The sequence below is a fragment of the Spermophilus citellus genome (assembly GCF_964194105.1).
Source record: "Spermophilus citellus genome assembly, chromosome: 7".
In the NCBI taxonomy this organism is placed as follows: domain Eukaryota; kingdom Metazoa; phylum Chordata; class Mammalia; order Rodentia; family Sciuridae; genus Spermophilus; species Spermophilus citellus.
In genome coordinates, this window is record NC_138188.1 from 17,086,863 (window position 1) to 17,231,041 (window position 144,179).

Consider the following 144,179-nt stretch of genomic DNA (forward strand, 5'->3'; position numbering starts at 1 on the left):
TAGCCCTAAGCAGAGACTGGCACAAATCACTTTCATGGAAAGGGGTTGCCAAGCTTCCAAAAAACTACGAGTTTCCTGAAATCTCAGCACACATTTTTTCACCCAATCTTCATGACACTTTCAGGTAATGATCAGTACCCCAATCCCACTTGGCTCACCAAGTTTCGTTCTTCTAGGTTAAACCGTTCATTGGCAGTAAGAGTTTTAATTTTTAGGTTTCACTCTTTTTCTCCTATATGGATACATGTAGTTGGAACTCTAAATCAAACACGGTTTGTGCCAGCTCTTTGCAACTTGACACAATAAAGTAGTTCCAAGTTCTATGTCTATGGTTTGTTTCCTATTGATGTAGCCCTAAGCAGAGACTGGCGCAAATCACTTCCATTGAAAGAGGTTGCCAAGCTTCCTAAAAACTACGAATTTCCTGAATTCTCAGCCCACATTTTTTCACCCAATCTTGATGACACTTTCAGGTAATGTTCAGAACCCCAATCCCACTTTTCTCACCAAATTTCGTTCTTCTAGGTTAAACCGATCTTTGGCAGTAACAGTTTTAATTTTTAGGTTTCACTCTGTTTTCTCCAATATGGATACATGTACTTGGAACTCTAAATCAAACACGGTTTGTGCTAGCTCTTTGAAACTTGACACAATCAAGTAGTTCCAATTTCTATATCTATGGTTTGTTTACTATTGATGTAGCCCTAAGCAGAGACTGGCACAAATCACTTTCATGGAATGGGGTTGCCAAGCTTCCAAAAAACTACGAGCTTCCTGAAATCTCAGCAAACATTTTTTCACCCAATCTTCATGACACTTTCAGGTAATGATCAGTACCCCAATCCAAATTTTCACTCCAAATTTTGTTCTTCTAGGTTAAACTGATCTTTGGCAGTAACAGTTTTAATTTTTAGGTTTCACTCTGTTTTCTCCTATATGGATACATGGAGTTGGAACTCTAAATCAAACATGGATTGTGCTAGCTCTTTGAACTTGACAAAAAAGTAGTTCCCAGTTCTATCTCTATGGTTTGTTTCCTATTGATGTAGCCCTAAGCAGAGACTGGTGCAAATCACTTTCATAAAAAGTGGTTGCCAAGCTTCCAAAAAACTACGAGTTTCGTGAAATCTCAGCACACATTTTTTCACCCAATCTTGATGACACTTTCAGGTAATGATCAGTACCCCAATCCCACTTGGCTCACCAAATTTCGTTCTTCTAGGTTATACAGATCGTTGGCAGTAACAGTTTAAATTTTTAGGTTTCACTCTGTTTTCTCCTTTATGGATTCATGTATTTGGAACTCTAAATAAAACACGGTTTGTGCTAGCTTCTTGAAACTTGACACAGTCAAGTAGTTACAAGTTCTATCTCTATGGTTTGCTTCCTATTGATGTAGCCCTAAGCAGAGACTGGCGCAAATCACTTACATGGAAAGGGGTTGCCAAGCTTCCAAAAAACAACGAGTTTCCTGAAATATCAGCACACATTATTTCACCCCATGTTGATGACACTTTCAGGTAATGATCAGTACCCCAATCCCACTTTTCTCACCAAATTCGTTCTTCTAGGTTAAACCGTTCGTTGGCAGTAACAGTATAAATTTTTAGGTTTCACTCTGTTGTCTCCTATATGGATACATGTAGTTGGAACTCTAAATCAAACACGGTTTGTGCTAGCTCTTTGCATCTTGACACAATAAAGTAGTTCCAAGTTCTATCTCTATGGTTTGTTTCCTATTGATGTAGCCCTAAGCAGAGACTGGCACAAATCACTTTCATGGAAAGGGGTTGCCAAGCTTTTAAAAAACTACGAGTTTCCTGAAATCCCATCACACATTTTTTCACCCAATATTGATGACACTTTCAGGTAATGATTAGTACATTAATCCCACTTGGCTCACCAAATTTCGTTCTTCTAGGTTAAACCGTTCGTTGGCAGTAACAGTTTTAATTTTTAGGTTTCACTCTGTTTTCTCCTATATGGATACATGTATTTGGAACTGTAAATCAAACACGGTTTGTGCTAGCTCTTTGAAACTTGACACAGTCAAGTAGTTCCAAGTTCTATCTCTATGGTTTGTTTCCTATTGATGTAGCCCTAAGCAGAGACTGGCGCAAATCACTTTCATGGAAAGGGGTTGCCAAGCTTCCAAAAAACTACGAGTTTCCTGAAATCTCAGCACACATTTTTTCACCCAATCTCCAAGACACTTTCAGGTAATGATCAGTACCCCAATCCCACTTGGCTCACCAATTTCGTTCTTCTAGGTTAAACCGTTCGTTGGCACTAACAGTTTTAATTTTTAAGTTTCACTCTGTTTTCTCCTATATGAATACATGTCGTTGGAACTCTAAATCAAACACGATTTGCGCTAGCTCTATGAAACTTGGCACAATAAAGTAGTTCCAAGTTCTATCTATATGGTTTGTTTCCTATTGATGTAGCCCTAAGCAGAGACTGGCGCAAATCACTTTCATGGAAAGGGGTTGCCATGCTTCCAAAATTCTACGAGTTTCGTGAAATCTGAGCACACTTTTTTTCACCCAATCTTGATGAAACTTTCAGATAATGATCAGTACCCCAATCCCACTTGGCTCATCAAATTTCATTCTTCTAGGTTAAACTGTTCGTTGGCAGTAACAGTTTTAATTTTTAGGTTTCACTCTGTTTTCTCCTATATGGATACATGGAGTTGGAACTCTAAATCAAACACAGTTTGTGCTAGCTCTTTGAAACTTGACACAATAAAGTAGTTCCAAGTTCTATCTCTATGGTTTGTTTCCTATTGATGTAGCCCTAAGCAGAGACTGGCGCAAATCACTTTCATGGAAAGGGGTTGCCAAGCTTCCAAAAAACTACGAGTTTCCTGAAATTTCAGCACACATTTTTTCACCCAATCTTGATGACACTTTCAGGTAATGATCAGTACACCAATCCCAATTGACTCACCAAATTTCGTTCTTCTAGGTTAAACTGTTCGTTGGCATTAACAGTTTTAATTTTAAGGTTTCACTCTGTTTTCTCCTATATGGATACGTGGATTTGGAACTCTAACTCAAACAAGGTTTGTGCTAGCTCTTTGAAATTTGGCACAATAAAGTAGTTCCAAGTTCTATCTCTATGGTTGGTTTCCTATTGATGTAGCCCTAAGCAGCGACAGGCGCAAATCACTTTCATGGAAAGGGGTTGCCAAGCTTCCAAAAAACTACGAGTTTCGTGAAATCTGAGCACACATTTTTTCACCCAATCTTGATGACACTTTCAGGTAATGATCATTACCATAATCCCACTTTGCTCACCAATTTTCGTTCTTCTAGGTTAAACCGTTCGTTGGCAGTAACAGTTTTAATTTTTAGGTTTCACTCTGTTTTCTCCTATATGGATACATGTAGTTGGAACTCTAAATCAAACACGGTTTGCGCTAGCTCTATGAAACTTGGCACAATAAAGTAGCTCCAAGTTCTATCTCTATGGTTTGTTTCCTATTGATGTAGCCCTAAGCAGAGACTGGCACAAATCACTTTCATGGAAAGGGGTTGAGAAGCTTCCAAAAAACTACGAGTTTCGTGAAATCTGAGCACACATTTTTTCACCCAATCTTGATGACACGTTCAGGGAAAGATCAGGACCCCAATGCCACTTGGCTCACTAAATTTCGTTCTTCTAGGTTAAACCGTTCGTTGGCAGTAACAGTTTTAATTTTTAGGTTTCACTCTGTTTTTTCCTATATGGATACATGGAGTTGGAACTCTAAATCAAACATGGTTTGTGCTAGCTCTTTGAAACTTGACACAGTCAAGTACCTCCAAGTTCTATGTCTATGGTTAGTTTCCTATTGATGTAGCCCTAAGCAGAGACTGGCGCAAATCACTTCCATTGAAAGAGGTTGCCAAGCTTCCTAAAAACTACGAGTTTCCTGAATTCTCAGCCCACATTTTTTCACCCAATCTTGATGACACTTTCAGGTAATGTTCAGAACCCCAATCCCACTTTTCTCACCAAATTTCGTTCTTCTAGGTTAAACCGATCTTTGGCAGTAACAGTTTTAATTTTTAGGTTTCACTCTGTTTTCTCCAATATGGATACATGTACTTGGAACTCTAAATCAAACACGGTTTGTGCTAGCTCTTTGAAACTTGACACAATCAAGTAGTTCCAATTTCTATATCTATGGTTTGTTTACTATTGATGTAGCCCTAAGCAGAGACTGGCACAAATCACTTTCATGGAATGGGGTTGCCAAGCTTCCAAAAAACTACGAGTTTCCTGAAATCTCAGCAAACATTTTTTCACCCAATCTTCATGACACTTTCAGGTAATGATCAGTACCCCAATCCAACTTTTCACTCCAAATTTTGTTCTTCTAGGTTAAACTGATCTTTGGCAGTAACAGTTTTAATTTTTAGGTTTCACTCTGTTTTCTCCTATATGGATACATGGAGTTGGAACTCTAAATCAAACATGGATTGTGCTAGCTCTTTGAACTTGACAAAAAAGTAGTTCCCAGTTCTATCTCTATGGTTTGTTTCCTATTGATGTAGCCCTAAGCAGAGACTGGCGCAAATCACTTTCATAAAAAGTGGTTGCCAAGCTTCCAAAAAACTACGAGTTTCGTGAAATCTCAGCACACATTTTTTCACCCAATCTTGATGACACTTTCAGGTAATGATCAGTACCCCAATCCCACTTGGCTCACCAAATTTCGTTCTTCTAGGTTATACAGATCGTTGGCAGTAACAGTTTAAATTTTTAGGTTTCACTCTGTTTTCTCCTTTATGGATTCATGTATTTGGAACTCTAAATAAAACACGGTTTGTGCTAGCTTCTTGAAACTTGACACAGTCAAGTAGTTACAAGTTCTATCTCTATGGTTTGTTTCCTATTGATGTAGCCCTAAGCAGAGACTGGCGCAAATCACTTACATGGAAAGGGGTTGCCAAGCTTCCAAAAAACAACGAGTTTCCTGAAATATCAGCACACATTATTTCACCCCATCTTGATGACACTTTCAGGTAATGATCAGTACCCCAATCCCACTTTTCTGACCAAATTCGTTCTTCTAGGTTAAACCGTTCGTTGGCAGTAACAGTATAAATTTTTAGGTTTCACTCTATTGTCTCCTATATGGATACATGTAGTTGGAACTCTAAATCAAACACGGTTTGTGCTACCTCTTTGCATCTTGACACAATAAAGTAGTTCCAAGTTCTATGTCTATGGTTTGTTTCCTATTGATGTAGCCCTAAGCAGAGACTGGCACAAATCACTTTCATGGAAAGGGGTTGCCAAGCTTTTAAAAAACTACGAGTTTCCTGAAATCCCATCACACATTTTTTCACCCAATATTGATGACACTTTCAGGTAATGATTAGTACATTAATCCCACTTGGCTCACCAAATTTCGTTCTTCTAGGTTAAACCGTTCGTTGGCAGTAACAGTTTTAATTTTTAGGTTTCACTCTGTTTTCTCCTATATGGATACATGTATTTGGAACTGTAAATCAAACACGGTTTCTACTAGCTCTTTAAAACTTGGCACAATAAAGTAGTTCCAAGTTCTATCTCTATGGTTTTTTTCCTATTGATGTAGCCCTAAGCAGAGACTGGCGCAAATCACTATCATGGAAAGGGGTTGCCATGCTTCCAAAAAACTACTAGTTTCGTGAAATCCGAGCACACATTTTTTCTCCCAATCTTCAAGACACTTTCAGGTAATGATCAGTACCCCAATCCCACTTGGCTCATCAAATTTCGTTCTTCTAGGTTAAACGGTTCGTTGGCAGAAACAGTTTTAATTTTTAGGTTTCACTCTGTTTTCTCCTATATGGATACATGGAGTTGGAACTCTAAATCAAACACGGTTTGTGCTAGCTCTTTGAAACTTGACACAATCAAGTAGTTCCAATTTCTATATCTATGGTTTGTTTACTATTGATGTAGCCCTAAGCAGAGACTGGCACAAATCACTTTCATGGAATGGGGTTGCCAAGCTTCCAAAAAACTACGAGTTTCCTGAAATCCCATCACACATTTTTTCACCCAATATTGATGACACTTTCAGGTAATGATCAGTACATTAATCCCACTTGGCTCACCAAATTTCGTTCTTCTAGGTTAAACCGTTCGTTGGCAGTAACAGTTTTAATTTTTAGGTTTCACTCTGTTTTCTCCTATATGGATACATGTATTTGGAACTGTAAATCAAACACGGTTTGTGCTAGCTCTTTGAAACTTGACACAGTCAAGTAGTTCCAAGTTCTATCTCTATGGTTTGTTTCCTATTGATGTAGCCCTAAGCAGAGACTGGCACAAATCACTTTCATGGAAAGGGGTTGCCAAGCTTCCAAAAAACTACGAGTTTCCTGAAATCGCAGCACACATTTTTTCACCCAATCTTCAAGACACTTTCAGGTAATGATCAGTACCCCAATCCCACTTGGCTCACCAATTTCGTTCTTCTAGGTTAAACCGTTCGTTGGCAGTAACAGTTTTAATTTTTAGGTTTCACTCTGTTTTCTCCTATATGGATACATGTCGTTGGAACTCTAAATCAAACACGGTTTGCGCTAGCTCAATGAAACTTGGCACAATAAAGTAGTTCCAAGTTCTACCTATATGGTTTGTTTCCTATTGATGTAGCCCTAAGCAGAGACTGGCGCAAATCACTTTCATGGAAAGGGGTTGCCATGCTTCCAAAAATCTACGAGTTTCGTGAAATCTGAGCACACTTTTTTTCACCCAATCTTGATGACACTTTCAGATAATGATCAGTACCCCAATCCCACTTGGCTCATCAAATTTCATTCTTCTAGGCTAAACCGTTCGTTGGCAGTAACAGTTTTAATTTTTAGGTTTCACTCGGTTTTCTCCTATATGGATACATGGAGTTGGAACTCTAAATCAAACACGGTTTGTGCTAGCTCTTTGAAACTTGGCACAATAAAGTAGTTCCAAGTTCTATCTCTATGGTTTGTTTTTTATTGATGTAGCCCTAAGCAGAGACTGGCACAAATCACTTTCAAGGAAAGGGGTTCCCAAGCTTCCAAAAAACTACGAGTTTCCTGAAATCTCAGCACACATTTTTTCACCCAATATTCATGACACTTTCAGGTAATGAACAGTACCGCAATCCCACTTGGCTCACCAATTTCATTCTTCTAGTTTAAACCGTTCGTTGGCAGTAACAGTTTTAATTTTTTGCTTTCACTCTGTTTTCTCCTATATGGATACATGGAGTTAGAACTCTAAATTAAACACGGTTTGTGCTAGCTCTTTGAAACTTGACACAATCAAGTAGTTCCAAGTTCTATCTCTATGGATTGTTTCCTATTGATGTAGCCCTAAGCAGAGACTGGCGCAAATCACTTTAATGGAAAGGGGTTGCCAAGCTTCCAAAAAACTACGAGTTTCGTGAAATCTGAGCACACATTTTTTCACCCAATCTTGATGACACTTTCAGGTAATGATCAGTACCCCAATCCCACTTGGCTCATCAAATTTCGTTCTTCTAGATTAAACCGTTCGTTGGCAGAGACAGTTTTAATTTTTAGGTTTCACTCTGTTTTCTCCTATATGGATACATGGAGTTGGAACTCTAAATCAAACACGGTTTCTGCTAGCTCTTTAAAACTTGGCACAATAAAGTAGTTCCAAGTTCTATCTCTATGGTTTTTTTCCTATTGATGTAGCCCTAAGCAGAGACTGGCGCAAATGACTTTCATGGAAAGGGGTTGCCAAGCTTCCAAAAAACTACGAGTTTCATGAAATCTGAGCACACATTTTTTCACCCAAACTTCATGACACTTTCAGGTAATGATCAGTACCCCAATCTTACTTGGCTCACCAAATTTCATTCTTCTAGGTTAAACCGTTCGTTGGCAGTAACAGTTTAAACTTTTAGGTTTCACTCTGTTTTCTCCTATATGGATACATGTATTTGGAACACTAAATCAAACACAGTTTGTGCTAGCTCTTTGAAACTTGACACAATAAAGTAGTTCCAAGTTCTATCTCTGGGGTTTGTTTCCTATTGATATAGCCTTAAGCAGAGACTGGCACAAATCACTTTCATGAAAAGGGGTTGCCAAGCTTCCAAAAAACTACGAGTTTCCTGAAATCTCAGCATACATTTTTCCACCCAATCTTATTGACACTTTCAGGTAATGATCAGTACCCCAATCCCACTTGGCTCACCAAATTTCGTTCTTCTAGGTTAAACCGTACGTTGACAGTAACAGTTTTAATTTTTAGGTTTCACTCTCTATTCTCCTATATGGATACATGTAGTTGGAACTCTAAATCAAACACGGTTTGTCCTAGCTCTTTGAAACTTGACACAACACATTAGTTCCAAGTTTTATCTCTATGGTTTGTTTCCTATTGATGTAGCCCTAAGCAGAGACTGGTGCAAATCTCTTTCATGGAAAGGGGTTGCAAAGCTTCCAAAAAACTACGAGTTTCCTCTAATCTCAGCACACATTTTTTCACAATATCTTGATGACACTTTCAGGTCATGATCAGTAACCCAATCCCATTTGGCTCACCAAATTTCGTTCTTCTAGGTTAAACCGTTCGTTGGCAATAACAGTTTTAATTTTTAGGTTTCACTCTGTTTTCTCCTATATCGATACATGTATTTAGAACTCTAAATCAAACACGGTTTGTGCTAGCTCTTTGAAACTTGACACAATCAAGTAGTTCCAAGTTCTATCTCTATGGTTTGTTTCCCATTGATGTAGCCCTAAGCAGAGACTGGCGCAAATCACTTTCATGGAAAGGGGTTGCCAAGCTTCCAAAAAACTACGAGATTCGTGAAATCTGAGCACACATCTTTTCACCCAATCTTGACGACACTTTCAGGTAATGATCATTACCCCAATCCCACTTGGCTAACCAAATTTCGTTCTTCTAGGTTAAACCGTTCATTGGCAGTAACAGTTTTAATTTTTAGGTTTCACTCTGTTTTCTCCTATATGGATACTTGGAGTTGGAACTCTAAATCAAACACGGTTTCTACTAGCTCTTTAAAACTTGGCACAATAAAGTAGTTCCAAGTTCTATCTCTATGGTTTTTTTCCTATTGATGTAGCCCTAAGCAGAGACTGGAGCAAATCACTTTCATGGAGAGGGGTTGCCATGCTTCCAAAAAACTACGAGATTCGTGAAATCTGAGCACACATTTTTTCTCCCAATCTTCATGACACTTTCAGGTAATGATCAGTACCCCAATCCCACTTGGCTCACCAAATTTTGTTCTTCATTGGTTAAACCGTTCGTTGGCAGTAAAAGTTTTAATTTTATGTTTCACTCTGTTTTCTCCTATATGGATACATGGATTTGGAACTCTAAATCAAACACGGTTTGTGCTAGCTCTTTAAAACTTGGCAAAATCAAGTAGTTCCAAGGTCTATCTCTATGGTTTGTTTCCTATTGATGTAGCCCTAAGCAGAGACTGGCACAAATCACTTTAATGGAAAGGGGATGGCAAGCTTCCAAAAAACTACGAGTTTCGTGAAATCTGAGCACACATTTTTTCACCCAATCTTCATGACACTTTCAGGTAATGATCAGAACCCCAGTCCCACTTGGCTCACCAAATTTCGTTCTTCTAGGTTAAACCCTTCGTTGGCAGTAACAGTTTTAATTTTTGGGTTTCACTCTGTTTTCTCCTCTATGGATACATGGAGTTGGAACTCTAAATCAAACACAGTTTGTGCTAGCTCTTTGAAACTTGACACAATAAAGTAGTTCCAAGTTCTATCTCTACGGTTTGTTTCCTATTGATGTAGCCCTAAGAAGAGACTGGCGCAAATCACTTTCATGGAAAGGGGTTGCCAAGCTTCTAAAAAACTACGAGTTTCGTGAAATCTGAGCACACATTTTTTCACCCAATTTTGATGACACTTTCAGGTAATGATCAGTACCCCAATCCCACTTGGCTCACCAAATTTCGTTCTTCATTGGTTAAACCGTTCGTTGGCAGTAAAAGTTTTAATTTTTAGGTTTCACTAAGTTTTCTCCTATATGGATACATGTAGTTGGAACTCTAAATCAAACACGGTTTGCACTAGCTGTTTAAAACTTGGCACAATAAAGTAGTTCCAAGTTCTATCTCTATGGTTTGTTTCCTATTGATGTAGCCATAAGCAGAGACTGACACAAATCACTTTCATGGAAAGGGGTTGCCAAGCTTCCAAAAAACTACGAGTTTCGTGAAATCTGAGCACACATTTTTTCACCCAATCTTGATGACACTTTCAGGTAAAGATCAGGACCCCAATGCCACTTGGCTCACTAAATTTTGTTCTTCTAGGTTAAACCGATCGTTGGCAGTAACAGTTTTAATTTTTAGGTTTCACTCTGTTTTCTCCTATATGGATACATGGAGTTGGAACTCTAAATCAAACACGGTTTGTGCTAGCTCTTTAAAACGTGGAAAAATAAAGTAGTTCCAAGTTCTGTCTCTATGGTTTGTTTCCTATTGATGTAGCCCTAAGCAGAGACTGGCACAAATCACTTTCAAGGAAAGGGGTTCCCAAGCTTCCAAAAAAATACGAGTTTCCTGAAATATCAGCACACATTTTTTCACCCAATCTTCAAGACACTTTCAGGTAATGATCAGTACCCCAATACCACTTGGCTCACCAATTTCGTTCTACTAGGTTAAACCGTTCATTGGCAGTAACAGTTTTAATTTTTAGGTTTCACTCTGTTTTCTCCTATATGGATACATGGAATTGGAACTCTAAATCAAACACGGTTTGTGCTAGCTCTTTGAAACTTGACACAATACATTAGTTCCAAGTTCTATCTCTATGGTTTGTTTCCTATTGATGTAGCCCTAAGCAGAGACTGGCACAAATCACTTTCATGGAAAGGGGTAGCCAAGCTTCCAAAAAACTACAAGTTTCCTGAATTCTCAGAACACATTTTTTCACCCAATCTTGATGACACTTTCAGGTAATGTTCAGAACCCCAATCCCACTTTTCTCACCAAATTTCATTCTTCTAGGTTAAACCGACCTTTGGCAGTAACAGTTTTAATTTTTAGGTTTCACTCTGTTTTCTCCAATATGGATACATGTACTTGGAACTCTAAATCAAACACGGTTTGTGCTAGCTCTTTGAAACTTGACACAATCAAGTAGTTCCAAGTTCTATCTCTATGGTTTGTTTCCTATTGATGTAGCCCTAAGCAGAGACTGGCACAAATCACTTTCATGGAAAGGGGTTGCCAAGCTTCCAAAAAACTTGGAGTTTCCTGAAATCTCAGCACACATTTTTTCACCCAATCTTCATGACACTTTCAGGTAATGATCAGTTCCCCAATCCTACTTGGCTCACCAAATTTCGTTCTGCTAGGTTAAACCATTGGTTGGCAGTAACAGTTTTAATTTTTAGGTTTCACTCTGTTTTCTCCTATATGGATACATGTATTTGGAACACTAAATCAAACACAGTTTGTGCTAGCTCTTTGAAACTTGACACAATAAAGTAGTTCCAAGTTCTATCTCTGGGGTTTGTTTCCTATTGATATAGCCTTAAGCAGAGACTGGCACAAATCACTTTCATGAAAAGGGGTTGCCAAGCTTCCAAAAAACTACGAGTTTCCTGAAATCTCAGCATACATTTTTCCACCCAATCTTATTGACACTTTCAGGTAATGATCAGTACCCCAATCCCACTTGGCTCACCAAATTTCGTTCTTCTAGGTTAAACCGTACGTTGACAGTAACAGTTTTAATTTTTAGGTTTCACTCTCTATTCTCCTATATGGATACATGTAGTTGGAACTCTAAATCAAACACGGTTTGTCCTAGCTCTTTGAAACTTGACACAACACATTAGTTCCAAGTTTTATCTCTATGGTTTGTTTCCTATTGATGTAGCCCTAAGCAGAGACTGGTGCAAATCTCTTTCATGGAAAGGGGTTGCAAAGCTTCCAAAAAACTACGAGTTTCCTCTAATCTCAGCACACATTTTTTCACAATATCTTGATGACACTTTCAGGTCATGATCAGTAACCCAATCCCATTTGGCTCACCAAATTTCGTTCTTCTAGGTTAAACCGTTCGTTGGCAATAACAGTTTTAATTTTTAGGTTTCACTCTGTTTTCTCCTATATCGATACATGTATTTAGAACTCTAAATCAAACACGGTTTGTGCTAGCTCTTTGAAACTTGACACAATCAAGTAGTTCCAAGTTCTATCTCTATGGTTTGTTTCCCATTGATGTAGCCCTAAGCAGAGACTGGCGCAAATCACTTTCATGGAAAGGGGTTGCCAAGCTTCCAAAAAACTACGAGATTCGTGAAATCTGAGCACACATTTTTTCACCCAATCTTGACGACACTTTCAGGTAATGATCATTACCCCAATCCCACTTGGCTAACCAAATTTCGTTCTTCTAGGTTAAACCGTTCATTGGCAGTAACAGTTTTAATTTTTAGGTTTCACTCTGTTTTCTCCTATATGGATACTTGGAGTTGGAACTCTAAATCAAACACGGTTTCTACTAGCTCTTTAAAACTTGGCACAATAAAGTAGTTCCAAGTTCTATCTCTATGGTTTTTTTCCTATTGATGTAGCCCTAAGCAGAGACTGGAGCAAATCACTTTCATGGAGAGGGGTTGCCATGCTTCCAAAAAACTACGAGATTCGTGAAATCTGAGCACACATTTTTTCTCCCAATCTTCATGACACTTTCAGGTAATGATCAGTACCCCAATCCCACTTGGCTCACCAAATTTCGTTCTTCTAGGTTAAACCGTTCGTTGGCAGTAACAGTTTTTATTTTTAGGTTTCACTCTGTTTTCTCCTATATGGATACATATAGTTGGAACTCTAAATCAAACACGGTTTGTCCTAGCTCTTTGAAACTTGCCACAATACATTAGTTCCAAGTTCTATCTCTATGGTTTGTTTCCTATTGATGTAGCCCTAAGCAGAGACTGGCGCAAATCACTTTCATGGAAAGGGGTTGCCTAGCTTCCAAAAAACTACGAGTTTCGTGAAATCTGAGCACACATTTTTTCACCCAATTTTGATGACACTTTCAGGTAATGATCAGTACCCCAATCCCACTTGGCTCACCAAATTTTGTTCTTCATTGGTTAAACCGTTCGTTGGCAGTAAAAGTTTTAATTTTATGTTTCACTCTGTTTTCTCCTATATGGATACATGGAGTTGGAACTCTAAATCAAACACGGTTTGTGCTAGCTCTTTAAAACTTGGCAAAATCAAGTAGTTCCAAGGTCTATCTCTATGGTTTGTTTCCTATTGATGTAGCCCTAAGCAGAGACTGGCACAAATCACTTTAATGGAAAGGGGATGGCAAGCTTCCAAAAAACTACGAGTTTCGTGAAATCTGAGCACACATTTTTTCACCCAATCTTCATGACACTTTCAGGTAATGATCAGAACCCCAGTCCCACTTGGCTCACCAAATTTCGTTCTTCTAGGTTAAACCCTTCGTTGGCAGTAACAGTTTTAATTTTTGGGTTTCACTCTGTTTTCTCCTCTATGGATACATGGAGTTGGAACTCTAAATCAAACACAGTTTGTACTAGCTCTTTGAAACTTGACACAATAAAGTAGTTCCAAGTTCTATCTCTACGGTTTGTTTCCTATTGATGTAGCCCTAAGAAGAGACTGGCGCAAATCACTTTCATGGAAAGGGGTTGCCAAGCTTCTAAAAAACTACGAGTTTCGTGAAATCTGAGCACACATTTTTTCACCCAATTTTGATGACACTTTCAGGTAATGATCAGTACCCCAATCCCACTTGGCTCACCAAATTTCGTTCTTCATTGGTTAAACCGTTCGTTGGCAGTAAAAGTTTTAATTTTTAGGTTTCACTCTGTTTTCTCCTATATGGATACATGTAGTTGGAACTCTAAATCAAACACGGTTTGCACTAGCTCTTTAAAACTTGGCACAATAAAGTAGTTCCAAGTTCTATCTCTATGGTTTGTTTCCTATTGATGTAGCCCTAAGCAGAGACTGACACAAATCACTTTCATGGAAAGGGGTTGCCAAGCTTCCAAAAAACTACGAGTTTCGTGAAATCTGAGCACACATTTTTTCACCCAATCTTGATGACACTTTCAGGTAAAGATCAGGACCCCAATGCCACTTGGCTCACTAAATTTTGTTCTTCTAGGTTAAACCGATCGTTGGCAGTAACAGTTTTAATTTTTAGGTTTCACTCTGTTTTCTCCTATATGGATACATGGAGTTGGAACTCTAAATCAAACACGGTTTGTGCTAGCTCTTTAAAACGTGGAAAAATAAAGTAGTTCCAAGTTCTATCTCTATGGTTTGTTTCCTATTGATGTAGCCCTAAGCAGAGACTGGCACAAATCACTTTCAAGGAAAGGGGTTCCCAAGCTTCCAAAAAAATACGAGTTTCCTGAAATATCAGCACACATTTTTTCACCCAATCTTCAAGACACTTTCAGGTAATGATCAGTACCCCAATACCACTTGGCTCACCAATTTCGTTCTACTAGGTTAAACCGTTCATTGGCAGTAACAGTTTTAATTTTTAGGTTTCACTCTGTTTTCTCCTATATGGATACATGGAATTGGAACTCTAAATCAAACACAGTTTGTGCTAGCTCTTTGAAACTTGACACAATACATTAGTTCCAAGTTCTATCTCTATGGTTTGTTTCCTATTGATGTAGCCCTAAGTAGAGACTGGCACAAATCACTTTCATGGAAAGGGGTTGCCAAGCTTCCAAAAAACTACAAGTTTCCTGAATTCTCAGCACACATTTTTTCACCCAATCTTGATGACACTTTCAGGTAATGTTCAGAACCCCAATCCCACTTTTCTCACCAAATTTCATTCTTCTAGGTTAAACCGACCTTTGGCAGTAACAGTTTTAATTTTTAGGTTTCACTCTGTTTTCTCCAATATGGATACATGTACTTGGAACTCTAAATCAAACACGGTTTGTGCTAGCTCTTTGAAACTTGACACAATCAAGTAGTTCCAAGTTCTGTCTCTATGGTTTGTTTCCTATTGATGTAGCCCTAAGCAGAGACTGGCACAAATCACTTTCATGGAAAGGGGTTGCCAAGCTTCCAAAAAACTAGGAGTTTCCTGAAATCTCAGCACACATTTTTTCACCCAATCTTCATGACACTTTCAGGTAATGATCAGTTCCCCAATCCCACTTGGCTCACCAAATTTCGTTCTGCTAGGTTAAACCATTGGTTGGCAGTAACAGTTTTAATTTTTAGGTTTCACTCTGTTTTCTTCTATATGGATACATGTATTTGGAACTCTAAATCAAACACGGTTTGTGCTAGCTCTTTGAAACTAGACACAACCATGTAGTTCCAAGTTCTATCTCTATGGTTTGTTTCCTATTGATGTAGCCCTAAGCAGAGACTGGCGCAAATCACTTTCATGGAAAGGGGTTGCCTAGCTTCCAAAAAACTACGAGTTTCGTGAAATCTGAGCACACATTTTTTCACCCAATTTTGATGACACTTTCAGGTAATGATCAGTACCCCAATCCCACTTGGCTCACCAAATTTTGTTCTTCATTGGTTAAACCGTTCGTTGGCAGTAAAAGTTTTAATTTTATGTTTCACTCTGTTTTCTCCTATATGGATACATGGAGTTGGAACTCTAAATCAAACACGGTTTGTGCTAGCTCTTTAAAACTTGGCAAAATCAAGTAGTTCCAAGGTCTATCTCTATGGTTTGTTTCCTATTGATGTAGCCCTAAGCAGAGACTGGCACAAATCACTTTAATGGAAAGGGGATGGCAAGCTTCCAAAAAACTACGAGTTTCGTGAAATCTGAGCACACATTTTTTCACCCAATCTTCATGACACTTTCAGGTAATGATCAGAACCCCAGTCCCACTTGGCTCACCAAATTTCGTTCTTCTAGGTTAAACCCTTCGTTGGCAGTAACAGTTTTAATTTTTGGGTTTCACTCTGTTTTCTCCTCTATGGATACATGGAGTTGGAACTCTAAATCAAACACAGTTTGTACTAGCTCTTTGAAACTTGACACAATAAAGTAGTTCCAAGTTCTATCTCTACGGTTTGTTTCCTATTGATGTAGCCCTAAGAAGAGACTGGCGCAAATCACTTTCATGGAAAGGGGTTGCCAAGCTTCTAAAAAACTACGAGTTTCGTGAAATCTGAGCACACATTTTTTCACCCAATTTTGATGACACTTTCAGGTAATGATCAGTACCCCAATCCCACTTGGCTCACCAAATTTCGTTCTTCATTGGTTAAACCGTTCGTTGGCAGTAAAAGTTTTAATTTTTAGGTTTCACTCTGTTTTCTCCTATATGGATACATGTAGTTGGAACTCTAAATCAAACACGGTTTGCACTAGCTCTTTAAAACTTGGCACAATAAAGTAGTTCCAAGTTCTATCTCTATGGTTTGTTTCCTATTGATGTAGCCCTAAGCAGAGACTGACACAAATCACTTTCATGGAAAGGGGTTGCCAAGCTTCCAAAAAACTACGAGTTTCGTGAAATCTGAGCACACATTTTTTCACCCAATCTTGATGACACTTTCAGGTAAAGATCAGGACCCCAATGCCACTTGGCTCACTAAATTTTGTTCTTCTAGGTTAAACCGATCGTTGGCAGTAACAGTTTTAATTTTTAGGTTTCACTCTGTTTTCTCCTATATGGATACATGGAGTTGGAACTCTAAATCAAACACGGTTTGTGCTAGCTCTTTAAAACGTGGAAAAATAAAGTAGTTCCAAGTTCTATCTCTATGGTTTGTTTCCTATTGATGTAGCCCTAAGCAGAGACTGGCACAAATCACTTTCAAGGAAAGGGGTTCCCAAGCTTCCAAAAAAATACGAGTTTCCTGAAATATCAGCACACATTTTTTCACCCAATCTTCAAGACACTTTCAGGTAATGATCAGTACCCCAATACCACTTGGCTCACCAATTTCGTTCTACTAGGTTAAACCGTTCATTGGCAGTAACAGTTTTAATTTTTAGGTTTCACTCTGTTTTCTCCTATATGGATACATGGAATTGGAACTCTAAATCAAACACAGTTTGTGCTAGCTCTTTGAAACTTGACACAATACATTAGTTCCAAGTTCTATCTCTATGGTTTGTTTCCTATTGATGTAGCCCTAAGCAGAGACTGGCACAAATCACTTTCATGGAAAGGGGTTGCCAAGCTTCCAAAAAACTACAAGTTTCCTGAATTCTCAGCACACATTTTTTCACCCAATCTTGATGACACTTTCAGGTAATGTTCAGAACCCCAATCCCACTTTTCTCACCAAATTTCATTCTTCTAGGTTAAACCGACCTTTGGCAGTAACAGTTTTAATTTTTAGGTTTCACTCTGTTTTCTCCAATATGGATACATGTACTTGGAACTCTAAATCAAACACGGTTTGTGCTAGCTCTTTGAAACTTGACACAATCAAGTAGTTCCAAGTTCTGTCTCTATGGTTTGTTTCCTATTGATGTAGCCCTAAGCAGAGACTGGCACAAATCACTTTCATGGAAAGGGGTTGCCAAGCTTCCAAAAAACTAGGAGTTTCCTGAAATCTCAGCACACATTTTTTCACCCAATCTTCATGACACTTTCAGGTAATGATCAGTTCCCCAATCCCACTTGGCTCACCAAATTTCGTTCTGCTAGGTTAAACCATTGGTTGGCAGTAACAGTTTTAATTTTTAGGTTTCACTCTGTTTTCTTCTATATGGATACATGTATTTGGAACTCTAAATCAAACACGGTTTGTGCTAGCTCTTTGAAACTAGACACAACCATGTAGTTCCAAGTTCTATCTCTATGGTTTGTTTCCTATTGATGTAGCCCTAAGCAGAGACTGGCACAAATCACTTTCATGGAAAGGGGTTGCCAAGCTTCCAAAAAACTACGAGTTTCGTGAAATCTCAGCACACATTTTTTCACACAATATTCATGATACTTTCAGGTAATGATCAGTACCCAAATCCCACTTGGCTCATCAAATTTCGTTCTTCTAGGTTAAACCGTTCGTTGTCAGTAACAGTTTTAATTTTTAGGTTTCACTCTGTTTTCTTTTATATGGATACATGTAGTTGGAACTCTAAATCAAACACAGTTTGTGCTAGCTCTTTGAAACTTGACACACCAAGTAGTTCCAAGTTCTATCTGTATTGTTTGTTTCCTATTGATGTAGCCCTAAGCAGAGACTGGCGCAAATCCCTTTCATGGAAAGGGGTTGCCAAGGTTCCAAAAAACTACGAGTTTTTTGAAATCTCAGCACACATTTTTTCACCCAAACTTCATGACACTTTCAAGTAATGATCAGTACCCCAATCCCACTTGGCTCACCAAATTTCGTTCTTCTAGGTTATACCGACCGTTGGCAGTTACAGTTTAAATTTTTAGGTTTCACTCTGTTTTCTCCTTTATGGATTCATGTAGTTGGAACTCTAAATCAAACACGGTTTGTGCTAGCTCTTTGCAACTTGACACAGTCAAGTAGTTCCAAGTTCTATCTCTATGGTTTCTTTCCTATTGATGTAGCCCTAAGCAGAGACTGGCGCAAATCACTTCAATTGAAAGGGGTTGCCAAGCTTCCAAAAAACAACGATTTTCCTGAAATCTCAGCACACATTATTTCACCCAATCTTGATGACACTTTCAGGTAATGATCAGTACGCCATTCCCACTTTTTCACCAAATTTCGTTCTTCTAGGTTAAACCGTTCGTTGGCAGTAACAGTTTTAATTTTTAGGTTTTACTCTGTTGTCTCCTATTGGATACATGTAGTTGGAACTCTAAATCAAACACAGTTTGTGCTAGCTCTTTGCATCTTGACACAATAAATAGTTCCAAGTTCTATCTCTATGGTTTGTTTCCTATTGATGTAGCCCTAAGCAGAGACTGGCACAAATCACTTTCATCGAAAGGGGTTGCCAAGCTTCCAAAATACTACGAGTTTCCTGAAATCCCATCACACATTTTTTCACCCAATCTTGATGACACTTTCAGGTAATGATCAGTACCCCAATCCAACTTTTCACTCCAAATTTTGTTCTTTTAGGTTAAACTGATCTTTGGCAGTAACACTTTTAATTTTTAGGTTTCACTCTGTTTTCTCTTATATAGATACATGTAGTTGGAACTCTAAATCAAACATGGATTGTGCTAGCTCTTTGAAACTTGACACAAAAGTAGTTCCAAGTTCTATCTGTATTGTTTGTTTCCTATTGATGTAGCCCTAAGCAGAGACTGGCACAAATCACTTTCATGGAGAGGGGTTGCCAAGCTTCCAAAACCTACGAGTTTCGAGAAATCTCAGCACACATTTTTTCACCCAATCTTGATGACACTTTCAGGTAATGATCAGTACCCCAATCCCACTTGGCTCACCAAATTTCGTTCTTCCAGGTTAAACCGTTCCTTGGCAGTAACAGTTTAAATTTTTAGGTTTCACTCTGTTTTCTCCTTTATGGATTCATGTATTTGGAACTCTAAATCAAACACTGTTTGTGCTAGCTCTTTGAAACTTGACACAGTCAAGTAGTTCCAAGTTCTATCTCTATGGTTTGTTTCCTATTGATGTAGCCCTAAGCAGAGACTGGCACATATCACTTCCATGGAAAGGGGTTGCCAAGCTTCCAAAAAACAACGATTTTCCTGAAATCTCAGCACACAATTTTTCACCCAATCTTGATGATACTTTCAGGTAATGATCATTACCCCAATCCCACTAGGCTCACCAAATTTCGTTCTTCTAGGTTATACCGATCTTTGGCAGTTACAGTTTAAATTTTTTAGGTTTCACTCTGTTTTCTCCTTTATGGATTCATGTAGTTGGAACTCTAAATCAAACACGGTTTGTGCTAGCTATTTGAAACTTGACACAGTCAAGTAGTTCCAAGTTCTATCTCTATGGTTTGTTTCCTATTGATATAGCCCTAAGCAGAGACTGGCGCAAATCACTTCCATGGAAAGGGGTTGCCAAGCTTCCAAAAAACAACGAATTTCCTGAAATCTCAGCACACATTATTTCACCCAATCTTGATGACACTTTCAGGTAATGATCAGTACCCCAATCCCACTTTTTTCACCAAATTTCGTTCTTATAGGTTAAACCATTCATTGGCAGTAACAGTTTTAGTTTTTAGGTTTCACTCTGTTGTCTCCTATATGGATTCATGTAGTTGGAACTCTAAATCAAACACAGTTTGTGCTAGCTCTTTGCATCTTGACACAATCAAGTAGTTCCAAGTTCTATCTCGGTGGTTTGTTTCCTATTGATGTAGCCCTAAGCAGAGACTGGCACAAATCACTTTCATCCAAAGGGGTTGCCAAGCTTCCAAAATACTACGAGTTTCCTGAAATCCCATCACACATTTTTTCACCCAATCTTGATGACACTTTCAGGTAATGATCAGTACCCCAATGAAACTTTTCACTCCAAATTTTGTTCTTCTAGGTTAAACTGATCTTTGGCAGTAACAGTTTTAATTTTTAGGTTTCACTCTGTTTTCTCTTATATAGATACATGTAGTTGGAACTCTAAATCAAACATGGATTGTGCTAGCTCTTTGAAACTTGACACAAAAGTAGTTCCAAGTTCTATCTCTATTGTTTGTTTCCTATTGATGTAGCCCTAAGCAGAGACTGGCACAAATCACTTTCATGGAGAGGGGTTGCCAAGCTTCCAAAACCTACGAGTTTCGTGAAATCTCAGCACACATTTTTTCACCCAATCTTGATGACACTTTCAGGTAATGATCAGTACCCAAATCCCACTTGGCTCACCAAATTTCGTTCTTCCAGGTTAAACCGTTCCTTGGCAGTAACAGTTTAAATTTTTAGGTTTCACTCTGTTTTCTCCTTTATGGATTCATGTAGTTGGAACTCTAAATCAAACACGGTTTGTGCTAGCTATTTGAAACTTGACACAGTCAAGTAGTTCCAAGTTCTATCTCTATGGTTTTTTTCCTATTGATGTAGCCCTAAGCAGAGACTGGCGCAAATCACTTCCATGGAAAGGGGTTGCCAAGCTTCCAAAAAACAACGAATTTCCTGAAATCTCAGCACACATTATTTCACCCAATATTGATGACACTTTCAGGTAATGATCAGTACCCCAATCCCACTTTTTTCACCAAATTTCGTTCTTCTAGATTAAACCGCTTGTTGGCAGTTACAGTTTAAATTTTTAGGTTTCACTCTGTTTTCTCCTTTATGGATTCATGTAGTTGGAACTCTAAATCAAACACGGTTTGTGCTAGCTCTTTGCAACTTGACACAGTCAAGTAGTTCCAAGTTCTATCTCTATGGTTTCTTTCCTATTGATGTAGCCCTAAGCAGAGACTGGCGCAAATCACTTCAATTGAAAGGGGTTGCCAAGCTTCCAAAAAACAACGAATTTCCTGAAATCTCAGCACACATTATTTCACCCAATCTTGATGACACTTTCAGGTAATGATCAGTACGCCAATCCCACTTTTTCACCAAATTTCGTTCTTCTAGGTTAAACCGTTCGTTGGCAGTAACAGTTTTAATTTTTAGGTTTCACTCTGTTGTCTCCTATTGGATACATGTATTTGGAACTCTAAATCAAACACAGTTTGTGCTAGCTCTTTGCATCTTGACACAATAAAGTAGTTCCAAGTTCTATCTCTATGGTTTGTTTCCTATTGATGTAGCCCTAAGCAGAGACTGGCACAAATCACTTTCATCGAAAGGGGTTGCCAAGCTTCCAAAATACTACGAGTTTCCTGAAATCCCATCACACATTTTTTCACCCAATCTTGATGACACTTTCAGGTAATGATCAGTACCCCAATCCAAATTTTCACTCCAAATTTTGTTCTTCTAGGTTAAACTGATCTTTGGCAGGAACAGTTTTAATTTTTAGGTTTCACTCTGTTTTCTCTTATATAGATACATGTAGTTGGAACTCTAAATCAAACATGGATTGTGCTAGCTCTTTGAAACTTGACACAAAAGTAGTTCCAAGTTCTATCTGTATTGTTTGTTTCCTATTGATGTAGCCCTAAGCAGAGACTGGCACAAATCACTTTCATGGAGAGGGGTTGCCAAGCTTCCAAAAAACTACGAGTTTCGAGAAATCTCAGCACACATTTTTTCACCCAATCTTGATGACACTTTCAGGTAATGATCAGTACCCCAATCCCACTTGGCTCACCAAATTTCGTTCTTCCAGGTTAAACCGTTCCTTGGCAGTAACAGTTTAAATTTTTAGGTTTCACTCTGTTTTCTCCTTTATGGATTCATGTATTTGGAACTCTAAATCAAACACTGTTTGTGCTAGCTCTTTGAAACTTGACACAGTCAAGTAGTTCCAAGTTCTATCTCTATGGTTTCTTTCCTATTGATGTAGCCCTAAGCAGAGACTGGCGCAAATCACTTCAATTGAAAGGGGTTGCCAAGCTTCCAAAAAACAACGAATTTCCTGAAATCTCAGCACACATTATTTCACCCAATCTTGATGACACTTTCAGGTAATGATCAGTACGCCAATCCCACTTTTTCACCAAATTTCGTTCTTCTAGGTTAAACCGTTCGTTGGCAGTAACAGTTTTAATTTTTAGGTTTCACTCTGTTGTCTCCTATTGGATACATGTATTTGGAACTCTAAATCAAACACAGTTTGTGCTAGCTCTTTGCATCTTGACACAATAAAGTAGTTCCAAGTTCTATCTCTATGGTTTGTTTCCTATTGATGTAGCCCTAAGCAGAGACTGGCACAAATCACTTTCATCGAAAGGGGTTGCCAAGCTTCCAAAATACTACGAGTTTCCTGAAATCCCATCACACATTTTTTCACCCAATCTTGATGACACTTTCAGGTAATGATCAGTACCCCAGTCCAACTTTTCACTCCAAATTTTGTTCTTCTAGGTTAAACTGATCTTTGGCAGGAACAGTTTTAATTTTTAGGTTTCACTCTGTTTTCTCTTATATAGATACATGTAGTTGGAACTCTAAATCAAACATGGATTGTGCTAGCTCTTTGAAACTTGACACAAAAGTAGTTCCAAGTTCTATCTGTATTGTTTGTTTCCTATTGATGTAGCCCTAAGCAGAGACTGGCACAAATCACTTTCATGGAGAGGGGTTGCCAAGCTTCCAAAAAACTACGAGTTTCGAGAAATCTCAGCACACATTTTTTCACCCAATCTTGATGACACTTTCAGGTAATGATCAGTACCCCAATCCCACTTGGCTCACCAAATTTCGTTCTTCCAGGTTAAACCGTTCCTTGGCAGTAACAGTTTAAATTTTTAGGTTTCACTCTGTTTTCTCCTTTATGGATTCATGTATTTGGAACTCTAAATCAAACACTGTTTGTGCTAGCTCTTTGAAACTTGACACAGTCAAGTAGTTCCAAGTTCTATCTCTATGGTTTGTTTCCTATTGATGTAGCCCTAAGCAGAGACTGGCACAAATCACTTCCATGGAAAGGGGTTGCCAAGCTTCCAAAAAACAACGATTTTCCTGAAATCTCAGCACACAATTTTTCACCCAATCTTGATGACACTTTCAGGTAATGATCATTACCCCAATCCCACTTGGCTCACCAAATTTCGTTCTTCTATGTTATACCGATCGTTGGCAGTTACAGTTTAAATTTTTTAGGTTTCACTCTGTTTTCTCCTTTATGGATTCATGTAGTTGGAACTCTAAATCAAACACGGTTTGTGCTAGCTATTTGAAACTTGACACAGTCAAGTAGTTCCAAGTTCTATCTCTATGGTTTGTTTCCTATTGATGTAGCCCTAAGCAGAGACTGGCACAAATCACTTTCATCGAAAGGGGTTGCCAAGCTTCCAAAAAACTACGAGTTTCCTGAAATCCCATCACACATTTTTTCACCCAATCTTGATGACACTTTCAGGTAATGATCAGTACCCCAATGAAACTTTTCACTCCAAATTTTGTTATTCTAGGTTAAACTGATCTTTGGCAGTAACAGTTTTAATTTTTAGGTTTCACTCTGTTTTCTCTTATATAGATACATGTAGTTGGAACTCTAAATCAAACATGGATTGTGCTAGCTCTTTGAAACTTGACACAAAAGTAGTTCCAAGTTCTATCTCTATTGTTTGTTTCCTATTGATGTAGCCCTAAGCAGAGACTGGCACAAATCACTTTCATGGAGAGGGGTTGCCAAGCTTCCAAAACCTACGAGTTTCGTGAAATCTCAGCACACATTTTTTCACCCAATCTTGATGACACTTTCAGGTAATGATCAGTACCCAAATCCCACTTGGCTCACCAAATTTCGTTCTTCCAGGTTAAACCGTTCCTTGGCAGTAACAGTTTAAATTTTTAGGTTTCACTCTGTTTTCTCCTTTATGGATTCATGTAGTTGGAACTCTAAATCAAACACGGTTTGTGCTAGCTATTTGAAACTTGACACAGTCAAGTAGTTCCAAGTTCTATTTCTATGGTTTGTTTCCTATTGATGTAGCCCTAAGCAGAGACTGGCGCAAATCACTTCCATGGAAAGGGGTTGCCAAGCTTCCAAAAAACAACGAATTTCCTGAAATCTCAGCACACATTATTTCACCCAATATTGATGACACTTTCAGGTAATGATCAGTACCCCAATCCCACTTTTTTCACCAAATTTCGTTCTTCTAGATTAAACCGCTTGTTGGCAGTTACAGTTTAAATTTTTAGGTTTCACTCTGTTTTCTCCTTTATGGATTCATGTAGTTGGAACTCTAAATCAAACACGGTTTGTGCTAGCTCTTTGCAACTTGACACAGTCAAGTAGTTCCAAGTTCTATCTCTATGGTTTCTTTCCTATTGATGTAGCCCTAAGCAGAGACTGGCGCAAATCACTTCAATTGAAAGGGGTTGCCAAGCTTCCAAAAAACAACGATTTTCCTGAAATCTCAGCACACATTATTTCACCCAATCTTGATGACACTTTCAGGTAATGATCAGTACGCCAATCCCACTTTTTCACCAAATTTCGTTCTTCTAGGTTAAACCGTTCGTTGGCAGTAACAGTTTTAATTTTTAGGTTTCACTCTGTTGTCTCCTATTGGATACATGTATTTGGAACTCTAAATCAAACACAGTTTGTGCTAGCTCTTTGCATCTTGACACAATCAAGTAGTTCCAAGTTCTATCTCGGTGGTTTGTTTCCTATTGATGTAGCCCTAAGCAGAGACTGGCACAAATCACTTTCATCGAAAGGGGTTGCCAAGCTTCCAAAAAACTACGAGTTTCCTGAAATCCCATCACACATTTTTTCACCCAATCTTGATGACACTTTCAGGTAATGATCAGTACCCCAATGAAACTTTTCACTCCAAATTTTGTTCTTCTAGGTTAAACTGATCTTTGGCAGTAACAGTTTTAATTTTTAGGTTTCACTCTGTTTTCTCTTATATAGATACATGTAGTTGGAACTCTAAATCAAACATGGATTGTGCTAGCTCTTTGAAACTTGACACAAAAGTAGTTCCAAGTTCTATCTCTATTGTTTGTTTCCTATTGATGTAGCCCTAAGCAGAGACTGGCACAAATCACTTTCATGGAGAGGGGTTGCCAAGCTTCCAAAACCTACGAGTTTCGTGAAATCTCAGCACACATTTTTTCACCCAATCTTGATGACACTTTCAGGTAATGATCAGTACCCAAATCCCACTTGGCTCACCAAATTTCGTTCTTCCAGGTTAAACCGTTCCTTGGCAGTAACAGTTTAAATTTTTAGGTTTCACTCTGTTTTCTCCTTTATGGATTCATGTAGTTGGAACTCTAAATCAAACACGGTTTGTGCTAGCTATTTGAAACTTGACACAGTCAAGTAGTTCCAAGTTCTATTTCTATGGTTTGTTTCCTATTGATGTAGCCCTAAGCAGAGACTGGCGCAAATCACTTCCATGGAAAGGGGTTGCCAAGCTTCCAAAAAACAACGAATTTCCTGAAATCTCAGCACACATTATTTCACCCAATATTGATGACACTTTCAGGTAATGATCAGTACCCCAATCCCACTTTTTTCACCAAATTTCGTTCTTCTAGATTAAACCGCTTGTTGGCAGTTACAGTTTAAATTTTTAGGTTTCACTCTGTTTTCTCCTTTATGGTTTCATGTAGTTGGAACTCTAAATCAAACACGGTTTGTGCTAGCTCTTTGCAACTTGACACAGTCAAGTAGTTCCAAGTTCTATCTCTATGGTTTCTTTCCTATTGATGTAGCCCTAAGCAGAGACTGGCGCAAATCACTTCAATTGAAAGGGGTTGCCAAGCTTCCAAAAAACAACGATTTTCCTGAAATCTCAGCACACATTATTTCACCCAATCTTGATGACACTTTCAGGTAATGATCAGTACGCCAATCCCACTTTTTCACCAAATTTCGTTCTTCTAGGTTAAACCGTTCGTTGGCAGTAACAGTTTTAATTTTTAGGTTTCACTCTGTTGTCTCCTATTGGATACATGTATTTGGAACTCTAAATCAAACACAGTTTGTGCTAGCTCTTTGCATCTTGACACAATAAAGTAGTTCCAAGTTCTATCTCTATGGTTTGTTTCCTATTGATGTAGCCCTAAGCAGAGACTGGCACAAATCACTTTCATCGAAAGGGGTTGCCAAGCTTCCAAAATACTACGAGTTTCCTGAAATCCCATCACACATTTTTTCACCCAAACTTGATGACACTTTCAGGTAATGATCAGTACCCCAATCCAACTTTTCACTCCAAATTTTGTTCTTCTAGGTTAAACTGATCTTTGGCAGTAACAGTTTTAATTTTTAGGTTTCACTCTGTTTTCTCTTATATAGATACATGTAGTTGGAACTCTAAATCAAACATGGATTGTGCTAGCTCTTTGAAACTTGACACAAAAGTAGTTCCAAGTTCTATCTCTATTGTTTGTTTCCTATTGATGTAGCCCTAAGCAGAGACTGGCACAAATCACTTTCATGGAGAGGGGTTGCCAAGCTTCCAAAAAACTACGAGTTTCGTGAAATCTCAGCACACATTTTTTCACCCAATCTTGATGACACTTTCAGGTAATGATCAGTACCCCAATCCCACTTGGCTCACCAAATTTCGTTCTTCCAGGTTAAACCGTTCCTTGGCAGTAACAGTTTAAATTTTTAGGTTTCACTCTGTTTTCTCCTTTATGGATTCATGTATTTGGAACTCTAAATCAAACACTGTTTGTGCTAGCTCTTTGAAACTTGACACAGTCAAGTAGTTCCAAGTTCTATCTCTATGGTTTGTTTCCTATTGATGTAGCCCTAAGCAGAGACTGGCACAAATCACTTCCATGGAAAGGGGTTGCCAAGCTTCCAAAAAACAACGATTTTCCTGAAATCTCAGCACACAATTTTTCACCCAATCTTGATGACACTTTCAGGTAATGATCATTACCCCAATCCCACTTGGCTCACCAAATTTCGTTCTTCTAGGTTATACCGATCGTTGGCAGTTACAGTTTAAATTTTTTAGGTTTCACTCTGTTTTCTCCTTTATGGATTCATGTAGTTGGAACTCTAAATCAAACACGGTTTGTGCTAGCTATTTGAAACTTGACACAGTCAAGTAGTTCCAAGTTCTATCTCTATGGTTTGTTTCCTATTGATATAGCCCTAAGCAGAGACTGGCGCAAATCACTTCCATGGAAAGGGGTTGCCAAGCTTCCAAAAAACAACGAATTTCCTGAAATCTCAGCACACATTATTTCACCCAATCTTGATGACACTTTCAGGTAATGATCAGTACCCCAATCCCACTTTTTTCACCAAATTTCGTTCTTATAGGTTAAACCGTTCATTGGCAGTAACAGTTTTAGTTTTTAGGTTTCACTCTGTTGTCTCCTATATGGATACATGTAGTTGGAACTCTAAATCAAACACAGTTTGTGCTAGCTCTTTGCATCTTGACACAATCAAGTAGTTCCAAGTTCTATCTCGGTGGTTTGTTTCCTATTGATGTAGCCCTAAGCAGAGACTGGCACAAATCACTTTCATCGAAAGGGGTTGCCAAGCTTCCAAAAAACTACGAGTTTCCTGAAATCCCATCACACATTTTTTCACCCAATCTTGATGACACTTTCAGGTAATGATCAGTACCCCAATGAAACTTTTCACTCCAAATTTTGTTCTTCTAGGTTAAACTGATCTTTGGCAGTAACAGTTTTAATTTTTAGGTTTCACTCTGTTTTCTCTTATATAGATACATGTAGTTGGAACTCTAAATCAAACATGGATTGTGCTAGCTCTTTGAAACTTGACACAAAAGTAGTTCCAAGTTCTATCTCTATTGTTTGTTTCCTATTGATGTAGCCCTAAGCAGAGACTGGCACAAATCACTTTCATGGAGAGGGGTTGCCAAGCTTCCAAAACCTACGAGTTTCGTGAAATCTCAGCACACATTTTTTCACCCAATCTTGATGACACTTTCAGGTAATGATCAGTACCCAAATCCCACTTGGCTCACCAAATTTCGTTCTTCCAGGTTAAACCGTTCCTTGGCAGTAACAGTTTAAATTTTTAGGTTTCACTCTGTTTTCTCCTTTATGGATTCATGTAGTTGGAACTCTAAATCAAACACGGTTTGTGCTAGCTATTTGAAACTTGACACAGTCAAGTAGTTCCAAGTTCTATCTCTATGGTTTGTTTCCTATTGATGTAGCCCTAAGCAGAGACTGGCGCAAATCACTTCCATGGAAAGGGGTTGCCAAGCTTCCAAAAAACAACGAATTTCCTGAAATCTCAGCACACATTATTTCACCCAATATTGATGACACTTTCAGGTAATGATCAGTACCCCAATCCCACTTTTTTCACCAAATTTCGTTCTTCTAGATTAAACCGCTTGTTGGCAGTTACAGTTTAAATTTTTAGGTTTCACTCTGTTTTCTCCTTTATGGTTTCATGTAGTTGGAACTCTAAATCAAACACGGTTTGTGCTAGCTCTTTGCAACTTGACACAGTCAAGTAGTTCCAAGTTCTATCTCTATGGTTTCTTTCCTATTGATGTAGCCCTAAGCAGAGACTGGCGCAAATCACTTCAATTGAAAGGGGTTGCCAAGCTTCCAAAAAACAACGATTTTCCTGAAATCTCAGCACACATTATTTCACCCAATCTTGATGACACTTTCAGGTAATGATCAGTACGCCAATCCCACTTTTTCACCAAATTTCGTTCTTCTAGGTTAAACCGTTCGTTGGCAGTAACAGTTTTAATTTTTAGGTTTCACTCTGTTGTCTCCTATTGGATACATGTATTTGGAACTCTAAATCAAACACAGTTTGTGCTAGCTCTTTGCATCTTGACACAATAAAGTAGTTCCAAGTTCTATCTCTATGGTTTGTTTCCTATTGATGTAGCCCTAAGCAGAGACTGGCACAAATCACTTTCATCGAAAGGGGTTGCCAAGCTTCCAAAATACTACGAGTTTCCTGAAATCCCATCACACATTTTTTCACCCAAACTTGATGACACTTTCAGGTAATGATCAGTACCCCAATCCAACTTTTCACTCCAAATTTTGTTCTTCTAGGTTAAACTGATCTTTGGCAGTAACAGTTTTAATTTTTAGGTTTCACTCTGTTTTCTCTTATATAGATACATGTAGTTGGAACTCTAAATCAAACATGGATTGTGCTAGCTCTTTGAAACTTGACACAAAAGTAGTTCCAAGTTCTATCTCTATTGTTTGTTTCCTATTGATGTAGCCCTAAGCAGAGACTGGCACAAATCACTTTCATGGAGAGGGGTTGCCAAGCTTCCAAAAAACTACGAGTTTCGTGAAATCTCAGCACACATTTTTTCACCCAATCTTGATGACACTTTCAGGTAATGATCAGTACCCCAATCCCACTTGGCTCACCAAATTTCGTTCTTCCAGGTTAAACCGTTCCTTGGCAGTAACAGTTTAAATTTTTAGGTTTCACTCTGTTTTCTCCTTTATGGATTCATGTATTTGGAACTCTAAATCAAACACTGTTTGTGCTAGCTCTTTGAAACTTGACACAGTCAAGTAGTTCCAAGATCTATCTCTATGGTTTGTTTCCTATTGATGTAGCCCTAAGCAGAGACTGGCGCAAATCACTTCAATGGAAAGGGGTTGCCAAGCTTCCAAAAAACGACGAGTTTCCTGAAATCTCAGCACACAATTTTTCACCCAATCTTGATGACACTTTCAGGTAATGATCATTACCCCAATCCCACTTGGCTCACCAAATTTCGTTCTTCAAGGTTATACCGATCGTTGGCAGTTACAGTTTAAATTTTTAGGTTTCACTCTGTTTTCTCCTTTATGGATTCATGTAGTTGGAACTCTAAATCAAACACGGTTTGTGCTAGCTATTTGAAACTTGACACAGTCAAGTAGTTCCAAGTTCTATCTATATGGTTTGTTTCCTATTGATGTAGCCCTAAGCAGAGACTGGCGCAAATCACTTCCATTGAAAGGGGTTGCCAAGCTTCCAAAAAACAATGATTTTCCTGAAATCTCAGCACACATTATTTCACCCAATCTTGATGACACTTTCAGGTTATGATCAGTACCCCAATCCCACTTTTTTCACCAAATTTCGTTCTTCTAGGTTAAACCGTTCGTTGGCAGTAACAGTTTTAGTTTTTAGGTTTCACTCTGTTGTCTCCTATATGGATACATGTAGTTGGAACTCTAAATCAAACACAGTTTGTGCTAGCCCTTTGCATCTTGACACAATAAAGTAGTTCCAAGTTCTATCTCTATGGTTTGTTTCCTATTGATGTAGCCCTAAGCAGAGACTGGCACAAATTACTTTCATGGAAAGGGGTTGCCAAGCTTCCAAAAAACTACGAGTTTCCTGAAATCACATCACATATTTTTTCACCCAATCTTGATGACACTTTCAGGTAATGATCAGTAGCCTAATCCAACTTTTCACTCCAAATTTTGTTCTTCTAGGTTAAACTGATCTTTGGCAGTAACAGTTTAAATTTTTAGGTATCACTCTGTTTTCTCCTATATGGATACATGTACTTGGAACTCTAAATCAAACATGGATTGTGCTAGCTCTTTGAAACTTGACACAAAAGTAGTTCCAAATTCTATCTCTATGGTTTGTTTCCTATTGATGTAGCCCTAAGCAGAGACTGGCGCAAATCACTTCCATGGAAAGGGGTTGCCAAGCTTCCAAAAAACTACGAGTTTCCTGAAATCTCAGCACACATTTTTTCACCCAATCTTCATGACACTTTCAAGTAATGATCAATAAGCCAATCCCACTTGGCTCACCAAATTTCGTTCTTCTATGTTAAACCGTTCGTTGGCAGTAACAGTATAAATTTTTAGGTTTCACTCTGTTGTCTCCTATATGGATACATGTAGTTGGAACTCTAAATCAAACACGGTTTGTGCTAGCTCTTTGCATCTTGACACAATAAAGTAGTTCCAAGTTCTATCTCTATGTTTTGTTTCCTATTGATGTAGCCCTAAGCAGAGACCTGCACAAATCACTTTCATGGAAAGGGGTTGCCAAGCTTCCAAAAAACTACGAGTTTCCTGAAATCACATCACACATTTTTTCACCCAATATTGATGACACTTTCAGGTAATGATCAGTACAGTAATTGCACTTGGCTCACCAAATTTCGTTCTTCTAGGTTAAACCGTTCGTTGGCAGTAACAGTTTTAATTTTTAGGTTTCACTCTGTTTTCTCCTATATGGATACATGTATTTGGAACTGTAAATCAAACACGGTTTGTGCTAGCTCTTTGAAACTTGACACAGTCAAGTAGTTCCAAGTTCTATCTCTATGGTTTGTTTCCTATTGATGTAGCCCTAAGCAGAGACTGGCGCAAATCACTTTCATGGAAAGGGGTTGCCAAGCTTCCAAAAAACTACGAGTTTCCTGAAATCTCAGCACACATTTTTTCACCCTATCTTGATGACACTTTCAGGTAATGATCAGTACCCCAATCCAACTTGGCTCACCAATTTCGTTCTCCTAGGTTAAATTGTTCGTTGGCAGTAACAGTTTTAATTTTTAGGTTTCACTCTGTTTTCTCCTATATGGATACATGTAGTTGGAACTCTAAATCAAACACGGTTTGCGCTAGCTCTATGAAACTTGGCACAATAAAGTAGTTCCAAGTTCTATCTCTATGGTTTGTTTCCTATTGATGTAGCCCTAAGCAGAGACTGGCGCAAATCACTTTCATGGAAAGGGGTTGCCAAGCTTCCAAAAAACTACGAGTTTCGTGAAATCTCAGCACACATTTTTTCACCCAAACTTGATGACACTTTCAGGTAATGATCAGTACCCCATTCCCACTTGGCTCACCAAATTTCGTTCTTCTAGGTTATACCGATCGTTGTCAGTAACAGTTTTAATTTTTAGGTTTCACTCGGTTTTCTCCTTTATGGATTCATGTATTTGGAACTCTAAATAAAACACGGTTTGTGCTAGCTTTTTGAAACTTGACACAGTCAAGTAGTTCCAAGTTCTATCTCTATGGTTTGTTTCCTATTGATGTAGCCCTAAGCAGAGACTGGCGCAAATCACTTATATGGAAAGGGGTTGTCAACCTTCCAAAAAACAACGAGTTTCCTGAAATCTCAGCTCACATTTTTTCACCCAATCTTCATGACACTTTCAGGTAAAGATCAGGACCCCAATGCCACTTGGCTCACTAAATTTTGTTCTTCTAGGTTAAATTGTTCGTTGGCAGTAACAGTTTTAATTTTTAGGTTTCACTCTCTTTTCTCCTATAAGGATACATGGAGTTGGAACTCTAAATCAAACACGGTTTGTCCTAGCTCTTTGAAACTTGACACAATCAAGTAGTTCCAAGTTCTATCTCTATGGTTTGTTTCCCATTGATGTAGCCCTAAGCAGAGACTGGCAGAAATCACTTTCAAGGAAAGGGGTTCCCAAGCTTCCAAAAAACTACGAGTTTCCTGAAATATCAGCACACATTTTTTCACCCAATCTTCAAGACACTTTCAGGTAATGATCAGTACCCCAATACCACTTGGCTCACCAATTTCGTTCTTCTAGGTTAAACTGATCTTTGGCAGTAACAGTTTTAATTTTTAGGTTTCACTCTGTTTTCTCCTATATGGATACATGGAATTGGAACTCTAAATCAAACACGGTTTGTGCTAGATCTTTGAAACTTGACACAATAAAGTAGTTCCAAGTTCTATCTCTATGGTTTGTTTCCTATTGATGTAGCCCTAAGCAGAGACTGGCACAAATCACTTTCATGGAAAGGGGTTGCCAAGCGTCCAAAAAACTACAAGTTTCCTGAATTCTCAGCACACATTTTTTCACCCAATCTTGATGACACTTTCAGGTAATGTTCAGAACCCCAATCCCACTTTTCTCACCAAATTTCGTTCTTCTAGGTTAAACCGATCTTTGGCAGTAACAGTTTTAAATTTAGGTTTCACTCTGTTTTCTCCAATATGGATACATGTACTTGGAAACCTAAATCAAACACGGTTTGTGCTAGCTCTTTGAAACTTGACACAATCAAGTAGTTCCAAGTTCTATCTCTATGGTTTGTTTCCTATTTATGTAGCCCTAAGCAGAGACTGGCAGAAATCACTTTCATGGAAAGGGGTTGCCAAGCTTCCAAAAAACTAGGAGTTTCCTGAAATCTCAGCACACATTTTTTCACCCAATCTTCATGACACTTTCAGGTAATGATCAGTTCCCCAATCCCACTTGGCTCACCAAATTTCGTTCTTCTAGGTTAAACCATTGGTTGGCAGTAACAGTTTTAGTTTTTAGGTTTCACTCTGTTGTCTCCTATATGGATACATGTAGTTGGAACTCTAAATCAAACACAGTTTGTGCTAGCTCTTTGCATCTTGACACAATAAAGTAGTTCCAAGTTCTATCTCTATGGTTTGTTTCCTATTGATGTAGCCCTAAGCAGAGACTGGCACAAATTACTTTCATGGAAAGGGGTTGCCAAGCTTCCAAAAAACTACGAGTTTCCTGAAATCACATCACATATTTTTTCACCCAATCTTGATGACACTTTCAGGTAATGATCAGTACCCTAATCCAACTTTTCACTCCAAATTTTGTTCTTCTAGGTTAAACTGATCTTTGGCAGTAACAGTTTAAATTTTTAGGTTTCACTCTGTTTTCTCCTATATGGATACATGTAGTTGGAACTCTAAATCAAACATGGATTGTGCTAGCTCTTTGAAACTTGACACAAAAGTAGTTCCAAGTTCTATCTCTATTGTTTGTTTACTATTGATGTAGCCCTAAGCAGAGACTGGCACAAAACACTTTCATGGAGAGGGGTTGCCAAGCTTCCAAAAAACTACGAGTTTCCTGAAATCTCAGCACACATTTTTTCACCCAATCTTGATGACACTTTCAGGTAATGATCAGTACCCCAATCCCACTTGGCTCACCAAATTTTGTTCTTCCAGGTTAAACCGATCGTTGGCAGTAACAGTTTAAATTTTTAGGTTTCACTCTGTTTTCTCCTTTATGGATTCATGTATTTGGAACTCTAAATCAAACACGGTTTGTGCTAGCTATTTGAAACTTGACACAGTCAAGTAGTTCCAAGTTCTATCTCTATGGTTTGTTTCCTATTGATGTAGCCCTAAGCAGAGACTGGCGCAAATCACTTTCATGGAAAGGGGTTGCCAAGCTTCCAAAAAACTACGAGTTTCCTGAAATCTCAGCACAAATTTTTTCACCCAATCTTCATGACACTTTCAAGTAATGATCAGTACCCCAATCCCACTTGGCTCACCAAATTTCGTTCTTCTAGGTTAAACCGTTCATTGGCAGTAACAGTTTTAATTTTTAGGTTTCACTCTTTGTCTCCTATATGGATACATGTAGTTGGAACTCTAAATCAAACACGGTTTGTGCTAGCTCTTTGCAACTTGACACAATAAAGTAGTTCCAAGTTCTATCTCTATGGTTTGTTTCCTATTGATGTAGACCTAAGCAGAGACTGGCGCAAATCACTTTCATGGAAAGGGGATGGCAAGCTTCCAAAAAACAACGATTTTCCTTAAATCTCAGCACACATTATTTCACCCAATCTTGATGATACTTTCAGGTAATGATCAGTACCCCATTCCTACTTTTTTCACCAAATTTCGTTCTTCTAGGTTAAACCGTTCGTTGGCAGTAACAGTTTTAATTTTTAGGTTTCACTCTGTTGTCTCCTATATGGATACATGTAGTTGGAACTCTAAATCAAACACAGTTTGTGCTAGCTCTTTGCATCTTGACACAATCAAGCAGTTCCAAGTTCTATCGCTATGGTTTGTTTCCTATTGATGTAGCCCTAAGCAGAGACTGGCGCAAATCACTTTCATGGAAAGCGGTTGCCAAGCTGCCAAAAAACTACGAGTTTCGTGAAATCTCAGCACACATTTTTTTTCACCTAATGTTGATGACACTTTCAGGTAATGATCAGTACCCCAATCCCACTTGGCTCATCAAATTTCATTCTTCTAGTTTAAACAGTTCGTTGGCAGTAACAGTTTTAATTTTTAGGTTTCACTCGGTTTTCTCCTATATGGATACATGGAGTTGGAACTCTAAATCAAACACGGTTTGTGCTAGCTCTTTGAAACGTGACACAATCAAGTAGTTCCAAGTTCTATCTCTATGGTTTGTTTCCTATTGATGTAGCCCTAAGCAGAGACTGGCGCAAATCAGTTTCATGGACAGGTTTTGCCAAGCTTCCAAAAAACTACGAGTTTCGTGAAATCTGAGCACACATTTTTTCACCCAATCTTGACGACACTTTCAGGTAATGATCAGTACCCCAATCACATTTGGCTCACCAAATTTCATTCTTCTAGGTTAAACCGTTTATTGGCATTAACAGTTTTAATTTTTAGGTTTCACTCTGTTTACTCCTATATGGATACATGTAGTTGGAACTCTAAATCAAACACGGTTTGTCCTAGCTCTTTGAAACTTGACACAATAAATTAGTTCCAAGTTCTATCTCTATGGTTTGTTTCCTATTGATGTAATCCTAAGCAGAGACTGGCGCAAATCACTTTCATGGAAAGGGGTTGCCAAGCTTCCAAAAAACTACGAGTTTCGTGAAATCTCAGCACACATTTTTTCACCCAATCTTGATGACACTTTCAGGTAATGATCATTACCCCAATCCCACTTGGCTCACCAAATTTCGTTCTTCTAGGTTATACCGACCGTTGGCAGTTACAGTTTAAATTTTTAGGTTTCACTCTGTTTTCTCCTTTATGGATTCATGTATTTGGAACTCTAAATCAAACACGGTTTTTGCTAGCTCTTTGAAACTTGACACAGTCAAGTAGTTCCACGTTCTATCTCTATGGTTTCTTTCCTATTGATGTAGCCCTAAGCAGAGACTGGCGCAAATCACTTCAATTGAAAGGGGTTGCCAAGCTTCCAAAAAACAACGATTTTCCTGAAATCTCAGCACACATTATTTCACCCAATCTTGATGACACTTTCAGGTAATGATCAGTACCCCAAACCCACTTTTTTCACCAAATTTCGTTCTTCTAGGTTAAACCGTTCGTTGGCAGTAACAGTTTTAATTTTTAGGTTTCACTCTGTTGTCTCCTATATGGATACATGTAGTTGGAACTCTAAATCAAACACAGTTTTTGCTAGCTCTTTGCATCTTGACACAAAAGTAGTTCCAAGTTCTATCTCTATGGTTTGTTTTCTATTGATGTAGCCCTAAGCAGAGACTGGCACAAATCACTTTCATCGAAAGGGGTTGCCAAGCTTCCAAAAAACTACGAGTTTCCTGAAATCCCATCACACATTTTTTCACCCAATCTTGATGACACTTTCAGGTAATGATCAGTACCCTAATCCAACTTTTCACTCCAAATTTTGTTCTTCTAGGTTAAACTGATCTTTGGCAGTAACAGTTTTAATTTTTAGGTTTCACTCTGTTTTCTCTTATATAGATACATGTAGTTGGAACTCTAAATCAATCATGGATTGTGCTAGCTCTTTGAAACTTGACACAAAAGTAGTTCCAAGTTCTATCTCTATTGTTTGTTTCCTATTGATGTAGCCCTAAGTAGAGACTGGCACAAATCACTTTCATGGAGAGGGGTTGCCAAGCTTCCAAAAAACTACGAGTTTCGTGAAATCTCAGCACACATTTTTTCACCCAATCTTGATGACACTTTCAGGTAATGATCAGTACCCCAATCCCACTTGGCTCACCAAATTTTGTTCTTCCAGGTTAAACCGTTCCTTGGCACTAACAGTTTAAATTTTTAGGTTTCACTCTGTTTTCTCCTTTATGGATTCATGTATTTGGAACTCTAAATCAAACACGGTTTGTGCTAGCTCTTTGAAACTTGACACAGTCAACTAGTTCCAAGTTCTATCTCTATGGTTTGTTTCCTATTGATGTAGCCCTAAGCAGAGACTGGCGCAAATCACTTTCATGGAAAGGGGTTGCCAAGCTTCCAAAAAACTACGAGTTTCCTGAAATCTCAGCACACATTTTTTCACCCAATCTTCATGACACTTTCAAGTAATGATCAATACCCCAATCCCACTTGGCTCACCAAATTTCGTTCTTCTAGGTTAAACCGTTCATTGGCAGTAACAGTTTTAATTTTTAGCTTTCACTCTTTGTCCCCTTTATGGATACATGTAGTTGGAACTCTAAATCAAACACGGTTTGTGCTAGCTCTTTGCAGCTTGACACAATGAAGTAGTTCCAAGCTCTATCTCTATGGTTTGTTTCCCATTGATGTAGCCCTAAGCAGAGACTGGCGCAAATCACTTTAATGGAAAGGGGTTGCCAAGTTTCCAAAACCTACGAGTTTCGTGAAATCTCAGCACACAATATTTCACCCAATCTTGATGACACTTTCAGGTAATGATCATTACCCCAATCCCACTTGGCTCACCAAATTTCGTTCTTCTGGTTATACCGATCGTTGGCAGTTACAGTTTAAATTTTTAGGTTTCACTCTGTTTTCTCCTATATGGATACATGGATTTGGAACTCTAAATCAAACACGGTTTGTGATAGCTCTTTAAAACTTGGCAAAATAAAGTAGTTCCAAGTTCTATCTCTATGGTTTGTTTCCTATTGATGTATCCCTAAGCAGAGACTGGCACATATCACTTTCATGGAAAGGGGTTGCCAAGCTTCCAAAAAACTACGAGTTTCGTAAAATCTGAGCACACATTTTTTCACCCAATTTTGATGACACTTTCAGGTAATGATCATTACCCCAATCAAACTTTGCTCACTAATTTTTGTTCTTCTAGGTTAAACCGTTCGTTGGCAGTAACAGTTTTAATTTTTAGGTTTCACTCTGTTTTCTCCTATATGGATACATGTAGTTGGAACTCTAAATCAAACACGGTTTGCGCTAGCTCTATGAAACTTGGCACAATATAGTAGCTCCAAGTTCTATCTCTATGGTTTGTTTTCTATTGATGTAGCCCTAAGCAGAGACTGGCACAAATCACGTTCATGGAAAGGGGTTGAGAAGCTTCCAAAAAACTACGAGTTTCGTGAAATCTGAGCACACATTTTTTCACCCAATCTTGATGACACTTTCAGGTAAAGATCAGGACCCCAATGCCACTTGGCTCACTAAATTTCGTTCTTCTAGGTTAAACCGTTCGTTGGCAGTAACAGTTTTAATTTTTAGGTTTCACTCTGTTTTCTCATATATGGATACATGGAGTTGGAACTCTAAATCAAACACGGTTTGTGCTAGCTCTTTGAAACTTGGCACAATAAAGTAGTTCCAAGTTCTTTCTCTATGGTTTGTTTTTTATTGATGTAGCCCTAAGCAGACACTGGCACAAATCACTTTCAAGGAAAGGGGTTCCCAAACTTCCAAAAAACGACGAGTTTCCTGAAATCTCAGCACACATTTTTTCACCCAATCTTCATGACACTTTCAGGTAATGAACAGTACCCCAATCCCACTTGGCTCACCAATTTCAGTCTTCTAGGTTAAACCGTTCGTTGGCAGTAACAGTTTTAATTTTTAGCTTTCACTCTGTTTTCTCCTATATGGATACATGGAGTTGGAACTCTAAATTAAACACGGTTTGTGCTAGCTCTTAGAAACTTGACACAATCAAGTAGTTCCAAGTTCTATCTCTATGGATTGTTTCCTATTGATGTAGCCCTAAGCAGAGACTGGCGCAAATCACATTCATGGAAAGGGGTTGCTAAGCTTCCAAAAAACTACGAGTTTCGTGAAATCTGTGCACACATTTTTTCACCCAATCTTGATGACACTTTCAGGTAATGATCAGTACCCCAATCCCACTTGGCTCACCAAATTTCGTTCTTCTAGGTTAAACCGTTCGTTGGCAGAAACAGTTTTAATTTTTAGGTTTCACTCTGTATTCTCCTATATGTATACATGGAGTTGGAACTCTAAATCAAACACGGTTTGTGCTAGCTCTTTAAAACTTGGCACAATAAAGTAGTTCCAAGTTCTATCTCTATGGTTTTTTTCCTATTGATGTAGCCCTAAGCAGAGACTGGCGCAAATCAGTTTCATGGAAAAGGGTTGCCATGCTTCCAAAAAACTGCGAGTTTCGTGAAATCAGAGCACACATTTTTTCTCCCAATCTTCATGACACTTTCAGGTAATGATCAGTACCCCAATCCCTCTTGGCTCACCAAATTTCGTTCTTCATTGGTTAAACGGTTCGTTGGCAGTAAAAGTTTTAATTTTTGGTTTCACTCTGTTTTCTCCTATATGGATACATGGAGTTGGAACTCTAAATCAAACACGGTTTGTGCTAGCTCTTTAAAACTTGGCACAATAAAGTAGTTCCAAGTTCTATCTCTATGGTTTTTTTTTTATTGATGTAGCCCTAAGCAGTGACTGGCACAAATCACGTTCATGGAAAGGGGTTGAGAAGCTTCCAAAAAACTACGAGTTTCGTGAAATCTGAGCACACATTTTTTCACCCAATTTTGATGACACTTTCAGGTAATGATCATTACCCCAATCAAACTTTGCTCACTAATTTTTGTTCTTCTAGGTTAAACCGTTCGTTGGCAGTAACAGTTTTTATTTTTCGGTTTCACTCTGTTTTCTCCTATAAGGATACATATAGTTGGAACTCTAAATCAAACACGGTTTGTCCTAGCTCTTTGAAACTTGACACAATACATTAGTTCCAAGTTCTATCTCTATGGTTTGTTTCCAATTGATGTAGCCCTATGCAGAGACTGGCGCAAATCACTTTCATGGAAAGTGGTTGCCAAGCTTCCAAAAAACTATGAATTTCGTGAAATCTGAGCACACATTTTTTCACCCAATTTTGATGACACTTTCAGGTAATGATCAGTACCCCAATCCCACTTGGCTCACCAAATTTCGTTCTTCATTGGTTAAACGGTTCGTTGGCAGTAAAAGTTTTAATTTTTGGTTTCACTCTGTTTTCTCCTATATGGATACATGGAGTTGGAACTCTAAATCAAACACGGTTTGTGCTAGCTCTTTAAAACTTGGCACAATAAAGTAGTTCCAAGTTCTATCTCTATGGTTTTTTTTTTATTGATGTAGCCCTAAGCAGTGACTGGCACAAATCACTTTCAAGGAAAGGGGTTGCCAAGCTTCCAAAAAACTACGAGTTTCCTGAAATCTCAGCACACATTTTTTCACCCAATCTTCATGACACTTTCAGGTAATGAACAGTACCCCAATCCCACTTGGCTCACCAATTTCGTTCATCTAGGTTAAACCGTTCGTTGGCAGTAACAGTTTTAATTTTCAGCTTTCATTCTGTTTTCTCCTATATGGATACATGGAGTTGGAACTGTAAATCAAACACGGTTTGTGCTAGCTCTTAGAAACTTGACACAATCAAGTAGTTCCAAGTTCTGTCTCTATGGATTGTTTCCTATTGATGTAGCCCTAAGCAGAGACTGGCGCAAATCACATTCTTGGAATGGGGTTGCCAAGCTTCCAAAAAACTATGAGTTTCGTGAAATCTGAGCACACATTTTTTCACCCAATCTTGATGACACTTTCAGGTAATGATCAGTAACCCAATCCCACTTGGCTCACCAAATTTCGTTTTTCGAGGTTAAACCGTTCGTTGGCAGTAACAGTTTTAATTTTTAGCTTTCACTCTGTTTTCTCCTATATGGATACATGTATTTGGAACTCTAAATCAAACACGGTTTGTCCTAGCTCTTTGAAACTTGACACAATACATTAGTTCCAAGTTCTATCACTATGGTTTGTTTCCTATTGATGTAGCCCTAAGCAGAGACTGGCGCAAATCACTTTCATGGAAAGGGGTTGCCAAGCTACTAAAAAACTACGAGTTTCGTGAAATCTGAGCACACATTTTTTTCACCAATGTTGATGACACTTCCAGGTAATGATCAGTACCCCAATCCCATTTGGCTCATCAAATTTCGTTCTGCTAGGTTAAACCGTTCGTTTGCAGTAACAGTTTTAATTTTTAGGTACACTCTGTTTTCTCCTATATGGATACATGGAGTTGGAACTCTAAATCAAACACGGTTTGTGTTAGCTCCTTGAAACTTGACACAATCAAGTAGTTCCAAGTTCTATCTCTATGGTTTGTTTCCCATTGATGTAGCCCTAAGCAGAGACTGGCACAAATCACTTTCAAGGAAAGGGGTTCCCAAGCTTCCAAAAAACTACGAGTTTCCTGAAATCTCAGCACACATTTTTTCACCCAATCTTCAAGACACTTTCAGGTAATGATCAGTACCCCAATCCCACTTGGCTCACCAATTTCGTTCTACTAGGTTAAACCGTTCATTGGCAGTAAAGTTTTAATTTTTAGGTTTCACTCTGTTTTCTCCTATATGGATACATGTAGTTGGAACTCTAAATCAAACACGGTTAGTGCTAGCTCTTTAAAACTTGGCACAATAAAGTAGTTCCAAGTTCTATCTCTATGGTTTGTTTCCTATTGATGTAGCACTAAGCAGAGACTGGCGCAAATCACTTTAATGGAAAGGGGATGCCAAGCTTCCAAAAAACTACGAGTTTCGTGAAATCTGAGCACACATTTTTTCACCCAATCTTGATGACACTTTCAGGTAAAGATCAGGACCCCAATGCCACTTGGCTCACTAAATTTAGTTCTTCTAGGATAAACCGTTCATTTGCAGTAACAGTTTTAATTTTTAGGTTACACTCTGTTTTCTCATATATGGATACATGGAGTTGGAACTCTAAATCAAACACGGTTTGTGCTAGCTCTTTGAAACTTGACACAATCAAGTAGTTCCAAGTTCTATGTCTATGGATTGTTTCCTATTGATGTAGCCCTAAGCAGACACTGGCGCAAATCACATTCATGGAAAGGGGTTGCCAAGCTTCCAAAAAACTACGAGTTTCGTGAAATCTGAGCACACATTTTTTCACCCAATCTTGATGACACTTTCAGGTAATGATCAGTACCCCAATCCCACTTGGCTCACCAAATTTCGTTTCTCGAGGTTAAACCGTTCGTTGGCAGTAACAGTTTTAATTTTTAGGTTTCACTCTGTTTTCTCCTATATGGATACATGTAGTTGGAACTCTAAATCAAACACGGTTTGTCCTAGCTCTTTGAAACTTGACACAATACATTAGTTCCAAGTTCTATCTCTATGGTTTGTTTCCTATTGATGTAGCCCTAAGCAGAGACTGGCACAAATCACTTTCATGGAAAGGGGTTGCCAAGCTACTAAAAAACTACGAGTTTTGTGAAATCTGAGCACACATTTTTTTCACCCAATGTTGATAACACTTTCAGGTAATGATCAGTACCCCAATCCCATTTGGCTCATCAAATTTCGTTCTGCTAAGTTAAACCGTTCGTTGTCAGTAACAGTTTTAATTTTTAGGTTCACTCTGTTTTCTCCTATATGGATACATGGAGTTGGAACTCTAAATCAAACACGGTTTGTGTTAGCTCTTTGAAACTTGACACAATCAAGTAGTTCCAAGTTCTATCTCTATGGTTTGTTTCCCATTGCTGTAGCCCTAAGCAGAGACTGGCACAAATCACTTTCAAGGAAAGGGGTTCCCAAGCTTCCAAAAAACTACGAGTTTCTTGAAATCTCAGCACACATTTTTTCACCCAATCTTCATGACACTTTCAGGTAATGATCAGTACCCCAATCCCACTTGGCTCACCAATTTCGTTCTACATGGTTAAACCGTTCATTGGCAGTAACAGTTTTAATTTTTAGGTTTCACTCTGTTTTCTCCTATATGGATACATGTATTTGGAACTCTAAATCAAACACGGTTTGTGCTAGCTCTTTGAAACTTGACACAATCAAGTAGTTCCAACTTCTATCTCTATGGTTTGTTTCCTATTGATGTAGCCCTAAGCAGAGACTGGCGCAAATCACTTTCATGGAAAGGCGTTGCCAAGCTTCCAAAAAACTACGAGTTTCGTGAAATCTGAGCACACATTTTTTCACCCAATCTTGATGACACTTTCAGGTAATGATCAGTACCCCAATCCCACTTGGCTCACCAAATTTCGTTCTTCTAGGTTAAACCGTTCGTTTGCAGTAACAGTTTTAATTTTTAGGTTTCACTCTGTTTTCTCCTATATGGATACATGGAGTTGGAACTCTAAATCAAACACGGTTTGTGCTAGCTCTTTAAAACTTGGCACAATAAAGTAGTTCCATGTTCTATCTCTATGGTTTTTTTCCTATTGATGTAGCCCTAAGCAGAGACTGGCGCAAATCACTTTCATGGAAAGGGGTTGCCATACTTCCAAAAAACTACGAGTTTCGTGAAATATGAGCACACATTTTTTTCACCCAATTTTGATGACACTTTCAGGTAATGATCAGTTCCCCAATCCAACTTTTCACTCCAAATTTTGTTCTTCTAGGTTAAACTGATCTTTGGCAGTAACAGTTTTAATTTTTAGGTTTCACTCTGTTTTCTCCTATATGGATACATGTAGTTGGAACTCTAAATCAAACATGGATTGTGCTAGCTCTTTGAAACTTGACACAAAAGTAGTTCCAAGTTCTATCTCTATTGTTTGTTTCCTATTGATGTAGCCCTAAGCAGAGACTGGCACAAATCACTTTCATGGAGAGGGTTTGCCAAGCTTCCAAAAAACTACGAGTTTCGTGAAATCACAGCACACATTTTTTCACCCAATCTTGATGACACTTTCAGGTAATGATCAGTACCCCAATCCCACTTGGCTCACCAAATTTCGTTCTTTAGGTTAAACCGATCATTGGCAGTAACAGTTTAAATTTTTAGGTTTCACTCTGTTTTCTCCTTTATGGATTCATGTATTTGGAACTCTAAATCAAACACGGTTTGTGCTAGCTCTTTGAAACTTGACACAATCAAGTAGTTCCAAGTTCTATCTCTATGGTTTTTTTCCTATTGATGTAGCCCTAAGCAGAGACTGGCGCAAATCACTTTCATTGAAAGGGGTTGCCATGCTTCCAAAAAACTACGAGTTTCGTGAAATCTGAGCACACATTTTTTCTCCCAATCTTCATGACACTTTCAGGTAATGATCAGTACCCCAATACCACTTGGCTCACCAAATTTCGTTCTTCATTGGTTAAACCGTTCGTTGGCAATAAAAGTTTTAATTTTTAGGTTTCACTCTGTTTTCTCCTATATGGATACATGGAGTTGGAACTCTAAATCAAACACGGTTTGTGCTAGCTCTTTAAAACTTGGCAAAATAAAGTAGTTCCAAGTTCTATCTCTATGGTTTGTTTCCTATTGATGTAGCCCTATGCAGAGACTGGCACAAATCACTTTAATGGAAAGGGGATGCCAAGCTTCCAAAAAACTACGAGTTTCGTGATATCTGAGCACACATTTTTTCACCCAATCTTGATGACACTTTCAGGTAATGATCAGTACCCCAATCCCACTTGGCTCACTAAATTTCGTTCTTCAAAGTTAAACCGTTCGTTGGCAGTAACAGTTTTAATTTTTAGGTTTCACTCTGTTTTCTCCTATATGGATACATGGATTTGGAACTCTAAATCAAACACGGTTTGTGCTAGCTCTTTGTAACTAGGCACAATAAAGTAGCTCCAAGTTCTATCTCTATGGTTTGTTTTTTATTGATGTAGCCCTAAGCAGTGACTGGCACAAATCACTTTCAAGGAAAGGGGTTGCCAAACTTCCAAAAAACTACGAGTTTCCTGAAATCTCAGCACATATTTTTTCACCCAATCTTCATGACACTTTCAGGTAATGAACAGTACCCCAATCCCACTTGGCTCACCAAATTTCCTTCTTCTAGGTTAAACCGTTCGTTGGCAGTAACAGTTTTAATTTTTAGCTTTCACTCTGTTTTCTCCTATATGGATACATGTAGTTGGAACTCTAAATCAAACACGGTTTGTGCTAGCTCTTAGAAACTTGACACAATCAAGTAGTTCCAAGTTCTGTCTCTATGGATTGTTTCCTATTGATGTAGCCCTAAGCAGAGACTGGCGCAAATCACATTCATGGAAAGGGGTTGCCAAGCTTCCAAAAAACTACGAGTTTCGTGAAATCTGAGCACACATTTTTTCTCCCAATCTTCATGACACTTTCAGGTAATGATCAGTACCCCAATCCCACTTGGCTCACCAAATTTCGTTCTTCTAGGTTAAACCGTTCGTTGGCAGTAACAGTTTTTATTTTTAGGTTTCACTCTGTTTTCTCCTATATGGATACATGTAGTTGGAACTCTAAATCAAACACGGTTTGTCCTAGCTCTTTGAAACTTGACACAATACATTAGTTCCAAGTTCTATCTCTATGGTTTGTTTCCTATTGATGTAGCCCTAAGCAGAGACTGGCGCAAATCACTTTCATGGAAAGGGGTTGCCAAGCTACTAAAAAACTACGAGTTTCGTGAAATCTGAGCACACATTTTTTTCACCCAATGTTGATGACACTTTCAGGTAATGATCAGTACCCCAATCCCATTTGGCTCATCAAATTTCGTTCTGCTAAGTTAAACCGTTCGTTGGCAGTAACAGTTTTAATTTTTAGGTTCACTCTGTTTTCTCCTATATGGATACATGGATTTGGAACTCTAAATCAAACACGGTTTGTGTTAGCTCTTTGAAACTTGACACAATCAAGTAGTTCCAAGTTCTATCTCTATGGTTTGTTTCCCATTGATGTAGCCCTAATCAGAGACTGGCACAAATCACTTTCACAGAAAGGGGTTCCCAAGTTTCCAAAAAACCTACGAGTTTCCTGAAATCTCAGCACACATTTTTTCACCCAATCTTCAAGACACTTTCAGGTAATGATCAGTACCCCAATCCCACTTGGCTCACCAATTTCGTTCTACTAGGTTAAACCGTTCATTGGCAGTAACAGTTTAATTTTTAGCTTTCACTCTGTTTTCTCCTATATGGATACATGTAGTTGGAACTCTAAATCAAACACGGTTTGTGCTAGCTCTTTGAAACTTGACACAATCAAGTAGTTCCAACTTCTATCTCTATGGTTTGTTTCCTATTGATGTAGCCCTAAGCAGAGACTGGCGCAAATCACTTTCATGGAAAGGGATTGCCAAGCTTCAAAAAAATTACGAGTTTCGTGAAATCTGAGCACACATTTTTTCACCCAATCTTGATGACTCTTTCAGGTAATGATCAGTAGCCCAATCCCACTTGGCTCACCAAATTTCGTTCTTCTAGGTTAAACCGTTCTTTGGCAGTAACAGTTTTAATTTTTAGGTTTCACTCTGTTTTCTCCTATATGGATACATGGATTTGGAACTCTAAATCAAACACGGTTTGTGCTAGCTCTTTAAAACTTGGCACAATAAAGTAGTTCCAAGTTCTATCTCTATGGTTTGTTTCCTATTGATGTAGCCCTAAGCAGAGACTGGCGCAAATCACTTTCATGGAAAGGGGTTGCCATGCATCCAAACAACTACGAGTTTCGTGAAATCTGAGCACACATCTTTTCTACCAATCTTCATGACACTTTCAGGTAATGATCAGTACCCCAATCCCACTTGGCTCACCAAATTTCGTTCTTCTAGGTTAAACCGTTCGTTGGCAGTAACAGTTTTAATTCTCAGCTTTCACTCTCTTTTCTCCTATATGGATACATGGAGTTGGAACTCTAAATCAAACACGGTTTGTGCTAGCTCTTTGAAACTTGACACAATCAAGTAGTTCCAAGTTCTATCTCTATGGATTTTTTCCTATTGATGTAGCCCTAAGCAGAGACTGGCGAAAATCACTTTCATGGAAAGGGGTTGCCAAGCTTCCAAAAAACTACGAGTTTCATGAAATCTGAGCACACATTTTTTCACCCAATCTTGATGACACTTTCAGGTAATGATCAGTACCCCAATCCAACTTTTCACTCCAAATTTTGTTCTTCTAGGTTAAACTGATCTTTGGCAGTAACAGTTTTAATTTTTAGGTTTCACTCTGTTTTCTCCTATATGGATACATGTAGTTGGAACTCTAAATCAAACATGGATTGTGCTAGCTCTTTGAAACTTGACACAAAGGTAGTTCCAAGTTCTATCTCTATTGTTTGTTTCCTATTGATGTAGCCCTAAGCAGAGACTGGCACAAATCACTTTCATGGAGAGGGGTTGCCAAGCTTCCAAAAAACTACGAGTTTTGTGAAATCTCAGCACACATTTTTTCACCCAATCTTGATGACACTTTCAGGTAATGATCAGTACCCCAGTCCCACTTGGCTCACGAAATTTCGTTCTTCTAGGTTAAACCGTTTGTTGGCAGTAACAGTTTAAATTTTTAGGTTTCACTCTGTTTTCTCCTTTATGGATTCATGTATTTGGAACTCTAAATCAAACACGGTTTGTGCTAGCTCTTTGAAACTTGACACAATCAAGTAGTTCCAAGTTCTATCTCTATTGTTTGTTTCCTATTGATGTAGCCCTAAGCAGAGACTGGCGCAAATCACTTTCATGGAAATGGGTTCCCAAGCTTCCAAAAAACTACGAGTTTCCTGAAATCTCAGCACACATTTTTTCACCCAATCTTGATGACACTTTCAGGTAATGATCAGTACCCCAATCCCACTTGGCTCACCAAATTTCGTTCTTCTAGGTTAAACCGTTCGTTGGCAGAAACAGTTTTAATTTTTAGGTTTCACTCTGTTTTCTCCTATATGGATACATGGATTTGGAACTCTAAATCAAACACGGTTTGTGCTAGCTCTTTAAAACTTGGCACAATAAAGTAGTTCCAAGTTCTATCTCTATGGTTTTTTTCCTATTGATGTAGCCCTAAGCAGAGACTGGCGCAAATCACTTTCATGGAAAGGGGTTGCCATGCTTCCAAAAAACTACGAGTTTCGTGAAATCTGAGCACACATTTTTTCTCCCAATCTTCATGACACTTTCAGGTAATGATCAGTACCCCAATCCCACTTGGCTCACCAAATTTCGTTCTTCTAGGTTAAACCGTTCGTTGGCAGTAACAGTTTTTATTTTTAGGTTTCACTCTGTTTTCTCCTATATGGATACATATAGTTGGAACTCTAAATCAAACACGGTTTGTCCTAGCTCTTTGAAACTTGCCACAATACATTAGTTACAAGTTCTATCTCTATGCTTTGTTTCCTATTGATGTAGCCCTAAGCAGAGACTAGCGCAAATCACTTTCATGGAAAGGGGTTGCCAAGCTTCCAAAAAACTACGAGTTTCGTAAAATCTGAGCACACATTTTTTTACCCAATTTTGATGACACTTTCAGGTAATGATCGGTACCCCAATCCCACTTGGCTCACCAAATTTCCTCCTTCTAGGTTAAACCGTTCGTTGGCAGAAACAGTTTTAATTTTTAGGTTTCACTCTGTTTTCTCCTATATGGATACATGGAGTTGGAACTCTAAATCAAACACGGTTTGTGCTAGCTCTTTAAAACTTGGCACAATAAAGTAGTTCCAAGTTCTATCTCTATGGTTTTTTTCCTATTGATGTAGCCCTAAGCAGAGACTGGCGCAAATCACTTTCATGGAAAGGGGTTGCCATGCTTCCAAAAAACTACGAGTTTCGTGAAATCTGAGCACACATTTTTTCTCCCAATCTTCATGACACTTTCAGGTAATGATCAGTACCCCAATCCCACTTGGCTCACCAAATTTCGTTCTTCATTGGTTAAACCGTTCGTTGGCAGTAAAAGTTTTAATTTTTAGGTTTCACTCTGTTTTCTCCTATATGGATACATGGAGTTGGAACTCTAAATCAAACACGGTTTGTGCTAGCTCTTTAAAACTTGGCAAAATAAAGTAGTTCCAAGTTCTATCTCTATGGTTTGTTTCCTATTGATGTAGCCCTAAGCAGAGACTGGCGCAAATCACTTTAATGGAAAGGGATGCCAAGCTTCCAAAAAACTACGAGTTTCGTGAAATCTGAGCACACATTTTTTCACCCAATCTTGATGACACTTTCAGGTAAAGATCAGGAACCCAATGCCACTTGGCTCACTAAATTTCGTTCTTCTAGGTTAAACCGTTCGTTGGCAGTAACAGTTTTAATTTTTAGGTTTCACTCTGTTTTCTCTTATATGGATACATGGAGTTGGAACTCTAAATCAAACACGGTTTGTGCTAGCTCTTTGTAACTTGGCACAATAAAGTAGTTCCAAGTTCTATCTCTATGGTTTGTTTTTTATTGATGTAGCCCTAAGCAGTGACTGGCACAAATCACTTTCAAGGAGAGTGGTTGCCAAGCTTCCAAAAAACTACGAGTTTCGTGAAATCTGAGCACACATTTTTTCACCCAATTTTCATGACACTTTCAGGTAATGAACAGTACCCCATTCCCACTTGGCTCACCAATTTCGTTCTTCTAGGTTAAACCGTTCGTTGGCAGTAACAGTTTTAATTTTTAGCTTTCACTCTGTTTTCTCCTATATGGATACATGGAGTTGGAACTCTAAATCAAACACGGTTTGTGCTAGCTCTTAGAAACTTGACACAATCAAGTACTTCCAGTTTTGTCTCTATGGATTGTTTCCTATTGATTTAGCCCTAAGCAGAGACTGGCACAAATCACTTTCAAGGAAAGGGGTTCCCAAGCTTCCAAAAAACTACGAGTTTCCTGAAATCTCAGCACACATTTTTTCACCCAATCTTCATGACACTTTCAGGTAATGATCAGTACCCCAATCCCACTTGGCTCACCAATTTCGTTCTACTAGGTTAAACGGTTCATTGGCAGTAACAGTTTTAATTTTTAGGTTTCACTCTGTTTTCTCCTATATGGATACATGTAGTTGGAACTCTAAATCAAACACGGTTTGTGCTAGCTCTTTGAAACTTGACACAATCAAGTAGTTCCAACTTCTATCTCTATGGTTTGTTTCCTATTGATGTAGCCTTAAGCAGAGACTGGCGCAAATCACTTTCATGGAAAGGGGATGCCAAGCTTCCAAAAAACTACGAGTTTCGTGAAATCTGAGCACACATTTTTTCACCCAATCTTGATGACACTTTCAGGTAATGATCAGTACCCCAATCCCACTTGGCTCACCAAATTTCGTTCTTCTAGGTTAAACCGTTCGTTGGCAGTAACAGTTTTAATTTTTAGGTTTCACTCTGTTTTCTCCTATATGGATACATGGAGTTGGAACTCTAAATCAAACACGGTTTGTGCTACCTCTTTAAAACTTGGCACAATAAAGTAGTTCCAAGTTCTATCTCTATGGTTTTTTTCCTATTGATGTAGCCCTAAGCAGAGACTGGCGCAAATCACTTTCATGGAAAGGGGTTGCCATGCTTCCAAAAAACTACGAGTTTCGTGAAATCTGAGCTCACATTTTTTCTCCCAATCTTCATGACACTTTCAGGTAATGATCAGTACCCCAATCCCACTTGGCTCACCAAATTTCGTTCTTCTAGGTTAAACCGTTCGTTGGCAGTAACAGTTTATATTTTTAGGTTTCACTCTGTTTTCTCCTATACGGATACATATAGTTGGATCTCTAAATCAAACACGGTTTGTCCTAGCTCTTTGAAACTTGCCACAATACATTAGTTCCAAGTTGTATCTCTATGGTTTGTTTCCTAATGATGTAGCCCTAAGCAGAGTCTGGCGCAAATCACTTTCATTGAAAGGGGTTGCCAAGCTTCCAAAAAATTACGAGTTTCTTGAAATCTGAGCACACATTTTTTTCACCCAATTTTGATGACATTTTCAGGTAATGATCAGTACCCCAATCCCACTTGGCTCACCAAATTTCGTTATTCATTGGTTAAACCGTTCGTTGGCAGTAAAAGTTTTAATTTTTAGGTTTCACTCTGTTTTCTCCTATATGGATACATGGAGTTGGAACTCTAAATTAAACACGGTTTGTGCTAGCTTTTTAAAACTTGGCAAAATAAAGTAGTTCCAAGTTCTATCTCTATGGTTTTTTTCCTATTGATGTAGCCCTAAGGAGAGACTGGCGCAAATCACTTTAATGGAAAGGGGATGCCAAGCTTCCAAAAAACTACGAGTTTCGTGAAATCTGAGCACACATTTTTTCACCCAATCTTGATGACACTTTCAGGTAAAGATCAGGACCCCAATGCCACTTGGCTCACTAAATTTCGTTCTTCTAGGTTAAACCGTTCGTTGGCAGTAACAGTTTTAAATTTTAGGTTTCACTCTGTTTTGTCATATATGGATACATGGAGTTGGAACTCTAAATCAAACACGGTTTGTGCTAGCTCTTTGAAACTTGACACAATTAAGTAGTTCCAAGTTCTATGTCTATGGATTGTTTCCTATTGATGTAGCCCTAAGCAGACACTGGCGCAAATCACATTCATGGAAAGGGGTTGCCAAGCTTCCAAAAAACTACGAGTTTCGTGAAATCTGAGCACACATTTTTTCACCCAATCTTGATGACACTTTCAGGTAATGATCAGTACCCCAATCCCACTTGGCTCACCAAATTTCGTTTTTCGAGGTTAAACCGCTCGTTGGCAGTAACAGTTTTAATTTTTAGGTTTCACTCTGTTTTCTCCTATATGGATACATGTAGTTGGAACTCTAAATCAAACACGGTTTGTCGTAGCTCTTTGAAACTTGACACAACACATTAGTTCCAAGTTCTATCTCTATGGTTTGTTTCCTATTGATGTAGCCCTAAGCAGAGACTGGCGCAAATCACTTTCATGGAAAGGGGTTGCCAAGCTACTAAAAAACTACGAGTTTCGTGAAATCTGAGCACACATTTTTTTCACCCAATGTTGATGACACTTTCAGGTAATGATCAGTACCCCAATCCCATTTGGCTCATCAAATTTCGTTCTGCTAAGTTAAACCGTTCGTTGGCAGTAATAGTTTTAATTTTTAGGTTCACTCTGTTTTCTCCTATATGGATACATGTATTTGGAACTCTAAATCAAACACGGTTTGTGCTAGCACTTTGCAACTTGACACAATTAAGTAGTTCCAAGTTCTATCTCTATGTTTTGTTTCCTATTGATGTAGCCCTAAGCAGAGACTGGCACAAATCACTTTCATGGAGAGGGGTAGCCAAGCTTCCATAAAACTACGAGTTTCGTGAAATCTCAACATACATTTTTTCACCCAATCTTCATGACACTTTCAGGTAATGATCAGTACCCCAATTCCACTTGGCTCACCAAATTTCGTTCTTCCAGGTTAAACCGATCGTTGGCAGTAACAGTTTAAATTTTTAGGTTTCACTCTGTTTTCTCCTTTATGGATTCATGTATTTGGAACTCTAAATCAAACACGGTTTGTGCTAGCTCTTTGAAACTTGACACAGTCAAGTAGTTCCAAGTTCTATCTCTATGGTTTGTTTCCTATTGATGTAGCCCTAAGCAGAGACTGGCGCAAATCACTTTCATGGAAAGGGGTTGCCAAGCTTCCAAAAAACTATGAGTTTCCTGAAATCTCAGCACACATTTTTTAACCCAATCTTCATGACACTTTCAGGTAATGATCAGTACCCCAATCCCACTTGGCTCACCAAATTTCGTTCTTCTAGGTTAAACCGTTCATTGGCAGTAAGAGTTTTAATTTTTAGGTTTCACTCTTTTTCTCCTATATGGATACATGGAGTTGGAACTCTAAATCAAACACGGTTTGTGCAAGCTCTTTGCAACTTGACACAATAAAGTAGTTCCAAGTTCTATCTCTATGGTTTGTTTCCTATTGATGTAGACCTAAGCAGAGACTGGCGCAAATCACTTCCATGGAAAGAGGTTGCCAAGCTTCCGAAAAACTACGAGTTTCCTTAATTCTCAGCACACATTTTTTCACCCAATCTTGATGACACTTTCAGGTAATGTTCAGAACCCTAATCCCACTTTTCTCACCAAATTTCGTTCTTCTAGGTTAAACCGATCTTTGGCAGTAAAAGTTTTAATTTTTAGGTTTCACTCTGTTTTCTCCTATATGGATACATGGAGTTGGAACTCTAAATCAAACACGGTTTGTGCTAGCTGTTTGAAACTTGACACAATCAATAGTTCCAACTTCTATCTCTATGGTTTGTTTCCTATTGATTTAGCCCTAAGCAGAGACTGGCACAAATCACTTTCATGGAAAGGGGTTGCCAAGCTTCCAAAAAACTACGAGTTTCCTGAAATCTGAGCACACATTTTTTCACCCAAATTTGATGACACTTTCAGGTAATGATCAGTACTCCAATCCCACTTGGCTCACCAAATTTCATTCTTCATTGGTTAAACCGTTCGATGGCAGTAAAAGTTTTAATTTTTAGGTTTCACTCTGTTTTCTCCTATATGGATAAATGGAGTTGGAACTCTAAATCAAAAACGGTTTGTGCTAGCTCTTTGAAACTTGGCACAATAACGTAGTTCCAAGTTCTATCTCTATGGTTTGTTTTTTATTGATGTAGCCCTAAGCAGAGACTGGCACAAATCACTTTCAAGGAAAGGTGTTCCCAAGCTTCCAAAAAACTACGAGTTTCCTGAAATCTCAGCACACATTTTTTCACCCAATCTTCATGACACTTTCAGGTAATGATCAGTACCCCAATTTCACTTGGCTCACCAAATTTCGGTCTTCTAGGTTAAACCGTTCGTTGGCAGTAACAGTTTTAATTTTTAGGTTTCACTCTGTTTTCTCCTATATGGATACATGGATTTGGAACTCTAAATCAAACACGGTTTGTGCTAGCTCTTTGAAACTTGACACAATCAAGTAGTTCCAAGTTCTATCTCTATGGATTGTTTGCTATTGATGTAGCCCTAAGCAGAGACTGGCGCAAATCACATTCATGGAAAGGGGTTGCCAAGCTTCCAAAAAACTACGAGTTTCGTGAAATCTGAGAACACATTTTTTCACCCAATCTTGATGACACTTTCAGGTAATGATCAGTACCCCAATCCCACTTGGCTCACCAAATTTCGTTCTTCTAGGTTAAACCGTTCGTTGGAAGTAACAGTTTTAATTTTTAGGTTTCACTCTGTTTTCTCCTATATGGATACATGGAGTTGGAACTCTAAATCAAACACGGTTTGTGCTAGCTCTTTAAAACTTGACACAATCAAGTAGTTCCAAGTTCTCTCTCTATGGTTTGTTTCCTATTGATGTAGCCCTAAGCAGAGACTGGCGCAAATCACTTTCTTGGAAAGGGGTTGCCATGCTTCCAAAAAACTACGAGTTTCATGAAATCTGAGCACACATTTTTTCTCCCAATCTTCATGACCATTTCAGGTAATGATCAGTACCCCAATCCCACTTGGCTCACCAAATTTCGTTCTTCTAGGTTAAACCGTTCGTTGGCAGTAACAGTTTATATTTTTAGGTTTCAATCTGTTTTCTCCTATATGGATACATATAGTTGGAACTCTAAATCAAACACGGTTTGTCCTAGCCCTTTGAATCTTGCCACAATACATTAGTTCCAAGTTCTATCTCAATGGTTTGTTTCCTATTGATGTAGCCCTAAGCAGATACTGGCGCAAATCACTTTCATGGAAATGGGTTGCCAAGCTTCCAAAAAACTACGAGTTTCCTGAAATCTCAGCACACATTTTTTCACCCAATCTTCATGACACTTTCAGGTAATGATCAATACCCCAATCCCACTTGGCTCACCAAATTTTGTTCTTCTAGATTAAACCGTTCTTTGGCAGTAACAGTTTTAATTTTTAGGTTTCACTCTGTTTTCTGCTATATGGATACATGTAGTTGGAACTCTAAATCAAACTCGGTTTGTGCTAGGTCTTTAAAACTTGGCAAAATAAAGTAGTTCCAAGTTCTATCTCTATGGTTTGTTTCCTATAGATGTAGCCCTAAGCAGAGACTGGTGCAAAACACTTTCATGGAAAGGGGTTGCCAAGCTTCCAAAAAACTACGAGTTTCCTGAAATTTCAGCACACATTTTTTCACCCAATCTTGATGACACTTTCAGGTAATGATCAGTACCCCAATCCCACTTGACTCACCAAATTTCGTTCTTCTAGGTTAAGCCGTTCATTGGCAGTAACAGTTTAATTTTTAGGTTTCACTCTGTTTTCTCCTATATGGATACATGTAGTTGGAACTCTAAATCAAACACGGTTTGCGCTAGCTCTATGAAACTTGGCACAATAAAGTAGTTCCAAGTTCTATCTCTATGGTTTGTTTCCTATTGATGTAGCCCTAAGCAGAGACTGGCACAAATCACTTTCATGGAAAAGGGTTGCCAAGCTTCCAAAAAACTACGAGTTTCGTGAAATCTGAGCACATATTTTTTCACCCAATCTTGATGACATTTTCAGGTAAAGATCAGGACCCCAATGCCACTTGGCTCACTAAATTTCGTTCTTCTAGGTTAAACCGTTCATTGGCAGTAACAGTTTTAATTTTTAGGTTTCACTCTGTATTCTCCTATATGGATACATGGATTTGGAACTCTAAATCAAACACGGTTTGTGCTAGCTCTTTGAAACTTGGCACAATAAAGTAGTTCCAAGATCTATCTCTATGTTTTCTTTCCTATTGATGTAGCCCTAAGCAGACACTGGCACAAATCACTTTCAAGGAAAGGGGTTCCCAAGCTTCCAAAAAACTACGAGTTTCCTGAAATATCAGCACACATTTTTTCACCCAATCTTCATGACACTTTCAGGTAATGATCAGTACCCCAATTCAACTTGGCTCACCAATTTCGTTCTTCTAGGTTAAACCGTTCGTTGGCAGTAACAGTTTTAATTTTTAGGTTTCACTCTGTTTTCTCCTATATGGATACATGTAGTTGGAACTCTAAATCAAACACGGTTTGTGCTAACTCATTGTAACTAGACACAATCAAGTAGTTCCATGTTCTATCTCTATGGATTGTTTCCTATTGATGTATCCCTAAGCAGAGACTGGCGCAAATCACTTTCTTGGAAAGGGGTTGCCATGCTTCCAAAAAACTACGAGTTTCGTGAAATCTGAGCACACATTTTTTCACCCAATCATCATGACACTTTCAGGTAATGATCAGTACCCCAATCCCACTTGGCTCACCAAATTTCGTTCTTCTAGGTTAAACCGTTCGTTGGCAGTAACAGTTTTTATTTTTAGGTTTCACTCTGTTTTCTCCTATATGGATACATGGTGTTGGAACTCTAAATCAAACACGGTTTGTCCTAGCTCTTTGAAACTTGACACAATACATTAGTTCCAAGTTCTATCTCTGTGGTTTGTTTCCTATTGATGTAGCCCTTTGCAGAGACTGGCGCAAATCACTTTCATGGAAAGGGTTGCCAAGATTCCAAAAAACTACGAGTTTCGAGAAATCTGAGCACACATTTTTTTCACCCAATCTTCATGACACTTTCACGTAATGATCAGTACCCCAAAACCACTTGGCTAACCAAATTTAGTTCTTCCAGGTTAAACCGTTCGTTGGCAGTAACAGTTTTAACTTTTAGGTTTCACTCTGTTTTCTCCTACATGGATACATGTAGTTGGAACTCTAAAACAAACACGGTTTGTGCTAGCTCTTGGAAACTTGACACAATCTAGTAGTTCCAAGTTCTATCTCTATGGTTGGTTTCCTATTGATGTAGCCCTAAGCAGAGACTGGCGCAAATCACTTTCATGGAAAAGGGTTGCCAAGCTTCCAAAAAACTACGAGTTTCCTGACATCTCAGCACACATTTTTTCACCCAATCTTGATGACACTTTCAGGTAATGATCAGTACCCCAGTCCCATTTGGCTCAACAAATTTCGTTCTTCTAGGTTAAACCGTTCGTTGGCAGTAACAGTTTTAATTTTTAGGTTTCACTCTGTTTTCTCCTATATGGATACATGTAGTTGGAAATCTACATCAAACACGGTTTGTGCTAGCTCTTTGAAACTTGGCACAATAAAGTAGTTCCAAGTTCTATCTCTATGGTTTGTTTCCTATTGATGTAGCCCTAAGCAGAGACTGGCACAAATCTCTTTCAAGGAAAGGGGTTCCCAAGCTTCCAAAAAACTACGATTTTCCTGAAATCTCAGCACATTTTTTTTCACCCAATCTTCATGACACTTTCAGGTAATGATCAGTACCCCAATCCCACTTGACTCACCAATTTCGTTCTTCTAGGTTAAACCGTTCGTTGGCAGTAACAGTTTTAATTTTTAGGTTTCACTCTGTTTTCTCCTATATCGATACATGTAGTTGGAACTCTAAATCAAACACGGTTCGTGCTAGATCTTTGAAACTTGGCACAATAAAGTAGTTCCAAGTTCTATCTCTATGGTTTGTTTCCTATTGATGTAGCCCTAAGCAGAGACTGGCACAAATCACTTCCATGGAAAGGGGTTGCCAAGCTACTAAAAAACTACGAGTTTCCTGAAATCTCAGCACTAATTTTTTCACCCTATCTTGATGACACTTTCAGGTAATGATCAGTCCCCCAATCCCATTTGGGTCACCAAATTTCGTTCTTCTAGGTTAAACCGTTCGTTGGCAGTAACAGTTTTAATTTTTAGGTTTCACTCTGTTTTCTCCTATATCGATACATGTTGTTGGAACTCTAAATCAAACACGGTTTGTGCTAGATCTTTGAAACTTGACACAATCAAGTAGTTCCAAGTTCTATCTCTATGGTTTGTTTCCCATTGATGTAGCCCTAAGCAGAGACTGGCATAAATCACTTTCAAGGAAAGGGGTTCCCAAACTTCCAAAAAACTACGAGTTTCGTGAAATCTGAGCACACATTTTTCAACCAATTTTGATGACACTTTCAGGTAATGATCAGTACCCCAATCCCACTTGGCTCACCAAATTTCGTTCTTCTAGATTAAACCGTTCGTTGGCAGTAACAGTTGTAATTTTTAGGTTTCCCTCTGTTTTCTCCTATATGGATACATGGAGTTGGAACTCTAAATCAAACACGGTTTGTGCTAGCTCTTTACAACTTGGCAAAATAAAGTAGTTCCAAGTTCTATCTCTATGGTTTGTTTCCTATTGATGTAGCCCTAAACAGAGACTGGCACAAATCACTTTAATGGAAAGGGGTTGCCAAGCTTCCAAAAAACTACGAGTTTCCTGAAATCTCAGCACACATTTTTTCACCCAATCTTAATGACACTTTCAGGTAATGATCAGTACCCCAATCCCACTTGGCTCAACAAATTTCATTTTCTAGGTGAAACCGTTCATTGGCAGTAACAGTTTTAATTTTTAGGTTTCACTCTGTTTTCTCCTATATGGATACATATAGTTGGAACTCTAAATCAAACACGGTTTGTCCTAGCTATTTGAAACTTGACACAATACATTAGTACCAAGTCTATCTCTATGGTTTGTTTCCTATTGATGTAGCCCTAAACAGAGACTGGCGCAAATCACTTTCATGGAAATGGGTTGCCAAGCATCCAAAAAACTACGAGTTTCGTGAAATCTGTGCACACATTTTTTCACCCAATTTTGATGACACTTTCAGGTAATGATCAGTACCCCAATCCCACTTGGCTCACCAAATTTTGTTCTTCATTGGTTAAACCGTTCGTTGGCAGTAACAGTTTTAATTTTTAGGTTTCACTCTGTTTTCACCTATATGGATACATGGAGTTGGAACTCTAAATCAAACACGGTTTGTCCTAGCTCTTTGAAACTTGACACAATCAAGTAGTTCCAAGTTCTATCTCTAAGGTTTGTTTCCTATTGATGTAGCCCTAAGCAGAGACTGGCGCAAATCACTTTCATGGAAAGGGGTTGCCAAGCTTCCAAAAAACTACGAGTTTCGTGAAATCTGAGCACACATTTTTTCACCCAATCTTCATGACACTTTCAGGTAATTATCAGTACCCCAATCCCACTTGGCTCACCAAATTTCATTCTTCTAGGTTAAACCTTTCGTTGGCAGTAACAGTTTTAATGTTTAGGTTTCACTCTGTTTTCTCCTATATGGATACATGGAGTTGGAACTCTAAATCAAACACAGTTTGTGCTAGCTCTTTGAAACTTGACACAATCAAGTAGTTCCAAGTTCTATCTCTAAGGTTTGTTTCCTATTGATGTAGCCCTAAGCAGAGACTGGCGCAAATCACTTTCATGGAAAGGGCTTGCCAAGCTTCCAATAAACTACGAGTTTCCTGAAATTTCAGCACACATTTTTTCACCCAATCTTGATGACACTTTCAGGTAATGATCAGTACCCCAATCCCACTTGGCTCACCAAATTTCGTTCTTCTAGGTTAAACCCTTCTTTGTCAGTAACAGTTTTAATTTTCAGGTTCACTCTGTTTTCTAATATATGGATACATGGAGTTGGAACTCTAAATCAAACACGGTTTGTGCTAGCTTTTTGAAACTTGACACAATAAAGTAGTTCCAAGTTCTACCTCTATGGTTTGTTTCCTATTGATGTAGCCCTAAGCAGAGACTGGCGCAAATCACTTTCATGGAAAGGGGTTGCCAAGCTTCCTAAAAACTACCAGTGTCCTGAAATCTGAGCACACAATTTTTCACCCAAACTTGATGACACTTTCAGGTAATGATCTGTACCCCAATCCCACTTGGCTCACCAAATTTTGTTCTTCTAGGTTAAACCCTTCGTTGGCATTAACAGTTTAAATTTTAGGTTTCACTCTGTTTTCTCCTTTATGGATTCTTGTAGTTGGAACTCTATATCAAACACGGTTTGTGCTAGCTCTTTGAAACTTGACATAATCAAATAGTTCCAAGTTCTATCTCTATGGTTTGTTTCCTATTGATGTAGCCCTAAGCAAAGACTGGCGCAAATCACTTTCATGGAAAGGGGTTGCCAAGCTTCCAAAAAACTACGAGTTTCGTGAAATCTGAGCACAGATTTTTTCACCCAATCTTCATGACACTTTCAGGTAATGATCAGTACCCCAATCCCACTTGGCTCACCAAATTTAGTTCTTCTAGTTTAAACCCTTGGTTGGCAATAACAGTTTTAATTTTTAGGTTTCACTCTGTTTTCTCCTATATGGATACATGTAGTTGGAACTCTAAATCAAACACGGTTTGTGCTAGCTCTTTGAAACTTGACACAATATATTAGTTCCAAGTTATATCTCTATGGTTTGTTTCCTATTGATGTAGTCCTAAGCAGAGACTGGCGCAAATCACTTTCATGGAAAAGGGTTGCAAAGCTTCCAAAAAACTACGAGTTTCCTGAAATCTCAGCACACATTTTTTCACCCTATCTTGATGACACTTTCAGGTAATGATCAGTACCCCAATCCCATTTGGCTCACCAAATTTCGTTCTTCTAGGTTAAACCGTTCGTTGGCAGTAACAGTTGAAATTTTTAGGTTTCACTCTGTTTTCTCCTATATGGATACATGTAGTTGGAACTCTAAATCAAACACGGTTTGCGCTAGCTCTTTGAAACTTGGCACAATAAAGTAGTTCCAAGTTCTATCTGTATGGTTTGTTTCCTATTGATTCAGCCCTAAGCAGAGACTGGCACAAATCACTTTCATGGAAAGGGGTTGCCAAGCTTCCAAAAAACTACGAGTTTCGTGAAAACTGAGCACAGATTTTTTCACCCAATCTTCATAACACTTTCAGGTAATGATCAGTACCCCAATCCCACTTGGCTCACCAAATTTAGTTCTTCTAGGTTAAACCCTTCGTTGGCAGTAACAGTTTTAATTTTTAGGTTTACTCTGTTTTCTCCTATATGGATACATATAGTTGGAACTCTAAATCAAACACGGTTTGCGCTAGCTCTTTGAAACTTGGCACAATAAAGTAGTTCCAAGTTCTATCTGTATGGTTTGTTTCCTATTGATTCAGCCCTAAGCAGAGACTGGCGCAAATCACTTTCATGGAAAGGGGTTGCCAAGCTTCCAAAAAACTACGAGTTTCGTGAAATCTGAGCACAGATTTTTTCACCCAATCTTCATGACACTTTCAGGTAATGATCAGTACCCCAATCCCACTTGGCTCACCAAATTTAGTTCTTCTAGGTTAAACCCTTCGTTGGCAGTAACAGTTTTAATTTTTAGGTTTCACTCTGTTTTCTCCTATATGGATACATGTAGTTGGAACTCTAAATAAAACACGGTTTGTGCTAGCTCTTTGAAACTTGACACAATACATTAGTTCCAAGTTATATCTCTATGGTTTGTTTCCTATTGATGTAGCCCTAAGCAAAGACTGGCGCAAATCACTTTCATGGAAAGGGGTTGCCAAGCTTCCAAAAAACTACGAGTTTCGTGAAATCTGAGCACAGATTTTTTCACCCAATCTTCATGACACTTTCAGGTAATGATCAGTACCCCAATCCCACTTGGCTCACCAAATTTAGTTCTTCTAGTTTAAACCCTTGGTTGGCAGTAACAGTTTTAATTTTTAGGTTTCACTCTGTTTTCTCCTATATGGATACATGTAGTTGGAACTCTAAATCAAACACGGTTTGTGCTAGCTCTTTGAAACTTGACACAATACATTAGTTCCAAGTTATATCTCTATGGTTTGTTTCCTATTGATGTAGTCCTAAGCAGAGACTGGCGCAAATCACTTTCATGGAAAAGGGTTGCAAAGCTTCCAAAAAACTACGAGTTTCCTGAAATCTCAGCACATATTTTTTCACCCTATCTTGATGACACTTTCAGGTAATGATCAGTACCCCAATTCCATTTGGCTCACCAAATTTCGTTCTTCTAGGTTAAACCGTTCGTTGGCAGTAACAGTTGAAATTTTTAGTTTTCACTCTGTTTTCTCCTATATGGATACATGTATTTGGAACTCTAAATCAAACACGGTTTGCGCTAGCTCTTTGAAACTTGGCACAATAAAGTAGTTCCAAGTTCTATCTGTATGGTTTGTTTCCTATTGATTCAGCCCTAAGCAGAGACTGGCGCAAATCACTTTCATGGAAAGGGGTTGCCAAGCTTCCAAAAAACTACGAGTTTCCTGAAATCTGAGCACAGATTTTTTCACCCAATCTTCATGACACTTTCAGGTAATGATCAGTACCCCAATCCCACTTGGCTCACCAAATTTCGTTCTTCTAGGTTAAACCGTTCGTTGGCAGTAACAGTTTTAATTTTTAGCTTTCACTCTGTTTTCTCCTATATGGATACATGGAGTTGGAACTCTAAATTAAACACGGTTTGTGCTAGCTCTTTGAAACTTGACACAATCAAGTAGTTCCAAGTTCTATCTCTATGGTTTGTTTCCTATTGATGTAGCCCTAAGCAGAGACTGGCGCAAATCACTTTCATGGAAAGGGGTTGCAAAGCTTCCAAAAAACTACGAGTTTCTTGAAATCTGAGCACACATTTTTTCACCCAATATGTATGACACTTTCAGGTAAAGATCAAGACCCCAATGCCACTTGGCTCACTAAATTTCATTCTTCTAGGTTAAACAATTCGTTGGCAGTAACAGTTGAAATTTTTAGGTTTCTCTCTGTTTTCTCCTATATGGATACATGTAGTTGGAACTCTAAATCAAACACGGTTTGCGCTAGCTCTTTGAAACTTGGCACAATAATGTAGTTCCAAGTTCTATCTCTATGGTGTGTTTCCTATTGATGTAGCCGTAAGCAGAGACTGGCGCAAATCACTTTCATGGAAAGGGGTTGCAAAGCTTCCAAAAAACTACGAGTTTCCTGAAATCTCAGCACACATTTTTTCACCCTATGTTGATGACACTTTCAGGTAATGATCAGTACCCCAATCCCATTTGGCTCACCACATTTCGTTCTTTCTAGGTTAAACCGTTCGTTGGCAGTAACAGTTTAAATTTTTAGGTTTCACTCTGTTTTCTCCTATATGGATACATGTAGTTGGAACTCTAAATCAAACACTGTTCGCACTAGCTCTTTGAAACTTGGCACAATAAAGTAGTTCCAAGTTCTATCTGTATGGTTTGTTTCCTATTGATTCAGCCCTAAGCAGAGACTGGCGCAAATCACTTTCATTGAAAGGGGTTGCAAAGCTTCCAAAAAACTACGAGTTTCTTGAAATCTGAGCACACATTTTTTCACCCAATATGGATGACACTTTCAGGTAAAGATCAGGACCCCAATGCCACTTGGCTCACTAAATTTCATTCTTCTAGGTTAAACCATTCGTTGGCAGTAACAGTTGAAATTTTAAGGTTTCTCTCTGTTTTCTCCTATATGGATACATGTAGTTGGAACTCTAAATCAAACACGGTTTGCGCTAGTTCTTTGAAACTTGGCACAATAATGTAGTTCCAAGTTCTATCTCTATGGTGTGTTTCCTATTGATGTCGCCCTAAGCAGAGACTGGCGCAAATCACTTTCATGGAAAGGGGTTGCAAAGCTTCCAAAAAACTACGAGTTTCCTGAAATCTCAGCACACATTTTTTCACCCTATCTTGATGACACTTTCAGGTAATGATCAGTACCCCAATCCCATTTGGCTCACCAAATTTCGTTCTTCTAGGTTAAACCGTTCGTTGGCAGTAACAGTTGAAATTTTTAGATTTCACTCTGTTTTCTCCTATATGGATACATGTAGTTGGAACTCTAAATCAAACACGGTTTGCGCTAGCTCTTTGAAACTTGGCACAATAAAGTTGTTCCAAGTTCTATCTGTATGGTTTGTTTCCTATTGATTCAGCCCTAAGCAGAGACAGGCGCAAATCACTTTCATTGAAAGGGGTTGCAAAGCTTCCAAAACACTACGAGTTTCTTGAAATCTGAGCACACATTTTTTCACCCAATATTGATGACACTTTCAGGTAAAGATCAGGACCCCAATGCCACTTGGCTCACTAAATTTCATTCTTCTAGGTTAAACCATTCGTTGGCAGTAACAGTTTTAATATTTAGATTTCACTCTGTTTTCTCCTATATGGATACATGTAGTTGGAACTCTAAATCAAACACGGTTTGTGCTAGCTCTTTGAAACTTGACACAATACATTAGTTCCAAGTTATATCTCTATGGTTTGTTTCCTATTGATGTAGCCCTAAGCAGAGACTGGCGCAAATCACTTTCATGGAAAGGGTTGCCAAGCTTCCAAAAAACTACGAGTTTCGAGAAATCTGAGCACACATTTTTTCACCCAATCTTCATGACACTTTCACGTAATGATCAGTACCCCAAACCCACTTGGCTAACCAAATTTAGTTCTTCCAGGTTAAACCGTTCGTTGGCAGTAACAGTTTTAATTTTTAGGTTTCACTCTGTTTTCGCCTATACGGATACATGAAGTTGGAACTCTAAATCAAACACGGTTTGTGCTAGCTCTTTGAAACATGACACAATCAAGTAGTTCCAAGTTCTATCTCTATGGTTTGTTTCCTATTGATGTAGCCCTAAGTAGAGACTGGCGCAAATCACTTTCATGGAAAGGGGTTGCCAAGCTTCCAAAAAACTACGAGTTTCGTGAAATCTGAGCACACATTTTTTCACCCAATCTTCATGACACTTTCAGGTAATGATCAGTACCCCAATCCCACTTGGCTCACCAAATTTCGTTCTTCTAGTTTAAACCGTTCGTTGGCAGTAACAGTTTTAATTTTTAGGTTTCACTCTGTTTTCACCTATATGGATACATGGAGTTGGAACTCTAAATCAAACACGGTTTGTCCTAGCTCTTTGAAACTTGACACAATCAAGTAGTTCCAAGTTCTATCTCTAAGGTTTGTTTCCTATTGATGTAGCCCTAAGCAGAGACTGGCGCAAATCACTTTCATGGAAAGGGGTTGCCATGCTTCCAAAAAACTACAAGTTTCGTGAAATCTGGGCACACATTTTTTCACCCAATATTCATGACACTTTCAGGTAATGATCAGTACCCCAATCCCACTTGGCTCACCAAATTTCGTTCTTCTACGTTAAACCGTTCGTTGGCAGTAACAGTTTTTATTTTTAGGTTTCACTCTGTTTTCTCCTATATGGATACATGTAGTTGGAACTATAAATCAAACACGGTTTGTCATAGCTCCTTGAAACTTAACACAATACATTAGTTCCAAGTTCTATCTCTATGGTTTGTTTCCTATTGATGTAGCCCTAAGCAGAGACTGGCGCAAATCACTTTGATGGAAAGGGGTTGCCATGCTTCCAAAAAACTACAAGTTTCGTGAAATCTGAGCACACATTTTTTCACCCAATATTCATGACACTTTCAGGTAATGATCAGTACCCCAATCCCACTTGACTCACCAAATTTCGTTCTTCTAGGTTAAACCGTTCGTTGGCAGTAACAGTTTTAAATTTTAGGTTTCACTCTGTTTTCTCATATATGGATACATGTATTTGGAACTCTAAATCAAACACAGTTTGTGCTAGCTCTTTGAAACTTGACACAATAAAGTAGTTCCAAGTTCTATCTCTGGTGTTTGTTTCCTATTGATGTAGCCCTAAGCAGAGACTGGCACAAATCACTTTCATGAAAAGGGTTTGCCTAGCTTCCAAAAATCTACGAGTTTCCTGAAATCTCAGCACACATTTTTTCACCCAATCTTCATGACACTTTCAGGTAATGATCAGTACCCCAATCCCACTTAGCTCACCAAATTTCGTTCTTCTAGGTTAAACCGTTCGTTGGCAGTAACAGTTTTAATTTTTAGGTTTCACTCTGTTTTCTCCTATATGGATACATGTAGTTGGAACTCTAAATCAAACACGGTTTGTTCTGGCTCTTTGAAACTTGACACAATACATTAGTTCCAAGTTCTATCTCTATGGTTTGTTTCCTACTGATGTAGCCCTAAGCAGAGACTGGCGCAAATCACTTTCATGGAAAGGGGTTGCCAAGCTTCCAAAAAACTACAAGTTTCGTGAAATCTGAGCACACATTTTTTCACCCAATATTCATGACACTTTCAGGTAATGATCAGTACCCCAATCCCACTTGACTCACCAAATTTCGTTCTTCTAGGTTAAACCGTTCATTGGCAGTAACAGTTTATATTTTAGGTTTCACTCTGTTTTCTCCTATATGGATACATGGATTTGGAACTCTAAATCAAACACGGTTTGTGCTAGCTGTTTAAAACTTGGCACAATAAAGTAGTTCCAAGTTCTATCTCTATGGTTTGTTTCCTATTGATGTAGCCCTAAGCAGAGACTGGCGCAAATCACTTTCATGGAAAGGGGTTGCCATGCTTCCAAAAAACTACAAGTTTCGTGAAATCTGAGCACACATTTTTTCACCCAATATTCATGACACTTTCAGGTAATGATCAGTACCCCAATCCCACTTGACTCACCAAATTTCGTTCTTCTAGGTTAAACCGTTCATTGGCAGTAACAGTTTATATTTTAGGTTTCACTCTGTTTTCTCCTATATGGATACATGCATTTGGAACTCTAAATCAAACACGGTTTGTGCTAGCTCTTTGAAACTTGGCACAATAAAGTATTTGCAAGTTCTATCTCTCTTGTTTGTTTCCTATTGATGTAGCCCTAAGCAGAGACTGGCACAAATCACTTTCAAGGAAAGGGGTTCCCAAGCTTCCAAAAAACTACGATTTTCCTGAAATCTCAGCACATATTTTTTCACCCAATCTTCATGACACTTTCAGGTAATGATCAGTACCCCAATCCCACTTGGCTCACCAAATTTCGTTTTTCTAGGTTAAACCGTTCGTTGGCAGTAACAGTTTTAAATTTTAGGTTTCACTCTGTTTTCTCATATATGGATACATGTATTTGGAACTCTAAATCAAACACAGTTTGTGCTAGCTCTTTGAAACTTGACACAATAAAGTAGTTCCAAGTTCTATCTCTGGTGTTTGTTTCCTATTGATGTAGCCCTAAGCAGAGACTGGCACAAATCACTTTCATGAAAAGGGTTTGCCTAGCTTCCAAAAATCTACGAGTTTCCTGAAATCTCAGCACACAGTTTTTCACCCAATCTTCATGACACTTTCAGGTAATGATCAGTACCCCAATCCCACTTAGCTCACCAAATTTCGTTCTTCTAGGTTAAACCGTTCGTTGGCAGTAACAGTTTTAATTTTTAGGTTTCACTCTGTTTTCTCCTATATGGATACATGTAGTTGGAACTCTAAATCAAACACGGTTTGTTCTGGCTCTTTGAAACTTGACACAATACATTAGTTCCAAGTTCTATCTCTATGGTTTGTTTCCTACTGATGTAGCCCTAAGCAGAGACTGGCGCAAATCACTTTCATGGAAAGGGGTTGCCAAGCTTCCAAAAAACTACGAGTTTCCTGAAATACCAGCACACATTTTTTCACCCTATCTTGATGACACTTTCAGGTAATGATCAGTTCCCCAATCCCATTAGGCTCACCAAATTTCGTTCTTCTAGGTTAAACCGTTCGTTGGCAGTAACAGTTTTAATTTTTAGGTTTCACTCTGTTTTCTCCTATATCAATACATGTAGTTGGAACTCTAAATCAAACACGGTTTTTGCTAGCTCTTTGAAACTTGACACAATCAAGTAGTTCCAAGTTCTATCTCTATGGTTTGTTTCCCATTGATGTAGCCCTAAGCAGACACTGGCGCAAATCACTTTCATGGAAAGGGGTTGCCAAGCTTCCTAAAAACTACCAGTTTCCAGAAATCTGAGCACACAATTTTTCACCCAATCTTGATGACCCTTTCAGGTAATGATCTGTACCCCAATCCCACTTGGCTCACCAAATTTTGTTCTTCTAGGTTAAACCCTTCGTTGGCATTAACAGTTTTAATTTTTAGGTTTCACTCTGTTTTCTCCTTTATGGATTCTTGTAGTTGGAACTCTAAATCAAACACGGTTTGTGCTAGCTCTTTGAAACTTGACATAATCAAGTAGTTCCAAGTTCTATCTCTATGGTTTGTTTCCTATTGATGTAGCCCTAAGCAAAGACTGGCACAAATCACTTTCATGGAAAGGGGTTGCCAAGCTTCCAAAAAACTACGAGTTTCATGAAATCTGAGCACAGATTTTTTCACCCAATCTTCATGACACTTTTAGGTAATGATCAGTACCCCAATCCCACTTGGCTCACTAAATTTAGTTCTTCTAGTTTAAACCCTTGGTTGGCAGTAACAGTTTTAATTTTTAGGTTTCACTCTGTTTTCTCCTATATGGATACATGTAGTTGGAACTCTAAATCAAACACGGTTTATTCTGGCTCTTTGAAACTTGACACAATACATTAGTTCCAAATTCTATCTCTATGGTTTGTTTCCTACTGATGTAGCCCTAAGCAGAGACTGGCGCAAATCACTTTCATGGAAAGGGGTTGCCAAGCTTCCAAAAAACTACGAGTTTCCTGAAATACCAGCACACATTTTTTCACCCTATCTTGATGACACTTTCAGGTAATGATCAGTTCCCCAATCCCATTAGGCTCACCAAATTTCGTTCTTCTAGGTTAAACCGTTCGTTGGCAGTAACAGTTTTAATTTTTAGGTTTCACTCTGTTTTCTCCTATATCAATACATGTAGTTGGAACTCTAAATCAAACACGGTTTTTGCTAGCTCTTTGAAACTTGACACAATCAAGTAGTTCCAAGTTCTATCTCTATGGTTTGTTTCCCATTGATGTAGCCCTAAGCAGACACTGGCGCAAATCACTTTAATGGAAAGGGGTTGCCAAGCTTCCTAAAAACTACCAGTTTCCAGAAATCTGAGCACACAATTTTTCACCCAATCTTGATGACACTTTCAGGTAATGATCTGTACCCCAATCCCACTTGGCTCACCAAATTTTGTTCTTCTAGGTTAAACCCTTCGTTGGCATTAACAGTTTTAATTTTTAGGTTTCACTCTGTTTTCTCCTTTATGGATTCTTGTAGTTGGAACTCTAAATCAAACACGGTTTGTGCTAGCTCTTTGAAACTTGACATAATCAAGTAGTTCCAAGTTCTATCTCTATGGTTTGTTTCCTATTGATGTAGCCCTAAGCAAAGACTGGCACAAATCACTATCATGGAAAGGGGTTGCCAAGCTTCCAAAAAACTACGAGTTTCATGAAATCTGAGCACAGATTTTTTCACCCAATCTTCATGACACTTTTAGGTAATGATCAGTACCCCAATCCCACTTGGCTCACTAAATTTAGTTCTTCTAGTTTAAACCCTTGGTTGGCAGTAACAGTTTTAATTTTTAGGTTTCACTCTGTTTTCTCCTATATGGATACATGTAGTTGGAACTCTAAATCAAACACGGTTTGTGCTAGCTCTTTGAAACTTGACACAATACATTAGTTCCAAGTTATATCTCTATGCTTTGTTTCCTATTGATTTAGCCCTAAGCAGAGACTGGCACAAAAAACTTTCATGGAAAAGGGTTGCAAAGCTTCCAAAAAACTACGAGTTTCCTGAAATCTCAGCACACATTTTTTCACCCTATCTTGATGACACTTTCAGGTAATGATCAGTACCCCAAATCCATTTGGCTCACCAAATTTCGTTCTTCTATGTTAAACCGTTCGTTGGCAGTAACAGTTGAAATTTTTAGGTTTCTCTCTGTTTTCTCCTATATGGATACATGTAGTTGGAACTCTAAATCAAACACGGTTTGTGCTAGCTCTTTGAAACTTGGCACAATAATGTAGTTCCAAGTTCTATCTCTATGGTTTGTTTCCTATTGTTTCAGCCCTAAGCAGAGACTGGCGCAAATCACTTTCATGGAAAGGGGTTGCAAAGCTTCCAAAAAACTACGAGTTTCGTGAAATCTGAGCACACATTTTTTCACCCAATATTGATGACACTTTCAGGTAAAGATCAGGACCCCAATGCCACTTGGCTCACTAAATTTCATTCTTCTAGGTTAAACCGTTCGTTGGCAGTAACAGTTTTAATTTTTAGGTTTCACTCTGTTTTCTCCTATATGGATACATGTAGTTGGAACTCTAAATCAAACACGGTTTGTGCTAGCTCTTTGAAACTTGACACAATACATTAGTTCCATGTTATATCTCTATGGTTTGTTTCCTATTGATGTAGCCCTAAGCAGAGACTGGCGCAAATCACTTTCATGGAAAGGGTTGCCAAGCTTCCAAAAAACTACGAGTTTCGAGAAATCTGAGCACACATTTTTTCACCCAATCTTCATGACACTTTCACGTAATGATCAGTACCCCAAACCCACTTGGCTAACCAAATTTAGTTCTTCCAGGTTAAACCGTTCGTTGGCAGTAACAGTTTTAATTTTTAGGTTTCACTCTGTTTTCGCCTATACGGATACATGAAGTTGGAACTCTAAATCAAACACGGTTTGTGCTAGCTCTTTGAAACATGACACAATCAAGTAGTTCCAAGTTCTATCTCTATGGTTTGTTTCCTATTGATGTAGCCCTAAGTAGAGACTGGCGCAAATCACTTTCATGGAAAGGGGTTGCCAAGCTTCCAAAAAACTACGAGTTTCGTGAAATCTGAGCACACATTTTTCACCCAATCTTCATGACACTTTCATGTAATGATCAGTACCCCAATCCCCCTGGCTCACCAAATTTCGTTCTTCTAGGTTAAACCGTTCGTTGGCAGTAACAGTTTTAATTTTTAGGTTTAACTCTGTTTTCTCCTATATGGATACATGGATTTGGAACTCTAAATCAAACACGGTTTGTGCTAGCTGTTTAAAACTTGGCACAATAAAGTAGTTCCAAGTTCTATCTCTATGGTTTGTTTCCTATTGATGTAGCCCTAAGCAGAGACTGGCGCAAATCACTTTCATGGAAAGGGGTTGCCATGCTTCCAAAAAACTACAAGTTTCGTGAAATCTGAGCACACATTTTTTCACCCAATATTCATGACACTTTCAGGTAATGATCAGTACCCCAATCCCACTTGGCTCACCAAATTTCGTTCTTCTACGTTAAACCGTTCGTTGGAAGTAACAGTTTTTATTTTTAGGTTTCACTCTTTTTTCTCCTATATGGATACATGTATTTGGAACTATAAATCAAACACGGTTTGTCCTAGCTCTTTGAAACTTAACACAATACATTAGTTCCAAGTTCTATCTCTATGGTTTGTTTCCTATTGATGTAGCACTAAGCAGAGACTGGCGCAAATCACTTTCATGGAAAGGGGTTGCCAAGCTTCCAAAAAACTACGAGTTTTGTGAAATCTGAGCACACATTTTTTCACCCAATTTTGATAACACTTTCAGGTAATGATCAGTACCCCAATCCCATTTGGCTCACCAAATTTCGTTCTTCTAGGTTAAACCGTTCGTTGGCAGTAACAGTTTTAAATTTAGGTTTCACTCTGTTTTCTCCTATATGGATACATGGAGTTGGAACTCTAAATCAAACACGGTTTGTGCTAGCTCTTTAAAACTTGGCAAAATAAAGTAGTTCCAAGTTCTATCTCTATGGTTTGTTTCCTATTGATGTAGCCTAAGCAGAGACTGGCACAAATCACTTTCATGGAAAGGGGTTGCCAAGCTTCCAAAAAACTACGAGTTTCGTGAAATCTGAGCACACATTTTTTCACCCAATTTTGATGACACTTTCAGGTAATGATCTGTACCCCAATCCCACTTGGCTCACTAAATTTCGTTCTTCATTGGTTAAACCGTTCGTTGGCAGTAACAGTTTTAATTTTTAGGTTTCACTCTGTTTTCTCCTAGATGGATACATGGAGTTGGAACTCTAAATCAAACACGGTTTGTGCTAGCTCTTTAAAACTTGGCAAAATAAAGTAGTTCCAAGTTCTATCTCTATGGTTTGTTTCCTATTGATGTAGCCCTAAGCAGAGACTGACACAAATCACTTTAATGGAAAGGGGTTGCCAAGCTTTCAAAAAACTACGAGTTTCGTGAAATCTGAGCACACATTTTTTCACCCAATCTTCATGGCAATTTCAGGTAATGATCAGTACCCCAATCCCACTTGACTCACCAAATTTCGTTCTTCTAGGTTAAACCGTTCATTGGCAGTAACAGTTTATATTTTAGGTTTTACTCTGTTTTCTCCTATATGGATACATGCATTTGGAACTCTAAATCAAACACGGTTTGTGCTAGCTCTTTGAAACTTGGCACAATAAAGTATTTGCAAGTTCTATCTCTCTGGTTTGTTTCCTATTGATGTAGCCCTAAGCAGAGACTGGCACAAATCACTTTCAAGGAAAGGGGTTCCCAAGCTTCCAAAAAACTACGATTTTCCTGAAATCTCAGCACACATTTTTTCACCCAATCTTCATGACACTTTCAGGTAATGATCAGTACCCCAATCCCACTTGGCTCACCAAATTTCGTTTTTCTAGGTTAAACCGTTCGTTGGCAGTAACAGTTTTAAATTTTAGGTTTCACTCTGTTTTCTCCTATATGGATACTTGTATTTGGAACTCTAAATCAAACACAGTTTGTGCTAGCTCTTTGAAACTTGACACAATAAAGTAGTTCCAAGTTCTATCTCTGGGGTTTGTTTCCCATTGATGTAGCCCTAAGCAGACACTGGCGCAAATCACTTTCATGGAAAGGGGTTGCCAAGCTTCCAAAAAACTACGAGTTTCCTGAAATCTCAGCACACATTTTTTCACCCAATCTTGATGACACTTTCAGGTAATGATCAGTACACCAATCCCACTTGGCTCTCCAAATTTTGTTCTTCTAGGTTAAACCGTTCGTTGGCAGTAACAGTTTTAATTTTTAGGTTTCACTCTGTGTTCTCCTATATGGATACATGGAGTTGGAACTCTAAATCAAACACGGTTTGTGCTAGCTCTTTAAAACTTGGCACAATAAAGTAGTTCCAAGTTCTATCTCTATGGTTTGTTTCCTATTGATGTAGCCCTAAGCAGAGACTGGCGCAAATCACTTTTATGGAAAGGGGTTGCCATGCTTCCAAAAAACTACGAGTTTCGTGAAATCTGAGCACACATTTTTTCACCCAATCTTCATGACACTTTCAGGTAATGATCAGTACCCCAATCCCACTTGGCTCACCAAATTTCGTTTTTCTAGGTTAAACCGTTCGTTGGCAGTAACAGTTTTAAATTTTAGGTTTCACTCTGTTTTCTCCTATATGGATACATGTATTTGGAACTCTAAATCAAACACAGTTTGTGCTAGCTCTTTGAAACTTGACACAATAAAGTAGTTCCAAGTTCTATCTCTGGGGTTTGTTTCCCATTGATGTAGCCCTAAGCAGACACTGGCGCAAATCACTTTCATGGAAAGGGGTTGCCAAGCTTCCAAAAAACTACGAGTTTCCTGAAATCTCAGCACACATTTTTTCACCCAATCTTGATGACACTTTCAGGTAATGATCAGTACACCAATCCCACTTGGCTCTCCAAATTTTGTTCTTCTAGGTTAAACCGTTCGTTGGCAGTAACAGTTTTAATTTTTAGGTTTCACTCTGTGTTCTCCTATATGGATACATGGAGTTGGAACTCTAAATCAAACACGGTTTGTGCTAGCTCTTTAAAACGTGGCACAATAAAGTAGTTCCAAGTTCTATCTCTATGGTTTGTTTCCTATTGATGTAGCCCTAAGCAGAGACTGGCGCAAATCACTTTCATGGAAAGGGGTTGCCAAGCTTCCAAAAAACTACGAGTTTCGTGAAATCTGAGCACACATTTTTTCACCCAATTTTGATGACACTTTCAGGTAATGATCAGTACCCCAATCCCACTTGGCTCACGAAATTTCATTCTTCATTGGTTAAACCGTTCGTTGGCAGTAACAGTTTTAATTTTTAGGTTTCACTCTGTTTTCTCATATATGGATACATGGAGTTGGAACTCTAAATCAAACACGGTTTGTGCTAGCTCTTTAAAACTTGGCAAAATAAAGAAGTTCCAAGTTCTATCTCTATGGTTTGTTTCCTATTGATGTAGCCCTAAGCAGAGACTGGCACAAATCACTTTAATGGAAAAAGGTTGCCAAGCTTCCAAAAAACTAAGAGTTTCGTGACATCTGAGCACACATTTTTTCACCCAATCTTCATGACACTTTCAGGTAATGATCAGTACCGCAATTCCACTTGGCACACCAAATTTCATTCTTCTAGGTTAAACCGTTCATTGGCAGTAACAGTTTTAATTTTTAGGTTTCAATCTGTTTTCTCATATATGGATACATATAGTTGGAACTCTAATTCAAACACGGTTTGTCCTAGCTCTTTGAAACTTGACACAATACATTAGTTCCAAGTTCTATCTCTATGGTTTGTTTCCTATTGATGTAGCCCTAAGCAGAGACTGGCGCAAATCACTTTCATGGAAAGGGGTTGACAAGCTTCCAAAAAACTACGAGTTTCTTCAAATCTGAGCACACATTTTTTCACCCAAACTTGATGACACTTTCAGGTAATGATCAGTACCCCAATCCCACTTAGCTTACCAAATTTCATTCTTCTAGGTTAAACCCTTCGTTGGCAATAACAGTTTTAATTTTTAGGTTTCACTCTCTTTTCTCCTATATGGATACATGGAGTTGGAACTCTAAATAAAACACAGTTTGTGCTAGCTCTTTGAAACTTGACACAATCAAGTAGTACCACGTTCTATCTTTATGGTTTGTTTCCTATTGATGTAGCCCTAAGCAGAGACTGGCGCAAATCCCTTTCATGTAAAGGGGTCGCCAAGCTTCCAAAAAACTACGAGTTTCCTGAAATCTCAGCACACATTTTTTCACCCAATCTTCATGACACTTTCAGGTAATGATCAGTACCCCAATCCCACTTGGCTCACCAAATTTCGTTCTTCTAGGTTAAACCGTTCGTTGGCAGTAACAGTTTTAATTTTTAGGTTTCACTCTGTTTTCTCCTATATGGATACATGGAGTTGGAACTCTAAATCAAACACGGTTTGTTCTGGCTCTTTGAAACTTGATACAATACATTAGTTCCAAGTTCTATCTCTATGGTTTGTTTCCTACTGATGTAGCCCTAAGCAGAGACTGGCGCAAATCACTTTCATGGAAAGGGGTTGCCAAGCTTCCAAAAAACTACGAGTTTCGTGAAATCTGAGCACACATTTTTTCACCCAATTTTGATGACACTTTCAGGTAATGATCAGTACCCCAATCCCACTTGGCTCACGAAATTTCGTTCTTCTAGTTTAAACCGTTCGTTGGCAGTAACAGTTTTAATTTTTAGGTTTCACTCTGTTTTCTCCTATATGGATACATGGAGTTGGAACTCTAAATCAAACACTGTTTGTGCTAGCTCTTTAAAACTTGGCCAAATAAAGTAGCTCCAAATTCTATCTCTATGGTTTGTTTCCTATTGATGTAGCCCTAAGCAGAGACTGGCACAAATCACTTTAATGGAAAGGGGTTGCCAAGATTCCAAAAAACTACGAGTTTCGTGATATCTGAGCACACATTTTTTCACCCAATCTTCATGACACTTTCAGGTAATGATCAGTACCCCAATCCCACTTGGCTCACCAAATTTCGTTCTTCATTGGTTAAACCGTTCATTGGCAGTAACAGTTTTAATTTTTAGGTTTCACTCTGTTTTCTCCCATATGGATACATGTAGTTGGAACTCTAAATCAAACACGGTTTGTTCTGGCTCTTTGAAACTTGACACAATATATTAGTTCCAAGTTCTATCTCTATGGTTTGTTTCCTACTGATGTAGCAATAAGCAGAGACTGGCGCAAATCACTTTCATAGAAAGGGGTTGCCAAGCTTCCAAAAAACTACGAGTTTCCTGAAATCCCAGCACACATTTTTTCACCCAATCTTCATGACACTTTCAGGTAATGATCAGTACCCCAATCCCACTTGGCTCACGAAATTTCGTTCTTCATTGGTTAAACCGTTCGTTGGCAGTAACAGCTTTAATTTTTATGTTTCACTCTGTTTTCTCCTATATGGATACATGGAGTTGGAACTCTAAATCAAACACGGTTTGTCCTAGCTCTTTGAAACTTGACACAATACATTAGTTCCAAGTTCTATCTCTGTGGTTTGTTTCCTATTGATGTAGCCCTTTGCAGAGACTGGCGCAAATCACTTTCATGGAAAGGGTTGCCAAGATTCCAAAAAACTACGAGTTTCGAGAAATCTGAGCACACATTTTTTTCACCCAATCTTCATGACACTTTCACGTAATGATCAGTACCCCAAAACCACTTGGCTAACCAAATTTAGTTCTTCCAGGTTAAACCGTTCGTTGGCAGTAACAGTTTTAACTTTTAGGTTTCACTCTGTTTTCTCCTACATGGATACATGTAGTTGGAACTCTAAAACAAACACGGTTTGTGCTAGCTCTTGGAAACTTGACACAATCTAGTAGTTCCAAGTTCTATCTCTATGGTTGGTTTCCTATTGATGTAGCCCTAAGCAGAGACTGGCGCAAATCACTTTCATGGAAAAGGGTTGCCAAGCTTCCAAAAAACTACGAGTTTCCTGACATCTCAGCACACATTTTTCACCCAATCTTGATGACACTTTCAGGTAATGATCAGTACCCCAGTCCCATTTGGCTCAACAAATTTCGTTCTTCTAGGTTAAACCGTTCGTTGGCAGTAACAGTTTTAATTTTTAGGTTTCACTCTGTTTTCTCCTATATGGATACATGTAGTTGGAAATCTACATCAAACACGGTTTGTGCTAGCTCTTTGAAACTTGGCACAATAAAGTAGTTCCAAGTTCTATCTCTATGGTTTGTTTCCTATTGATGTAGCCCTAAGCAGAGACTGGCACAAATCTCTTTCAAGGAAAGGGGTTCCCAAGCTTCCAAAAAACTACGATTTTCCTGAAATCTCAGCACATTTTTTTTCACCCAATCTTCATGACACTTTCAGGTAATGATCAGTACCCCAATCCCACTTGACTCACCAATTTCGTTCTTCTAGGTTAAACCGTTCGTTGGCAGTAACAGTTTTAATTTTTAGGTTTCACTCTGTTTTCTCCTATATCGATACATGTAGTTGGAACTCTAAATCAAACACGGTTTGTGCTAGATCTTTGAAACTTGGCACAATAAAGTAGTTCCAAGTTCTATCTCTATGGTTTGTTTCCTATTGATGTAGCCCTAAGCAGAGACTGGCACAAATCACTTCCATGGAAAGGGGTTGCCAAGCTACTAAAAAACTACGAGTTTCCTGAAATCTCAGCACTAATTTTTTCACCCTATCTTGATGACACTTTCAGGTAATGATCAGTCCCCCAATCCCATTTGGCTCACCAAATTTCGTTCTTCTAGGTTAAACCGTTCGTTGGCAGTAACAGTTTTAATTTTTAGGTTTCACTCTGTTTTCTCCTATATCGATACATGTAGTTGGAACTCTAAATCAAACACGGTTTGTGCTAGATCTTTGAAACTTGACACAATCAAGTAGTTCCAAGTTCTATCTCTATGGTTTGTTTCCCATTGATGTAGCCCTAAGCAGAGACTGGCATAAATCACTTTCAAGGAAAGGGGTTCCCAAACTTCCAAAAAACTACGAGTTTCGTGAAATCTGAGCACACATTTTTCAACCAATTTTGATGACACTTTCAGGTAATGATCAGTACCCCAATCCCACTTGGCTCACCAAATTTCGTTCTTCTAGATTAAACCGTTCGTTGGCAGTAACAGTTGTAATTTTTAGGTTTCCCTCTGTTTTCTCCTATATGGATACATGGAGTTGGAACTCTAAATCAAACACGGTTTGTGCTAGCTCTTTAAAACTTGGCAAAATAAAGTAGTTCCAAGTTCTATCTCTATGGTTTGTTTCCTATTGATGTAGCCCTAAACAGAGACTGGCACAAATCACTTTAATGGAAAGGGGTTGCCAAGCTTCCAAAAAACTACGAGTTTCCTGAAATCTCAGCACACATTTTTTCACCCAATCTTAATGACACTTTCAGGTAATGATCAGTACCCCAATCCCACTTGGCTCAACAAATTTCATTTTCTAGGTGAAACCGTTCATTGGCAGTAACAGTTTTAATTTTTAGGTTTCACTCTGTTTTCTCCTATATGGATACATATAGTTGGAACTCTAAATCAAACACGGTTTGTCCTAGCTATTTGAAACTTGACACAATACATTAGTTCCAAGTCTATCTCTATGGTTTGTTTCCTATTGATGTAGCCCTAAGCAGAGACTGGCGCAAATCACTTTCATGGAAATGGGTTGCCAAGCATCCAAAAAACTACGAGTTTCGTGAAATCTGTGCACACATTTTTTCACCCAATTTTGATGACACTTTCAGGTAATGATCAGTACCCCAATCCCACTTGGCTCACCAAATTTTGTTCTTCATTGGTTAAACCGTTCGTTGGCAGTAACAGTTTTAATTTTTAGGTTTCACTCTGTTTTCACCTATATGGATACATGGAGTTGGAACTCTAAATCAAACACGGTTTGTCCTAGCTCTTTGAAACTTGACACAATCAAGTAGTTCCAAGTTCTATCTCTAAGGTTTGTTTCCTATTGATGTAGCCCTAAGCAGAGACTGGCGCAAATCACTTTCATGGAAAGGGGTTGCCAAGCTTCCAAAAAACTACGAGTTTCGTGAAATCAGAGCACACATTTTTTCACCCAATCTTCATGACACTTTCAGGTAATGATCAGTACCCCAATCCCACTTGGCTCACCAAATTTCATTCTTCTAGGTTAAACCTTTCGTTGGCAGTAACAGTTTTAATGTTTAGGTTTCACTCTGTTTTCTCCTATATGGATACATGGAGTTGGAACTCTAAATCAAACACAGTTTGTGCTAGCTCTTTGAAACTTGACACAATCAAGTAGTTCCAAGTTCTATCTCTAAGGTTTGTTTCCTATTGATGTAGCCCTAAGCAGAGACTGGCGCAAATCACTTTCATGGAAAGGGGTTGCCAAGCTTCCAATAAACTACGAGTTTCCTGAAATTTCAGCACACATTTTTTCACCCAATCTTGATGACACTTTCAGGTAATGATCAGTACCCCAATCCCACTTGGCTCACCAAATTTCGTTCTTCTAGGTTAAACCCTTCTTTGTCAGTAACAGTTTTAATTTTCAGGTTCACTCTGTTTTCTAATATATGGATACATGGAGTTGGAACTCTAAATCAAACACGGTTTGTGCTAGCTTTTTGAAACTTGACACAATAAAGTAGTTCCAAGTTCTACCTCTATGGTTTGTTTCCTATTGATGTAGCCCTAAGCAGAGACTGGCGCAAATCACTTTCATGGAAAGGGGTTGCCAAGCTTCCTAAAAACTACCAGTTTCCTGAAATCTGAGCACACAATTTTTCACCCAAACTTGATGACACTTTCAGGTAATGATCTGTACCCCAATCCCACTTGGCTCACCAAATTTTGTTCTTCTAGGTTAAACCCTTCGTTGGCATTAACAGTTTTAATTTTTAGGTTTCACTCTGTTTTCTCCTTTATGGATTCTTGTAGTTGGAACTCTATATCAAACACGGTTTGTGCTAGCTCTTTGAAACTTGACATAATCAAATAGTTCCAAGTTCTATCTCTATGGTTTGTTTCCTATTGATGTAGCCCTAAGCAAAGACTGGCGCAAATCACTTTCATGGAAAGGGGTTGCCAAGCTTCCAAAAAACTACGAGTTTCGTGAAATCTGAGCACAGATTTTTTCACCCAATCTTCATGACACTTTCAGGTAATGATCAGTACCCCAATCCCACTTGGCTCACCAAATTTAGTTCTTCTAGTTTAAACCCTTGGTTGGCAATAACAGTTTTAATTTTTAGGTTTCACTCTGTTTTCTCCTATATGGATACATGTAGTTGGAACTCTAAATCAAACACGGTTTGTGCTAGCTCTTTGAAACTTGACACAATACATTAGTTCCAAGTTATATCTCTATGGTTTGTTTCCTACTGATGTAGCCCTAAGCAGAGACTGGCGCAAATCACTTTCATGGAAAAGGGTTGCAAAGCTTCCAAAAAACTACGAGTTTCCTGAAATCTCAGCACACATTTTTTCACCCTATCTTGATGACACTTTCAGGTAATGATCAGTACCCCAATCCCATTTGGCTCACCAAATTTCGTTCTTCTAGGTTAAACCGTTCGTTGGCAGTAACAGTTGAAATTTTTAGGTTTCACTCTGTTTTCTCCTATATGGATACATGTAGTTGGAACTCTAAATCAAACACGGTTTGCGCTAGCTCTTTGAAACTTGGCACAATAAAGTAGTTCCAAGTTCTATCTGTATGGTTTGTTTCCTATTGATTCAGCCCTAAGCAGAGACTGGCACAAATCACTTTCATGGAAAGGTGTTGCCAAGCTTCCAAAAAACTACGAGTTTCGTGAAAACTGAGCACAGATTTTTTCACCCAATCTTCATAACACTTTCAGGTAATGATCAGTACCCCAATCCCACTTGGCTCACCAAATTTAGTTCTTCTAGGTTAAACCCTTCGTTGGCAGTAACAGTTTTAATTTTTAGGTTTACTCTGTTTTCTCCTATATGGATACATATAGTTGGAACTCTAAATCAAACACGGTTTGCGCTAGCTCTTTGAAACTTGGCACAATAAAGTAGTTCCAAGTTCTATCTGTATGGTTTGTTTCCTATTGATTCAGCCCTAAGCAGAGACTGGCGCAAATCACTTTCATGGAAAGGGGTTGCCAAGCTTCCAAAAAACTACGAGTTTCGTGAAATCTGAGCACAGATTTTTTCACCCAATCTTCATGACACTTTCAGGTAATGATCAGTACCCCAATCCCACTTGGCTCACCAAATTTAGTTCTTCTAGGTTAAACCCTTCGTTGGCAGTAACAGTTTTAATTTTTAGGTTTCACTCTGTTTTCTCCTATATGGATACATGTAGTTGGAACTCTAAATAAAACACGGTTTGTGCTAGCTCTTTGAAACTTGACACAATACATTAGTTCCAAGTTATATCTCTATGGTTTGTTTCCTATTGATGTAGCCCTAAGCAAAGACTGGCGCAAATCACTTTCATGGAAAGGGGTTGCCAAGCTTCCAAAAAACTACGAGTTTCGTGAAATCTGAGCACAGATTTTTTCACCCAATCTTCATGACACTTTCAGGTAATGATCAGTACCCCAATCCCACTTGGCTCACCAAATTTAGTTCTTCTAGTTTAAACCCTTGGTTGGCAGTAACAGTTTTAATTTTTAGGTTTCACTCTGTTTTCTCCTATATGGATACATGTAGTTGGAACTCTAAATCAAACACGGTTTGTGCTAGCTCTTTGAAACTTGACACAATACATTAGTTCCAAGTTATATCTCTATGGTTTGTTTCCTATTGATGTAGTCCTAAGCAGAGACTGGCGCAAATCACTTTCATGGAAAAGGGTTGCAAAGCTTCCAAAAAACTACGAGTTTCCTGAAATCTCAGCACATATTTTTTCACCCTATCTTGATGACACTTTCAGGTAATGATCAGTACCCCAATTCCATTTGGCTCACCAAATTTCGTTCTTCTAGGTTAAACCGTTCGTTGGCAGTAACAGTTGAAATTTTTAGTTTTCACTCTGTTTTCTCCTATATGGATACATGTATTTGGAACTCTAAATCAAACACGGTTTGCGCTAGCTCTTTGAAACTTGGCACAATAAAGTAGTTCCAAGTTCTATCTGTATGGTTTGTTTCCTATTGATTCAGCCCTAAGCAGAGACTGGCGCAAATCACTTTCATGGAAAGGGGTTGCCAAGCTTCCAAAAAACTACGAGTTTCGTGAAATCTGAGCACAGATTTTTTAACCCAATCTTCATGACACTTTCAGGTAATGATCAGTACCCCAATCCCACTTGGCTCACCAAATTTCGTTCTTCTAGGTTAAACAGTTCGTTGGCAGTAACAGTTTTAATTTTTAGCTTTCACTCTGTTTTCTCCTATATGGATACATGGAGTTGGAACTCTAAATTAAACACGGTTTGTGCTAGCTCTTTGAAACTTGACACAATCAAGTAGTTCCAAGTTCTATCTCTATGGTTTGTTTCCTATTGATGTAGCCCTAAGCAGAGACTGGCGCAAATCACTTTCATGGAAAGGGGTTGCAAAGCTTCCAAAAAACTACGAGTTTCCTGAAATCTGAGCACACATTTTTTCACCCAAAATGGATGACACTTTCAGGTAAAGATCAGGACCCCAATGCCACTTGGCTCACTAAATTTCATTCTTCTAGGTTAAACCATTCGTTGGCAGTAACAGTTGAAATTTTAAGGTTTCTCTCTGTTTTCTCCTATATGGATACATGTAGTTGGAACTCTAAATCAAACACGGTTTGCGCTAGTTCTTTGAAACTTGGCACAATAATGTAGTTCCAAGTTCTATCTCTATGGTGTGTTTCCTATTGATGTCGCCCTAAGCAGAGACTGGCGCAAATCACTTTCATGGAAAGGGGTTGCAAAGCTTCCAAAAAACTACGAGTTTCCTGAAATCTCAGCACACATTTTTTCACCCTATCTTGATGACACTTTCAGGTAATGATCAGTACCCCAATCCCACTTGGCTCACCAAATTTAGTTCTTCTAGGTTAAACCGTTCGTTGGCAGTAACAGTTGAAATTTTTAGGTTTCACTCTGTTTTCTCCTATATGGATACATGTAGTTGGAAATCTAAATCAAACACGGTTTGCGCTAGCTCTTTGAAACTTGGCACAATAAAGTTGTTCCAAGTTCTATCTGTATGGTTTGTTTCCTATTGATTCAGCCCTAAGCAGAGACAGGCGCAAATCACTTTCATTGAAAGGGGTTGCAAAGCTTCCAAAAAACTACGAGTTTCTTGAAATCTGAGCACACATTTTTTCACCCAATATTGATGACACTTTCAGGTAAAGATCAGGACCCCAATGCCACTTGGCTCACTAAATTTCATTCTTCTAGGTTAAACCATTCGTTGGCAGTAACAGTTTTAATATTTAGATTTCACTCTGTTTTCTCCTATATGGATACATGTAGTTGGAACTCTAAATCAAACACGGTTTGTGCTAGCTCTTTGAAACTTGACACAATACATTAGTTCCAAGTTATATCTCTATGGTTTGTTTCCTATTGATGTAGCCCTAAGCAGAGACTGGCGCAAATCACTTTCATGGAAAGGGTTGCCAAGCTTCCAAAAAACTACGAGTTTCGAGAAATCTGAGCACACATTTTTTCACCCAATCTTCATGACACTTTCACGTAATGATCAGTACCCCAAACCCACTTGGCTCACCAAATTTCGTTCTTCTACGTTAAACCGTTCGTTGGCAGTAACAGTTTTTATTTTTAGGTTTCACTCTGTTTTCTCCTATATGGATACATGTAGTTGGAACTATAAATCAAACACGGTTTGTCCTAGCTCCTTGAAACTTAACACAATACATTAGTTCCAAGTTCTATCTCTATGGTTTGTTTCCTATTGATGTAGCCCTAAGCAGAGACTGGCGCAAATCACTTTGATGGAAAGGTGTTGCCATGCTTCCAAAAAACTACAAGTTTCGTGAAATCTGAGCACACATTTTTTCACCCAATATTCATGACACTTTCAGGTAATGATCAGTACCCCAATCCCACTTGACTCACCAAATTTCGTTCTTCTAGGTTAAACCGTTCATTGGCAGTAACAGTTTATATTTTAGGTTTCACTCTGTTTTCTCCTATATGGATACATGGATTTGGAACTCTAAATCAAACACGGTTTGTGCTAGCTGTTTAAAACTTGGCACAATAAAGTAGTTCCAAGTTCTATCTCTATGGTTTGTTTCCTATTGATGTAGCCCTAAGCAGAGACTGGCGCAAATCACTTTCATGGAAAGGGGTTGCCATGCTTCCAAAAAACTACAAGTTTCGTGAAATCTGAGCACACATTTTTTCACCCAATATTCATGACACTTTCAGGTAATGATCAGTACGCCAATCCCACTTGACTCACCAAATTTCGTTCTTCTAGGTTAAACCGTTCATTGGCAGTAACAGTTTATATTTTAGGTTTCACTCTGTTTTCTCCTATATGGATACATGCATTTGGAACTCTAAATCAAACACGGTTTGTGCTAGCTCTTTGAAACGTGGCACAATAAAGTATTTGCAAGTTCTATCTCTCTTGTTTGTTTTTTATTGATGTAGCCCTAAGCAGAGACTGGCACAAATCACTTTCAAGGAAAGGGGTTCCCAAGCTTCCAAAAAACTACGATTTTCCTGAAATCTCAGCACATATTTTTTCACCCAATCTTCATGACACTTTCAGGTAATGATCAGTACCCCAATCCCACTTGGCTCACCAAATTTCGTTTTTCTAGGTTAAACCGTTCGTTGGCAGTAACAGTTTTAAATTTTAGGTTTCACTCTGTTTTCTCATATATGGATACATGTATTTGGAACTCTAAATCAAACACAGTTTGTGCTAGCTCTTTGAAACTTGACACAATAAAGTAGTTCCAAGTTCTATCTCTGGTGTTTGTTTCCTATTGATGTAGCCCTAAGCAGAGACTGGCACAAATCACTTTCATGAAAAGGGGTTGCCTAGCTTCCAAAAATCTACGAGTTTCCTGAAATCTCAGCACACAGTTTTTCACCCAATCTTCATGACACTTTCAGGTAATGATCAGTACCCCAATCCCACTTAGCTCACCAAATTTCGTTCTTCTAGGTTAAACCGTTCGTTGGCAGTAACAGTTTTAATTTTTAGGTTTCACTCTGTTTTCTCCTATATGGATACATGTAGTTGGAACTCTAAATCAAACACGGTTTGTTCTGGCTCTTTGAAACTTGACACAATACATTAGTTCCAAGTTCTATCTCTATGGTTTGTTTCCTACTGATGTAGCCCTAAGCAGAGACTGGCGCAAATCACTTTCATGGAAAGGGGTTGCCAAGCTTCCAAAAAACTACGAGTTTCCTGAAATACCAGCACACATTTTTTCACCCTATCTTGATGACACTTTCAGGTAATGATCAGTTCCCCAGTCCCATTAGGCTCACCAAATTTCGTTCTTCTAGGTTAAACCGTTCGTTGGCAGTAACAGTTTTAATTTTTAGGTTTCACTCTGTTTTCTCCTATATCAATACATGTAGTTGGAACTCTAAATCAAACACGGTTTTTGCTAGCTCTTTGAAACTTGACACAATCAAGTAGTTCCAAGTTCTATCTCTATGGTTTGTTTCCCATTGATGTAGCCCTAAGCAGACACTGGCGCAAATCACTTTCATGGAAAGGGGTTGCCAAGCTTCCTAAAAACTACCAGTTTCCAGAAATCTGAGCACACAATTTTTCACCCAATCTTGATGACACTTTCAGGTAATGATCTGTACCCCAATCCCACTTGGCTCACCAAATTTTGTTCTTCTAGGTTAAACCCTTCGTTGGCATTAACAGTTTTAATTTTTAGGTTTCACTCTGTTTTCTCCTTTATGGATTCTTGTAGTTGGAACTCTAAATCAAACACGGTTTGTGCTAGCTCTTTGAAACTTGACATAATCAAGTAGTTCCAAGTTCTATCTCTATGGTTTGTTTCCTATTGATGTAGCCCTAAGCAAAGACTGGCACAAATCACTTTCATGGAAAGGGGTTGCCAAGCTTCCAAAAAACTACGAGTTTCATGAAATCTGAGCACAGATTTTTTCACCCAATCTTCATGACACTTTTAGGTAATGATCAGTACCCCAATCCCACTTGGCTCACTAAATTTAGTTCTTCTAGTTTAAACCCTTGGTTGGCAGTAACAGTTTTAATTTTTAGGTTTCACTCTGTTTTCTCCTATATGGATACATGTAGTTGGAACTCTAAATCAAACACGGTTTGTTCTGGCTCTTTGAAACTTGACACAATACATTAGTTCCAAATTCTATCTCTATGGTTTGTTTCCTACTGATGTAGCCCTAAGCAGAGACTGGCGCAAATCACTTTCATGGAAAGGGGTTGCCAAGCTTCCAAAAAACTACGAGTTTCCTGAAATACCAGCACACATTTTTTCACCCTATCTTGATGACACTTTCAGGTAATGATCAGTACCCCAATCCCATTTGGCTCACCAAATTTCGTTCTTCTATGTTAAACCGTTCGTTGGCAGTAACAGTTGAAATTTTTAGGTTTCTCTCTGTTTTCTCCTATATGGATACATGTAGTTGGAACTCTAAATCAAACACGGTTTGTGCTAGCTCTTTGAAACTTGGCACAATAATGTAGTTCCAAGTTCTATCTCTATGGTTTGTTTCCTATTGTTTCAGCCCTAAGCAGAGACTGGTGCAAATCACTTTCATGGAAAGGGGTTGCAAAGCTTCCAAAAAACTACGAGTTTCGTGAAATATGAGCACACATTTTTTCAGCCAATATTGATGACACTTTCAGGTAAAGATCAGGACCCCAATGCCACTTGGCTCACTAAATTTCATTCTTCTAGGTTAAACCGTTCGTTGGCAGTAACAGTTTTAATTTTTAGGTTTCACTCTGTTTTCTCCTATATGGATACATGTAGTTGGAACTCTAAATCAAACACGGTTTGTGCTAGCTCTTTGAAACTTGACACAATACATTAGTTCCAAGTTATATCTCTATGGTTTGTTTCCTATTGATGTAGCCCTAAGCAGAGACTGGCGCAAATCACTTTCATGGAAAAGGGTTGCAAAGCTTCCAAAATCTACGAGTTTCCTGAAATCTCAGCACACATTTTTTCACCCTATCTTGATGACACTTTCAGGTAATGATCAGTACCCCAATCCCATTTGGCTCACCAAATTTCGTTCTTCTAGGTTAAACCGTTCGTTGGCAGTAACAGTTGAAATTTTTAGGTTTCACTCTGTTTTCTCCTATATGGATACATGTAGTTGGAACTCTAAATCAAACACGGTTTGCGCTAGCTCTTTGAAACTTGGCACAATAAAGTAGTTCCAAGTTCTATCTGTATGGTTTGTTTCCTATTGATTCAGCCCTAAGCAGAGACTGGCGCCAATCACTTTCATTGAAAGGGGTTGCAAAGCTTCCAAAAAACTACGAGTTTCTTGAAATCTGAGCACACATTTTTTCACCCAATATTGATGACATTTTCAGGTAAAGATCAGGACCCCAATGCCACTTGGCTCACTAAATTTCATTCTTCTAGGTTAAACCATTCGTTGGCAGTAACAGTTGAAATTTTTAGGTTTCTCTCTGTTTTCTCCTATATGGATACATGTAGTTGGAACTCTAAATCAAACACGGTTGGCGCTAGCTCTTTGAAACTTGGCACAATAATGTAGTTCCAAGTTCTATCTCTATGGTGTGTTTCCTATTGATGTAGCCCTAAGCAGAGACTGGCGCAAATCACTTTCATGGAAAGGGGTTGCAAAGCTTCCAAAAAACTACGAGTTTCCTGAAATCTCAGCACATTTTTTTTCACCCTATCTTGATGACACTTTCAGGTAATGATCAGTACCCCAATCCCATTTGGCTCACCAAATTTCGTTCTTCTAGGTTAAACCGTTCGTTGGCAGTAACAGTTGAAATTTTTAGGTTTCACTCTGTTTTCTCCTATATGGATACATGTAGTTGGAACTCTAAATCAAACACGGTTTGCGCTAGCTCTTTGAAACTCGGCACAATAAAGTAGTTCCAAGTTCTATCTGTATGGTTTGTTTCCTATTGATTCAGCCCTAAGCAGAGACAGGCGCAAATCACTTTCATTGAAAGGGGTTGCAAAGCTTCCAAAAAACTACGAGTTTCTTGAAATCTGAGCACACATTTTTTCACCCAATATTGATGACACTTTCAGGTAAAGATCAGGACCCCAATGCCACTTGGCTCACTAAATTTCATTCTTCTAGGTTAAACCATTCGTTGGCAGTAACAGTTTTAATATTTAGGTTTCACTCTGTTTTCTCCTATATGGATACATGTAGTTGGAACTCTAAATCAAACACGGTTTGTCCTAGCTCTTTGAAACTTGACACAATACATTAGTTCCAAGTTCTATCTCTATGGTTTGTTTCCTATTGATGTAGCCCTAAGCAGAGACTGGCGCAAATCACTTTCATGGAAAGGGTTGCCAAGCTTCCAAAAAACTACGAGTTTCGAGAAATCTGAGCACACATTTTTTCACCCAATCTTCATGACACTTTCACGTAATGATCAGTACCCCAAACCCACTTGGCTAACCAAATTTAGTTCTTCCAGGTTAAACCGTTCGTTGGCAGTAACAGTTTTAATTTTTAGGTTTCACTCTGTTTTCGCCTATACGGATACATGAAGTTGGAACTCTAAATCAAACACGGTTTGTGCTAGCTCTTTGAAACATGACACAATCAAGTAGTTCCAAGTTCTATCTCTATGGTTTGTTTCCTATTGATGTAGCCCTAAGTAGAGACTGGCGCAAATCACTTTCATGGAAATGGGTTGCCAAGCTTCCAAAAAACTACGAGTTTCGTGAAATCTGAGCACACATTTTTCACCCAATCTTCATGACACTTTCATGTAATGATCAGTACCCCAATCCCCCTGGCTCACCAAATTTCGTTCTTCTAGGTTAAACCGTTCGTTGGCAGTAACAGTTTTAATTTTTAGGTTTAACTCTGTTTTCTCCTATATGGATACATGGATTTGGAACTCTAAATCAAACACGGTTTGTGCTAGCTGTTTAAAACTTGGCACAATAAAGTAGTTCCAAGTTCTATCTCTATGGTTTGTTTCCTATTGATGTAGCCCTAAGCAGAGACTGGCGCAAATCACTTTCATGGAAAGGGGTTGCCATGCTTCCAAAAAACTACAAGTTTCGTGAAATCTGAGCACACATTTTTTCACCCAATACTCATGACACTTTCAGGTAATGATCAGTACCCCAATCCCACTTGGCTCACCAAATTTCGTTCTTCTACCTTAAACCGTTCGTTGGAAGTAACAGTTTTTATTTTTAGGTTTCACTCTGTTTTCTCCTATATGGATACATGTAGTTGGAACTATAAATCAAACACGGTTTGTCCTAGCTCTTTGAAACTTAACACAATACATTAGTTCCAAGTTCTATCTCTATGGTTTGTTTCCTATTGATGTAGCACTAAGCAGAGACTGGCGCAAATCACTTTCATGGAAAGGGGTTGCCAAGCTTCCAAAAAACTACGAGTTTCGTGAAATCTGAGCACACATTTTTTCACCCAATTTTGATAACACTTTCAGGTAATGATCAGTACCCCAATCCCATTTGGCTCACCAAATTTCGTTCTTCTAGGTTAAACCGTTCGTTGGCAGTAACAGTTTTAAATTTAGGTTTCACTCTGTTTTCTCCTATATGGATACATGGAGTTGGAACTCTAAATCAAACACGGTTTGTGCTAGCTCTTTAAAACTTGGCAAAATAAAGTAGTTCCAAGTTCTATCTCTATGGTTTGTTTCCTATTGATGTAGCGTAAGCAGAGACTGGCACAAATCACTTTCATGGAAAGGGGTTGCCAAGCTTCCAAAAAACTACGAGTTTCGTGAAATCTGAGCACACATTTTTTCACCCAATTTTGATGACACTTTCAGGTAATGATCTGTACCCCAATCCCACTTGGCTCACTAAATTTCGTTCTTCATTGGTTAAACCGTTCGTTGGCAGTAACAGTTTTAATTTTTAGGTTTCACTCTGTTTTCTCCTAGATGGATACATGGAGTTGGAACTCTAAATCAAACACGGTTTGTGCTAGCTCTTTAAAACTTGGCAAAATAAAGTAGTTCCAAGTTCTATCTCTATGGTTTGTTTCCTATTGATGTAGCCCTAAGCAGAGACTGGCACAAATCACTTTAATGGAAAGGGGTTGCCAAGCTTTCAAAAAACTACGAGTTTCGTGAAATCTGAGCACACATTTTTTCACCCAATCTTCATGGCAATTTCAGGTAATGATCAGTACCCCAATCCCACTTGACTCACCAAATTTCGTTCTTCTAGGTTAAACAGTTCATTGGCAGTAACAGTTTATATTTTAGGTTTTACTCTGTTTTCTCCTATATGGATACATGCATTTGGAACTCTAAATCAAACACGGTTTGTGCTAGCTCTTTGAAACTTGGCACAATAAAGTATTTGCAAGTTCTATCTCTCTGGTTTGTTTCCTATTGATGTAGCCCTAAGCAGAGACTGGCACAAATCACTTTCAAGGAAAGGGGTTCCCAAGCTTCCAAAAAACTACGATTTTCCTGAAATCTCAGCACACATTTTTTCACCCAATCTTCATGACACTTTCAGGTAATGATCAGTACCCCAATCCCACTTGGCTCACCAAATTTCGTTCTTCTAGGTTAAACCGTTCGTTGGCAGTAACAGTTTTAAATTTTAGGTTTCACTCTGTTTTCTCCTATATGGATACATGTATTTGGAACTCTAAATCAAACACAGTTTGTGCTAGCTCTTTGAAACTTGACACAATTTAGTAGTTCCAAGTTCTATCTCTGGGGTTTGTTTCCCATTGACGTAGCCCTAAGCAGACACTGGCGCAAATCACTTTCATGGAAAGGGGTTGCCAAGCTTCCAAAAAACTACGAGTTTCCTGAAATCTCAGCACACATTTTTTCACCCAATCTTGATGACACTTTCAGGTAATGATCAGTACACCAATCCCACTTGGCTCTCCAAATTTTGTGCTTCTAGGTTAAACCGTTCGTTGGCAGTAACAGTTTTAATTTTTAGGTTTCACTCTGTGTTCTCCTATATGGATACATGGAGTTGGAACTCTAAATCAAACACGGTTTGTGCTAGCTCTTTAAAACTTGGCACAATAAAGTAGTTCCAAGTTCTATCTCTATGGTTTGTTTCCTATTGATGTAGCCCTAAGCAGAGACTGGCGCAAATCACTTTTATGGAAAGGGGTTGCCATGCTTCCAAAAAACTACGAGTTTCGTGAAATCTGAGCACACATTTTTTCACCCAATCTTCATGACACTTTCAGGTAATGATCAGTACCCCAATCCCACTTGGCTCACCAAATTTCGTTTTTCTAGGTTAAACCGTTCGTTGGCATAACAGTTTTAAATTTTAGGTTTCACTCTGTTTTCTCCTATATGGATACATGTATTTGGAACTCTAAATCAAACACAGTTTGTGCTAGCTCTTTGAAACTTGACACAATAAAGTAGTTCCAAGTTCTATCTCTGGGGTTTGTTTCCCATTGATGTAGCCCTAAGCAGACACTGGCGCAAATCACTTTCATGGAAAGGGGTTGCCAAGCTTCCAAAAAACTACGAGTTTCCTGAAATCTCAGCACACATTTTTTCACCCAATCTTGATGACACTTTCAGGTAATGATCAGTACACCAATCCCACTTGGCTCTCCAAATTTTGTTCTTCTAGGTTAAACCGTTCGTTGGCAGTAACAGTTTTAATTTTTAGGTTTCACTCTGTGTTCTCTTATATGGATACATGGAGTTGGAACTCTAAATCAAACACGGTTTGTGCTAGCTCTTTAAAACTTGGCACAATAAAGTAGTTCCAAGTTCTATCTCTATGGTTTGTTTCCTTTTGATGTAGCCCTAAGCAGAGACTGGCGCAAATCACTTTCATGGAAAGGGGTTGCCAAGCTTCCAAAAAATTACGAGTTTCGTGAAATCTGAGCACACATTTTTTCACCCAATTTTGATGACACTTTCAGGTAATGATCAGTACCCCAATCCCACTTGGCTCACGAAATTTCGTTCTTCATTGGTTAAACCGTTCATTGGCAGTAACAGTTTTAATTTTTAGGTTTCACTCTGTTTTCTCATATATGGATACATGGAGTTGGAACTCTAAATCAAACACGGTTTGTGCTAGCTCTTTAAAACTTGGCAAAATAAAGAAGTTCCAAGTTCTATCTCTATGGTTTGTTTCCTATTGATGTAGCCCTAAGCAGAGACTGGCACAAATCACTTTAATGGAAAAAGGTTGCCAAGCTTCCAAAAAACTAAGAGTTTCGTGACATCTGAGCACACATTTTTTCACCCAATCTTCATGACACTTTCAGGTAATGATCAGTACCGCAATTCCACTTGGCACACCAAATTTCATTCTTCTAGGTTAAACCGTTCATTGGCAGTAACAGTTTTAATTTTTAGGTTTCAATCTGTTTTCTCCTATATGGATACATATAGTTGGAACTCTAATTCAAACACGGTTTGTCCTAGCTCTTTGAAACTTGACACAATACATTAGTTCCAAGTTCTATCTCTATGGTTTGTTTCCTATTGATGTAGCCCTAAGCAGAGACTGGCGCAAATCACTTTCATGGAAAGGGGTTGACAAGCTTCCAAAAAACTACGAGTTTCTTCAAATCTGAGCACACATTTTTTCACCCAAACTTGATGACACTTTCAGGTAATGATCAGTACCCCAATCCCACTTAGCTTACCAAATTTCATTCTTCTAGGTTAAACCCTTCGTTGGCAATAACAGTTTTAATTTTTAGGTTTCACTCTCTTTTCTCCTATATGGATACATGGAGTTGGAACTCTAAATAAAACACAGTTTGTGCTAGCTCTTTGAAACTTGACACAATCAAGTAGTACCACGTTCTATCTTTATGGTTTGTTTCCTATTGATGTAGCCCTAAGCAGAGACTGGCGCAAATCCCTTTCATGGAAAGGGGTCGACAAGCTTCCAAAAAACTACGAGTTTCCTGAAATCTCAGCACACATTTTTTCACCCAATCTTCATGACACTTTCAGGTAATGATCAGTACCCCAATCCCACTTGGCTCACCAAATTTCGTTGTTCTAGGTTAAACCGTTCGTTGGCAGTAACAGTTTTAATTTTTAGGTTTCACTCTGTTTTCTCCTATATGGATACATGGAGTTGGAACTCTAAATCAAACACGGTTTGTTCTGGCTCTTTGAAACTTGATACAATACATTAGTTCCAAGTTCTATCTCTATGGTTTGTTTCCTACTGATGTAGCCCTAAGCAGAGACTGGCGAAAATCACTTTCATGGAAAGGGGTTGCCAAGCTTCCAAAAAACTACGAGTTTCGTGAAATCTGAGCACACATTTTTTTACCCAATTTTGATGACACTTTCAGGTAATGATCAGTACCCCAATCCCACTTGGCTCACGAAATTTCGTTCTTCTAGTTTAAACCGTTCGTTGGCAGTAACAGTTTTAATTTTTAGGTTTCACTCTGTTTTCTCCTATATGGATACATGGAGTTGGAACTCTAAATCAAACACGGTTTGTGCTAGCTCTTTAAAACTTGGCCAAATAAAGTAACTCCAAATTCTATCTCTATGGTTTGTTTCCTATTGATGTAGCCCTAAGCAGAGACTGGCACAAATCACTTTAATGGAAAGGGGTTGCCAAGATTCCAAAAAACTACGAGTTTCGTGACATCTGAGCACACATTTTTTCACCCAAACTTCATGACACTTTCAGGTAATGATCAGTACCCCAATCCCACTTGGCTCACCAAATTTCATTCTTCATTGGTTAAACCGTTCATTGGCAGTAACAGTTTTAATTTTTAGGTTTCACTCTGTTTTCTCCCATATGGATACATGTAGTTGGAACTCTAAATCAAACACGGTTTGTTCTGGCTCTTTGAAACTTGACACAATATATTAGTTCCAAGTTCTATCTCTATGGTTTGTTTCCTACTGATGTAGCAATAAGCAGAGACTGGCGCAAATCACTTTCATAGAAAGGGGTTGCCAAGCTTCCAAAAAACTACGAGTTTCCTGAAATCCCAGCACACATTTTTTCACCCAATCTTCATGACACTTTCAGGTAATGATCAGTACCCCAATCCCACTTGGCTCACGAAATTTCGTTCTTCATTGGTTAAACCGTTCGTTGGCAGTAACAGCTTTAATTTTTATGTTTCACTCTGTTTTCTCCTATATGGATACATGGAGTTGGAACTCTAAATCAAACACGGTTTGTCCTAGCTCTTTGAAACTTGACACAATACATTAGTTCCAAGTTCTATCCCTATGGTTTGTTTCCTATTGATGTATCCCTAAGCAGAGACTGGCGCAAATCACTTTCATGGAAAGGGGTTGCCAAGCTTCCAAAAATCTACGAGTTTCCTGAAATCTGAGCACACATTTTTTCACCCAATTTTGATGACACTTTCAGGTAATGATCAGTACCCCAATCCCACTTGGCTCACCAAATTTCGTTCTTCATTGGTTAAACCGTTCGTTGGCAGTAACAGTTTTAATTTTTAGGTTTCACTCTGTTTTCTCCTATATGAATACATGGAGTTGGAACTCTAAATCAAACACAGTTTGTGCTAGCTCTTTGAAACTTGACACAATCAAGTAGTTCCAAGTTCTATCACTACGGTTTGTTTCCTATTGATGTAGCCCTAAGCAGAGACTGGCACAAATCACTTTCATGGAAAGGGGTTGCCAAGCTTCCAAAAAATACGAGTTTCCTGAAATTTCAGCACACATTTTTTCACCCAATCTTGATGACACTTTCAGGTAATGATCAGTACACCAATCCCACTTGACTCACCAAATTTCGTTCTTCTAGGTTAAACCGTTCATTGGCAGTAACAGTTTATATTTTAGGTTTCACTCTGTTTTCTCCTATATGGATACATGGATTTGGAAACCTAAATCAAACACGGTTTGTGCTAGCTCTTTGAAACTTGGCACAATAAAGTAGTTGCAAATTCTATCTCTATGGTTGGTTTCCTATTGATGTAGCCCTAAGCAGAGACTGGCGCAAATTACTTTCATGGAAAGGGGTTGCCAAGCTTCCAAAAAACTACGAGTTTCGTGACATCTGAGCACACATTTTTTCACCCAATTTTGATGACACTTTCAGGTAATGATCAGTACCCCAATCCCACTTGGCTCACCAAATTTCGTTCTCCATTGTTTAAACCGTTCGTTGGCAGTAACAGCTTTAATTTTTATGTTTCACTCTGTTTTCTCCTATATGGATACATGTATTTGGAACTCTAAATCAAACACAGTTTGTGCTAGCTCTTTGAAACTTGACACAATAAAGTAGTTCCAAGTTCTATCTCTATGGTTTGTTTCCTATTGATGTATCCCTAAGCAGAGACTGGCGCAAATCACTTTCATGGAAAGGGGTTGCCAAGCTTCCAAAAAAATACGAGTTTCGTGAAATCTGAGCACACATTTTTTCACCCAATTTTGATGACACTTTCAGGTAATGATCAGTACCCCAATCCCACTTGGCTCACCAAATTTCGTTCTTCATTGGTTAAACCGTTCGTTGGCAGTAACAGTTTTAATTTTTAGGTTTCACTCTGTTTTCTCCTATATGATTACATGGAGTTGGAACTCTAAATCAAACACAGTTTGTGCTAGCTCTTTGAAACTTGACACAATCAAGTAGTTGCAAGTTCTATCACTACGGTTTGTTTCCTATTGATGTAGCCCTAAGCAGAGACTGGCGCAAATCACTTTCATGGAAAGGGGTTGCCAAGCTTCCAAAAAACTACGAGTTTCCTGAAATTTCAGCACACATTTTTTCACCCAATTTTGATGACACTTTCAGGTAATGATCAGTACCCCAATCCCACTTGGCTCACCAAATTTCGTTCTTCATTGGTTAAACCGTTCGTTGGCAGTAACAGTTTTAATTTTTAGGTTTCACTCTGTTTTCTCCTATATGAATACATGGAGTTGGAACTCTAAATCAAACACAGTTTGTGCTAGCTCTTTGAAACTTGACATAATCAAGTAGTTCCAAGTTCTATCACTACGGTTTGTTTCCTATTGATTTAGCCCTAAGCAGAGACTGGCGCAAATCACTTTCATGGAAAGGGGTTGCCAAGCTTCCAAAAAACTACGAGTTTCCTGAAATTTCAGCACACATTTTTTCACCCAATCTTGATGACACTTTCAGGTAATGATCAGTACACCAATCCCACTTGACTCACCTAATTTCGTTCTTCTAGGTTAAAACGTTCATTGGCAGTAACAGTTTATATTTTAGGATATACTCTATTTTCTCCTATATCGATACATGTAGTTGGAACTCTAAATCAAACACAGTTTGTCCTAGCTCTTTGAAACTTGACACAATAAAGTAGTTGCAAATTCTATCTCTACGGTTGGTTTCCTATTGATGTAGCCCTAAGCAGAGACTGGCGCAAATCACTTTCATGGAAAGGGGTTGCCAAGCTTCCAAAAAACTACGAGTTTCATGAAATCTGAGCACACATTTTTTCACCCAATCTTCGTGACAATTTCAGGTAATGATCAGTACCCCAATCCCAATTGGCTCACCAAATTTCGTTTTTCTAGGTTAAACCGTTCGTTGGCAGTAACAGTTTTAAATTTTAGGTTTCACTCTGTTTTCTCCTATATAGATACATGTATTTGGAACTCTAAATCAAACACAGTTTGTGCTAGCTCTTTGAAACTTGACACAATAAAGTAGTTCCAAGTTCTATCTCTGGGGTTTGTTTCCTATTGATGTAGCCCTAAGCAGAGACTGACACAAATCACTTTCATGAAAAGGGGTTGACAAGCTTCCAAAAATCTACGAGTTTCCTGAAATCCCAGCACACATTTTTTCACCCAATCTTCATGACACCTTCAGGTAATGATCAGTACACCAATCCCACTTGACTCACCAAATTTCGTTCTTCTAGGTTAAAACGTTCATTGGCAGTAACAGTTTATATTTTAGGATTCACTCTATTTTCTCCTATATCGATACATGTAGTTGGAACTCTAAATCAAACACAGTTTGTGCTAGCTCTTTGAAACTTGCCACAATAAAGTAGTTGCAAATTCTATCTCTACGGTTGGTTTCCTATTGATGTAGCCCTAAGCAGAGACTGGCGCAAATCACTTTCATGGAAAGGGGTTGCCAAGCTTCCAAAAAACTACGAGTTTCATGAAATCTGATCACACATTTTTTCACCCAATCTTCGTGACAATTTCAGGTAATGATCAGTACCCCAATCCCAATTGGCTCACCAAATTTCGTTTTTCTAGGTTAAACCGTTCGTTGGCAGTAACAGTTTTAAATTTTAGGTTTCATTCTGTTTTCTCCTATATAGATACATGTATTTGGAACTCTAAATCAAACAAAGTTTGTGCTAGCTCTTTGAAACTTGACACAATAAAGTAGTTCCAAGTTCTATCTCTGGGGTTTGTTTCCTATTGATGTAGCCCTAAGCAGAGACTGACACAAATCACTTTCATGAAAAGGGGTTGACAAGCTTCCAAAAATCTACGAGTTTCCTGAAATCCCAGCACACATTTTTTCACCCAATCTTCATGACACCTTCAGGTAATGATCAGTACCCAATCCCACTTGGCTCACCAAATTTCGTTCTTCTAGTTTAAACCGTTCGTTGGCAGTAACAGTTTATATTTTAGGATTCACTCTGTTTTCTCCTATATGTATACATATAGTTGGAACTCTAAATCAAACACGGTTTGTCCTAGCTCTTTAAAACTTGGCAAAATAAAGTAGTTCCATGTTCTATCTCTATTGTTTGTTTCCTATTGATGTAGCCCTAAGCAGAGACTGGCACAAATCACTTTTATGGAAAGGGGTTGCCAAGCTTCCAAAAAACTACGAGTTTCGTGAAATCTGAGCACACATTTTTTCACCCAATCTTCATGACACTTTCAGGTAATGATCAGTACCCGAATCCCACTTGGCTCACCAAATTTCGTTTTTCTAGGTTAAAAAGTTTGTTGGCAGTAAGAGTTTTAATTTTTAGGTTTCACTCTGTTTTCTCCTATATGGATACACGGAGTTGGAACTCTAAATCAAACATGGTTTGTCCGAGCTCTTTAAAACTTGGCACAATAAAGTAGTTCTAAGTTCTATCTCTGTGGATTGTTTCCTATTGTTGTAGACCTAAGCAGAGACTGGCACAAATCACTTTCATTGAAAGGGGTTGCCATGCTTCCAAAAAACTACGAGTTTTGTGAAATCTCAGCACACATTTTTTCACACAATCGTCATGACACATTCAGGTAATGATCAGTACCCCAATCCCACTTGGCTCACCAAATTTTGTTCTTCTATGTTAAACCATTCGTTGGCAGTAACAGTTTTAATTTTTAGGTTTCACTCTGTTTTCTCCTATATGGATACATGTATTTGGAACTCTAAATCAAACACTGTTTGTGCTAGCTCTTTGAAACTTGACACAATCAAGTAGTTCCAAGTTCTATCTCTATGGTTTGTTTCCTATTGATGTAGCCCTAAGCAGAGACTGGCGCAAATCACTTTCATGGAAAGGCGTTGCCAAGCTTCCAAAAAACTAGGAGTTTCGTGAAATCTGAGCACCCATTTTTTCACCCAATCTTGATGACACCTTCAGGTAATGATCAGTACCCCAATCCCAATTGGCTCACCAAATTTTGTTCTTCTGGGTTAAACCGTTCGTTGGCAGTAACACTTTTAATTTTTAGGTTTCACTCGGTTTTCTCCTATATGGATACATGGAGTTGGAACTCTAAATCAAACACTGTTTGTGCTAGCTCTTTAAAACTTGCACAATAAATTAGTTCCAAGTTCTATGTCTATGTTTTGTTTCCTATTGATGTAGCCCTAAGCAGAGACTGGCGCAAATCACTTTCATGGAAAGGGGTTGCCAAGCTTCCAAAAAACTACGAGTTTCGTGAAATCTGAGCACACATTTTTTCACCCAATCTTGATGACACTTTCAGGTAATGATCAGTACCCCAATCCCACTTGGCTCACCAAATTTCGTTCTTCATTGGTTAAATCGTTCGTTGGCGGTAACATTTTTAATTTTTAGGTTTCACTCTGTTTTCTCCTATATGGATACATGGAGTTGGAACTCTAAATCAAACACGGTTTGTCCTAGCTCTTTGAAACTTGACACAATACATTAGTTCCAAGTTCTATCTCTATGGTTTGTTTCATATTGATGTATCCCTAAGCAGAGACTGGCGCAAATCACTTTCATGGAAAGGGGTTGCCAAGCTTCCAAAAAACTACGAGTTTCGTGAAATCTGAGCACACATTTTTTCACCCAATTTTGATGACACTTTCAGGTAATGATCAGTACCCCAATCCCACTTGGCTCACCAAATTTCGTTTTTAATTGGTTAAACCGTTCGTTGGCAGGAACAGTTTTAATTTTTAGGTTTGACGCTGTTCTCTCCTATATGGATACATGGATTTGGAACTCTAAATCAAACACGGTTTTTCCTAGCTCTTTGAAACTTGACACAATACATTAGTTCCAATTTCTATCTCTATGGTTTGTTTCCTATTGATGTAGCCCTAAACAGAGACTGGCGCAAATCACTTTCATGGAAAGGGGTTGCCAAGCTTCCAAAAAACTACGAGTTTCATGAAATCTGAGCACACATTTTTTCACCCAATTTTGATGACACTTTCAGGTAATGATCAGTACCCCAATCCCACTTGGCTCACGAAATTTCGTTCTTCTAGGTTAAACCGTTCGTTGGCAGTAACAGTTTTAATTTTTAGGTTTCACTCTGTTTTCTCCTATATGGATACATGTAGTTGGAACTCTAAATCAAACACGGTTTGTGCTAGCTCTTTAAAACTTGGCAAAATAAAGTAGTTCCAAGTTCTATCTCTATGGTTTGTTTCCTATTGATGTAGCCCTAAGCAGAGACTGGCACAAATCACTTTAACGGAAAGGGGTTGCCAAGCTTCCAAAAAACTACGGGTTTCGTGAAATCTGAGCACACATTTTTTCACCCAATCTTCATGACACTTTCAGGTAATGATCAGTACCGCAATCCCACTTGGCTCACCAAATTTCATTCTTCTAGGTTAAACCGTTCATTGGCAGTAACAGTTTTAATTTTTAGGTTTCACTCTGTTTTCTCCTATATGGATACATATATTTGGAACTCTAAATCAAACACGGTTTGTCCTAGCTCTTTGAAACTTGACACAATACATTAGTTCCAAGTTCTATCTCTATGATTTGTTTCCTATTGATGTAGCCCTAAGCAGAGACTGGCGCAAATCACTTTCATGGAAAGGGGTTGCCAAGCTTCCAAAAAACTACGAGTTTCGTGAAATCTGAGCACACATTTTTTCACCCAATCTTGATGACACATTCAGGTAATGATCAGTACCCCAATCCCACTTGGCTCACCAAATTTCGTTCTTCATTGGTTAAACCGTTCGTTGGCGGTAACAGTTTTAATTTTTAGGTTTCACTCTGTTTTCTCCTATATGGATACATGGAGTTGGAATTCTAAATCAAAGACGGTTTGTCCTAGCTCTTTGAAACTTGACACAATACATTAGTTCCAAGTTCTATCTCTATGGTTTGTTTCCTATTGATGTATCCCTAAGCAGAGACTGGCGCAAATCACTTTCATGGAAAGGGGTTGCCAAGCTTCCAAAAAACTAAGAGTTTCGTGAAATCTGAGCACACATTTTTTCACCCAATTTTGATGACACTTTCAGGTAATGATCAGTACCCCAATCCCACTTGGCTCACCAAATTTCGTTCTTCATTGGTTAAACCGTTCGTTGGCAGTAACAGTTTTAATTTTTAGGTTTCACTCTGTTTTCTCCTATATGGATACATGGAGTTGGAACTCTAAATCAAACACGGTTTGTGCTAGCTCTTTAAAACTGGGCAAAATAAAGTAGTTCCAAGTTCTATCTCTATGGTTTTTTTCCTATTTATGTAGCCCTAAGCAGAGACTGGCACAAATCACTTTAATGGAAAGGGGTTGCCAAGCTTCCAAAAAACTACGAGTTTCGTGAAATCTGAGCACACAATTTTTCACCCAATTTTGATGACAGTTTCAGGTAATGATCAGTACCCCAATCCCACTTGGCTCACCAAATTTCGTTCTTCATTGGTTAAACCGTTCGTTGGCAGTAACAGTTTTAATTTTTAGGTTTCACTCTATTTTCTCCTATATGGATACATGGAGTTGGAACTCTAAATCAAACACGGTTTGTGCTAGCTCTTTGAAACTTGGAACAATAAAGTAGTTCCAAGTTCTATCTCTACGGTTTGTTTCCTATTGATGTAGCCCTAAGCAGAGACTGGCACAAATCGCTTTCATGGAAAGGGGTTGCCAAGCTTCCAAAAAACTACGAGTTTCGTGAAATCTGAGCACACATTTTTTCACCCAATCTTGATGACACTTTCAGGTAATGATCAGTACCCCAATCCCACTTGGCTCACCAAATTTCGTTCCTCTAGGTTAAACCATTCGTTGGCAGTAACAGTTTTAATTTTTAGGTTTCACTCGGTTTTCTCCTGTATGGATATATGGAGTTGGAACTCTGAATCAAACACGGTTTGTGCTAGCTCTTTAAAACTTGGCAAAATAAAGTAGTTATAAGTTCTATCTCTATGGTTTGTTTCCTTTTGATGTAGCCCTAAGCAGAGACTGGCGCAAATCACTTTCATGGAAAGGGGTTGCCATGCTTCCAAAAAACTATGAGTCTCGTGAAATCTGAGCACACATTTTTTCACCCAATCTTCATGACACTATCAGGTAATGATCAGTACCCCAATCACACTTGGCTCACCAAATTTCGTTCTTCTAGGTTAAACCGTTCGTTGGCAGTAACAGTTTTTATTTTTAGGTTTCACGCTGTTTTCTCCTATATGGATACATGTAGTTGGAACTCTAAATCAAACACGGTTTGTCCTAGCTCTTTGAAACTTGACACAATACATTAGTTCCAAGTTCTATCTCTATGGTTTGTTTCCTATTGATGTAGCCCTAAACAGAGACTTGCGCAAATCACTTTCATGAAAAGGGTTTGCCAAGCTTCCAAAAAACTACGAGTTTCGTGAAATCTGAGCACACATTTTTTAACCCAATCTTGATGACACTTTCAGGTCATGATCAGTACCCCAATCCCACTTGGCTCACTATATTTCGTTCTTCTAGGTTAAACCGTTCATTGGCAGTAACAGTTTTAATTTTTAGGTTTCACTCTGTTTTCTCCTATATGGATACATGGAGTTGGAACTCTAAATCAAACAAGGTTTGTGCTAGCTCTTTGAAACTTGGCACAATAAAGTAGTTCCAAGTTCTATCTCTATGGTTTGTTTCCTATTGATGTAGCCCTAAGCAGAGACTGGCACAAATCACTTTCAAGGAAAGGGGTTCCCAAGCTTCCAAAAAACTACGAGTTTCCTGAAATCTGAGCACACATTTTTTCACCCAATCTTCATGACACTTTCAGGTTATGATCAGTACCCCAATCCCACTTGGCTCACCAATATTGTTCTTCTAGGTTAAACAGTTCGTTGGCAGTAACAGTTTTCATTTTTAGGTTTCACTCTGTTTTCTCCTATATTGATACATGTAGTTGGAACTCTAAATCAAACACGGTTTGTGCTAGCTCTTTGAAACTTGACACAATAAAGTAGTTCCAAGTTCTATCTCTATGTTTTTTTCCTATTGATGTAGCCCTAAGCAGAGACTGGCGCAAATCACTTTCATGGAAAGGGGTTGCCAAGCTTCCAAAAAACTACGAGTTTCGTGAAATCTGATCACACATTTTTTCACCCAATCTTCATGACACTTTCAGGTAAAGATCAGTACCCCAATCCCACTTGGCTCACCAAATTTCGTTCTTCTAGGTTAAACCATTCGTTGGCAGTAACAGTTTTAAATTTTAGGTTTCACTCTGTTTTCTCCTATATGGATACATGTAGTTGGAACTCTAAATCAAACACGGTTTGACCTAGCTCTTTGAAACTTGACACAATACATTAGTTCCAAGTTCTATCTCTATGGTTTGTTTCCTATTGATGTAGCACTAAGCAGAGACTGGCGCAAATCACTTTCATTGAAAGGGGTTGCCAAGCTACTAAAAAACTACGAGTTTCCTGAAATCTCAGCACAAATTTTTTCACCCAATCTTGATGAGACTTTCAGGTAATGATCAGTACCCCAATCCCATTTGTCTCACCAAATTTCGTTCTTCTAGGTTAAACCGTTCGTTTGCAGTAACAGTTTTAATTTTTAGATTTCACTCTGTTTTCTCCTATATGGATACATGTAGTTGGAACTCTAAATCAAACACGGTTGGTGCTAGCTCTTTGAAACTTGACACAATCAAGTAGTTCCAAGTTCTATCTCTATGGTTGGTTTCCTATTGATGTAGCCCTAAGCAGAGACTGGCGCAAATCACTTTCAGGGAAAGGGGTTGCCAAGCTTCCAAAAAACTACGAGTTTCGTGAAATCTGAGCACACATTTTTTCACCCAATCTTGATGACACTTTCAGGTAAAGATCAGGACCCCAATGCCACTTGGCTCACTATATTTCGTTCTTCTAGATTAAACCGTTCGTTGGCAGTAACAGTTTTAATTTTTAGGTTTCACTCTGTTTTCTCATATATGGATACATGGAGTTGGAACTCTAAATCAAAGAAGGTTTGTGCTAGCTCTTTGAAACTTGGCACAATAAAGTAGTTCCAAGTTCTATCTCTATGGTTTGTTTCCTATTGATGTAGCCCTAAGCAGAGACTGGCACAAATCACTTTCAAGGAAAGGGGTTCCCAAGCTTCCAAAAACTACGAGTTTCCTGAAATCTCAGCACACATTTTTTCACCCAATCTTCATGACACTTTCAGGTAATGATCAGTTCCCCAATCCCATTAGGCTCACCAAATTTCGTTCTTCTAGGTTAAACCGTTCGTTGGCAGTAGCAGTTTTAATTTTTAGGTTTCACTCTGTTTTCTCCTATATGGATACATGTAGTTGGAACTCTAAATCAAACACGGTTTGTGCTAGCTCTTTGAAACTTGACACAATCAAGTAGTTCCAAGTTCTATCTCTATGGTTTGTTTCCCATTGATGTAGCCCTAAGCAGACCCTGGCGCAAATCTCTTTCATGGAAAGGGGTTGCCAAGCTTCCAAAAACTACGAGTTTCCTGAAATCTCAGCACACATTTTTTCACACAATCGTCATGACACTTTCAGGTAATGATCAGTACCCCAATCCCACTTGGCTCACCAAATTTTGTTCTTCTAGGTTAAACCGTTTGTTGGCAGTAACAGTTTAAATTTTTAGGTTTCACTCTGTTTTCTCCTATATGGATACATGTATTTGGAACTCTAAATCAAACACGGTTTGTGCTAGCTCTTTGAAACTTGACACAATCAAGTAGTTCCAAGTTCTATCTCTATGGTTTGTTTCCTATTGATGTAGCCCTAAGCAGAGACTGGCGCAAATCACTTTCATGGAAAGGGGTTGCCAAGCTTCCAAAAAACTACGAGTTTCGTGAAATCTGAGCACCCATTTTTTCACCCAATCTTGATGACACTTTCAGGTAATGATCAGTACCCCAATCCCAATTGGCTCACCAAATTTCGTTCTTCTAGGTTAAACCGTTCGTTGGCAGTAACAGTTTTAATTTTTAGGTTTCACTCGGTTTTCTCCTATATTGATACATGTAGTTGGAACTCTAAATCAAACACGGTTTGTGCTAGCTCTTTGAAACTTGACACAATAAAGTAGTTCCAAGTTCTATCTCTATGTTTTTTTCCTATTGATGTAGCCCTAAGCAGAGACTGGCGCAAATCACTTTCATGGAAAGGGGTTGCCAAGCTTCCAAAAAACTACGAGTTTCGTGAAATCTGATCACACATTTTTTCACCCAATCTTCATGACACTTTCAGGTAAAGATCAGTACCCCAATCCCACTTGGCTCACCAAATTTCGTTCTTCTAGGTTAAACCATTCGTTGGCAGTAACAGTTTTAAATTTTAGGTTTCACTCTGTTTTCTCCTATATGGATACATGTAGTTGGAACTCTAAATCAAACACGGTTTGACCTAGCTCTTTGAAACTTGACACAATACATTAGTTCCAAGTTCTATCTCTATGGTTTGTTTCCTATTGATGTAGCCCTAAGCAGAGACTGGCGCAAATCACTTTCATTGAAAGGGGTTGCCAAGCTACTAAAAAACTACGAGTTTCCTGAAATCTCAGCACAAATTTTTTCACCCAATCTTGATGAGACTTTCAGGTAATGATCAGTACCCCAATCCCATTTGTCTCACCAAATTTCGTTCTTCTAGGTTAAACCGTTCGTTTGCAGTAACAGTTTTAATTTTTAGATTTCACTCTGTTTTCTCCTATATGGATACATGTAGTTGGAACTCTAAATCAAACACGGTTGGTGCTAGCTCTTTGAAACTTGACACAATCAAGTAGTTCCAAGTTCTATCTCTATGGTTGGTTTCCTATTGATGTAGCCCTAAGCAGAGACTGGCGCAAATCACTTTCAGGGAAAGGGGTTGCCAAGCTTCCAAAAAACTACGAGTTTCGTGAAATCTGAGCACACATTTTTTCACCCAATCTTGATGACACTTTCAGGTAAAGATCAGGACCCCAATGCCACTTGGCTCACTATATTTCGTTCTTCTAGATTAAACCGTTCGTTGGCAGTAACAGTTTTAATTTTTAGGTTTCACTCTGTTTTCTCATATATGGATACATGGAGTTGGAACTCTAAATCAAAGAAGGTTTGTGCTAGCTCTTTGAAACTTGGCACAATAAAGTAGTTCCAAGTTCTATCTCTATGGTTTGTTTCCTATTGATGTAGCCCTAAGCAGAGACTGGCACAAATCACTTTCAAGGAAAGGGGTTCCCAAGCTTCCAAAAACTACGAGTTTCCTGAAATCTCAGCACACATTTTTTCACCCAATCTTCATGACACTTTCAGGTAATGATCAGTTCCCCAATCCCATTAGGCTCACCAAATTTCGTTCTTCTAGGTTAAACCGTTCGTTGGCAGTAGCAGTTTTAATTTTTAGGTTTCACTCTGTTTTCTCCTATATGGATACATGTAGTTGGAACTCTAAATCAAACACGGTTTGTGCTAGCTCTTTGAAACTTGACACAATCAAGTAGTTCCAAGTTCTATCTCTATGGTTTGTTTCCCATTGATGTAGCCCTAAGCAGACCCTGGCGCAAATCTCTTTCATGGAAAGGGGTTGCCAAGCTTCCAAAAACTACGAGTTTCCTGAAATCTCAGCACACATTTTTTCACACAATCGTCATGACACTTTCAGGTAATGATCAGTACCCCAATCCCACTTGGCTCACCAAATTTTGTTCTTCTAGGTTAAACCGTTTGTTGGCAGTAACAGTTTAAATTTTTAGGTTTCACTCTGTTTTCTCCTATATGGATACATGTATTTGGAACTCTAAATCAAACACGGTTTGTGCTAGCTCTTTGAAACTTGACACAATCAAGTAGTTCCAAGTTCTATCTCTATGGTTTGTTTCCTATTGATGTAGCCCTAAGCAGAGACTGGCGCAAATCACTTTCATGGAAAGGGGTTGCCAAGCTTCCAAAAAACTACGAGTTTCGTGAAATCTGAGCACCCATTTTTTCACCCAATCTTGATGACACTTTCAGGTAATGATCAGTACCCCAATCCCAATTGGCTCACCAAATTTCGTTCTTCTAGGTTAAACCGTTCGTTGGCAGTAACAGTTTTAATTTTTAGGTTTCACTCGGTTTTCTCCTATATGGATACATTGAGTTGGAACTCTAAATCAAACACTGTTTTTGCTAGCTCTTTAAAACTTGGCACAATAAATTAGTTCCTAGTTCTATCTCTATGGTTTGTTTCCTATTGATGTAGCCCTAAGCAGAGACTGGCGCAAATCACTTTCATTGAAAGGGGTTGCCATGCTTCCAAAAAACTACGAGTTTCGTGAAATCTGAGCACACATTTTTTCACCCAATCTTCATGACACTTTCAGGTAATGATCAGTACCCTAATCCCACTTGGCTCACCAAATTTCGTTCTTCTAGGATAAACCGTTCGTTGGCAGTAACAGTTTTAATTTTTAGGTTTCACTCTGTTTTCTCCTATATGGATACATGGAGTTGGAACCCTAAATCAAACACGGTTTGTGCTAGCTCTTTGAAACTTGACACAGTCAATAGTTCCAAGTTCTATCTCTATGGTTTGTTTCCTATTGATGTAACCCTAAGCAGATACTGGCGCAAATCACTTTCATGGAAAAGGGTTGCCAAGCTTCCAAAAAACTACGAGTTTCCTGAAATCTCAGCACACATTTTTTCACCCAATCTTGATGACACTTTCAGGTAATGATCAATACACCAATCCCACTTGACTCACCAAATTTCGTTCTTCTAGGTTAAACCATTCGTTGGCAGTAACAGTTTTAACTTTTAGGATTCACTCTGTTTTCTCCTATATGGATACATGTAGTTGGAACTCTAAATCAAACACGGTTTGTGCTAGCTCTTTGAAACTTGACACAATCAAGTAGTTCCAAGTTCTATCTCTATGGTTTGTTTCCTATTGATGTAGCCCTAAGCAGATACTGGCGCAAATCACTTTCATGGAAAGTAGTTGCCAAGCTTCCAAAAAACTACGAGTTTCCTGAAATCTCAGCACACATTTTTTCACCCAATCTTGATGACACTTTCAGGTAATGATCAATACACCAATCCCACTTGACTCACCAAATTTCGTTCTTCTAGGTTAAACCATTCGTTGGCAGTAACAGTTTTAACTTTTAGGATTCACTCTGTTTTCTCCTATATGGATACATGTAGTTGGAACTCTAAATCAAACACGGTTTGTGCTAGCTCTTTGAAACTTGACACAATAAAGTAGTTCCAAGTTCTATCTCTATGTTTTTTTTCCTATTGATGTAGCCCTAAGCAGAGACTGGCACAAATCACTTTCATGGAAAGGGGTTGCCAAGCTTCCAAAAAACTACGAGTTTCGTGAAATCTGATCACACATTTTTTCATCCAATCTTCATGACACTTTCAGGTAAAGATCAGTACCCCAATACCACTTGGCTCACCAAATTTCGTTCTTCTAGGTTAATCCATTCGTTGGCAGTAACAGTTTTAAATTTTAGGTTTCACTCTGTTTTCTCCTATATGGATACATGTAGTTGGAACTCTAAATCAAACACGGTTTGACCTAGCTCTTTGAAACTTGACACAATACATTAGTTCCAAGTTCTATCTCTATGGTTTGTTTCCTATTGATGTAGCCCTAAGTAGAGACTGGCGCAAATCACTTTCATGGAAAGGGGTTGCCAAGCTTCCAAAAAACTACGAGTTTCGTGAAATCTGAGCACACATATTTTCACGCAATCTTCATGACACTTTCAGGTAATCATCAGTACCCCAATCACACTTGGCTCACCAAATTTCGTTCTTCTAGGTTAAACCGTTCGTTGGCAGTAACAGTTTTAAATTTTAGGTTTCACTCTGTTTTCTCCTATATGGATACATGTAGTTGGAACTCTAAATCAAACACGGTTTGTCCTAGCTCTTTGAAACTTGACACAATACATTAGTTCCAAGTTCTATCTCTATGGTTTGTTTCCTATTGATGTAGCCCTAAGCAGAGACTGGCGCAAATCACTTTCATGGAAAGGGGTTGCCAAGCTTCCAAAAAACTACGAGTTTCGTGAAATCTGAGCACACATTTTTTCACCCAATTTTGATGACACTTTCAGGTAATGATCAGTACCCCAGTCCCACTTGGCTCACGAAATTTCGTTCTTCTAGGTTTAACCGTTTGTTGGCTGTAACAGTTTTAATTTTTAGGTTTCACTCTGTTTTCTCCTATATGGATACATGTAGTTGGAACTCTAAATCAAACACAGTTTGTGCTAGCTCTTTAAAACTTGGCAAAATAAAGTAGTTCCAAGTTCTATCTCTATGGTTTGTTTCCTATTGATGTAGCCCTAAGCAGAGACTGGCACAAATCACTTTAATGGAAAGGGGTTGCCAAGCTTCCAAAAAACTACGGGTTTCGTGAAATCTGAGCACATATTTTTTCACCCAATCTTCATGAAACTTTCAGGTAATGATCAGTACTGCAATTCCACTTGGCTCACCAAATTTCATTCTTCTATGTTAAACCGTTCATTGGCAGTAACAGTTATAATTTTTAGGTTTCACTCTGTTTTCTCCTATATGGATACATGTATTTGGAACTCTAAATCAAACACGGTTTTCGCTAGCTCTATGAAACTTGGCACAATAAAGTAGTTCCAAGTTCTATCTCTATGGTTTGTTTCCTATTGATGTAGCCCTAATCAGAGACTGGCACAAATCACTTTCATGGAAAGGGGTTGCCAAGCTTCCAAAAAACTACGAGTTTCGTGAAATCTGAGCACACATTTTTTCACCCAAACTTGATGACACTTTCAGGTAAAGATCAGGACCCCAATGCCACTTGGCTCACTAAATTTCGTTCTTATAGGTTAAACCGTTCGTTGGCAGTAACAGTTTTAATTTTTAGGTTTCACTCTGTTTTCTCTTTTATGGATACATGGAGTTGGAACTCTAAATCAAACACGGTTTGTGCTAACTCTTTGAAACTTGGCACAATAAAGTAGTTCCAAGTTCTATCTCTATGGTTCGTTTCGTATTGATGTAGCCCTAAGCAGAGACTGGCGCAAATCACTTTCAAGGAAAGGGGTTCCCAAGCTTCCAAAAAACTACGAGTTTCCTGAAATCTCAGCACACATTTTTTCACCCAATCTTCATGACACTTTCAGGTAATGATCAGTACCCCAATCCCACTTGGCTCACCAATTTTGTTCTTCTAGGTTAAACTGTTCGTTGGCAGTAACAGTTTTAATTTTTAGGTTTCAATCTGTTTTCTCCTATATGGATACATGTAGTTGGAACTCTAAATCAAACACGGTTTGTGCTAGCTCTCTGAAACTTGACACAATCAAGTAGTTCCAAGTTCTATCTCTGTGGATTGTTTCCTATTGATGTAGCCGTAAGCAGAGACTGGCGCGAATCACTTTCATGGAAAGGGGTTGCCAAGCTTCCAAAAAACTACGAGTTTCGTGAAATCTGAGCACACATTTTTTCACCCAATCTTGATGACACTTTCAGGTAATGATCAGTACCCCAATCCCACTTGGCTCACCAAATTTCGTTCCTCTAGGTTAAACCATTCGTTGGCAGTAACAGTTTTAATTTTTAGGTTTCACTCGGTTTTCTCCTGTATGGATATATGGAGTTGGAACTCTAAATCAAACACGGTTTGTGCTAGCTCTTTAAAACTTGGCAAAATAAAGTAGTTATAAGTTCTATCTCTATGGTTTGTTTCCTATTGATGTAGCCCTAAGCAGAGACTGGCGCAAATCACTTTCATGGAAAGGGGTTGCCATGCTTCCAAAAAACTATGAGTCTCGTGAAATCTGAGCACACATTTTTTCACCCAATCTTCATAACACTATCAGGTAATGATCAGTACCCCAATCACACTTGGCTCACCAAATTTCGTTCTTCTAGGTTAAACCGTTCGTTGGCAGTAACAGTTTTTATTTTTAGGTTTCACTCTGTTTTCTCCTATATGGATACATGTAGTTGGAACTCTAAATCAAACACGGTTTGTCCTAGCTCTTTGAAACTTGACACAATACATTAGTTCCAAGTTCTATCTCTATGGTTTGTTTCCTATTGATGTAGCCCTAAGCAGAGACTGGCGCAAATCACTTTAATGGAAAGGGGTTGCCAAGCTTCCAAAAAACTACGAGTTTCGTGAAATCTGAGCACACATTTTTTTCACCCAATTTTGATGACACTTTCAGGTAATGATCAGTACCCCAATCACACTTGGCTCATGAAATTTCGTTCTTCTAGGTTAAACCGTTCGTTGGCAGTAACAGTTTTAATTTTTAGGTTTCACTCTGTTTTCTCCTATATGGATACATATAGTTGGAACTCTTAATCAAACACGGTTTGTCCTAGCTCTTTGAAACTTGACACAATACATTAGTTCCAAGTTCTATCTCTATGGTTTGTTTCCTATTGATGTAGCCCTAAGCAGAGACTGGCGCAAATCACTTTCATGGAAAGGGGTTGCCAAGCTTCCAAAAAACTACGAGTTTCGTGAAATCTGAGCACACATTTTTTCACCCAATCTTGATGACACTTTCAGGTAATGATCAGTAACCCAATCCCACTTGGCTCACCAAATTTCGTTCTTCATTTGTTAAAACGTTCGTTGGCAGTAACAGTTTTAATTTTTAGGTTTCACTCTGTTTTCTCCTATATGGATACATGGAGTTGGAACTCTCAATCAAACACGGTTTGTGCTAGCTCTTTAAAACTTGGCAAAATAAAGTAGTTCCAAGTTCTATCTCTATGGATTGTTTCCTATTGATGTAGTCTTAAGCAGAGACTGGCGCAAATCACTTTCATGGAAAGGGGTTGCCAAGCTTCCAAAAAACTACGAGTTTCGTGAAATCTGAGCACACATTTTTTCACCCAATCTTGATGACACTTTCAGGTAATGATCAGTACCCCAATCCCACTTGGCTCACCAAATTTCGTTCCTCTAGTTTAAACCGTTCGTTGGCAGTAACAGTTTTAATATTTAGGTTTCACTCGGTTTTCTCCTGTATGGATATATGGAGTTGGAACTCTAAATCAAACACGGTTTGTGCTAGCTCTTTAAAACTTGGCAAAATAAAGTAGTTATACGTTCTATCTCTATGGTTTGTTCCCTATTGATGTAGCCCTAAGCAGAGACTGGCGCAAATCACTTTCATGGAAAGGGGTTGCCATGCTTCCAAAAAACTATGAGTCTCGTGAAATCTGAGCACACATTTTTTCACCCAATTTTCATGACACTATCAGGTAATGATCAGTACCCCAATCACACTTGGCTCACCAAATTTCGTTCTTCTAGGTTAAACCGTTCGTTGGCAGTAACAGTTTTTATTTTTAGGTTTCACTCTGTTTTCTCCTATATGGATACATGTAGTTGGAACCCTAAATCAAACTCGGTTTGTCCTAGCTCTTTGAAACTTGACACAATACATTAGTTCCAAGTTCTATCTCTATGGTTTGTTGCCTATTGATGTAGCCCTAAGCAGAGACTTGCGCAAATCACTTTCATGAAAAGGGTTTGCCAAGCTTCCAAAAAACTACGAGTTTCGTGAAATCTGAGCACACATTTTTTCACCCAATCTTGATGACACTTTCAGGTCATGATCAGTACCCCAATCCCACTTGGCTCACCAAATTTCGTTCTTCATTGGTTAAACCGTTCGTTGGCAGTAACAGTTTAATATTTAGGTTTCACTCTGTTTTCTCCTATATGGATACATATGTTTGGAACTCTAAATCAAACACGGTTTTCGCTAGCTCTATGAAACTTGGCACAATAAAGTAGTTCCAAGTTCTATCTCTATGGTTTGTTTCCTATTGATGTAGCCCTAAGCAGAGACTGGCACAAATCACTTTCATGGAAAGGGGTTGCCAAGCTTCCAAAAAACTACGAGTTTCGTGAAATCTGAGCACACATTTTTTTACCCAATCTTGATGACACTTTCAGGTAAAGATCAGGACCCCAATGCCACTTGGCTCACTATATTTCGTTCTTCTAGGTTAAACCGTTCGTTGGCAGTAACAGTTTTAATTTTTAGGTTTCACTCTGTTTTCTCCTATATGGATACATGGAGTTGGAACTCTAAATCAAACAAGGTTTGTGCTAGCTCTTTGAAACTTGGCACAATAAAGTAGTTCCAAGTTCTATCTCTATGGTTTGTTTCCTATTGATGTAGCCCTAAGCAGAGACTGGCACAAATCACTTTCAAGGAAAGGGGTTCCCAAGCTTCCAAAAAACTACGAGTTTCCTGAAATCTCAGCACACATTTTTTCACCCAATCTTCATGACACTTTCAGGTAATGATCAGTACCCCAATCCCACTTGGCTCACCAATATTGTTCTTCTAGGTTAAACAGTTCGTTGGCAGTAACAGTTTTAATTTTTAGGTTTCACTCTGTTTTCTCCTATATGGATACATGTAGTTGGAACTCTAAATCAAACACGGTTTGTGCTAGCTCTTTGAAACTTGACACAATAAAATAGTTCCAAGTTCTATCTCTATGTTTTTTTCCTATTGATGTAGCCCTAAGCAGAGACTGGCGCAAATCACTTTCATGGAAAGGGGTTGCCAAGCTTCCAAAAAACTACGAGTTTCGTGAAATCTGATCACACATTTTTTCACCCAATCTTCATGACACTTTCAGGTAAAGATCAGTACCCCAATCTCACTTGGCTCACCAAATTTCGTTCTTCTAGGTTAAACCATTCGTTGGCAGTAACAGTTTTAAATTTTAGGTTTCACTCTGTTTTCCCCTATATGGATACATGTAGTTGGAACTCTAAATCAAACACGGTTTGACCTAGCTCTTTGAAACTTGACACAATACATTAGTTCCAAGTTCTATCTCTATGGTTTGTTTCCTATTGATGTAGCCCTAAGCAGAGACTGGCGCAAATCACTTTCATTGAAAGGGGTTGCCAAGCTACTAAAAAACTACGAGTTTTCTGAAATCTCAGCACAAATTTTTTCACCCAATCTTGATGAGATTTCAGGTAATGATCAGTACCCCAATCCCATTTGGCTCACCAAATTTCGTTCTTCTAGGTTAAACCGTTCTTTGGCAGTAACAGTTTTAATTTTTAGATTTCACTCTGTTTTCTCCTATATGGATACATGTAGTTGGAACTCTAAATCAAACACGGTTGGTGCTAGCTCTTTGAAACTTGACACAATCAAGTAGTTCCAAGTTCTATCTCTATGGTTTGTTTCCTATTGATGTAGCCCTAAGTAGAGACTGGCGCAAATCACTTTCATGGAAAGGGGTTGCCAAGCTTCCAAAAAACTACGAGTTTCATGAAATCTGAGCACACATTTTTTCACCCAATCTTCATGACACTTTCAGGTAATCATCAGTACCCCAATCACACTTGGCTCACCAAATTTCGTTCTTCTAGGTTAAACCGTTCGTTGGCAGTAACAGTTTTTATTTTTAGGTTTCACTCTGTTTTCTCCTATATGGATACATGTAGTTGGAACTCTAAATCAAACACGGTTTGTCCTAGCTCTTTGAAACTTGACACAATACATTAGTTCCAAGTTCTATCTCTATGGTTTGTTTCCTATTGATGTAGCCCTAAGCAGAGACTGGCGCAAATCACTTTCATGGAAAGGGGTTGCCAAGCTTCCAAAAAACTACGAGTTTCGTGAAATCTGAGCACACAATTTTTCACCCAATTTTGATGACAGTTTCAGGTAATGATCAGTACCCCAATCCCACTTGGCTCACCAAATTTCGTTCTTCATTGGTTAAACCGTTCGTTGGCAGTAACAGTTTTAATTTTTAGGTTTCACTCTGTTTTCTCCTATATGGATACATGGAGTTGGAACTCTAAATCAAACACGGTTTGTGCTAGCTCTTTGAAACTTGGAACAATAAAGTAGTTCCAAGTTCTATCTCTACGGTTTGTTTCCTATTGATGTAGCCCTAAGCAGAGACTGGCACAAATCGCTTTCATGGAAAGGGGTTGCCAAGCTTCCAAAAAACTACGAGTTTCGTGAAATCTGATCACACATTTTTTCACCCAATCTTCATGACACTTTCAGGTAATGATCAGTACCCCAATCCCACTTGGCTCACCAAATTTCGTTCCTCTAGGTTAAACCATTCGTTGGCAGTAACAGTTTTAATTTTTAGGTTTCACTCGGTTTTCTCCTGTATGGATATATGGAGTTGGAACTCTGAATCAAACACGGTTTGTGCTAGCTCTTTAAAACTTGGCAAAATAAAGTAGTTATAAGTTCTATCTCTATGGTTTGTTTCCTATTGATGTAGCCCTAAGCAGAGACTGGCGCAAATCACTTTCATGGAAAGGGGTTGCCATGCTTCCAAAAAACTATGAGTCTCGTGAAATCTGAGCACACATTTTTTCACCCAATCTTCATGACACTATCAGGTAATGATCAGTACCCCAATCACACTTGGCTCACCAAATTTCGTTCTTCTAGGTTAAACCGTTCGTTGGCAGTAACAGTTTTTATTTTTAGGTTTCACGCTGTTTTCTCCTATATGGATACATGTAGTTGGAACTCTAAATCAAACACGGTTTGTCCTAGCTCTTTGAAACTTGACACAATACATTAGTTCCAAGTTCTATCTCTATGGTTTGTTTCCTATTGATGTAGCCCTAAACAGAGACTTGCGCAAATCACTTTCATGAAAAGGGTTTGCCAATCTTCCAAAAAACTACGAGTTTCGTGAAATCTGAGCACACATTTTTTCACCCAATCTTGATGACACTTTCAGGTAAAGATCAGGACCCCAATGCCACTTGGCTCACTATATTTCGTTCTTCTAGATTAAACCGTTCGTTGGCAGTAACAGTTTTAATTTTTAGGTTTCACTCTGTTTTCTCATATATGGATACATGGAGTTGGAACTCTAAATCAAACAAGGTTTGTGCTAGCTCTTTGAAACTTGGCACAATAAAGTAGTTCCAAGTTCTATCTCTATGGTTTGTTTCCTATTGATGTAGCCCTAAGCAGAGACTGGCACAAATCACTTTCAAGGAAAGGGGTTCCCAAGCTTCCAAAAACTACGAGTTTCCTGAAATCTCAGCACACATTTTTTCACCCAATCTTCATGAAACTTTCAGGTAATGATCAGTTCCCCAATCCCATTAGGCTCACCAAATTTCGTTCTTCTAGGTTAAACCGTTCGTTGGCAGTAGCAGTTTTAATTTTTAGGTTTCACTCTGTTTTCTCCTATATGGATACATGTAGTTGGAACTCTAAATCAAACACGGTTTGTGCTAGCTCTTTGAAACTTGACACAATCAAGTAGTTCCAAGTTCTATCTCTATGGTTTGTTTCCCATTGATGTAGCCCTAAGCAGACCCTGGCGCAAATCTCTTTCATGGAAAGGGGTTGCCAAGCTTCCAAAAAACTACGAGTTTCCTGAAATCTCAGCACACATTTTTTCACACAATCTCATGACACTTTCAGGTAATGATCAGTACCCCAATCCCACTTGGCTCACCAAATTTTGTTCTTCTAGGTTAAACCGTTTGTTGGCAGTAACAGTTTAAATTTTTAGGTTTCACTCTGTTTTCTCCTATATGGATACATGTATTTGGAACTCTAAATCAAACACGGTTTGTGCTAGCTCTTTGAAACTTGACACAATACATTAGTTCCAAGTTCTATCTCTATGGTTTGTTTCCTATTGATGTAGCCCTAAGCAGAGACTGGCGCAAATCACTTTCATGGAAAGGGGTTGCCAAGCTTCCAAAAAACTACGAGTTTCGTGAAATCTGAGCACCCATTTTTTCACCCAATCTTGATGACACTTTCAGGTAATGATCAGTACCCCAATCCCAATTGGCTCACCAAATTTCGTTCTTCTAGGTTAAACCGTTCGTTGGCAGTAACAGTTTTAATTTTTAGGTTTCACTCGGTTTTCTCCTATATGGATACATTGAGTTGGAACTCTAAATCAAACACTGTTTTTGCTAGCTCTTTAAAACTTGGCACAATAAATTAGTTCCTCGTTCTATCTCTATGGTTTGTTTCCTATTGATGTAGCCCTAAGCAGAGACTGGCGCAAATCACTTTCATTGAAAGGGGTTGCCATGCTTCCAAAAAACTACGAGTTTCGTGAAATCTGAGCACACATTTTTTCACCCAATCTTCATGACACTTTCAGGTAATGATCAGTACCCTAATCCCACTTGGCTCACCAAATTTCGTTCTTCTAGGATAAACCGTTCGTTGGCAGTAACAGTTTTAATTTTTAGGTTTCACTCTGTTTTCTCCTATATGGATACATGGAGTTGGAACTCTAAATCAAACACGGTTTGTGCTAGCTCTTTGAAACTTGACACAGTCAATAGTTCCAAGTTCTATCTCTATGGTTTGTTTCCTATTGATGTAACCCTAAGCAGATACTGGCGCAAATCACTTTCATGGAAAAGGGTTGCCAAGCTTCCAAAAAACTACGAGTTTCCTGAAATCTCACCACACATTTTTTCACCCAATCTTGATGACAATTTCAGGTAATGATCAATACACCATTCCCACTTGACTCACCAAATTTCGTTCTTCTAGGTTAAACCATTCGTTGGCAGTAACAGTTTTAACTTTTAGGATTCACTCTGTTTTCTCCTATATGGATACATGTAGTTGGAACTCTAAATCAAACACGGTTTGTGCTAGCTCTTTGAAACTTGACACAATCAAGTAGTTCCAAGTTCTATCTCTATGGTTTGTTTCCTATTGATGTAGCCCTAAGCAGATACTGGCGCAAATCACTTTCATGGAAAGTAGTTGCCAAGCTTCCAAAAAACTACGAGTTTCCTGAAATCTCAGCACACATTTTTTCACCCAATCTTGATGACACTTTCAGGTAATGATCAATACACCAATCCCACTTGACTCACCAAATTTCGTTCTTCTAGGTTAAACCATTCGTTGGCAGTAACAGTTTTAACTTTTAGGATTCACTCTGTTTTCTCCTATATGGATACATGTAGTTGGAACTCTAAATCAAACACGGTTTGTGCTAGCTCTTTGAAACTTGACACAATAAAGTAGTTCCAAGTTCTATCTCTATGTTTTTTTTCCTATTAATGTAGCCCTAAGCAGAGACTGGCACAAATCACTTTCATGGAAAGGGGTTGCCAAGCTTCCAAAAAACTACGAGTTTCGTGAAATCTGAGCACACATTTTTTCACCCAATCTTCATGACACTTTCAGGTAAAGATCAGTACCCCAATACCACTTGGCTCACCAAATTTCGTTCTTCTAGGTTAATCCATTCGTTGGCAGTAACAGTTTTAAATTTTAGGTTTCACTCTGTTTTCTCCTATATGGATACATGTAGTTGGAACTCTAAATCAAACACGGTTTGACCTAGCTCTTTGAAACTTGACACAATACATTAGTTCCAAGTTCTATCTCTATGGTTTGTTTCCTATTGATGTAGCCCTAAGTAGAGACTGGCGCAAATCACTTTCATGGAAAGGGGTTGCCAAGCTTCCAAAAAACTACGAGTTTCGTGAAATCTGAGCACACATATTTTCACGCAATCTTCATGACACTTTCAGGTAATCATCAGTACCCCAATCACACTTGGCTCACCAAATTTCGTTCTTCTAGGTTAAACCGTTCGTTGGCAGTAACAGTTTTTATTTTTAGGTTTCACTCTGTTTTCTCCTATATGGATACATGTAGTTGGAACTCTAAATCAAACACGGTTTGTCCTAGCTCTTTGAAACTTGACACAATACATTAGTTCCAAGTTCTATCTCTATGGTTTGTTTCCTATTGATGTAGCCCTAAGCAGAGACTGGCGCAAATCACTTTCATGGAAAGGGGTTGCCAAGCTTCCAAAAAACTACGAGTTTCGTGAAATCTGAGCACACATTTTTTCACCCAATTTTGATGACACTTTCAGGTAATGATCAGTACCCCAGTCCCACTTGGCTCACGAAATTTCGTTCTTCTAGGTTTAACCGTTTGTTGGCTGTAACAGTTTTAATTTTTAGGTTTCACTCTGTTTTCTCCTATATGGATACATGTAGTTGGAACTCTAAATCAAACACAGTTTGTGCTAGCTCTTTAAAACTTGGCAAAATAAAGTAGTTCCAAGTTCTATCTCTATGGTTTGTTTCCTATTGATGTAGCCCTAAGCAGAGACTGGCACAAATCACTTTAATGGAAAGGGGTTGCCAAGCTTCCAAAAAACTACGGGTTTCGTGAAATCTGAGCACATATTTTTTCACCCAATCTTCATGAAACTTTCAGGTAATGATCAGTACTGCAATTCCACTTGGCTCACCAAATTTCATTCTTCTATGTTAAACCGTTCATTGGCAGTAACAGTTATAATTTTTAGGTTTCACTCTGTTTTCTCCTATATGGATACATGTATTTGGAACTCTAAATCAAACACGGTTTTCGCTAGCTCTATGAAACTTGGCACAATAAAGTAGTTCCAAGTTCTATCTCTATGGTTTGTTTCCTATTGATGTAGCCCTAATCAGAGACTGGCACAAATCACTTTCATGGAAAGGGGTTGCCAAGCTTCCAAAAAACTACGAGTTTCGTGAAATCTGAGCACACATTTTTTCACCCAAACTTGATGACACTTTCAGGTAAAGATCAGGACCCCAATGCCACTTGGCTCACTAAATTTCGTTCTTATAGGTTAAACCGTTCGTTGGCAGTAACAGTTTTAATTTTTAGGTTTCACTCTGTTTTCTCATTTATGGATACATGGAGTTGGAACTCTAAATCAAACACGGTTTGTGCTAACTCTTTGAAACTTGGCACAATAAAGTAGTTCCAAGTTCTATCTGTATGGTTCGTTTCGTATTGATGTAGCCCTAAGCAGAGACTGGCGCAAATCACTTTCAAGGAAAGGGGTTCCCAAGCTTCCAAAAAACTACGAGTTTCCTGAAATCTCAGCACACATTTTTTCACCCAATCTTCATGACACTTTCAGGTAATGATCAGTACCCCAATCCCACTTGGCTCACCAATTTTGTTCTTCTAGGTTAAACTGTTCGTTGGCAGTAACAGTTTTAATTTTTAGGTTTCAATCTGTTTTCTCCTATATGGATACATGTAGTTGGAACTCTAAATCAAACACGGTTTGTGCTAGCTCTCTGAAACTTGACACAATCAAGTAGTTCCAAGTTCTATCTCTATGGATTGTTTCCTATTGATGTAGCCGTAAGCAGAGACTGGCGCGAATCACTTTCATGGAAAGGGGTTGCCAAGCTTCCAAAAAACTACGAGTTTCGTGAAATCTGAGCACACATTTTTTCACCCAATCTTCATGACACTTTCAGGTAATGATCAGTACCCCAATCCCACTTGGCTCACCAAATTTCGTTCCTCTAGGTTAAACCATTCGTTGGCAGTAACAGTTTTAATTTTTAGGTTTCACTCGGTTTTCTCCTGTATGGATATATGGAGTTGGAACTCTAAATCAAACACGGTTTGTGCTAGCTCTTTAAAACTTGGCAAAATAAAGTAGTTATAAGTTCTATCTCTATGGTTTGTTTCCTATTGATGTAGCCCTAAGCAGAGACTGGCGCAAATCACTTTCATGGAAAGGGGTTGCCATGCTTCCAAAAAACTATGAGTCTCGTGAAATCTGAGCACACATTTTTTCACCCAATCTTCATAACACTATCAGGTAATGATCAGTACCCCGATCACACTTGGCTCACCAAATTTCGTTCTTCTAGGTTAAACCGTTCGTTGGCAGTAACAGTTTTTATTTTTAGGTTTCACTCTGTTTTCTCCTATATGGATACATGTAGTTGGAACTCTAAATCAAACACGGTTTGTCCTAGCTCTTTGAAACTTGACACAATACATTAGTTCCAAGTTCTATCTCTATGGTTTGTTTCCTATTGATGTAGCCCTAAGCAGAGACTGGCGCAAATCACTTTAATGGAAAGGGGTTGCCAAGCTTCCAAAAAACTACGAGTTTCGTGAAATCTGAGCACACATTTTTTTCACCCAATTTTGATGACACTTTCAGGTAATGATCAGTACCCCAATCACACTTGGCTCATGAAATTTCGTTCTTCTAGGTTAAACCGTTCGTTGGCAGTAACAGTTTTAATTTTTAGGTTTCACTCTGTTTTCTCCTATATGGATACATATATTTAGAACTCTAAATCAAACACGGTTTGTCCTAGCTCTTTGAAACTTGACACAATACATTAGTTCCAAGTTCTATCTCTATGGTTTGTTTCCTATTGATGTAGCCCTAAGCAGAGACTGGCGCAAATCACTTTCATGGAAAGGGGTTGCCAAGCTTCCAAAAAACTACGAGTTTCGTGAAATCTGAGCACACATTTTTTCACCCAATCTTGATGACACTTTCAGGTAATGATCAGTAACCCAATCCCACTTGGCTCACCAAATTTCGTTCTTCATTTGTTAAACCGTTCGTTGGCAGTAACAGTTTTAATTTTTAGGTTTCACTCTGTTTTCTCCTATATGGATACATGGAGTTGGAACTCTCAATCAAACACGGTTTGTGCTAGCTCTTTAAAACTTGGCAAAATAAAGTAGTTCCAAGTTCTATCTCTATGGATTGTTTCCTATTGATGTAGTCCTAAGCAGAGACTGGCGCAAATCACTTTCATGGAAAGGGGTTGCCAAGCTTCCAAAAAACTACGAGTTTCGTGAAATCTGAGCACACATTTTTTCACCCAATCTTGATGACACTTTCAGGTAATGATCAGTACCCCAATCCCACTTGGCTCACCAAATTTCGTTCCTCTAGGTTAAACCGTTCGTTGGCAGTAACAGTTTTAATATTTAGGTTTCACTCGGTTTTCTCCTGTATGGATATATGGAGTTGGAACTCTAAATCAAACACGGTTTGTGCAAGCTCTTTAAAACTTGGCAAAATAAAGTAGTTATAAGTTCTATCTCTATGGTTTGTTCCCTATTGATGTAGCCCTAAGCAGAGACTGGCGCAAATCACTTTCATGGAAAGGGGTTGCCATGCTTCCAAAAAACTATGAGTCTCGTGAAATCTGAGCACACATTTTTTCACCCAATTTTCATGACACTATCAGGTAATGATCAGTACCCCAATCACACTTGGCTCACCAAATTTCGTTCTTCTAGGTTAAACCGTTCGTTGGCAGTAACAGTTTTTATTTTTAGGTTTCACTCTGTTTTCTCCTATATGGATACATGTAGTTGGAACCCTAAATCAAACACGGTTTGTCCTAGCTCTTTGAAACTTGACACAATACATTAGTTCCAAGTTCTATCTCTATGGTTTGTTGCCTATTGATGTAGCCCTAAGCAGAGACTTGCGCAAATCACTTTCATGAAAAGGGTTTGCCAAGCTTCCAAAAAACTACGAGTTTCGTGAAATCTGAGCACACATTTTTTCACCCAATCTTGATGACACTTTCAGGTCATGATCAGTACCCCAATCCCACTTGGCTCACCAAATTTCGTTCTTCATTGGTTAAACCGTTCGTTGGCAGTAACAGTTTAATATTTAGGTTTCACTCTGTTTTCTCCTATATGGATACATATGTTTGGAACTCTAAATCAAACACGGTTTTCGCTAGCTCTATGAAACTTGGCACAATAAAGTAGTTCCAAGTTCTATCTCTATGGTTTGTTTCCTATTGATGTAGCCCTAAGCAGAGACTGGCACAAATCACTTTCATGGAAAGGGGTTGCCAAGCTTCCAAAAAACTACGAGTTTCGTGAAATCTGAGCACACATTTTTTCACCCAATCTTGATGACACTTTCAGGTAAAGATCAGGACCCCAATGCCACTTGGCTCACTATATTTCATTCTTCTAGGTTAAACCGTTCGTTGGCAGTAACAGTTTTAATTTTTAGGTTTCACTCTGTTTTCTCCTATATGGATACATGGAGTTGGAACTCTAAATCAAACAAGGTTTGTGCTAGCTCTTTGAAACTTGGCACAATAAAGTAGTTCCAAGTTCTATATCTATGGTTTGTTTCCTATTGATGTAGCCCTAAGCAGAGACTGGCACAAATCACTTTCAAGGAAAGGGGTTCCCAAGCTTCCAAAAAACTACGAGTTTCCTGAAATCTCAGCACACATTTTTTCACCCAATCTTCATGACACTTTCAGGTAATGATCAGTACCCCAATCCCACTTGGCTCACCAATATTGTTCTTCTAGGTTAAACAGTTCGTTGGCAGTAACAGTTTTAATTTTTAGGTTTCACTCTGTTTTCTCCTATATGGATACATGTAGTTGGAACTCTAAATCAAACACGGTTTGTGCTAGCTCTTTGAAACTTGACACAATAAAGTAGTTCCAAGTTCTATCTCTATGTTTTTTTCCTATTGATGTAGCCCTAAGCAGAGACTGGCGCAAATCACTTTCATGGAAAGGGGTTGCCAAGCTTCCAAAAAACTACGAGTTTCGTGAAATCTGATCACACATTTTCCACCCAATCTTCATGACACTTTCAGGTAAAGATCAGTACCCCAATCTCACTTGGCTCACCAAATTTCGTTCTTCTAGGTTAAACCATTCGTTGGCAGTAACAGTTTTAAATTTTAGGTTTCACTCTGTTTTCCCCTATATGGATACATGTAGTTGGAACTCTAAATCAAACACGGTTTGACCTAGCTCTTTGAAACTTGACACAATACATTAGTTCCAAGTTCTATCTCTATGGTTTGTTTCCTATTGATGTAGCCCTAAGCAGAGACTGGCGCAAATCACTTTCATTGAAAGGGGTTGCCAAGCTACTAAAAAACTACGAGTTTCCTGAAATCTCAGCACAAATTTTTTCACCCAATCTTGATGAGATTTCAGGTAATGATCAGTACCCCAATCCCATTTGGCTCACCAAATTTCGTTCTTCTAGGTTAAACAGTTCTTTGGCAGTAACAGTTTTAATTTTTAGATTTCACTCTGTTTTCTCCTATATGGATACATGTAGTTGGAACTCTAAATCAAACACGGTTGGTGCTAGCTCTTTGAAACTTGACACAATCAAGTAGTTCCAAGTTCTATCTCTATGGTTTGTTTCCTATTGATGTAGCCCTAAGTAGAGACTGGCGCAAATCACTTTCATGGAAAGGGGTTGCCAAGCTTCCAAAAAACTACGAGTTTCGTGAAATCTGAGCACACATTTTTTCACCCAATCTTCATGACACTTTCAGGTAATCATCAGTACCCCAATCACACTTGGCTCACCAAATTTCGTTCTTCTAGGTTAAACCGTTCGTTGTCAGTAACAGTTTTTATTTTTAGGTTTCACTCTGTTTTCTCCTATATGGATACATGTAGTTGGAACTCTAAATCAAACACGGTTTTCGCTAGCTCTATGAAACTTGGCACAATAAAGTAGTTCCATGTTCTATCTCTATGGTTTGTTTCCTATTGATGTAGCCCTAAGCAGAGACTGGCACAAATCACTTTCATTGAAAGGGGTTGCCAAGCTTCCAAAAAACTACGAGTTTCCTGAAATCTGAGCACATATTTTTTCACCCAATCTTGATGACACTTTCAGGTAAAGATCAGGACCCCAATGCCACTTGGCTCACTATATTTCGTTCTTCTAGGTTAAACCGTTCGTTGGCAGTAACAGTTTTAATTTTTAGGTTTCACTCTGTTTTCTCCTATATGGATACATGGAGTTGGAACTCTAAATCAAACAAGGTTTGTGCTAGCTCTTTGAAACATGGCACAATAAAGTAGTTCCAAGTTCTATCTCTATGGTTTGTTTCCTATTGATGTAGCCCTAAGCAGAGACTGGCACAAATCACTTTCAAGGAAAGGGGTTCCCAAGCTTCCAAAAAACTACGAGTTTCCTGAAATCTCAGCACACATTTTTTCACCCAATCTTCATGACACTTTCAGGTAATGTCAGTACCCCAATCCCACTTGGCTCACCAATATTGTTCTTCTAGGTTAAACAGTTCGTTGGCAGTAACAGTTTTAATTTTTAGGTTTCACTCTGTTTTCTCCTATATGGATACATGTAGTTGGAACTCTAAATCAAACACGGTTTGTGCTAGCTCTTTGAAACTTGACACAATAAAGTAGTTCCAAGTTCTATCTCTATGTTTTTTTCCTATTGATGTAGCCCTAAGCAGAGACTGGCGCAAATCACTTTCATGGAAAGGGGTTGCCAAGCTTCCGAAAAACTACGAGTTTCGTGAAATCTGATCACACATTTTTTCACCCAATCTTCATGACACTTTCAGGTAAAGATCAGTACGCCAATCTCACTTGGCTCACCAAATTTCGTTCTTCTAGGTTAAACCATTCGTTGGCAGTAACAGTTTTAAATTTTAGGTTTCACTCTGTTTTCTCCTATATGGATACATGTAGTTGGAACTCTAAATCAAACACGGTTTGACCTAGCTCTTTGAAACTTGACACAATACATTAGTTCCAAGTTCTATCTCTATGGTTTGTTTCCTATTGATGTAGCCCTAAGCAGAGACTGGCGCAAATCACTTTCATTGAAAGGGGTTGCCAAGCTACTAAAAAACTACGAGTTTCCTTAAATCTCAGCACAAATTTTTTCACCCAATCTTGATGAGACTTGCAGGTAATGATCAGTACCCCAATCCCATTTGGCTCACCAAATTTCGTTCTTCTAGGTTAAACCGTTCGTTGGCAGTAACAGTTTTAATTTTTAGATTTCACTCTGTTTTCTCCTATATGCATACATGTAGTTGGAACTCTAAATCAAACACGGTTGGTGCTAGCTCTTTGAAACTTGACACAATCAAGTAGTTCCTAGTTCTATCTCTATGGTTTGTTTCCTATTGATGTAGCCCTAAGTAGAGACTGGCGCAAATCACTTTCATGGAAAGGGGTTGCCAAGCTTCCAAAAAACTACGAGTTTCGTGAAATATGAGCACACATTTTTTCACCCAATCTTCATGACACTTTCAGGTAATCATCAGTACCCCAATCACACTTGGCTCACCAAATTTCGTTCTTCTAGGTTAAACCGTTCGTTGGCAGTAACAGTTTTTATTTTTAGGTTTCACTCTGTTTTCTCCTATATGGATACATGTAGTTGGAACTCTAAATCAAACACGGTTTGTCCTAGCTCTTTGAAACTTGACACAATACATTAGTTCCAAGTTCTATCTCTATGGTTTGTTTCCTATTGATGTAGCCCTAAGCAGAGACTGGCGCAAATCACTTTCATGGAAAGGGGTTGCCAAGCTTCCAAAAAACTACGAGTTTCGTGAAATCTGAGCACACATTTTTTCACCCAATTTTGATGACACTTTCAGGTAATGATCAGTACCCCAGTCCCACTTGGCTCACGAAATTTCGTTCTTCTAGGTTAAACCGTTTGTTGGCAGTAACAGTTTTAATTTTTATGTTTCACTCTGTTTTCTCCTATATGGATACATATAGTTGGAACTCTAAATCAAACACGGTTTGTGCTAGATCTTTAAAACTTGGCAAAATAAAGTAGTTCCAAGTTCTATCTCTATGGTTTGTTTCCTATTGATGTAGCCCTAAGCAGAGACTGGCACAAATCACTTTAATGGAAAGGGGTTGCCAAGCTTCCAAAAAACTACGGGTTTCGTGAAATCTGAGCACATATTTTTTCACCCAATCTTCATGACACTTTCAGGTAATGATCACTACCGCAATTCCACTTGGCTCACCAAATTTCATTCTTCTAGGTTAAACCGTTCATTGGCAGTAACAGTTATAATTTTTAGGTTTCACTCTGTTTTCTCCTATATGGATACATGTATTTGGAACTCTAAATGAAACACGGTTTTCGCTAGCTCTATGAAACTTGGCACAATAAAGTAGTTCCAAGTTCTATCACTATGGTTTGTTTCCTATTGATGTAGCCCTAAGCAGAGACTGGCACAAATCACTTTCATGGAAAGGGGTTGCCAAGCTTCCAAAAAACTACGAGTTTCGTGAAATCTGAGCACACATTTTTTCACCCAAACTTGATGACACTTTCAGGTAAAGTTCAGGACCCCAATGCCACTTGGCTCACTAAATTTCGTTCTTATAGGTTAAACCGTTCGTTGGCAGTAACAGTTTTAATTTTTAGGTTTCACTCTGTTTTCTCTTTTATGGATACATGGAGTTGGAACTCTAAATCAAACACGGTTTGTGCTAACCCTTTGAAACTTGGCACAATAAAGTAGTTCCAAGTTCTATCTCTATGGTTCGTTTCCTATTGATGTAGCCCTAAGCAGAGACTGGCGCAAATCACTTTCATGGAAAGGGGTTGCCAAGCTTCCAAAAAACTACGAGTTTCGTGAAATCTGAGCACACATTTTTTCACCCAATCTTGATGACACTTTCAGGTCATGATCAGTACCCCAATCCCACTTGGCTCACCAAATTTCGTTCTTCATTGGTTAAACCGTTCGTTGGCAGTAACAGTTTAATATTTAGGTTTCACTCTGTTTTCTCCTATATGGATACATATGTTTGGAACTCTAAATCAAACACGGTTTTCGCTAGATCTATGAAACTTGGCACAATAAAGTAGTTCCAAGTTCTATCTCTATGGTTTGTTTCCTATTGATGTAGCCCTAAGCAGAGACTGGCACAAATCACTTTCATGGAAAGGGGTTGCCAAGCTTCCAAAAAACTACGAGTTTCGTGAAATCTGAGCACATATTTTTTCACCCAATCTTGATGACACTTTCAGGTAAAGATCAGGACCCCAATGCCACTTGGCTCACTATATTTCGTTCTTCTAGGTTAAACCGTTCGTTGGCAGTAACAGTTTTAATTTTTAGGTTTCACTCTGTTTTCTCCTATATGGATACATGTAGTTGGAACTCTAAATCAAACACGGTTTGTGCTAGCTCTTTGAAACTTGACACAATAAAGTAGTTCCAAGTTCTATCTCTATGTTTTTTTCCTATTGATGTAGCCCTAAGCAGAGACTGGCGCAAATCACTTTCATGGAAAGGGGTTGCCAAGCTTCCAAAAAACTACGAGTTTCGTGAAATCTGATCACACATTTTTTCACCCAATCTTCATGACACTTTCAGGTAAAGATCAGTACCCCAATCCCACTTGGCTCACCAAATTTCGTTCTTCTAGATTAAACCATTCGTTGGCAGTAACAGTTTTAAATTTTAGGTTTCACTCTGTTTTCTCCTATATGGATACATGTAGTTGGAACTCTAAATCAAACACGGTTTGACCTAGCTCTTTGAAACTTGACACAATTCATTAGTTCCAAGTTCTATCTCTATGGTTTGTTTCCTATTGATGTAGCCCTAAGCAGAGACTGGCGCAAATCACTTTCATTGAAAGGGGTTGCCAAGCTACTAAAAAACTACGAGTTTCCTGAAATCTCAGCACAAATTTTTTCACCCAATCTTGATGAGACTTTCAGGTAATGATCAGTACCCCATTCCCATTTGGCTCACCAAATTTCGTTCTTCTAGGTTAAACCGTTCGTTGGCAGTAACAGTTTTAATTTTTAGATTTCACTCTGTTTTCTCCTATATGGATACATGTAGTTGGAACTCTAAATCAAACACGGTTGGTGCTAGCTCTTTGAAACTTGACACAATCAAGTAGTTCCAAGTTCTATCTCTATGGTTGTTTCCTATTGATGTAGCCCTAAGTAGAGACTGGCGCAAATCACTTTCATGGAAAGGGGTTGCCAAGCTTCCAAAAAACTACGAGTTTCGTGAAATCTGAGCACACATTTTTTCACCCAATCTTCATGACACTTTCAGGTAATCATCAGTACCCCAATCACACATGGCTCACCAAATTTCGTTCTTCTAGGTTAAACCGTTCGTTGGCAGTAACAGTTTTTATTTTTAGGTTTCACTCTGTTTTCTCCGATATGGATACATGTAGTTGGAATTCTAAATCAAACACGGTTTGTCCTAGCTCTTTGAAACTTGACACAATACATTAGTTCCAAGTTCTATCTCTATGGTTTGTTTCCTATTGATGTAGCCCTAAGCAGAGACTGGCGCAAATCACTTTCATGGAAAGGGGTTGCCAAGCTTCCAAAAAACTACGAGTTTCGTGAAATCTGAGCACACATTTTTTCACCCAATTTTGATGACACTTTCAGGTAATGATCAGTACCCCAGTCCCACTTGGCTCACGAAATTTCGTTCTTCTAGGTTAAACCGTTTGATGGCAGTAACAGTTTTAATTTTTAGGTTTCACTCTGTTTTCTCCTATATGGATACATATAGTTGGAACTCTAAATCAAACACGGTTTGTGCTAGATCTTTAAAACTTTGCAAAATAAAGTAGTTCCAAGTTCTATCTCTATGGTTTGTTTCCTATTGATGTAGCCCTAAGCAGAGACTGGCACAAATCACTTTAATGGAAAGGGGTTGCCAAGCTTCCAAAAATCTATGGGTTTCGTGAAATCTGAGCACATATTTTTTCACCCAATCTTCATGACACTTTCAGGTAATGATCAGTACGGCAATTCCACTTGGCTCACCAAATTTCATTCTTCTAGGTTAAACCGTTCATTGGCAGTAACAGTTATAATTTTTAGGTTTCACTCTGTTTTCTCCTATATGGATACATGTATTTGGAACTCTAAATCAAACACGGTTTTCGCTAGCTCTATGAAACTTGGCACAATAAAGTAGTTCCAAGTTCTATCTCTATGGTTTGTTTCCTATTGATGTAGCCCTAAGCAGAGACTGGCACAAATCACTTTCATGCAAAGGGGTTGCCAAGCTTCCAAAAAACTACGAGTTTCGTGAAATCTGAGCACACATTTTTTCACCCAATCTTCATGACACTTTCAGGTAATCATCAGTACCCCAATCACACATGGCTCACCAAATTTCGTTCTTCTAGGTTAAACCGTTCGTTGGCAGTAACAGTTTTTATTTTTAGGTTTCACTCTGTTTTCTCCTATATGGATACATGTAGTTGGAACTCTAAATCAAACACGGTTTGTCCTAGCTCTTTGAAACTTGACACAATACATTAGTTCCAAGTTCTATCTCTATGGTTTGTTTCCTATTGATGTAGCCCTAAGCAGAGACTGGCGCAAATCACTTTCATGGAAAGGGGTTGCCAAGCTTCCAAAAAACTACGAGTTTCGTGAAATCTGAGCACACATTTTTTCACCCAATTTTGATGACACTTTCAGGTAATGATCAGTACCCCAGTCCCACTTGGCTCACGAAATTTCGTTCTTCTAGGTTAAACCGTTTGTTGGCAGTAACAGTTTTAATTTTTAGGTTTCACTCTGTTTTCTCCTATATGGATACATATAGTTGGAACTCTAAATCAAACACGGTTTGTGCTAGATCTTTAAAACTTGGCAAAATAAAGTAGTTCCAAGTTCTATCTCTATGGTTTGTTTCCTATTGATGTAGCCCTAAGCAGAGACTGGCACAAATCACTTTAATGGAAAGGGGTTGCCAAGCTTCCAAAAAACTACGGGTTTCGTGAAATCTGAGCACATATTTTTTCACCCAATCTTCATGACACTTTCAGGTAATGATCACTACCGCAATTCCACTTGGCTCACCAAATTTCATTCTTCTAGGTTAAACCGTTCATTGGCAGTAACAGTTATAATTTTTAGGTTTCACTCTGTTTTCTCCTATATGGATACATGTATTTGGAACTCTAAATCAAACACGGTTTTCGCTAGCTCTATGAAACTTGGCACAATAAAGTAGTTCCAAGTTCTATCTCTATGGTTTGTTTCCTATTGATGTAGCCCTAAGCAGAGACTGGCACAAATCACTTTCATGGAAAGGGGTTGCCAAGCTTCCAAAAAACTACGAGTTTCGTGAAATCTGAGCACACATTTTTTCACCCAAACTTGATGACACTTTCAGGTAAAGATCAGGACCCCAATGCCACTTGGCTCACTAAATTTCGTTCTTATAGGTTAAACCGTTCTTTGGCAGTAACAGTTTTAATTTTTAGGTTTCACTCTGTTTTCTCTTTTATGGATACATGGAGTTGGAACTCTAAATCAAACACGGTTTGTGCTAACCCTTTGAAACTTGGCACAATAAAGTAGTTCCAAGTTCTATCTCTATGGTTCGTTTCCTATTGATGTAGCCCTAAGCAGAGACTGGCGCAAATCACTTTCATGGAAAGGGGTTGCCAAGCTTCCAAAAAACTACGAGTTTCGTGAAATCTGAGCACACATTTTTTCACCCAATCTTGATGACACTTTCAGGTCATGATCAGTACCCCAATCCCACTTGGCTCACCAAATTTCGTTCTTCATTGGTTAAACCGTTCGTTGGCAGTAACAGTTTAATATTTAGGTTTCACTCTGTTTTCTCCTATATGGATACATATGTTTGGAACTCTAAATCAAACACGGTTTTCGCTAGCTCTATGAAACTTGGCACAATAAAGTAGTTCCAAGTTCTATCTCTATGGTTTGTTTCCTATTGATGTAGCCCTAAGCAGAGACTGGCACAAATCACTTTCATGGAAAGGGGTTGCCAAGCTTCCAAAAAACTACGAGTTTCGTGAAATCTGAGCACGTATTTTTTCACCCAATCTTGATGACACTTTCAGGTAAAGATCAGTACCCCAATCCCACTTGGCTCCCCAATATTGTTCTTCTAGGTTAAACAGTTCGTTGGCAGTAACAGTTTTAATTTTTAGGTTTCACTCTGTTTTCTCCTATATGGATACATGTAGTTGGAACTCTAAATCAAACACGGTTTGTGCTAGCTCTTTGAAACTTGACACAATAAATTAGTTCCATGTTCTATCTCTATGTTTTTTTCCTATTGATGTAGCCCTAAGCAGAGACTGGCGCAAATCACTTTCATGGAAAGGGTTGCCAAGCTTCCAAAAAACTACGAGTTTCGTGAAATCTGATCACACATTTTTTCACCCAATCTTCATGACACTTTCAGGTAAAGATCAGTACCCCAATCCCACTTGGCTCACCAAATTTCGTTCTTCATTGGTTAAACCGTTCGTTGGCAATAACAGTTTTAAATTTTAGGTTTCACTCTGTTTTCTCCTATATGGATACATGTAGTTGGAACTCTAAATCAAACACGGTTTGACCTAGCTCTTTGAAACTTGACACAATACATTAGTTCCAAGTTCTATCTCTATGGTTTGTTTCCTATTGATGTAGCCCTAAGCAGAGACTGGCACAAATCACTTTCATTGAAAGGGGTTGCCAAACTACTAAAAAACTAAGAGTTTCCTGAAATCTCAGCACAAATTTTTTCACCCAATCTTGATGAGATTTTCAGGTAATGATCAGTACCCCAATCCCATTTGGCTCACCAAATTTCGTTCTTCTAGGTTAAACCGTTCGTTGGCAGTAACAGTTTTAATTTTTAGATTTCACTCTGTTTTCTCCTATATGGATACATGTAGTTGGAACTCTAAATCAAACACGGTTGGTGCTAGCTCCTTGCAACTTGACACAATAAAGTAGTTCCAAGTTCTATCTCTATGGTTTGTTTCCTATTGATGTAGCCCTAAGCAGATACTGGCGCAAATCACTTTCATGGAAAGGGGTTGCCAAGCTTCCAAAAAACTACGAGTTTCGTGAAATCTGAGCACACATTTTTTCACCCAATCTTCATGACACTTTCAGGTAATCATCAGTACCCCAATCACACTTGGCTCACCAAATTTCGTTCTTCTAGGTTAAACCGTTCGTTGGCAGTAACAGTTTTTATTTTTAGGTTTCACTCTGTTTTCTCCTATATGGATACATGTATTTGGAACTCTAAATCAAACACGGTTTGTGCTGACTCTTTGAAACTTGGCACAATAAAGTAGTTCCAAGTTCTATCTCTATGGTTCGTTTCCTATTGATGTAGCCCTAAGCAGAGACTGGCACAAATCACTTTCAAGGAAAGGGGTTCCCAAGCTTCCAAAAAACTACGAGTTTCCTGAAATCTCAGCACACATTTTTTCACCCAATCTTCATGACACTTTCAGGTAATGATCAGTACCCCAATCCCACTTGGCTCACCAATTTTGTTCTTCTAGGTTAAACCGTTCGTTGGCAGTAACAGTTTTAATTTTTAGGTTTCACTCTGTTTTCTTCTATATGGATACATGTAGTTGGAACTCTAAATCAAACACGGTTTGTGCTAGCTCTTTGAAACTTGACACAATCAAGTAGTTCCAAGTTCTATCTCTATGGATTGTTTCCTATTGATGTAGCCGTAAGCAGAGACTGGCGCAAATCACTTTCATGGAAAGGGGTTGCCAAGCTTCCAAAAAACTACGAGTTTCGTGAAATCTGAGCACACATTTTTTCACCCAATTTTGATGACACTTTCAGGTAATGATCAATACCCAGTCCCACTTGGCTCATGAAATTTCGTTCTTCTAGGTTAAACCGTTCGTTGGCAGTAACAGTTTTAATTTTTAGGTTTCAATCTGTTTTCTCCTATATGGATACATGTAGTTGGAACTCTAAATCAAACACGGTTTGTTCTGGCTCTTTGAAACTTGACACAATACATTAGTTCCAAGTTCTATCTCTATGGTTTGTTTCCTACTGATGTAGCCCTAAGCAGAGACTGGCGCAAATCACTTTCATGGAAAGGGGTTGCCAAGCTTCCAAAAAACTACGAGTTTCGTGAAATCTGAGCACATATTTTTTCACCCAATCTTGATGACACGTTCAGGTAATGATCAGTAACCCAATCCCACTTGGCTCACCAAATTTCATTCTTCATTGGTTAAACCGTTCGTTGGCAGTAACAGTTTTAATTTTTAGGTTTCACTCTGTTTTCTCCTATATGGATACATGGAGTTGGAACTCTAAATCAAACACGGTTTGTCCTAGCTCTTTGAAACTTGACACAATACATTAGTTCCAAGTTCTATCTCTATGGTTTGTTTCCTATTGATGCAGCCCTAAGCAGAGAATGGCGCAAATCACTTTCATGGAAAGGGGTTGCCAAGCTTCCAAAAAACTACGAGTTTCGTGAAATCTGAGCACACATTTTTTCACCCAATTTTGATGACACTTTCAGGTAATGATCAGTACCCCAGTCCCACTTGGCTCACGAAATTTCGTTCTTCTAGGTTAAACCGTTCATTGGCAGTAACAGTTTTAATTTTTAGGTTTCACAATGTTTTCTCCTATATGGATACATGTAGTTGGAACTCTAAATCAAACACGGTTTGTGCTAGCTCTTTAAAACTTGGCAAAATAAGGTAGTTCCAAGTTCTATCTCTATGGTTTGTTTCCTATTGATGTAGCCCTAAGCAGAGACTGGCACAAGTCACTTTAATGGAAAGGGGTTGCCAAGCTTCCAAAAAACTACGAGTTTCGTGAAATCTGAGCACACAATTTTTTACCCAATCTTGATGACACTTTCAGGTAATGATCAGTACCCCAATCCCACTTGGCTCACCAAATTTTGTTCTTCTAGGTTAAACCGTTCGTTGGAAGTAACAGTTTTAATTTTTAGGTTTTACTCTGTTTTCTCCTATATGGATACATGGAGTTGGAACTCTAAATCAAACACGGTTTGTGCTAGCTCTTTAAAACTTGGCAAAATAAGGTAGTTCCAAGTTCTATCTCTATGGTTTGTTTCCTATTGATGTAGCCCTAAGCAGAGACTGGCACAAATCACTTTAATGGAAAGGGGTTGCCAAGCTTCCAAAAAACTACGAGTTTCGTGAAATCTGAGCACACAATTTTTTACCCAATCTTGATGACACTTTCAGGTAATGATCAGTACCCCAATCCCACTTGGCTCACCAAATTTCGTTCTTCTAGGTTAAACCGTTCGTTGGCAGTAACAGTTTTAATTTTTAGGTTTTACTCTGTTTTCTCCTATATGGATACATGGAGTTGGAACTCTAAATCAAACACGGTTTGTGCTAGCTCTTTAAAACTGGGCAAAATAATGTAGTTCCAAGTTCTATCTCTATGGTTTGTTTCCTATTGATGTATCCCTAAGCAGAGACTGGCACAAATCACTTTAATGGAAAGGGTTTGCCAAGCTTTGAAAAAACTACGAGTTTCGTGAAATCTGAGCACACATTTTTTCACCCAATCTTCATGACACTTTCAGGTAATGATTAGTACCCCAATCCCACTTGGATTACCAAATTTCATTCTTCTAGGTTAAACCCTTCGTTGGCAGTAACAGTTTTAATTTTTAGGTTTCACTCTGTTTTCTCCTATATGGATACATGGAGTTGGAACTCTAAATCAAACACAGTTTGTGCTAGCTCTTTGAAACTTCACACAATCAAGTAGTTCCAAGTTCTGTCTCTACAGTTTGTTTCCTATTGATGTAGCCCTAAGCAGAGACTGGCGCAAATCACTTTAATGGAAAGGGTTGCCAAGCTTCCAAAAAACTACGAGTTTCCTGAAATTTCAGCACACATTTTTTCACCCAATCTTGATGACACTTTCAGGTAATGATCAGTACACCAATCCCACTTGACTCACCAAATTTCGTTCTTCTAGGTTAAACCGTTCATTGGCAGTAACAGTTTATATTTTAGGTTTCACTCTGTTTTCTCCTATATGGATACATTGATTTGGAACTCTAAATCAAACACGGTTTGTGCTAGCTCTTTGAAACTTGGCACAATAAAGTAGTTGCAAGTTCTATATCTATGGTTGGTTTCCTATTGATGTAGCCCTAAGCAGAGACTGGCGCAAATCACTTTAAGGGAAAGGGGTTCCCAAGCTTCCAAAAAACTATGAGTTTCATGAAATCTGAGCACACATTTTTTTACCCAATCTTCATGACACTTTCAGGTAATGATCAGTACCCCAATCCCACTTGGCTCACCAAATTTCGTTCTTCTAGGTTAAAAAGTTCGTTGGCAGTAACAGTTTTAAATTTTAGGTTTCACTCTGTTTTCTCCTATATGGATACAAGTATTTGGAACTCTAAATCAAACACAGTTTGTGCTAGCTCTTTGAAACTTGACACAATAAAGTAGTTCCAAGTTCTATCTCTGGGGTATGTTTCCTATTGATGTAGCCCTAAGCAGAGACTGGCACAAATCACTTTCATGAAAAGGGGTTGCCAAGTTTCCAAAAATCTACGAGTTTCAGGAAATCTCAGCACACATTTTTTCACCCAATCTTCATGACACTTTCAGGTAATGATCAGTACCCCAATCCCACTTGGCTCACCAAATTTCGTTCTTCTAGGTTAAACCGTTCGTTGGCAGTAACAGTTTTAATTTTTAGGTTTCAATCTGTTTTCTCCTATATGGATACATGTAGTTGGAACTCTAAATCAAACACGGTTTGTTCCGGCTCTTTGAAACTTGACACAATACATTAGTTCCAAGTTCTATCTCTATGGTTTTTTTCCTACTGATGTAGCCCTAAGCAGAGACTGGCGCAAATCACTTTCATGGAAAGGGTTTGCCAAGCTTCCAAAAAACTACGAGTTTCCTGAAATCCCAGCACACATTTTTTCACCCTATCTTGATGACACTTTCAGGTAATGATCAGTTCCCCAATCCCATTAGGCTCACCAAATTTCGTTCTTCTAGGTTAAACCATTCGTTGGCAGTAACAGTTTTAATTTTTAGGTTTCACTCTGTTTTCTCCTATATCGATACATGGAGTTGGAACTCTAAATCAAACACGGTTTGTCCTAGCTCTTTGAAACTTGACACAATACATTAGTTCCAAGTTCTATCTCTATGGTTTGTTTCCTATTGATGTATCCCTAAGCAGAGACTGGCGCAAATCACTTTCATGGAAAGGGGTTGCCAAGCTTGCAAAAAACTACGAGTTTCGTGAAATCTGAGCACACATTTTTTCACCCAATCTTGATGACACTTTCAGGTAATGATCAGTACCCCATTCCCACTTGGCTCACGAAATTTCGTTCTTCTAGGTTAAACCATTCATTGGCAGTAACAGTTTAATATTTAGGTTTCACTCTGTTTTCTCCTATATGGATACATGTGTTCGGAACTCTAAATCAAACACGGTTTTCGCTAGCTCTATGAAACATGGCACAATAAAGTAGTTCCAAGTTCTATCTCTATGGTTTGTTTCCTATTGATGTAGCCCTAAGCAGAGACTGGCACAAATCACTTTCAAGGAAAGGGGTTCCCAAGCTTCCAAAAACTACGAGTTTCCTGAAATCTCAGCACACATTTTTTCACCCAATCTTCATGACACTTTCAGGTAATGATCAGTACCCCAATCCCACTTGGCTCACCAAATTTTGTTCTTCTAGGTTAAACCGTTTGTTGGCAGTAACAGTTTAAATTTTTAGGTTTCACTCTGTTTTCTCCTATATGGATACATGTAGTTGGAACTCTAAATCAAACACGGTTTGTGCTAGCTCTTTGAAACTTGACACAATCAAGTAGTTCCAAGTTCTATCTCTATGGTTTGTTTCCTATTGATGTAGCCCTAAGCAGAGACTGGCGCAAATCACTTTCATGGAAAGGGGTTGCCAAGCTTCCAAAAAACTACGAGTTTCGTGAAATCTGAGCACCCATTTTTTCACCCAATCTTGATGACACTTTCAGGTAATGATCAGTACCCCAATCCCAATTGGCTCACCAAATTTCGTTCTTCTAGGTTAAACCGTTCGTTGGCAGTAACAGTTTTAATTTTTAGGTTTCACTCGGTTTTCTCCTATATGGATACATTGAGTTGGAACTCTAAATCAAACACTGTTTTTGCTAGCTCTTTAAAACTTGGCACAATAAATTAGTTCCAAGTTCTATCTCTATGGTTTGTTTCCTATTGATGTAGCCCTAAGCTGAGACTGGCGCAAATCACTTTCATTGAAAGGGGTTGCCATGCTTCCAAAAAACTACGAGTTTCGTGAAATCTGAGCACACATTTTTTCACCCAATCTTCATGACACTTTCAGGTAATGATCAGTACCCTAATCCCACTTGGCTTACCAAATTTCGTTCTTCTAGGATAAACCGTTCGTTGGCAGTAACAGTTTTAATTTTTAGGTTTCACTCTGTTTTCTCCTATATGGATACATGGAGTTGGAACTCTAAATCAAACACGGTTTGTGCTAGCTCTTTGAAACTTGACACAGTCAATAGTTCCAAGTTCTATCTCTATGGTTTGTTTCCTATTGATGTAACCCTAAGCAGATACTGGCGCAAATCACTTTCATGGAAAAGGGTTGCCAAGCTTCCAAAAAACTACGAGTTTCCTGAAATCTCAGCACACATTTTTTCAACCAATCTTCATGACACTTTCAGGTAATGATCAGTTCCCCAATCCCATTAGGCTCACCAAATTTCGTTCTTCTAGGTTAAACCGTTCGTTGGCAGTAACAGTTTTAATTTTTAGGTTTCACTCTGTTTTCTCCAATATCGATACATGTAGTTGGAACTCTAAATCAAACACGGTTTGTGCTAGCTCTTTGAAACTTGACACAATCAAGTAGTTCCAAGTTCTATCTCTATGGTTTGTTTCCCATTGATGTAGCCCTAAGCAGACCCTGGCGCAAATCTCTTTCATGGAAAGGGGTTGCCAAGCTTCCAAAAAACTACGAGTTTCCTGAAATCTCAGCACACATTTTTTCACCCAATCTTGATGACACTTTCAGGTAATGATCAATACACCAATCCCACTTGACTCACCAAATTTCGTTCTTCTAGGTTAAACCATTCGTTGGCAGTAACAGTTTTAACTTTTAGGATTCACTCTGTTTTCTCCTATATGGATACATGTAGTTGGAACTCTAAATCAAACACAGTTTTTGCTAGCTCTTTGAAACTTGACACAATCAAGTAGTTCCAAGTTCTATCTCTATGGTTGGTTTCCTATTGATGTAGCCCTAAGCAGAGACTGGCACAAATCACTTTCATGGAAAGGGGTTGCCAAGCTTCCAAAAAACTACGAGTTTCCTGAAATCTCAGCACACATTTTTTCACCCAATCTTGATGACACTTTCAGGTAATGATCAGTAACACAGTACCATTTGGCTCACCAAATTCCATTCTTCTAGGTTAAAACGTTCGTTGGCAGTAACAGTTTTAATTTTTATGTTTCACTCTGTTTTCTCCTATATCGATACATGTAGTTGGAACTCTAAATCAAACACGGTTTGTGCTAGCTCTTTGAAACTTGACACAGTCAATAGTTCCAAGTTCTATCTCTATGGTTTGTTTCCCATTGATGTAGCCCTAAGCAGAGACTGGCACAAAACACTTTCAAGAAAAGGGGTTCCCAAGCTTCCAAAAAACTACGAGTTTCCTGAAATCTGAGCACACATTTTTTCACCCAATCTTCATGACACTTTCAGGTAATGATCAGTACCCCAATTTCACTTGCCTCACCAAATTTAGTTCTTCCAGGTTAAACCGTATGTTGGCAGTCACAGTTTTAACTTTTAGGTTTCACTCTGTTTTCTCCTATATGGATACATGTAGTTGGAACTCTAAATCAAACATCGTTTGTGTTAGCTCTTTGAAACTTGACACAATAAAGTAGTTTCAAGTTCTATCTCTATGGTTTGTTTCCTATTGATGTAGCCCTAAACAGAGACTGGCGCAAATCACTTTCATGGAAAGGGGTTGCCAAGCTTCCAAAAAACTACTAGTTTCGTGAAATCTGAGCACACATTTTTTCACCCAATGTTCATGACACTTTCAGGTAATGATCAGTACCCCAGTCCCACTTGGCTCACCAAATTTCGTTCTTCTAAGTTAAACCGTTCTTTGGCAGTAACAGTTTTAATTTTTAGGTTTCACTATGTTTTCTCCTATATGGATACATGTAGTTGGAACTCTAAATCAAACACAGTTTGTGCTAGCTCTTTGAAACTTGACACAATCAAGTAGTTCCAAATTGTGTCTCTATGGTTTGTTTCCTATTGATGCAGCCCTAAGCAGAGAATGGCGTAAATCACTTTCATGGAAAGGGGTTGCCAAGCTTCAAAAAAATTCGAGTTTCGTGAAATCTGAGCACACATTTTTTCACCAATCTTGATGACTCTTTCAGATAATGATCAGTACTCCAATCCCACTTTGCTCACCAAATTTCGTTCTTCTAGGTTAAACCGTTCATTGGCAGTAACAGTTTTAATTTTTAGATTTCACTCTGTTTTCCCCAATGTGGATACATGTAGTTGGAACTCTAAATCAAACACGGTTTATGCTAGCTCTTTGAAACTTGACAAAATCAAGTAGTTCCAAGTTCTATCTCTATGGTTTGTTTCCTATTGATGTAGCCCTAAGCAGAGACTTGCGCAAATCACTTTCATGGAAAGGGGTTGCCAAGCTTACAAAAAACTACGAGTTTAGTGAAATCTGAGCACACATTTTTTCACCCAATCTTGATGACACTTTGAGGTAATGATCAGTACCCCAGTCCCACTTGGCTCACCAAATTTCGTTCTTCTAGGTTAAACCGTTCGTTGGCAGTAACAGTTTTAACTTTTAGGATTCACTCTGTTTTCTCCTATATGAATACATGTAGTTGGAACTCTAAATCAAACACAGTTTGTGCTAGCTCTTTGAAACTGGACACAATCAAGTAGTACCAAGTTCTATCTCTATGGTTGGTTTCCTATTGATGTAGCCCTAAGCAGAGACTGGCGCAAATCACTTTCATGGAAAGGGGTTGCCAAGCTTCCAAAAAACTACGAGTTTCCTGAAATCTCAGCACCCATTTTTTCACCCAATCTTGATGACACTTTCAGGTAATGATCAGTACACCAGTCCCATTTGGATCACCAAATTCTGTTCTTCTAGGTTAATACGTTCGTTGGCAGTAACAGTTTTAATTTTTAGGTTTCACTCTGTTTTCTCCTATATGGATACATGTAGTTGGAACTCTAAATCAAACACCGTTTGTGTTAGCTCTTTGAAACTTGACACAATAAAGTAGATTCAAGTTCTATCTCTATGGTTTGTTTCCTATTGATGTAGCCCTAAACCGAGACTGGCGCAAATCACTTTCATGGAAAGGGGTTGCCAAGCTTCCAAAGAACTACGAATTTCGTGAAATCTGAGCACACATTTTTTCACCCAATGTTCATGACACTATCAGGTAATGATCAGTACCCCAATCCCACTTGGCTCACCAAATTTCGTTCTTCTAAGTTAAACCGTTCGTTGCCATTAACAGTTTTAATTTTTAGGTTTCACTCTGTTTTCTCCTATATGGATACATTTAGTTGGAACTCTAAATCAAACACAGTTTGTGCTGGCTCTTTGAAACTTGACACAATCAAGTAGTTCCAAGTTGTATCTTCATGGTTTGTTTCCTATTGATGCAGCCCTAAACAGAGAATAGCGAAAATCACTTTCATGGAAAGGGGTTGCCAAGCTTCAAAAGAATTCGAGTTTCGTGAAATCTGAGCACACATTTTTTCACCCAATCTTGATGACTCTTTCAGGTAATGATCAGTACCCCAATCCCACTTGGCTCACCAAATTTCGTTCTTCTATGTTAAACCGTTCATTGGCAGTAAGAGTTTTAATTTTTAGATTTCACTCTGTTTTCTCCTATATGGATACATGTAGTTGGAACTCTAAATCAAACACGGTTTATGCTAGCTCTTTGAAACTTGACACAATACATTAGTTCCAAGTTCTATCTCTATGGTTTGTTTCCTATTGATGTAACCCTAAGCAGAGACTGGCGCAAATCACTTTCATGGAAAAGGGTTGCCAAGCTTCCAAAAAACTACGAGTTTCCTGAAATCTCAGCACACATTTTTTTACCCAATCTCATGACACTTTCAGGTAATGATCAGTTCCCTAATCCCATTAGGCTCACCAAATTTCGTTCTTCTAGGTTAAACCGTTCGTTGGCAGTAACAGTTTAAATTTTTAGGTTTCACTCTGTTTTCTCCTATATCGATACATGTAGTTGGAACTCTGAATCAAACACGGTTTGTGCTAGCTCTTTGAAACTTGACACAATCAAGTAGTTCCAAGTTCTATCTCTATGGTTTGTTTCCCATTGATGTAGCCCCAAGCAGACCCTGGCGCAAATCTCTTTCATGGAAAGGGGTTGCCAAGCTTCCAAAAAACTACGAGTTTCCTGAAATCTCAGCACACATTTTTTCACCCAATCTTGATGACACTTTCAGGTAATGATCAGTACCCTAATCCCACTTAACTCACCAAATTTTGTTCTTCTAGGTTAAACCGTTCGTTGGCAGTAACAGTTTTAATTTTTAGTTTTCACTCTGTTTTCTCCTATATGGATACATATAGTTGGAACTCTAAATCAAACACGGCTTGTCCGAGCTCTTTAAAACTTGGCACAATAAAGTAGTTCCAAGTTCTATCTCTGTGGTTTGTTTCCTATTGATGTAGCCCTAAGCAGAGACTGGCGCAAATCACTTTCATGGATAGGGGTTGCCATGCTTCCAAAAAACTACGAGTTTCGTGAAATCTCAGCACACATTTTTTCACACAATCGTCATGACACTTTCAGGTAATGATCAGTACCCCAATCCCACTTGGCTCACCAAATTTCGTTCTTCTAGGTTAAACCGTTCGTTGGCAGTAACAGTTTTAATTTTTAGGTTTCACTCTGTTTTCTCCTATATGCATACATGTATTTGGAACTCTGAATCAAACACGGTTTGTGCTAGCTCTTTGAAACTTGACACAATCAAGTAGTTCCAAGTTCTATCTCTATGGTTTGTTTTCTATTGATGTAGCCCTAAGCAGAGACTGGCGCAAATCACTTTCATGGAAAGGGGTTGCCAAGCTTCCAAAAAACTACTAGTTTCGTGAAATCTGAGAACCCATTTTTTCACCCAATCTTGATGACACTTTCAGGTAATGATCAGTACCCCAATCCCAATTGGCTCAACAAATTTCGTTCTTCTAGGTTAAACCGCTCCTTGGCAGTAACAGTTTTAATTTTTAGGTTTCACTCTGTTTTCTTTTATATGGATACATGTAGTTGGAACTCTAAATCAAACACGGTTTCTGCTAGCTCTTTGAAACTTGACATAATCAAGTAGTTCCAAGTTCTATCTCTATGTTTATTTCCTATTGATGTAGCCCTAAGTAGAAACTTGCGCAAATCACTTTCATGGAAAGGGGTTGCCAAGCTTCCAAAAAACTACGAGTTTCGTGAAATCTGAGCACATATTTTGTCACCCAATCTTGATGACACTTTCAGGTAATGATCAGTACCCCAATCCCACTTGGCTCACCAAATTTCGTTCTTCTAGGTTAAACCGTTCGTTGGCAGTAACAGTTTTAATTTTTAGGTTTCACTCTGTTTTCTCCTATATGGATACATGGAGTTGGAACTCTAAATCAAACACGGTTTGTGCTAGCTCTTTAAAACTTGGCAAAATAAAGTAGTTCCAAGTTCTATCTCTATGGTTTGTTTCCTATTGATGTAGCCCTAAGCAGAGACTGGCGCAAATCACTTTAATGGAAAAGGGTTGCAAAGCTTCCAAAAAACTACGAGTTTCGTGAAATCTGAGAACACATTTTTTCAGCCAATCTTCATGACACTTTCAGGTAATGATCAGTACTCCAATGCAATTGGCTCACCAAATTTTGTTCTTCTAGGTTAAACCGTTCTTTGGCAGTAAGAGTTTTAATTTTTAGGTTTCACTCTGTTTTCTCCTATATGGATACATGTAGTTGGAACTCTAAATCAAACACAGTTTGTGCTAGCTCTTTGAAACTTGACACAATCAAGTAGTTCCAAGTTCTACCTCTATGATTTGTTTCCTATTGATGTAGCCCTAAGCAGAGACTGGCGCAAATCACTTTCATGGAAAGGGGTTGCCAAGCTTCCAAAAAACTAGGAGTTTCCTGAAATTTCAGCACACAATTTTTCACCCAATCTTGATGACACTTTCAGGTAATGATCAGTACACCAATCCCACTTGGCTCACCAAATTTCGTTCTTCTAGGTTAAACCGTTCGTTGGCAGTAACAGTTTTAATTTTTAGGTTTCACTCTGTTTTCTCCTATAAGGATACATGGAGTTGGAACTCTAAATCAAAAACGGATTGTGCTAGCTCTTTGAAACTTGGCACAATAAATAGTTCCAAGTTCTATCTCTATGGATGGTTTCCTATTGATGTAGCACTAAGCAGAGACAGGCGCAAATCACTTTCATGGAAAGGGGTTGCCAAGCTTCCAAAAAACTACGAGTTTCGTGAAATCTGAGCACACATTTTTTCACCCAATATTCATGACACTTTCAGGTAATGATCTGTACCCCAATCCCACTTGGCTCACCAAATTTCGTTCTTCTAAGTTAAACCGTTCGTTGGCAGTAACAGTTTTAATTTTTAGGTTTCACTCTGTTTTCTCCTATATGGATACATGTAGTTGGAACTCTAAATCAAACACAGTTTGTGCTGCTCTTTGAAACTTGACACAATCAAGTAGTTCCAAGTTCTATCTCTATGGTTTGTTTCCTATTGATATAGCCATAAGCAGAGACTGGCGCAAATTACTTTCATGGAAAGGGGTTGCCAAGCTTCCAAAAAACTACGAGTTTCCTGAAATTTCAGCACACATTTTTTGACCCAATCTTGATGACACTTTCAGGTAATTATCAGTACACCAATCCCACTTGACTCACCAAATTTCGTTCTTCTAGGTTAAACCGATCATTGGCAGTAACAGTTTTAACTTTTAGGTTTCAGTCTGTTTTCTCCTATATGGATACATGTAGTTGGAACTCTAAATCAAGCACAGTTTGTGCTAGCTCTTTGAAACTTGACACAATCAAGTAGGTCCAAGTTCTATCTCTATGGTTGGTTTCCTATTGATGTAGCCCTAAGCAGAGACTGGCGCAAATCACTTTCATAAAAAGGGGTTGCCAAGCTTCCAAAAAACTATGAGTTTCCTGAAATCTCAGCACACATTTTTTCACCCAAACTT